The following is a 132,359-nucleotide window of genomic DNA, read 5'->3' as shown; positions in this document are numbered from 1 at the left end:
GGGTGGCACTCTATACAGCCCTTGCTCAGCTGCTCTCAGACCCTTGACAGAAAAGCTCTTCCCTGTTTCTGGCTCCCACCCTGCATAAATGTATATGTGTGTCTGTCTGTCTGTCTGTGGTGTTGGGGGTGTGTGTCAGACCTCCACAGAGCTAGGGAATACATTTCAGAGCCAGTGGGGACAGCTCTGGTAGGAACCCGTGGCAAGTCCCTCTTTCCTGCTCCCCTCTTGGTTCCTCCCCGCCTTCCTGGGAGACCACTCTGCTGACCTGGTCCCTCTTAGGAGAAGCTGCACCCAGGCTGCCTGTCCACCTGACCCGAGCCCCTATCATTCTCCGAAGCCCCCTCCTCCTGCACCCGCCAGCTCCACTGCAAAATCTACTTCACTGCCTAAAAATAACTCCTCTCCACCCTGCTCTCTCCCTCTCAGGCTCCTGCTGGTTTAAATATTCTCCCAGCCAGGCGGCAAGCCTCGTGCTAGGCAGACTGCTAGGCAAACGCAGGCCTGTAATTAGGTTAACTTCCCTCCAACAGGGAAGGGGGGCCTGGTTGGGGCCAGGGTAGGGGGATTGGAAATGCTCTTCTCACTGGCTAGGGGGTGATTCTGGGGTGTACATGTGTGTGCATGTGTGCTTGGGCGTGGGTGTTGGGTCAGGGCATTGTGAGCACTGTGGGCCTTTGAATGCAGTCGCTCACTCCATGCCTGATGTACCTGGGGTGATCTGGGGCCTGAGGAAAGGAAGCCGGCTCAGGAAAGCAGGGTGCCTGTGTGCCCCCTGAAGCCCTGGCTACTGCCCATCCAGTGCACATGTTAGAAAGCCTGTGTTTTCATCTCAGAGCTCTTGTCCTTGACCAGAGCCCTGCATCTGCCATCTCACAGCCCTGCCCCAGGGGCCTCAGACCCGTGTCATAGATGGGAAAGCAAAGGGAGCCATAAAGCCCAGTGCACCATCAGCTGTTTTATGAGATGCCTACTCTATGCCAGGCACCTACAGGGCACGTGCATGAGATGAGGACAATTAGCAAAAACTCAGAGTCCACCATTTTTTCTATCAGTTTATCGAACTGTCATGGCTTGGATGTTGCTGTGATGCTGGAAGCTATGCCACCAGTATTTCAAAGGCCAGCAAAATCACCTGTGGTGGACAGATTTCAGCAGAGCCTCTAGATTAAGATAGACTAGGAAGAAAGGCCTGGCAACATATTTCTGAAAACTAGCCAATGAAAACCTTATGGACCACACAGAATATTATTCAATATGGTGTTAGAAGGTGAGCCCCCTAGGTTCGAAGACACTCAAAGTATACAGTGACCACAACAATGGACTCAAGCATAACAAAGATGGTGAAGACGGCACAGGACCAGGCAACGTTTTGTTCTGTTGTACACGGGGTCACCATGAGTCGAAGCCGACTCAGTGGCAACTAACAACAACAGCAGAGTCGAAGAGGACCTTGCCAGAGGTCCCCCAGCAAATAATGAGCGGGTGGGACCTGAATCACCCCTGAGACCTGAGCAGGCCTCGCCCCAGGGCGCTTCCCATTAGGGAAGGGAGCAGGGTTGAAACCAGGTTCTTGGAAGGACTGGGACCATCCCAGCAGCTATGGGAGAGGCCACGGGAGGAGACTGGGGCAGGGGGTACACCCACAGCATGCTGGAGAGCCCTGGCACTAGGTAGAGGCCGAGGCCAGGGTCCCGGGGGCCAGGCCAAGCCTCCCCCAGGGGTGTCAACCCGATTTCAGCACATCGATTATAATGTTTGTCAGACATGTTAGCAGCCAGCACACCAAGCCCACTGTGTCCTGTTCTGAACAGCACTGCTTAGAACCAGTACAGATATGAGCAGATACAAACAAAGAGTTAAAGGAAATAGCAGCACAGGAGATACTCCATGTAGCAAAAACATGGAGCTTGAACATGAATTGCTGATGCCGCCGAGACACTGTGCTACAGTATAAATTTGACTTTAAGTTTCCTAGTGCAACAAAACCTTCCAGAAGAGTCCAGATGGAGCTGGGGACGTCTTTCAGAAAGACGTCCTGAAAGATGAGGCAACTCAAGCCCAGTGAGAGGTCACCTGGCTCCAGACCCCACCGCCCCACCCCACCCCGCCCCACCACTCTCTTGCTATGCAGCCTTGAGCAAATTACCTGAATTCTCTGAGCCCCAGTAAAATGGGGATGATACTGCCCACTCACAGGCTTGCTGAGAGGATTAAATATATGAACTATCGACCCTATAGGCCAGAGTAGAACTGCCTCACAGGGCTTCCAAGGAGCAGCTGGTGGATTCGAACTGCCAGTCTTCTGGTTAGCAGCCAAGCCCTTAACCACTTCGCCACCACGGCTCCACACAACACATAGAAGGCATATCATAAATGGTGCCTGCCCTTGTGATTTTCCTTACGTGGAGATCAAGGCCCTCCTGGAGCTCAGGGAGAGAATTCTAGGTCTGAGAGTAGGGGATTCTGGGAAGAAGGCACAGCTGGCCAGGGAGGGGAGGGCAGCAGGCCACCAAGGATTGGACCTCCCACACAGGGATCTGTGGGGCCAGCACAGGCAGAGCCAACAGGCAAGGCTGGGCCAGCAGGGCTTTGTCTGCCCTGGCTTCTGGTTCGGGAGCAAATTCAGCCTCTGGGGCCTCTGGGAGAGTAGTGGAAGAAGGGGCCCTGCTGTGTCAGGGCATCAGGAGGCTTTTGGGGCACATGCAATTTGACACATCGTATTTATAGCAGGTGCCATGTGTACACACATGCTCGTGCAGGCCTAGCCCAGGTATCCCATGCTCTCTCTGTTCCACCCTCGCAGCCTGTCCCAAGCCATCTGCCCTCAGACCAGACCCAGGGTCTAGTCCCAGGACCTGGAGCTGCCCAGCGCTGACACCAGCCTCTGCCTCCCAGCCCTGCCCTCAGTTCACCCAGTTCCTGGGGCTCCAGCAGATCCCTGCACCCTATACACACCACGAGGACAGGCGCTGTCTATTTCCACAGGAGAGGGGATCTCTGCAGCTCAGGGAGGCCTCCTCTTGGGTCACTGGACTGTCAGGGAAGGCCTCACTGAAAAGAGAGGGCCCTCAGTGAATGGGCTTCTGCCTCAGTGTGCCTGGGGCTCTGGGTCAGAGCAGGTTTGCTCCCCCCACAGGCACGCCCTCTCCTGCCATCCCTGTCCCAGGGTCTGAGGTGTCGGGTACATATTTGGGCATGTATGCTCATGTGTGTGTGCCCATGTTTATGCATGTGTGTGTGCTGTGTACGTGAGCTGTGTGACTGTACTTGGATGTGCGTGCACAGATGATTCAGCAATGTGTGTATGGGACGTGTGTAAGTGGCATGTGTGTGGGGTGTGTGTATGTGGCAGGTATATGAAACATGTATGGGACATACGTATATGCGTCATGTGTATGCAGTGTTTGTATGGGACATGGCCATGGGCTCGTATATGGGGTACGTGTCTGGGGTGTGGGTATATATATAAAGCACATATGGGGCACGTGTATGGGGTGTATGTATACGGGGTGCGTGTATGCAGCATATGGGGTTTGTGTATGCGGTGTGCGTGTGAGGTATGCTTTGTGTGTGTCTGTGTGCAGGTGACTGGAATTTATTCTGTTGGCAGATGGATTCTAGAGGTGAAACTGGGTCACATCCTCCAAGGCAGCCTCAGCTGCCATCTCTGCTGCCTGCACTATCCCCAGGTAGGAACATGTGGACCCAGCTGTGGTGCTCTAGGCCTTCAAGGAGAGATCACCACACACCCTTGAAGTGAGGGTCCCTGGGCTAGGGTAGCTGTCCAACAGATGCTTCCTGGGCCTGGTGCACAATGGGTGCCTGGCGTGGAATAAAGAGATCATTGGCAACAGGTTGTAGCCTATGGTGACCTGCCAAGGAAAGGGGAGGTGTGTGCCCCAGGCCACTGCAATGGGGAAGGGGCAGGGGCAAGGCTGCCTTCTGCCCTCTGCCCCACCCTCACCCCTTCTTTGTCCTTTCTGCCCCACATTCTCCCCTTGTTTCCATCCTGTCTTCTCCTACCCATTTTCTCTCCCTCTCCCAGGCATTTTAAAAAAATGATTGAAGTCCAATATACATACATGAAGTATACAGATCGTACACATACAGCTCGATGAGTTTTCATAAGTTGAACATAGTCATGGAACCAGCACCCAACATTTCAGCCCCCTCGTTCCCCTTCTAGTCACTACCACCCAAGGATAACCCTGACCTTGACTTCTAACACCACAGATGAATTCTTAACCCCAACACTTGAGTCCTTCCCCAACCCAGGAGCAATATTATCTCTTCCCTGAATCCTGACCCATGAGGAAAGGGCCATGAGAGGTACCTGTCTCTGACCAGAGAGGGTCTCCACAGCCCCTGCCTGAGTGGTTGCTGGCCTGAGTCCCTTGGCTCCAGCCTATTGTGTGCCCTGCCTGGACATAGCTGGAAGACAAAGAACTAGCTTCTGTGGATGTATGAGTTAGGATAACACTGCTATAACAAATAAATAATAAGTGACATACTGCTACTTACGATTTCACATTATTGGCACAGTCCCATGCGATGTTTCTGGTTGGCAGATAGCTCTCCTCTATGGGAGAATTTAGGTACCCAGGCTCCTTCCATTTTCTGGCCTTCCTGGCAGCAGATGGGGGAAGAAAGGTAGAGAGGGCGCACCTGCTTCTTAAGTGCCTCTCCAGAAAAATGTCCTTTCTGCCTACATTCTATCGGTGAGAATTAGTCACAGGGTCCCATCTACATACAAAGGGGGCTGGGAGGTGTCACCCCTGGCTAGGCATTCTAATCCCAGGACCACGCTCCACTCATGAACAGTTTTTGGACACCTCTATCATGATGGGCCCCATGAGTAGGGAAAGGCCACAAAAAACACAATGTCTTTGTTCCAGGCTCTGCCTTGACTGGCTGGCAGAGTTCACTGACTCAGTGCCTCATTCACTTCTTCATCTGAGTGAATTCTCATCCATTCATTCATTTACAGGTTAACTCACTAACTTATTCATTCATTCTCTTTTCCCACACTTATTTCTTGAGCACCAGTTGAGATCTAAGGACTTAGGCAGAGGATCTGGGCCAACCAAGGCCACAAACCCACCATGTGGACCACTCAGGGCCCTGGGATCCCTACAGTTTCAGGGGAAGAGGGGAACCCACTGAGGACCCAAGCAAAGGGTGACCTGGTCCTGGGAGTTCTGTCCATTCAACAGGGCTCATATTTGAAGGCCAGCGTGGATTCCAGCCTCAAGGATGAGCAGGGCTGTGTCTCTCCCAGACCCAGGGAGACAAGAGAAGACCGTACACAACTCCAGGGCCAGTGGTTGGAGGACATGCTTGACTTTAGGTCAGACAGATCCTGGCTCAAGTCATTGCCCAGGTCTTTTACAAACTGGGTGACTGAGGGCAAGCTGTAAACCTCTCTGATCCTCAATGTCCCCATCTGTAAGATGGAGCAATGATCCTTGCAGGTTCACTGTGAGAATTAGAAGTCGTGAGGATGAAGTATGACCACCAGGATGCAGGAGTCCTCAAAGGTGGATAGAGACCACTCAGTCCTGGGCCCAGACTGGTCCTGGGTCTGCAGGAGACTTGCTTCCAACTCCTCACAGTGGGGGAGGCCTAGGCTACAGACGATAGCCTTCCTCCACCCAAACCCAGGATGGTCTCAGGCTGGGGGTGGGGCTGAATCACCGGCACAGTTAGAGGGCCAGCTCCTGTATAAAGCAGGTAGGCCCAGAGCCTCAGAGTGTAGCCCCCTCCCCTCCTACCCCAACTGTTTGACACCAACAAAGCATCCCCCCCTCACACCCCCACAGCCCAGGGGTTGGCACCTTCACAAGGACCCTGAAGAGTGCAGTGTTTACCCAGGGCAATGTCTCCTTACAATGGATTTACAAGCAGAGAAGATGGAAGTGGGAGGCTGGCCAGGAGAAGGGAGAGCAGGGAAGGCAGACGGGGAGGCTACCGCCTCTGCTCATTTTTTATTAAAGATCTGCTTCAAGGTCAGCCCTGCCCACCTGCCACAAGGGACTCCTCAATTTCCCAGCTGCAGAGGGGAAGTGATGTGCAGGGAGGCGGGGTGGAAATGGAGATGGAGGGCCCTGGGGTGGGCTGGGCAGAGAGGCACAGAGAGCGAGAGGAAGTGCAGTCCACAGCTGTCCTGAGCACGTCTGCACCTGGCACAGTGCTGGCCACTGCAGTGATGCCAGGGAGACAGGGAGGGGAGAAAGGACAGAGAGGAGAAGACAATAACAGCGGAAATGCTGATAGGTTGGCCGGGGCAAAAAGTGAACAATTACAGTATCAAGACCGGAAGAAGCCAGCAGGGGCCGGAAGGCTCAGGTTTTGTCCTTCTCCAGATAAAAGTCACCGGAGCCTCACTGGCCTTTCACCTGCATCTCCAGTTCTCTCCAGGCTATGCCCATGAGATCTATAGTGCTTAGAAAAAGGGCCCTCAGAGACAGGCATTCTTAGTCCCATTTACAGATGAGGAAACTGAGGCCCAGGGAGGCTTAAATCACATTCCCAAGTCCGCATGGCAAGTAAACAGCAAATCTGAGCTTAAGACCTGGGTCTGACGGCAGACCCCACTCCTCCCACTGAGTTAGCCACATCCTACCCACCCTTTGGAGCCCAATTCAAAATTGTCCCTCCAGGGACACCACCCAGATTGTTCAAGTAGCCTCCTGAGGGCCTGTTTGAGGGTCTTGGGGCTGCCTCCAAACTAGGTGGCTTAAGGCTAAGAGTCCAGATTCAAGGTTTGGCAAGGCATCCTTTCTCTGCGGGTTCTAGGGGGAGATCCTTTCCTGTCTTTCCCAGTTTCTGATAGCCCCAGGAATTCCTTGGCTATGGCGGTATAATTCCCATTTCTGCCTCTGTCTTCAGAGCCCTGGTGGTGGAGTGGTTAAGAGCTTGGCTGCTAACTAAAAAGAGGGATTGGCTGTTCAAATCCACCAGCCGCTTCTTGGAAACCTTATGGGGCAGTTCTACCCTGAACTATAGGGTCACTATAAGCTGGAATCAACCCAATGGCAACAGATATTTTCTTTTTGCCTCTGTCTTCCCGTGGTCATCTTTCCTGTGTGTCTCTCCTCCTCCTTTCCTAAGGACACCACTCAGATGGGTCACCCACCCCGTTCCAACATGACCTCACGTTAACTGATAACATCTTCAAAGACTGTATTTGCAAACAATGTCATATTTACAGGTACTGGGTGTTAAGATTTCAACATATCTTTTTGGGGGACACAGTTTAACCCATAACAAGGTCTAAGTCCAGCCAGTCATGGAAGACTTTTAGGTATCTTGACCTATCCCCCATCTCACTTGCCTAGAGAGGGCAGTGGCAGTGCCTTCAGAGTTCCCAGGCCCACAGCCTGCCAGGAATGCACTGGCTACTCACTCAGTTTTGCTTGTTGGAGCGTCAACGAGCCTATGTGGCTTCAGACTGTCATCTCTTGTCTATGAGCCCTGGATGGCTCTGCATGAAGTCCCCTGGAGTTGAACTTCAAGGGCTATCTTTGTCTTCCATTTCTGCATTTTTCTTTCCAGTGAAAACAAAATGAAGCAATAATTAAATATATACTCTGTGCCTGGTGCAATATCTTTGGCAAATGCCTGCTGGTCACTCATGTTTGAATCTACCATGCTTCAGTGACATACCTATGTGTCCCCACATAAGAGTCTGTGTGTGGCTACAGGGAGGTAGCTGAAGGAAGGGGGATGGTGAGTGATGGTGGAGTGAGGACAAGGTCAGCAGCATCTGAGCCTATGGTGGCTGGGCCATGAAGCATGCTGAGCAAAGGAGCAGCCCAGGGAGGAGGAGCATAAGCTCACTAGGACAGAGAAGACCACAACACTGGCTCTTCAACTTTAGGAGCATGTCAACATGCACAAGTCCTCGGTCTAACCCCAAAGAGTATGACTCAGCAAGTACGGCAGATTAAAGATGGCCATTATTAATTCTTTGATCTCTTCTCATCAAGAGGTGAGATCTATGTGCCCTGCCTTTGAATATAAATGGAGATGTGCCACTTTAAATGGGATGAACTTTGTGACTACTTGACCATGGGCTCAGATGCTGCTGACCTTGTCCTCACCCCACCATCAGTCACCATCCCTCTTCCTTCACCTACCTCCCTGCAGCCACACGCTGACAGTTATGTGGGGACACATAGGTATGTCACAGAAGCATGGCAGGTTCAAACATGAGTGACAAGCAGGCATTTGCCAAAGATGTTGAACCAGAAAGCGAGGCCTTGTCAGTTTTTGAGCCTCGGACTTAAGAGATTGGCAGCTTATACTTTTTTTCTCTTGGAACACTTGCTCTTAGAGTCCAAGCTACCCTGTTGGAGAGTCAACAAGTCCATGTGGCTTCAGACTGTCACCTCTTGCCTATGTGCCTTGGGTGGCTTTGCACGAAGTCCCCGGAAATGGAGCTTTAAGGATTATCTTTGTTTTCCAGCTCTGGGCCTTCCTCTCCAGTGAGAACAGGACCCAGTGAAAACAGTCTTACTACCCGGCTAGAGACACCACATGGGGAGGCCTGAGACTACCTGGGGAGGGAGAGATCTGGCTGAGCCCAGCCATCCAGCCATCCCCACCAAAGTCCCAGACACATAAGGGAAGACATCCTGGACCTTGCAGTTTAGCCCAACTCATTCAGCAGCTGAATATCACCGAGTGACCCTATTTGGTGTCACGTGGAACAGAAGAATCACCTAGCCAAGCCCTGCCCAAATTTCTGATCCACAAAATTGTGAGATTTTATAAAATGGTTGTTGTTCTAAGCAATTAAGTTTTGGAGTATTCATTACACAGCAGTAGATCTGCATTAGAGTAGGTCTGGGCTGAGGCTCAGACACCAACACGCTTAAGAAACACCTGAAATGGCTCTGGTGCAGGAAGTCAAGGAAGTACTTTGAGAAACATCAGAACAAAGGAACTGACTCCAAGGCAGGTGCCCCCAAGGTGTGTGTCTCCATTCCATCAATCAGAAAGAGAAATGGAAAAAGGCAAGGCAGAGGCAGAGAAAAAGAGGGCAGGGTAGACTGATGGCTAGAGAGGCAAAAAAAGAGGGAGGGGGAGGATAGAGGCAGGAAACCGGATAATTCAATTCAACAAGCAATTATTTCTCACCTCCTCCCAGCCAGGTTCTGCACTGGTACTGGAGATGTAAACATAGGCACAACCCAGCCCCCGCTTGGTGGAGCTCACATGCTAGACACAGAATGGCACCGAAAGAGTGACAAAACCAGGGCAAAATAGAGAGGAGTAGGGCCATTTCTCAGGCCACATTCCAGGTCTGAGAGTTCTGGCCAGTGAAGGGCGCTGGCCCGGCCCAACCCTGCCTCTCATCACAGGCCCCACCTCTCTTGCTCTTGTTTCTGGGCATAAAGCCCCTGGAGGGGAGTTCACCCTAGAGCTAAGTGTTGAAGGACAAAGGGAAGTGGGAAAGAGGTGCTACAGGTGTAGGAACAGCAAGTTTAAAATTCAGGTGGGGGAGGCAGGGTTTGATAAGGAAGGAGACCGGAGGTGGACAGAACCAAATTTAGTGAGAGGTTGAAGGCAAGTGAGTCTGGATATAGGGGAATGGGAGAGCATGAATCTGCTCCACGTGCAGGGCTATGAATCAGACTCTGGGTCCCACGTCTACTCTGGAAAGGCTTATTCATGACACGACTGGTGTCATAATATAAATGACAGAATGTGAACCAAACACAATTTAGCTGGAGAGGTTAGGCAGAAGACAAACTGAGCAAGCACTGAGGGAAATATTTAGACATTCAAACAATAAAAAATATTTATTGAGCACCTGCTATGTGCTGGGAAACCCTGGTGGCCTGGTGGTTAAGTGCTATGGCCGCTAACCAAAAGGTCAGCAGTTGGAATCCACCAGGAGCTCCTTGGAAACTCTATGGAGCAGTTCTACTTGGTCCTATAGGGTCGCTATGAGTTGGAATACACTCAAAGGCAATGGTTTTGTTTTTTTTTTTCCCTTTGGTTTACTATGTGCTGAGGAGTCTCTGGGTGACACAACAGTTAAGCACTCAACTACTAACCAAAAGTTTGGTGATTTGAATCCACCCAGAGGCACCTCGGAAAAAAGCCTTGGCAATCTACTTCCAAAGGTCACAGCCATTAAGATCCCTATGGAGTAAAATTCTACTCTGATATACATGGGGTCGCCATGAGTTGGAATCAACTCCACAGCAACTGGGTTTTTTTTTTCGTTTACTATATGCTGTTGATGTTGATGTTAGGTGCCGTCATGTTGGTTCCGACTCATAGCAACCCTGTGTGCAATAGAACAAAACACTGCCCAGTCCTGTGACTTCCTCATGATCGTTGTCATGCTTGAGCCCATTGTTGCAGCCACTGTGTCAATCCATCTCCTTGAGGGTCTTCTTTTTCACTGACCCTCCAATTTACCAAGCATGATGTCCTTCTCCAGGGACTGATCCCTCCTAATAACTTGCCCAAAGTATGTGAGATGAAGTCTTGCCATCTTCGCTTCTAAGGAGCATTCTGGCTATACTTCTTCCAAGACATATTTGTTCATTCTTTTGGCAGTCCATGGTATATTCAATATTCTTCACCAACACCATAATTCAAAGGCGTCAGTTCTTCTTTGGTCTTCCTTATTCATTGTTCAGCTTTCACATGCATATGAGGTGATTGAAAACACCATGGATTGGGTCATGCACACCTTAGTCCCTAAAGTGACATCTTTGTTTTTTAACACTTTAAAGAGGTCTTTTGCAGCAGATTTGCCCAATGGGGTGTGTCATTTGATTTCTTGATTGCTGCTTCCATTGGTGTTGATTGTGGATCCAAGTAAAATGAAATCCTTGACAGCTTCAATCTTTTCTCTGTTTATCATGATGTTGCTTATTGGTCCAGTTGTGAGGATTTTTGTTTTCTTCATGTTGAGGTGTAATCCATACTGAAGGCTGTGGTCTTTGATCTTCATCAGTAAGTGCTGATGCCACATTCTTCTTCATATAGTCCAGCTTCTTGGATACAGCTCAGCATACAGATTGAATAAGCATGGTGAAAGGATACAACCCTGACGCACACTTTTCCTGACTTGAAACCACGTAGTATCCCCTCGTTCTGTTCAAACGACTGCCTCTTGATCTATGTAAAGGTTCCTCAAGGCAAATTAAGTGTTCTGGGATTCCCATCCTTCGAAATGTTATCTATAATTTGTTATGATCCACACAGTCTAATGCTTTTGCATAGTCAATAAAACACAGGTAAACATCCTTCCGGTATTCTCTGCTTTCAGCCAGGATTCCTCTCCTGAATCCAGCTTGAATTTCTGGCAGTTCCCTGTTGACGTACTGCTGCAACTGCTTTTGAATGATCTTCAGTAAAATTGTGCTTGTGTGTGATCTTAATGATACTGTTTGATAATTTCCTCGTTCGGTTGGATCACCTTTCTTTGGAACAGGCATAAATATGAATCTTTTCTAGTCGGCTGGCCAGGTAGCTGTCTTCCAAATTTCTTGGCGTAGACAAATAAGGCACCTTCAGCGCTGCATCTATTTATTGAAACATCTCAATTGGTATTCCACTGATTGCTGGAGCCTTCTTTTTCGCCAGTGTCTTCAGTGCAGCTGGGACTTCTTCCTTCAGTACCATCAGTTCTCGATCATATGCTACCTCCTGAAATGACTGAATGTCAACCAATTCTTTTTGGTACAGTGACTGTGTATTCCTTCCATCTTCTTTTGATGCTTCCTGCATCGTTCAGTGTTTTGCCCACAGAATCCTTCACTACTGCAACTTGAGTCTTGAATTTCTCTTTCAGTTCTTTCAGCTTGAGAAATGCCAAGCATGTTCTTCCTTTTTGGTTTTCTAACGTTGCACATGTCATTATAATACATGTCTTCCAAGCTGCCCTTTAAAATCTTCTGTTCAGCTCTTTGACTTCATTTTTAACTTCCACTTTAGCTACTTGACATTCAAGGGTAAGTTTCAGAGTCTCTTCTGACATCCATTTTGGTCTTTTCTTTCTTTTCTGTCTTTTTAATGACCTCTTGCTTCCTTCATGTATGATGTCCTTGATGTCATTTCACAATTCGTCTGGTCTTTGGTCATTAGTATTCAATGCGTCGAATCTATTCTTGAGATGGTCTCTAAATTCAGATGGGATATACTCAAGATCATACTCTGGCTCTTGTGGACCTGTTCTAATTTCCTTCAGCTTCAACTTGAACTTGCATGTGAGCAATTGATGATCTGTTCTGCAGTCTGGCCTTGTTCTGACTGATGATACAGAGCTTCACCGTTGTCTCTTTCCACAGGTATAGTCCATCTGATTCCTGTGTATTCCATCTGGCGAGGTCCACATGTATAGTCGATGTTTATGTTGTTGAAAAAAGGTTATATGCAATGAAGAAGTCGTTGGTCTTGCAAAATTCTATCATGCAATCTCCAGCATTGTTTCTATCAACAAGGCCATGTTTTCCAACTACCGATCCTTCTTTGTTCCCAACTTTTGCATTCCAATCACCAGTAACTATCAGTGCATCCTGATTGCACGTCTGATCAATTTCAGACTGCAGAAGTTGGTAAAAATCTTCAATTTCTTCATCTTCGGCTTAGTAGTTGGTGCGTAAATTTGAATGATAGCTGTATTAACTGGTCTTCCTTGTAGGCGTATGACTATTATTCTATAACAACAGCATGTACTTCAGCATAGATCTTGAAATGTTCTTTTTGACGATGAATGCAATGCCATTTTTCTTCAATTTGTCATTCCCAGCATAGTAGAACATATGATTGTCCAATTCAAAATGGCCAATACCAGTCCATTTCACCTCACTAATGCATGCATGTTTATGCATTCCATTTCATTTTTAATGATCTCCAATTTTCCTAGATCCATGCCTCATACATTCCACATTCCTGTTATTAATGGATGTTTGCAGCCATTTCTTCTCATTTTGAGTCGTGCCACATCAGCAAATGAATGTTCTGAAAGCTTGATTCCATCCACATCATTAAGGTCGACTCCACTTTGAGGAGGCAGCTCTTCCTCAACCGTCTTTTGAGTGCCTTCCAACCTGATGGACTCATCTTCTGGCACATATCAGACAATGTTCCGCTGCTATTCATAAGGTTTTCACTGGCTAGTTTTTTTCAAAAGCAGACTGCCAGGTCCTTCTTCCTAGTCTGTCTTAGTCTGGAAGCTCAGCTGAACCTGTACATTATGGGTGACCCTGCTGGTATTTGAATACTAGTGCATAGGTCAGCAGTTCAAATCTACCAGGTGCTCCTTGGAAACCCTATGGGGCAGTTCTACTCTGTCCTACAGGGTCGCTATGAGTCAGAATTGACTCAAGGGCAATGGGTTTTGTTTTGTTTTTTTGTTTTTGTTTTCGCATAGCTTCCAGCATCACAGCAACACACAAGCCCCACAGTATGACAAGCTGACAGACATGTGTGCTAGAACTGGGAATACAGCAGTAAGCAAAGTCCTTGCCCTCATAGAACTCAAGTATCAAGACAGAGTTAATCGAAGTGGTGATGGTGATAAGATAAAAATAAGGGAGGGTAAACAGGAAAATAGCGCTGGGTGCAGCAGCTCTATTTTATATGGGGAGCTCTTAGAAGGGTTCATGGGCCAAGTGCCATCATTCAAGCAGACATGTGTTCCAAGTGAGAGTGAATGGGGAGGCGAGAGCACCAGGCAGGCACCAGGCAGAGGGCCTGGGATTGAAGGAGATGGGGCAGTTCCAGGAGATGGAAAGTCTTCAGGGAAAGGGGAGAATTGGAAGGCCTAAGGACTCACAGAGCTCTGACTTAGTGACTGGCCTTTGGAGAGGGAGGGTTTATGGGTCAGAGACTTGGAATGAAGTAGAAAGCACCCTCCAAAGGTTTAACTGAAGAGAGTTTGATGAAGGGACTCTGCACAGAGGTGTGGGTAGAGATGTGAAAATGGACCAGCAAGAGACTGAGAAGTACCCAGAGACTTGTAACTGTGGGGAGCTATTACCACATAGGCCTGAATGACCACAGGGAGCTTGACAAGAAGGGGCCACTGGACAAGAGCTGTAGAAGAACTCAGCAGGGGAATAATCTCTCTCCTCCCACACTCTATCTCCCCTGTGATGCCTCCCACTGGATGAATATATGTGAAGCAGGTATAGTGTTAACAATATTGACTTTGTAGGACTGTTGAAAGGAACAATTGAAATAATGGATGGGAAACTACTTTTAAAATACAAGACGCTGGGTGATTGTTAGTAAATTGAATACAACTAGAAGCCAAGAGCAAGGGAGCCTGGGTAATCAGTCTATAGAGGTCAGCATCCCAAGGCCCAGAGTAGGGCAGAGAAGGGCGGAGGAATGGACCAGAGGAGCAAACAGAGAAAAACCAGCACAGATGGTGATACCATTTGCTGAAATGAATAACACAACGGAAGGGGCACTTTTTGGAAAATTAGTAGGTTGGGTAAGGAAACCAAGGCAGAAATCTATTCCAATGAACCAGGGCAAGGGAGTGCAAGGGAAAGAGGAAAGACTGCCCAGGCTCCAAGGGCTCCCCATCCTAAAAAAACCTGGTGAAATAAGGGTCCCAAGGCTACTGGGGAAGGCTGCTTGCAGACAACTTGCAGGATTCCCTCCCCTTCTCCTCTGCAGCAGCTCCCACTGTGAAGCCAGGAAGGCAGGGGCCACAGAGACAGATGATGGGACAGCAGGCAGAAGTGTACCCAGTTGGTACAAAGTGTTCCCAGACACTAGTACCACAGTTGAGGTGAGGGCTGGTCTGGAACCAGACCAATGTGGTAAAGTTTCAAAAAGCAAACGTGACTTAAAGCAATGGGCTTCTCTCTGAGACGATGTCATGTCCCTCCACATCTTAGGCCTTCTCACAGCTCCTCCACACACCCAGCCATGGCTCTCCAAACAAGGAAAGGCCTGCAGGCCCTCTGGGGTATCCTAGCACTTGACCTGCCTACCCCCTTTTGTGCCTTAGAAGGCCCAGACAGGAAGGGGAGCAAGCAGACTGGTGCTAGTCCAGCCCAAGGCCCCCAGCAGATTAAATATTCATGCAGCCAGAAGGCAGGAGACCAGCCAAGGACTTGCCCCTGGGGCTCTTGAGCTGTGGTAATGGCAGCAGCAGCTGTAGCCCACCCCTCTCCCCCACCCCCAACCTTTGTTCTGCAAACTGTATAGGCCTGCAGTGGGAGGATCCCAACCACCAACCCCACCCGCAACACACACACTCCAAATGCACTAGCCGGTGAGGAAACCAAGGGGAAGGGAGAGGGGAGGGGAGGAAGGCACACACAGATACAGACTACAAAAACAGACCCACAAATCACACAGACATACATATATATACAGATGGGCTCCTACCACGTAAACCCACACAGACTCACAATGAACATACACTCCTGTCATGCTGGTGCCTTCTTAAAACCTGCATCCCAGAAGCCTCACTTGCCTCACCCTAGGCCCTCCCCCACCCGCAGCCCTACCCCGACTCTGCTCGCGCCTGCTTTGGCGGGCACGAAGAAGAGGCCTAGAATCTTCCTGCCTTTCACTAGGGAAAGGTTTCTGGGCTTCCAATGCCCCTTCCAGAGCACCTTCCTCCATCCCTGAATTTCCTTCACGCAGCCCCCTCACTGTTAGTTAAGAAGAGGGGGGCGGGAGCAGGTCGTAGAGACTCCCCGAAGTAGCTGAAGAGAGTGACTTGAACTCGGGACTCCAGAGGCCCAACCTAGCATTACCGACCACCCAGCGATTACATTCTCAAAATCCCCTCCCGGTTGGAATGTCCCCACCATCCCCAGCTCGGCCTCGGTCTAGCCACCAGGAAGCACGATGATTAGATTCATTGCCCCGCCGAGGACTCAGGAAACTGAGTTCCACTTCTAGTTCCAAATTAATTATGTCTCTTGCCGCAGGCGCCTCCCGGGGCTGGCGTGACCCCACCCTCAAGGGGTGAAACAGACTTCCTCGAGGAGGAGGCTCCCTCCCCGACGCCCCTAATTCCCTGCCTCCACTGCGGGCGGCCCTCCAGGCCTGGGGAGGGCGCTGTCGGCTCCGGGAGCCGGGCCCTCTGGCCGGCGGACAGACAGGGAAGCCGCCTCCATGGTGGTGCTCTGTCCAGCATTTCAGCAATCGGCGGCGGCAGCGGCGACGGCGCCCGCGGGGAAACGGAGGGCGCAGGGCCACCGGGGCCGCGGAGCTGCCCTGCCGAACCCAGCCGAGGAGGCAGCCTGGAGGCAGCCCGGACAAGCGGGGCAGGAGGACTTGGCTTCAGCGCCCCGCGAAGCGCGGCGGTAAGCTGGGAGGTGAGAGCCCCTGATGGGGCGGCGGCATTCCCTAGAGGGGCTGGGGCTAGGTGGAACCTCTGGCCTCCCTAGCAGGGCCGGGACCTGGGATCCACAGGCCCCGGAGCAGAGGGCAGGTGTTGGAGGACTGCTGGAGTGTCAGTCCAAGGGTGTGAGGCACCTGGGGGACAGAGGTGAGGAATGTTTTTCATTTCATTGAGAGGGATGGAGAGAGCCAGAACCCCGTGGGGTCACAGGCAGGAATCTCCTGGACATAAATGACCATGGTCAGGTCGCTGAGGAAGCTAGAAAGGCCCCCAACCGCAGTCCAGTTGACCTCCCCCAGCTGAGGAGAAGGACCCACTCCCCAAGGAAAGGAAAGGCCAATGCAGGGACCCTGTGGAGGTTCTGGTCACTGGGGGTGGAGGAGAAAACCCCACTTGAATGCTGGGCCCCTGTCCAGCATGGGGTGCCAGCAGAGAGGACAGTATGGCCCCTTTCCCAGCTGCCCAAATGCCCCTGGGGAGGCAGGAGCTGGCAGTGAGAACTGGGTCTCACACAAGATGGCATTTACTCTCACACTGGGAGTAGGACAGAGGACACAAAAGAGAAAATAGCTACTAGGAGTTTAGGAGGGATCCTTTATGGCTCTCTAGAGTCCACGGGAGAGTTTCTGGGACTCAGAATGTGCCCAGCCCTGGAGCAAATTCCTGGTAGAGAGGAGGGATGAGAGAAGAGATGCAGACTCTGCCTCACATCCTCCTCCCCCTCCTTCCCAGGGCTCCTGCCTGGACAGTGTTGAAGCCTCCTGCAGTTCCTGCTCCTGACAGCAGGTCCATTGTGGGGATGGATCTGTGGGGGGAACAGGAGAAAAGCACTCAGGCCTGACACCTGTGCTCTGTCCCAGCCATAGCTGCTCACCCCCTAAGATCTCATTCACTCACCCATTTCTGGCACTGGGATCTGGGCTGGTCTTTTGTCCTATATCTAGATAAGAGACAGGTACTTTGATGGAGAGAGAGCAGGGCAGGAGCTGGAGAGTCTCTCTGTGCAGGGAACATCTTAAGATCATGACCCCAACATGTGCCAAGTTCTTCATCAGCCAGAAATAGGACCAAGTTGGCTAGGAACTTGCTCCCACACAACACCAGCTTTTTGGTTCCTTAACTTTATGCCCCATCCCACTCTCCTGTGAAGGGTAGAGGAGGTATTCTTGAAGAGTGAAGAAAGAGTTGATTGGTTTTTAAGAGGTGGAGGTGGGTGGGTATGGAGTCATGGACTCTGAAGTCAGAGAAACATGGGTTTAAATCTAGCTGTGTGACCTTGGGTAAACCACTTAACATTTCTGAATCTACTTCTCAGTCTGTAAAGCAGGTATCGTGTTAACAGTACCTACTTCGTAGAGCTGTTGAAAAGAATAACCAAATAATGGATGAGAAACTACTTTTTTTTTTAAGTGTAAGGTGCTGAGTGTTAGTAAATTGAATACAAGCAAGAATTTCTTATGGGGGACCTGGAAAAAAGTGGGAAAGTTTTCAGCATTGTTGAAGGCATGTCTTTCTCTTCCCAGAGGAGATAGACCTTGGCTGAGGGTCTCATGCCAGGCTCCATCCTAGGGACAATGCTAAGTTGACTCGGTTAATCCTCACCAAAGCTTCACAAGGAAGGCATCATTGCCCCTATTTCACAGCCAAGAAAAGAGGCTGAGTGACTTTCCCAAGGTCATGAATCTACCCAAGCTATCTTCCCTGGGGCAGGAGTGAAGCTGATGAGCTTTCCCAGCCCCTTGATAGCAAGACCCAGTTAAGTGTCAGTTTCTTGATTCATGATGCCAGTTTTACAGGTGGGGAGCCTGAGGCATATAAGTGGGATGTGCAGTGCCGTGAGGAGGTGACTCTCCCAAGGTCACTGGAATATTTGAAGGTGGGATGTGCTCTGAATTGGCCAGCTGGGGGCTCCCTCCCCAGCCCACTCCCACCATTGTCACGCCTGCCATGGGGGGAGTCTTGGTCTGTCTGGCAGGCCCATTTGCTTACTGCCACAACTTCTCCTCACTTCTTTTGCCTGCCAGCCTCTTGCTGACCTTGACAAGCTGGTGACTGTTCCTTCCCGAGGGGTTAGCCCGCACCCCCCTGCAGTGGGACAATGGTCGCAAGCAGCTGCCAGCACTGCTGGGGTCAGCCTCCCCTACTGACTTTTCTCCTCTACTGCCTACTTCTCACTTGCCCCAGGAACAATATCATAGCCTTCCTGTCCGAACAGCTTGCCAGGGGTGCCAGTGAGGAGATGGGAGAGCCCAGCCTCTTCCTTAACTCCCCTACGCATTTAAGCCCCTGCCACTTCACATACATGATCTCATTTCGTCCTCACACAACCTGGTGCCAAAGGTGCCACTGTCTCCATTTCACAGAGGAGCAAACCAAGGCCTGAAAGTGTGACATGACTTTCTCAAGGTTACAGAGCAAGACCTTGGTGCAACCCAAGTCCACTGCCTCAGGGCCAGTGTGGTTTCCACAGTGCCACTCTGTCTTCAATTCTCTAGGCTCTCCTGGCTGAGGGGTCAACCAGGGCATGGTGGGTTTGGGGAGCATGTGGTAAAGATAAATGAGGGCCCAGGGACAGGAGTTCAAGGACCTTCTTTCTGGGCCCAGCTCTGACCCTAGCTCACTTTGTGACCTTTAGCAGGTTCCTTCTTGTCTCTAGGTCTCAGTGTTCCCAACCATAAAACGATGGGGTTTGACTAGATGACCCTGAGGGCCCTGCCAGCACGAGGAGCTTGAGATCTTTCTGCTCTATAAATTTGTATGTCAGGAAGCCTTGTGGTTCTGTTGGTGAAAGTAGAAGTCAACTCCAGTGTTCCATGGTTGGACTTAGTAGCTGCAGCTGAGATTCAACATTCATTCCTCCCTACTACCTGTGGACTCGGAGGTCTTAACTAAAGGGGTTGAGCCAGGATTAGACCCCTAGGTGTGAGGTGACCTGCAGGGACCCTGAAGATGCCTTCACCACCTCTCAGAGTATCCACCAGGGCCAGGAAGGCCCCCAGGACCCATATGCACAGGTCAGACATCCAGGGATGCAGCAGGGGGATGGTGGGGCAGGCTTCTTTATGGGGTCTCAGGGAAGAGGAGGGATTTTGCAGCTGGTACTATAAAGAAAGAATGTGGAGCCTTGCAGAGGGATGGTCGGTATAGCTACTGGTCCAGGTTGAGGTGGGAAGGCCGGCCAGGTTAGAAATGGGGGAGAGACTCCTTCTCAATGCCAAGACTTGGCTCAGTGAAGTGTTGAGAGCTCAGCAAGGAGGAGGGGCTTAGTGAGGAAAGATGGGATAAGTGAGGGAGGGTTCATGAAGTGCAGGCGGCTCAGTGGGGGGGAGGGGCTCAGGAAAGGAAAGGGGCATTCAACGAGTGGGCAGAGGAGTCTGATGAAAGGAAGGGGAGTTCGGTGAGGGGGCTGAGAAAGGGGAAGTGGTTCAGTGATGAGGAAGGGGTCAAAGTGAGAGTGTGCTCAGTGAGGGGACAGAGAGGTGAGCAAGAAGGCTGGAGGCCCAGAGCAGCAGAGGGGCTTTTTGGCCAAGAATTACAGACCCCCAGCCTAGGTCCTCCTTGTGGCTTAGTTAGTGCCTACTGACACCTCTGAGTTCCTGCCTTTTCACACACTTCTGGGTCACAAGCACAGGAAGGAAACAGCTCCATCCCCAGAGGTCAGACCTGTTGGACCCAAGCCTCTGTCATCCAGAACTGAGCTCTCAGGGGACAGGAGCAGGTGAGCCAGGTCCGGGTAGGCCAGGCTGCCTATTGGCTTGGGAGAATGCCCTCAGCGGTCATGTGCTCCTGGGCTCCAGAGCAGCCCCCAACTCCCAAGGACTCCCCCAGTAGCCAAAAGCCACCAGCCCACTGCTTCCTCGCTAGTCAGCCTGGCCTCATCCTCCCGCCGCCCCCGCCCTGGCCTCCTGCCCACTGCAGAGGCTGCTGTGCCAGCTGGAGCCAGCGGACACTGTCTCAGCTCCCTCAGCATCCTGCTGGGCCTTTGAGGCCTATGAAGAGACCTGGGCCCAGTAAACCAGACCCTGGGGTATGGGAAGCTTACTTAGCCTAGGAGTTCTTGGCCTGCCTATTTCTGGCCTTGCATTTGGCCTGTGGCAGGGAGACCTCTCCCAGACCTGAGCCTCATCCCCACCATCCATTCTAGTCTCACTCCCAGAACTCTCCAGGATGGAAACAGGTAAAAATAAGTTTTATTGAATTCTTTTGATTTTAAGAATGGCACGTCTTCATTGTACAAGATTTGGGAAATACAGAAACCAAAGAGAATATGAAAATCATCTATAATCCCACTATCCAGGGTAACCACTATTAGCATGGCGGGATATTTCCTTCCAGGCTTTTTTCTCTGCATTCATAGACACACAGAATTAAGTAACTGGGATCACACTGTTGGAGGAAAACAGTATTTTTCGCTCTATTGTGAACATTCTCTGATGTCTATAAAGATTCTTCAGAAAAATACTTTAAATGGCCATACAAAGGCTGGACGTGAGTGGAGTTGCTTCCCAGGAAGCCGGTGGGGAGAGCCCCACTGTATCCTTCCCCTGTTGGGGCACACCTTTGGAGTCTGCTGGCTGTGGGTTTTCCATGGACAGGATGGCTTTGGAGTCTGTGATAGGGTCAGCCAGAGGGTGGAGTTGGCTTGCTCCTTCAGGACCCCTCTCTCCTCAGGGACTGAGAGGGGGAGTGGCCAAAGCTGCTAGGGGTGGGGCAGGGGAGGGTTGCACTGGGGGGAGGTTGAGAACCTGGATGCCACAGGCCTCAGAAGAAAGATCTCAGAACTGGGAATCAGGAGACCTGGGCTCCAGTCTTAGCTGTGCCCAGCCTCCACTCTCAGGTCTGTTTTCTGTCCTATAAAATGGGCCTATTACTACCTGCCTGCAGGTGTGATATGAGAAGGAACTCAGGTAACGAGTATGAAAGCACCTTAAAAAACTTGCTATTAAGTGGATTCCAACTCATGATGACCCCATGTGTGTCAGAGTAGAACTGTGCTCCATAGGGTTTTCAGTGGCTTTTTCAGAAATAGATTGCCAGGCCTTTCTTCTGAGGTGCCTCTGGGTGGATTCGAACCTCCAGCCTTTCAGTTAGCAGCCAAGTGCCTTAGCCATTTGTACCACCCAGGGACTCCAAGGGTGGGTAAAATCCAGTGTGCTCCTGAGAGATGGTAGTCACCATTTACCCAACATTCATTGACTGTCTACGAATTTTTGGGCATAGTATGAGCACTGAAGATACAAAGGTGAATCAGGCACTGTCCTTGACCTTGAAGAGCTCTCAGTTTAATGGGAAAGCAAGGCATTTGGGGCAACTGCCAGTGATGACCCAATGAGGTCCTGCTAGAACTAAGAGGTGTCCACAGTGATGTGGGCAGTCAGAGAACGATTCTTGGAGAAGTGACATTTAAGTTGGGCCTTGAAGATTGACAGGGAAGGTGCCAGACAAAGAAGGCAGAGGAGCGATGTTGCAAAGAACAGCATGGGCAGAGGCCCACAGGTATGGAAAGTCCTGGCTGAATTAAGAGGGTAATGGATCATCTAGTGTAGCCATAGCACAAAGGCCATGCAGGGGAATAGAGGCGGCCCAGCAGGAATGGTAGGCTGGTTGGGTCATGAAGGACGTTGAAAAGGGCTTTAAGATCTGGGAATTTGTTTGGAAAGCCATGAGGACCCTGGAAGGCTGTGAAGCAGGAGAGTGAAATGGTCAGGCTTGCCCTTTAGGAAGCCTACTCTGGCTGCAGTCGGATAGGCGATGGAGAGAAGGAGGCCAAGGGCAGAGAGGCCAGGGAGCAGCTGCTGTGTTCATCCAGGCGGGGGATGATGGGGCAGTCTCAGAGGCTCACCTCTGGGAGGTTTGACGGGTGTACGTGCATGTGCTCCTAGGAAGAAAGAAGACCTGTGGGGCAGGGGCAGGGTGAGAGGTGGGGAAACTGCCCTGCATGCCCTTCCCCAGCAGATGGCACAGCCACAGTATCAGACACGGAGCCCCACGTTTGGGGAGTGGGGTGCAGAGCTGGCATAGGGGGCCTCAAGGGAGGGAGGAAGCTGAGACTCCTCCCTGTCTGCCCCTGCCCAGCCTATGCATCTACGTTCTTGTTCCACACACCACCACCAGCTGCTGTTGAATTTATTCTGACTTGTGCCCCCTCCCCCGCCATGTGTGTCAGATTGGAACTGTGCTCCAATGTCTGATTTTTCAGAAATTGATCACCAGGCCTTTCTTCCGAGGCACCTCTAGGTGGACTTGAACCTCCAGCCTTTGGTTAGCAGCAGAGCCCACTGACTGTTTATGCCACCCGTGGACTCCTTGGTTCTTGCGACCCATCCATTATTCTCCTGGGTATAGCTCTCTTCCCTGCCTCCCACATTCTCTTTTCCTCTATCTCCTGCTCTTTAGATATCAAAAAGCAGCCGATGGTCATTCATTCATTCTTTCGTGCATCAAACACTTGCTCAGCAGCTCCTCTGAGCTAAAAGCTTACTTGTCATTGTCATCCCCAAGCGCTGAGCTAGGCACTGCTGCGGGAAGGGAGGAGCAAGCCAGTCCTTATGCTTGAGCAGCCCTCAGTCTCGCGGGGGGCGGGAGCAAAGCTCCTAAGGCGTGAATGTCTTTGGATGGAAAATGCATGATGTGGGGAGCACCCCAGGGGCTGCCAGGGCCCTGGCATGGGGCTTGGCTACCTGGATGACTTTGGGGCAGGCATCACAGATGGGCCTCACAGGATGAGTTCAAGTTCGCAAAGGAAACAGCACGAGCAGAGAGATGGAGGAGGAAAGAGCCCCAGGCACTCAGGGAATAGTGTGGCTGGAGGGTTGGGGCCTGGGCTGAGGCGCAGAGGACCAGACTGGGGAGGCAGTACCCAGGGTGGGAATTGAGTGCCAGGCCCAGACACTGAGGACAGCAGAGAACCCAAGGACTGTTTCCAGCAGGTCAGTGCACAGCCAGAGCCATTTCAGGAAGGTCACCCTCACAGGCCGAGCAGATTTGGGCAGATGGAGAGAATAGGGGAACTTGCAGTGTGTTTTCAGGCCACGGGTCACATGGCTCAGGGCGTCTCCTACTGCACCTTGGCTCTGCCCAACCTGGGGCACCCAGGGCCACTGCAGCCATAGTCTCTAGGTGTAGAGTACCTGCCTCGGTATTTCCAGAAAAGCCTGTGAAAAGCAGATTCCTGGAACTTACTCAAAATGACTGATTCAGAATCTGAGTATGGAGCCTGGGAGTCTGCATTTTCGCAAGCCCCCAAGTGACCGTATGCACTAGAGTTGAGACAGCCCTGCCTTATTGGCTTTGCCTGGGGTTTTCTTTCTTCTGCTGCTGCTGTTAGTCTTCAAGGCTCAGCTCAAATGTCATCTCTGTGATACCTTGTTCCAAGCTCTCTCCTCCTTTCACGTGTCCAAGTGCCTGGTGCTGCTGCTTCCTCAGCCCCTTGTGTATGCTCTGTTCTGGCTGGTTGCTTCTCCACCTCCTTCAGTTATCACTGAGAGCTCTCGCATAGCATTAACCACGCACTGTTTGCAGCACTTCACCATGATCCTATGATGTAGCCAAGTTACAGTTAAGGAAATAGACACAGAGAAGTTAATAACTTCACCAAGGCCACCCAGCTAAGAAGTAGTGGAACCACAGAGCCCGTAGTGTCCTGTGCTGCCCCAGACAGGAGCTCTTTGAGAGCAGGAGCCCTGTGTTATTCACTGTCGTGGATCCCCAGAGCGAGCAAGGGGCCTGGCATATAGGAGGTGCTCGGTTTCCTCATCTGTAAAATGGGCTTAAAGATAATAATTCCCTCCCAGGGATGCTCTGGATCTTGGAGAAGTCTGTGGCACTAATGGGGGTTGTCAGCTGCAAGGTGCTTGGTCTGGGATGGGGGCAGGGCCAGCGGAGACAGGGACTCCTCTCTGGGGTTTTAGAGTGGGACAGCTTTCCAGACAGGAGTCCTTTTCCCGTCATCTACTGTGTTAAGGTTCAGCCTCTCCACAGAAATCGGACCCTCTAAACCTAGGGTCTAGAGGCGTGGAGGAGGAGCTATGATTGGGGTAGGGTCAGAGGCCCTGAGGAAGGGCTGGTTGGGCAGCAGGGTGGGGACTCAAAGAGGCCATTGCTATTGAGCAGCCCCCATGCCCTGTGTGATTTTAAGGCATCCCCAAGAGCACGCAGGGCCCCACCTCCATCATTCCCACCTCCCACCCACAGTCCCTCAGGAGCCATAGGTTATTGTCAATGATGTTAATTAACTGCTTAATTAGCCATTTAGGCTAATCAGACTAATTGAAATTAATTGGCTACTATTTGTCAAGGACCCTGAAAAGCTGTGCCTCTCCAAGTTGAACTGTGTGACTGGGCTCGGAGTCAGGGAGAAGCTGAGAATGCTCTGCAGACAGGGTGTGACTGGGCTGGGAGTCGGGGAGAAGCTGAGGATACTCTGCAGACAGTGTGTGACTGTGCTGAGAGTCAGGGAGAAGCTGAGGGTACTCTGCAGACAGGGTGTGACTGAGCTGGGAGTCAGGGAGAAGCTGAGGATGCCCTGCAGACAGGGTGTGACTGGGCTGGGAGTCGGGGAGAAGCTGAGGATACTCTGCAGACAGGGTGTGACTGGGCTGGGAGTCGGGGGGAAGCTGAGGGTACTCTGCAGACAGGGTGTGACTGGGCTGGGAGTCAGGGAGAAGCTGAGGATACTCTGCAGACAGTGTGTGACTGTGCTGAGAGTCAGGGAGAAGCTGAGGTACTCTGCAGACAGGGTGTGACTGGGCTGGGAGTCGGGGAGAAGCTGAGGATGCTCTGCAGACAGGGTGTGACTGGGCTGGGAGTCGGGGGGAAGCTGAGGGTACTCTGCAGACAGGGTGTGACTGGGCTGGGAGTCAGGGAGAAGCTGAGGATACTCTGCAGACAGTGTGTGACTGTGCTGAGAGTCAGGGAGAAGCTGAGGTACTCTGCAGACAGGATGTGACTGGGCTGGGAGTCGGGGAGAAGCTGAGGATGCTCTGCAGACAGGGTGTGACTGGGCTGGGAGTCGGGGAGAAGCTGAGGGTACTCTGCAGACAGGGTGTGACTGGGCTGAGAGTCAGGGAGAAGCTGAGGATGCCCTGCAGACAGGGTGTGACTGGGCTGGGAGTCGGGGAGAAGCTGAGGATACTCTGCAGACAGTGTGTGACTGTGCTGAGAGTCAGGGAGAAGCTGAGGTACTCTGCAGACAGGGTGTGACTGGGCTGGGAGTCGGGGAGAAGCTGAGGATGCTCTGCAGACAGGGTGTGACTGGGCTGGGAGTCGGGGAGAAGCTGAGGGTACTCTGCAGACAGGGTGTGACTGGGCTGAGAGTCAGGGAGAAGCTGAGGATACTCTGCAGTGTGTGACTGGGCTGGGAGTCGGGGAGAAGCTGAGGGTACTCTGCAGACAGTGTGTGACTGGGCTGGGAGTCAGGGAGAAGCTAAGGATGCTCTGCAGACAGGGTGTGACTGGGCTGGGAGTCGGGGAGAAGCTGAAGATGCTCTGCAGACAGTGTGTGACTGGGCTGGGAGTCAGGGAGAAGCTGAGGGTACTCTGCAGACAGGGTGTGACTGGGCTGAGAGTCAGGGAGAAGCTGAGGATACTCTGCAGTGTGTGACTGGGCTGGGAGTCGGGGAGAAGCTGAGGGTACTCTGCAGACAGTGTGTGACTGGGCTGGGAGTCAGGGAGAAGCTAAGGATGCTCTGCAGACAGGGTGTGACTGGGCTAGGAGTCGGGGAGAAGCTGAAGATGCTCTGCAGACAGTGTGTGACTGGGCTGGGAGTCAGGGAGAAGCTGAGGGTACTCTGCAGACAGGGTGTGACTGGGCTGGGAGTCAGGGAGAAGCTGAGGATGCTCTGCAGACAGGGTGTGACTGGGCTGGGAGTCGGGGAGAAGCTGAGGGTACTCTGCAGACAGTGTGTGACTGGGCTGGGAGTCAGGGAGAAGCTGAGAATGCTCTGCAGACAGGGTGTGACTGGGCTGGGAGTCGGGGAGAAGCTGAAGATTCTCTGCAGACAGTGTGTGACTGGGCTGGGAGTCAGGGAGAAGCTGAGGGTACTCTGCAGACAGGGTGTGACTGGGCTGGGAGTCGGCGAGAAGCTGAGGATACTCTGCAGACAGTGTGTGACTGTGCTGAGAGTCAGGGAGAAGCTGAGGGTACTCTGCAGACAGTGTGTGGGCTGGGAGTTGGGGAGAAGCTGAGGATGCTCTGCAGACAGGGAGCGGCTGGTAGCCAGTGACAGCACTGAGGGCACCAGGGCTGCTGCCCATGGACAATGTGCCTCCCAGCAGCTTGCAGGACTGGGCCCTCACATCTTACTTAAAAAAAAAAAAGTTTGAAGAGGACCAGGAGGAAGAATGGGATACTTTACTTCCTCCATCTCCAAGGGCTGTAAAGACCTTGGTGGAGGAGAGACATGAAAATCCTAAATAAGCCATGATATAAGTAGGTCACCACATAACAACTTCTGGGAGGAAGCATACATACTCAATAAAAAAAAAAAAAGGATAAGCAGCATAGGGTAGACAAAATATGCAAAATATTAAACTGATAAAAAGGATCAGATTTACATTATTTAGTCAAATACGGCCCCCAAAACCCACAGTACATTTTTATGGCTGTTTTAAAACACAACTTACAGTTTGAAATTATAGCACTTGAAACAAAAAAAACTACTATGAAATGCATCCTACGTTTTCGGGGAAAAAAAGCCAACCCACTCAAAAATGGGAGTGTGAATTTGTCTTCAGAGCTATTCTCTCAAGATTAAATGGCTCCTCCATCTAGTCCACCCTGGCCTGGGAGCTGGGAGCCTAGAGCCTTGTCTTGACTTCTTTACTGACTCCCTGAGGGTCCCTTTCCCTCTCTGGGCCTCAGTTTCCTCAAAAGTGAAGAGCTGGCCCATCTTCCTGAGAGAGTTCATACACAGGGCAGAGAAGGTGTGGGTTTAGAGTGTTCTGGAGATGAATACATATGTGAGGGGAGAAAGGGGGTCCATCTTTGACGGAGGGTCAAGCTCCTAGCAAGAGGGACACTTCTGGGGAAGGAGGAGGGCTTGGTGACAGAGACCTCAGCTTGGTAAGGGAAGACATGGAGAACAAACATGGGGTCTCTCTCTCCCCCTTTACTGCCCAATCCTGCAGCCCCTGGAGGAGGCAGGACGGGGAGAGACTGGAAAGTGTTGCCTAGCAACCAGAGGCACATCTGGATGGATGGGAATGGCAGGCGATGCTCCAGCCCCCAGCCTCGGCTCTCTTTTTGATCTCACCCAGCCCAGCAGAAACCTGGGGGAGGGGGGGATGCCCAGGGCAGCCTGCCTGATTAGAGCTGAGTCAACAGAGGGAATTTTCCATAATAAGATTGTGTGGGCAGTGGAGGCAGCTGCCCCTGGCCTCTCCTGTCACCATCCCCAGGGGAAGGAAGAGCCCTGTTTGTCCAGTATACACCGCTCCTGCTAATAGATTTTGGGGGCACATCACCCTCCAATTTTGATTTTTCCCAGTCTTGGAGATCCAGAGGCTCAGAACCCAGCTCTACCCAGACCCCACCAGTATCCAGGCCCCTGACCCCTAGTCCAGATGGGGAAACTGAGGCCCAAAGAGGCAAAGAGACCTGATCATTTGCTTCTAGCCCATCCTGCCCTTCCTCAGCCCAACTCCCAGGTGTGGGCAGGGGAGCATCTGATCCCGGGGAGAGGAGAAGGAAACAATGGAAGCTGGTGAGTGTCTGGCTCTGATTTCACTCCAGGGTCAGCCCCAGAGGCCAGCTTGGAAGGGTCTGCAGGGAGCATGGAGTCCTGGCACGCAGGTGACTCTGCCTAGGACATCTTCCCAAAGCCATGTGGCTTGCACTCCCCATCCCAGGACGCGAGGATCACCACCTCTCTTGCAGCCCATCCCATCAGCAACAGCTCAGCCCCAGGAAGGTTCTTTCCCAGGCTCAGCTGAAGCTGTTCCTCTGGAACGCCACCCGCTTCTCCAGCCCAGCATCTGCAGCCCCAGAGATGCCTTCTGCTCCCTGGCTGGAAGGCTTCCGCCTCCCTGAAGATGCTGAGGGCCCTGAAAGGCAGTAGAGTGGGCTGGGTGGGGGTGGAGATTCCTTTGTTCCACTAGAGCACAGGGGAGGGAGACTAAAACACTACTTGCTTTATTTGGTATCTGCACTGGTCTATACTGTAGGGTCTCTATGAATCAGAATCAACTTGACAGCAGTGGGTTCCTGGTCTGTACAGGTCTATCTACTGGGTTGAACTAGTTCTGTAGTATTGTCAATGACCGGTATGGCATATTCTGAACCAGGCCACTGGTCTATAATACTGGTCCACATTGGTCTGTCCTCTCCTTATATGGCCAGTCTGACCCCGTGGCTTGGCTGGGTCTGTCACATTTTCAAGGCTCTGTGTGGCCTGTCTTCGGCTACATTTGTCTGTACTGGTCTCACCCTGGGCTGCATGACCCGTACTGTGGGCCCCTAGGTAAGAAAGAGGCAGCTGAGGCCACCTTGTCCCTGAAGACCTACCACTCAGGCTTTCTGCTCTGGGGACCCACATCAGAGGCAGCAGGAACAGGAGAAGGGGCCTTGAGCTCATGGGGGGCGGCGGAGCCTAAGTGCCAAGTAAGTGCTTCTCACATACGTTCAAAGACAGAGCTGGACTCCAGGGCTTAGAAAGTATATGACAATGTGACCCATGCAAATGTCAACATACACATGGCCTGGGCATATTGAGAGAGAGCCAAGACCTTTCTGTCTGAGGTCCCTGGAGATGGTGGTGGTATAAAACAAGTAGTGAGCTCCCCGTCAGTACAAACACAGGCTGGATTTCAACAAACATTCACAGGCAGCTGCTCTGTGCCAAGCCCTGTGCTGAGCACTCAGGACACAAAGATGGATGCAGCACAGCCACTGCCTGTGGGAGCCCTCAGTCCGGCCAAGGAGCAAACAGTCATGATAGGACAAGGTTAGTGCTGAGCATGATGATTGGAGGGCGAGGCTCCAGGACCACAACAGAGGCACGTCTGCCAGGGGAGGTCAGGGAAGGCTCCACAGAGGAGGTGATGCTTGAGCTGGGTCTTGTAGCATGGTTGGAAGGGAAGAACATTCCAGGCACAGGGAACAGTGTAGGGCACAGTGTAGGTGGGGCAGAGATCAGACTGGGGCTGGACAGGTCATCCAGAACCCGTGTGCCTGGCTAAACTGCAGGGCTTTCTCCTCTGGGCAGGGGGCTTGCTGTCTCTGCCTTGCCTGCCCTGGACACCCGATTCTGGCTCCGGGAACATCGCCAGTCCAGCTGCCCCATTCCACAGCACAGGTTGAGACTGCGGGGAAGGGGACAACCCCGAGTCCTACCCAGGCACAGCCGGCCCATGCTGGGCTGGATGGGGAGGGCAGAGAAAGGGCCACGAGGACTCTCGCTGAGGCACAACACTGTATGGCCAGCACCCCGCAGGCCAGGCTGCCAGCCCCTCCAGGAACCAGCCTTCCCACCCCCATCCCCTCTAGACCCTATCTGGGGCTCTGGCCAAGGCCTTCTCCTGGCTCCAACAGGGGCAGCAGGAAGCTCGGCTGCTGAATAATTGAAAGGAAGGCTTTCAGCATCTCTCCCTCCCCACTGCAGTGTCTTCTCGAGGGTTGGATAACAAACAGCAGCACCAGTGAGCCTCCAGAGCCTCCCAAGAGAGACTCTAAGGAAGCTGGGAGGAAGCTCACTCTGCTAACCCTCTCACTGCTGGCCTGCCTGAGGTGCCTTCCTCTCACCAGTGTGTACTGGTCTGTACCGGTCCGTGTGCGTTGATCTTTGTCGAAAGGACCTTATTGGTCTACTAGTCTTTGCAAGTTTGTACTGATTTAGAACGGCACATCGTCTACCTGATCTGTTCTGATTTATACTGGTCTGTATTTCCTAGGGTTTCACTCACTGCCTAGAGTGGTTTAGACTGGTCAATATTCTTTATGGGTAATAACAATACCTGACAGTTATATGCGAAATTTAAACATAATACAGGCATTGCACTGCACACTTGTTTGTTTACTCCTCACAATCACCCTGAGAGGCAGTTACTAATATTAACCCCATTTTACAGATGAGAAAACTGAGCACAGAGGTTCAGCCACTTGCTTTAGGGCACAGAGAAACGATTTGAGCCCAGATAGGTAGGGCTGTCTACCACTTGGCCTTTCTGCCACTTCCTGACCAGCACAAGTCTGTCTAGGTTAATGTGGACCAGGCAGTCCTTTAGAGCCAGACCTCTCTTCAAAGATGAGGGGCCACCATTATAGAGCTGGGGATATTGACTGGTGTAGTAGGGGTACCAGGCAGCAAGACGAACCTTTCTGAACATGTCCTCTTCAGCTCAACACCCTTTACTCACTCCCTCTTGCCTACAGGGTACAATCCTAGTTCTTCAGCCTGGTCCTGAAGGCCTGGCCTTTGCTCCCTTCCTGGCCCACTGTGCTCAGCCCTACACAAGTTCATACTCTTCCCTCTGTCCCTTCCAAGCCTTCTTCCCACATGCCCCACACCCTCTGCCCAGGACATCCTTTCTCCCCTTTTTTGTCCCACCAACACCTAGTTAATGCTTCAAGATCTCTCCTCCAGGAACTCCTCCTGGCTAATCTCCTCCCCTCATACCCCAGCTCATTAGAGGCTCTGCCACATGTCCCCCATCACAGCATTTATCTTGTTGCATTATAACCATCAGTCTGTGCTCCACTCCCTGCGTTTCTCTGTTGTCATCTGATGGGATTCAGAGTGGCCATTAACTCAATAGTTGTAATGTGAATGAGGGACTCACTCCTGCCTAGAGGCTGAGAGACTACCTCCTGATCACGTGGCCCTTACTCACCTGGCCTGCCCTTGGGCACAAAGGAGGGTTTCTGGTTTGTCCTAGCCACCGCCTTATTACCTTTGGGCCACCCACCTCGTGATCCGACTCACTGGCTGGAGATGTAGAGAAGGGTCCCCACAGGGAAGGGGGAGGCTGACAGGAGAGAGGTTGGCCCCTCCCTCCAGTCCTCTAGGGAATGTGTTAGTGCCATGGGTGCCGCCTGGCCTCAATGCTAGGGCATTGTGGGGGCCACACCTAGATTCCTTGAACACCACGGAGATGGCTTTTCTTTTCTAGCCTGATAAAATACCTTAATAAATCTTTACAAAGACCTGGACTTAGTTTTACAACCTAAGTGCCCAGTCTCATGCATATTTGTCAGTTCTGTCACGTTTCTGAGAGTTACAAAGAATTATTTCTTCCAGGAAATTTGGGAGGAGGCATGCCCCTCCCTACTCCCTCCCCTCACACTGGGCTTTTTCTCTGGAAGGTCTGATCCTGTGTTCGCAGCCTTCAGGGAATGCAGCTTTCTACATCACGCATCCCAGTCCACCCTAGCCCTCTTATCCCAGGTCCCTGGGCCCTGCCATGCCCCTGCCCCTTAGTCTATGCTTCCCCCCCGCCTGGATTCCCCTTTCCTTACGAGAAGAAGAGACAACATTCAAACAGCCATTTCAAACATCATTCCCTTTGTGAAGCCTTCCCTGACCACCCCAGGCAAAGGTAGACACCTCCGCAGCACTTGGGAGGGAGGGTCAGAATCTATCTTCATGACAAGCTTGTCACTGAAAGAATCAAAGAATGAATGATCTCACCACACTAAGAGGTAGAGAGTATGGTCTCCATTTTACAGATGAGAAAACTGAGGCTCAGAAGACTTAACAACTTGCCCTGATCACCTAGGCAGAAGTGGTAGAGCCAGAATTCAAGCTCCAGTTTTCTGATTCCACATACAGTGTGCCTTGTCCACCACCGCCCCCTTTTCTGAGACCAGTGGGGGACAGTAGAAAGACATTTGTGCAAGAAGGTTGTTCCATTGTGTGTGACCACAGATGAGCATATCTGAAGTCGTGGGAACGTGTAACTTTGAGGGGTGTGGAGGCCCTGAGTATCACCATTATAGTTGGGGAGGTAGGTCTCTGGCAGAAGCAGGAAAAGGACACCCCAGGAGAATGGGAGCAGAGGCGGCCCAGAGCTAGGGAAGTGGGTGCTGTCCACGGTGCTGGAGGCCCAAGGTGCTGCTAGTGAGATAGAGGGGAAGGTAAAGGGGGAGGAGGTAGGGGAGGAAGAAGGAGTTTGCTGAGGCCAGCAGGAGTAAAGGAAAAAGTGGCCCAGGTCATCCCAGCGAGGTCCTCCAAAAGATGCCCACTTACTACCCCCCAGCCCCTGCCCTGGGCGCCGACCTCTGCCCTCTCCTCTTCCTCCATGCCACCCCAGACAACCAACAATCTTGTTCACTCTCCAGTTGCAGTCTCCAGCTATATAAGGATGACTCCCAAACCAGGGCACAGATTTCACCCTCCTGAGCCCTAGACTTATGATCTGAGGCCTCCTTGACATCTTCACCTGGATGTCTAGGGACCTCTCACACACACTACGTTCAAATCAAGATGGTCATCGCAGACAAATAATGACCATCAGTATCAGTTCTGAAATGCTCATTGCATGCCGGGCACTATGCTAACATTTCACATGCCTTCGTCTTTTACAATAAACCTATGAGGAGGGTGCTTTTGTTAGTCCCATGTTACAGGTAAGGAAACTGAGGCACAGAGAGTTTAAGTCCCATGCCCAGAGTCACTCAGCTCATAAGTTCGCAAAGAATACAGCCCTGTCTCCCCCTCAAACCAGGGCTCCCCAGGGTAGGGCAGGGTGTTCCCTCAGACCCATATGTGGTCCCCTGCTCACTACATCCTGGTCCCTCCTCCCCAGACCCACCCCAGGCCACCACTGATCTGAGCAGCCTCCTCTGAGCAGGGCTGAATGATGACCTCATTAGCTGAGAGGCCTCTATGCCTGTCAGCAGCAGAGTTTCTGGAGTAGACTGGACCCAGCAGTACAGATGGGCTGTTTCACCTTCAATTAGTCTCCACCAGCACAGCTGGACTGGCAGGCACCAGCAGCCAGTGTGTGGTCTACCCTACCTATGGCCAGGCCTGCTCAAGAACCCAGGTTTCAGCCTGAGGATGGGGAGGCTAGCCCAGGGGCCCAGCCATGAGCCTTGGATATCAGGGCTCTAACCCTTCAACTGTTTTCTAGCTGTCAAAAGAGGGGGTGCTCCCCTATCAGCAGGCATTAAATTAGAGCTACATGACTTAATCTGCACTGTGTTTGGCTGGCTCCAGCATCTGGGCTTGCCCTTGGGACCTGACCCAGTGATGGGGACAGCAGTGAGGCTGAGCCCTGGTGTAGCTCTAGACACTGGCTATACCAGCAGGCAGTGGGTAGGTAGAAGTTTCCTTTCCAGAGGAGAAAATGACCTGTGGGTTCTTTGAATACAGCTCCCTCATTGTCCAGTGGAAAAATCAGGCCCCAGAGAGGAGGAGGGATTTGTTCAGGGTTGCGCAGCCAATCAACAGTAGGGGAAAGACTTGCAGTGTCAAAGTCCGCAAGGACCAAGACAGGCTAGCGTTAGGATTAGGGGTAGGGTTAAGGTTATGACCCTGTCTGCCTTCTTGATCCCCACAGGCCCTTCACCCTCAACACATCCTCAATTCACCCTCTGTCTTAGTTATCTAGTGTTGTTATAACAGAAATACCACAAGAGGTGGCTTTAACAAATGGAAATTTATTTTCTCACAATTTAGCAGGCTAGAAGTCTGAATTCAGGGTTCTGGCTCTAGGGGAAGGCTTTTTCTCCCTGTTGGCTGTGGAGGAAAGTCCTTGTCTTTTCTGTTCCACAGCAATCTTCATGTGGCTTGGCATCTGTCTTCCCCATCTCTGCTTCTCGTTGCTTGTTTAATGTCTTCTATATCTCAAAAGAAATTGACTTAAGATACACCCTACATTAATACTGCCTCATTAACCTAACAAAGAAAACCCCTTCCATATGGGATTCTAACCACAGGTATAAACCAAAACAGCAAACCCACTGCCATCGAATGGATGCGGACTCATAGCAACCCTATAGGACAGAGTAGAACTGCTCCATAAAGTTTCTAAGGAGTGGCTGGTGGATTCACACTGCAGACCTTTTGGTTAGCATCCAAATGCTTAACCACTGTGCCACCAAGGATCCAACTACAAGTATAGGGGTTAGGATTTATGACACATTTTTGGGAGGATACAATCCATAACACCTTCCATGTTCCCCATCAAACAGTAGATGGCCCTATAGTTACAGGTCCTGCCAAATCTAACCATTTAGCTCTTGAATCTTGGTCTAGGCCTCACATGCTCTGGTCTCCCTGTCTCCTAACCACCCCACCCCATTGCTGGGAAGCCTGCCCCAACCAACCAGGCAGTGCTACAGACATTTTTGGGCTTCCATTGCTTCTCAAGTTCTCTCCCTCTCTCTTTTTTAAAATTTTCTTGTGGTATAATATATATAACATAAAATTTGTCATTTTGACCATTTTTAAGTGTGTTATTCAATGACATGAATTATATTCACAAAATTGGGCAACCATCACCTCTATCTAGCTTCGAAACTTTTTTATCACCTCAAACACAACCTCCGTACCCACTGAGCTCAACAAGTTCTCTTTCATCTCACTACACTGCTTTTTACCTGCTGAGCTCCCAGAGGGCCAGGATGGGATCTTGTTCATCTCTAAATCCCCAGCCTTTCATAGGACTCTCCCAGGGTAGACGCTAGGGCAGTGTTTGTTGAGTGAATATAATGCCTATCTCTTGTTTGTCTAGCTCCTGTAATGGGGAGCTCACTCATCCTGGGACGGACTGCTGGTTTTTTACTTTCTAAAGTTTTGATTGTTTAAAAATAATTACTTTCTTAAGCTGAGCTGAAGTTGCCTCTAGATGGCTTCCCTGCAGGAGTCCTGGCTTTGTCTTCTGGAGCCACCCAGGTTGGCTAGGCCCTTGCTCTCCAAGTGTGGTCCATGGACCAGCCGCATCAGCATCACTTGGGAATTGTTAGAAATTCAAACTTACAGGCCCCACCCCCGATGTCCTGAATCAGGAATTCGGGGGAGGGAGGGGACCCAGGCATCTGCCTTTAAGCAATCCATGTTTCACTGTCAGGTAATTCTGATGTCCAATAAAATTTGAGCCCACCAGCTCCCAATTCCTGGTCTACAGATGAGTTGTATCAAAAACACCTGGGGAATGTGACCAACCTCAGCCCCAGAGATTTTGAATCAGTCGGTCTGGGGTGGGTCCCAGCTAGGATTGACATATAAAAGACTGGATGCCCTACCACTTCCCCAGTTAAATTTGAATTTCAGATAAACAGCCAATAAAACTTTAGTATAAGTATGTCCCAAATAGTGCATAAAATTCTAATTTAACCAGGCATCCTGTATTTTTATTTGCTAAATCTGGCAAGCCTAGCTAAAGGTCTCCGCTTTTAACACACTTCCCAGCAGGTTCAACCCCGTTTGGTCTAAATCCTCCACAATCCTTCAGTATTTGAAGATAGGGATTCCGACAGCCTGTATAAACTTATCATCTCCTCATTATGACATCATATTTTTGGTGATACAGCCTAAGATGACATGCACTTGTTTTGTATTTCTTATTGTGGTAAATAGATATATAACAAAACATTTTCAACATTTTTTTACTGTCCAATTCAGTGACATCAATTATATTCACTATGTTATAGGGTTTTTTTGCATGTTTTATTGTGGTAAATACACATATAACAAAACGTTTGCCATTTCAAACTTTTTTACATGCACAGTTCAGTGACATCAATTACATTCATCGTGTTGTCCATTTTTAGACTTCTCCACCATCACCCTTGACAGAAGATCAGTGTCCCCTAAGCCAAGACTCTCCCTTTCTTCCTCCCTCTTGCCCACCCCTGGTAACCACTAACAAATTTAGGTATCTATACATTTGCCTAGTCTAGATATTTCCTAGAAGTGGGATCATGTAATATTTGTCCTTTTTGTGATTAACCTATTTTAGTCAGTATCATGTTTTCAAGGTTCATCCTTGTTGTAGCATGTATCAGGACTTCATTTCTCTTTATGGCTGAATAATAGTCTGTTGGCTGTATATACTACATTCTGTTTATCCGTCTGTTGGTGGACATTTAGGCTGTCTCCATCTTTTGTCTGTTGTGAATAGTGGTGCCGTGCACACTGATATACAAGTACCTATTTGTGTTCCTGCTTTCAGCTCTTTCGGGTGACATGTACTTTTTGACAGCCACACCATGGTATGACTCAAATTGAGTCTGTGATTATTTAAAACTCCTGAAAAATTTCCCTAAATATGCTGCTGGTAAACTATGTCTACCCTGTTCCAATTTTAGAAAGTTAGTTTGGACTGAGCTTCAGAATGTGGCATTTCTCACTATACTGTTTTTACCTTCTTCGTTTCCTTCCAACTTCCAGCCTGTTGAGTCCTTTGGGTCCTGCATCTATATTTCTGAACCCTTCTAGGTTGTGTCCTTGGTGAATCTCATCATCAGGCTCCCAATGTCCCTATTTGGTCCATGGTGAACACACTGGACCAGACATGGCTGAGGATAGAGCCATGCGGTCCTCCACTGAATACCTCCATCTACTATGACATTGACCCATTAATCAGCTCCCTTTGAGCATAGATCAATCAATCAACCAATTACACCAGTAGAATATCAGTAGCCACCAGTACAATGTCTCCTTCTCCTTCTGAAATCTCACAAGGATTGTGTAAAAGATAATGTCAGATACCTTATTAAGAGACCTTGGGCCTGCAGCAGCCCCTGGTCTGCTAGCCCTGCAACCGTGACTTGGAAGGAAGTGGGGTAGTAGGCACAGGCTCGCTCCTAGGGGAGCAGCACCAGTGCCTTGTGGTTACTGCTCCCTCCTCTAGGGGCTCAGAGGGCATCCTTTTAATAACCTGCCTCAGAGTCCTGCCTGGCTCCCTTTCTACTCGTCAGGTGATAGCGGTACAATCCACCATCTGTCTTAGTGAAAATCCAGGCTGCATCTGCTCCCTCCTATCTTATACCCTTCTCCTTTCCTCCTCAGTCATTTCTGCAAAGAATGCCCCCAGCAGTCTAACAGTCTTACCCAGGAATTCCTCCAGTGCTGGGGGTAGAATTTCTTGGGAGCCTGGAGATCTGAGTTCATTCAGAGCTGCTCCTGCCAGCTCCCCCTCCCCTGCCCTCAAGGAACTCTGGCCCAGGTCAGAAAGAAGGCTTGCAGAGCAGCATTGCTCAGCATCTGGCTGCAGGGGCTCTGGCTGGGGCCTTAGCATTTTGTCCCCAACCCTCTGTCTGCCTCCAGTGCCAGAGAGGAAGGGGTGGTCTCTTCCCCTTAAAGGGCTCGTAGTCTCAAAGGGAAGGCAGACAATCTGAATGTCATATTAACGAAATCTGGACAAAAGGTGCAGAAGGGCAAGGAGGGAATGACTCATCCTTCCCCAGAAGAGGGGAAGGCTTCTCAGGGGAGGCAGCATTTGGGCCCTAAAGGATGAGTCAAGGTTTTAGGGAGAACTTCTGAATACACTAGGTGGGGAAGGGAAACTGAATTCCAGCAAAGGGGAACAGCATGGACGAGGGCACAGAGGCATGAGGGGGCATGTTTGGAGAACAGTGACTGTCTTTGTTTCCTCGGGCTTCTGGAGCAAATTACCACAAAGTGGGTGGCTTAAAACAGAAATTTATTTTCTCACAATTCTAGAGGCTAGACGTCTAAATTTAGGGTGTCATTAGAGCCATGGTCTCTCTGAAATCTCTAAGGGAGGATCCTTCCTTGTCCCTTCTTGCTGCTGGTAGCCCCAGGTGTTCCTTGGCTTGTGGCAACATCACACCAATCCCTGCTTTCGTCTTCAGATGGCTGTCATCCACGTGTGTCTCTCTTCCTCTTTTTTATAAGGACACAGTCATAAAGAGATTAGAACCCACTCTAATAACCTCATCTTAACTAATTACATCTGTAGTGACCTGTTTCCAGATAAGGTCACGTTCACCATACTGGGGGTTAGGACTTCAACATATCCTTTGGGGGGACACAGGTCAACCCAGAACAATGACCAAGGCTGAGGAGCTGGATGTTGTTACAGGATGGGGTGTGGCAAGGGATAAAGTTACAGGAGAGCATAAGGCAGAATGTGAAGGGTCTCGCAAACTACATTTAGGACCGTGTCATATTTTCCTTCATCCCACCTCCTCTTTAGTTGTCTTTCATTAGTTCAACCAGTGCATTGAACTTCACAGGGATTAGGCACTTTGTTGGCACTAGAGGTCAAACACTAATCTGCCCTCAGCCAAAGGGGGAGCCAGATTGCAAACCCCCAATGACAAACAGTGAGTAGCAAGAGCATTGGGAGGGTAGCACCAGCCAGAGCGGTGAGGGAAGGCTTCTGGAAGGTGGTGATGCCTATGAGCAGGGACTTTGAAGACAAGTAGGAATCAGGTGAAGAATATCCCAGGGAAAGGGAGCAGCCAGTAGAAAGGCCTGGAGGCAAGACAGATGAATGTGTGTAGGGTGGCAAGTGGTAGGGGATGAGGCTAGACTGGGAGGCAGAGTCATATCACCACTTCAAGGCAAGGTGACAGAAAGCCACTGGAAACTGTTAATCAGGGTATGACACAGTCTGGTTTGCTCCTGGACCAATCTTCCAGATTGCTAACGGAGGATGGACAGAAAGAGGCCTGAGGGGAGGGAGGAGACCAGAGTGAGAGGACGGGGCTTAGATTAAAGTGGTAACAAGTGAGAGAATATGAACAGATGTCAGTGATGTTGAGAAGAGGGATAAGAGACCAAACTTCATGACAAGTGACCTTCTGTGGGTGAGGGCAAAGAGAGTCTCCCATATCCCATACATGTCTCTGGTTCTAGTGACCTGCAGATGCAGGGATCACCCCTGAGCCAGGCACGTGACCAAGGTAGGTGTTTGGGGCATGGTGAGTGGGTGATGGTTGTGAAGCATCCCAGGAGGAACGCTGCTGGAGCTGGGGGTGCTGGGCTGGCTAGGGACAGAGGTAGGAAGCCAGCAGGGTTTGGAGGTGGAGAGGGTCCTGAGAGAGGGATTAGAAGGGCAGCTTTTGTCTATAGACCCCCAGGAGCTGCTGCTCCCTCTCCTGAAGAACATGGATGATGCTCCAGAGGCTCAGAGAGGGGCAGTGACTTCCTCAGGGTCACACAGCAAGCACTGGAAAAGCCTGGCCTAGATCCCAGGGACTCGGGGCTCTTGGGGATGGTCATGTGAAAGGAACTTATATTCTCATCACCACTGTCATCCCATCACTCGTGTCTCTCCTGGTCCCTTTCTCTCTATGCCTTTCAGTTTGTGGGGCTCTGAACAGCCCTACCCCATCACTCTGAGGCCAGCAGGGGAGTGTGTGCTAAGGGAACGGTTGTAGGGAGGAACTCATCCAGGGTGCCCAGACATATCTGATCCCTCTTCTCTTTCCATCTCCATCCACCCCTTCCCTCCTTCCCATCCCACTCCCTGGGAAGGAGGCCTCCCTGTTGCTTAGCAACTAGCAGAGCCTTGGAGAAAGGAAATGGAAATAGCTCAGGAGGTGCCTCCTTCCTGTGAAGACGGAGATCCTTGGTATGTGTGTGTGTGTTCTGGTCCTCTACTTTGTGCCTAGTATGGGGCCAGGACTTCTTACCTACCAAGCCGTGTGGACCGCCCACCCCACTCCAAACCTGCAGAAGGATGTGACTACCTGCAAAGTTAATGTCAATACTACCTTTGGCCATATCATCAGAACAAAGTGTTTCCAGAACAAGGATGGGGATAGTCTCGTGGGCTTCAGTCTGGGTTAGATCCTCACCTGGAAAGTTGGCTTTGGAGAAACTGGCCAGATCAAAGTAGAAACTGGAACCTGCACCTGGGGTGAAAATGGAATTGCACCTAGTGAAGGCCCCATCTTCCCATCTCTGCAGGGCAGCCCTGGGGACAGACAGGAAGGTGGGGCACATGTGGTCTGTGAGCCATAGGCCAGAGCCAGGACAATGGAGGGGGAATGAGGGAGGCTGACACATGTGGTCTGTGAGCCATAGGCCAGAGCCAGGACAATGGAAGGGGAATGAGGGAGGCTGACACATGTGGTCTGTGACCCCACAGACCAGAGCCAGGACAATGGACGGGGAATGAGGGAGGCTGACACACGTGGTCTGTGAGCCATAGGCCAGAGCCAGGACAATGGAAGGGGAATGAGGGAGGCTGACACATGTGGTCTGTGAGCCATAGGCCAGAGCCAGGACAATGGAGGGGGAATGAGGGAGGCCGACACATGTGGTCTGTGAGCCCACAGGCCAGAGCCAGGACAATGGAGGGGGAATGAGGGAGGCTGACACATGTGGTCTGTGAGCAATAGGCCAGAGCCAGGACAATGGAGGGGGAATGAGGGAGGCTGACATATGTGGTCTGTGAGCCATAGGCCAGAGCCAGGACAATGGAGGGGGAATGAGGGAGGCTGAAACATGTGGTCTGTGAGCCATAGGCCAGAGCCAGGACAATGGAAGGGGAATGAGGGAGGCTGACACATGTGGTCTGTGAGCCCACAGGCCAGAGCCAGGACAATGGAAGGGGAATGAGGGAGGCTGACACATGTGGTCTGTGACCCCGCAGGCCAGAGCCAGGACGATGGTGGTGGGGCCTGTGAGGGGAGGCAGGTTTAAGCCCAGCTTGAAGGAAAAACAAGAATAAACTAGCAATCCCAGAGACCAGTTTGGTTGACTAGGAGTTAGTGAGGCGTGCTAACTGCGGCTGGGCGGTCTTCCGGCATTCCCGCAAGGCAGAGAAGGCCGTCCTAGGTCATTGCCACGGTCCCTTGAGGTGCCAAGATTCCAAGCCAAGGGCCCTAGAAGCCACTAGTCCAGCTGGCACCCACCCACGTTACAAATGGAGAAAACCTAGTACCTGATCCCTCCTCATACCCTGAGGTGTGACCCAAAGGTGCAAACCCTCCCTCAGCCCGCCCCCCTCTCCAGAGTGAGGAGAAGCGGATTAGCGCCGCCGTGGGTGGACCCTTAAATCTCCAGGATTAACCCGCGCGCACGGACGAGGTTAGCAGGTGGCAGAGAAGTAACCATCCCGCCCCCGGTTTGTGTCTGTCCCGCAGAGCCGGCGGCCGAGACCAGCGGCTCCGGAGCCAGCGCCATGTCCTCCACTGTGAACAACGGGGCAGCCAGCATGCCATCCCCGCCCGATGCCTCGAATGGTTTCCCGCAGCCGGGAGCTTCCTCCGGGGCCTGGCCGCGGGCCGAGGAGGAGCTGCGCGCCGCCGAGCCGGGCCTGGTGAAGCGCGCGCACCGCGAGATCCTGGACCATGAGCGCAAGCGGCGCGTGGAGCTCAAATGCATGGAGCTGCAGGAGATGATGGAGGAGCAGGGGTGAGCCGCGGCCGGCAGGGGCGAGGAGTGGAATGGGACCGCGAGTCCAGCCCGCATAGGAGGCAGAGTGTAGCGCTCGGGAGGGAGGGGGAGAGTCAGGATAGAGGGGTAGGTCCAAAGGAGCCAGAAGGGGCTGGGCAGGTGAGACCTGAGGGCCAAGCTGGGACACGGGGCGGAGCCCAGGAGCAGAGTCCGGACCAGGGACCAGAGTCTGAACCAGGTGGGATGAAACCGTGCAAACCAAGCTCACCTTTCATTCATTTATTACTTCATTCATTCAATAATCTGTCTTTGAATGCCTGCTCTATGTCACACTCTGAACTGGGCTGGGATTCACAGAGGCCAAAACAGACACAGTCCCTGCCCTCCAGAGTCATCCAGTCTAGACGAGGAGAGAGACATGTAACCATCAGTGACAATAAACCAAACCCAACCCATTGTCATCCAGTCGATTCCGACTCATAGTGACCCTATAGGACAGAGTAGAACTGCCCTGTAGGATTTCCAAGGAGCAGCTGGTGGATTTGAACTGCCGACTTTTTGGTCAGTAGCGGAGCTCTTAACCACTGTACCACTAAGGCTTCTCAGTGACAATACAAGGCCTAAATTCCCCCTTCTATAACACGGGTGGATCAAACTGTCCAGATTCTCCCAACCTGGTGCTGGACTCAGTGCAGCAAAGCACAATGGGCCTTTCCTATATGTAAGGTCAGCCTGCTCAGCAAAGGAATCCTGGGTGCCACACCCAGAACCTAGCTCAGGTTTCACCCTGTCTAGTTCAAGAGTCTCTATGAGTCGGAATCCACTGGATGGGGCAACAGGTTTTTTTTAGTTCAAGGTCTCCATGAGTTGGAGCCAACTCAGAGGCAACTTATAGGAACTCTGGTGGTACAGTGGTTTAGCACTTGGCTGCTAACTGAAAAGTCAGCTGTTCAAACCCACCGGCCACTCCACAGGAGAAAGATGTGGCAGTCTGCTTCTATAAAGATTTACAGCCTTGGAAACCCCATAGGGCAATTCTGCTCTGTCCCATAGGGTTGTTGTGAGTTGGAATCGACTCAGCGGCAATGGGTTTTGGGTCAATGGCAACTAACAACAAGTTCAGAACTAGTCTCAGGAGCACACAAGCGTGTTGGAGCTGTGTTAGGCAATGCTGGGCCCCAGGGCCAGATTGGAGTCACTTCCTGTCCTCACAGACACCCCCACCCCTGCATCTATCTAAGAAGGGAAATGAATGTGTTCATAATCAATTCCACCACGAGGCAGATTAAAATCAGTGGTAGAGGACCCACAGGGCCAACTGCTTCAGGAGCTCAGAGGAGAAGACATTTGAATGGACCTTAAAGGATGAGTAGCAGTTTGTCAGGCTGAGAAGAAGGGCGTGTGAGAGATCCCCAACCTCTCGGTCCACCCATCAGTCAGTAAGGGTTTAGGAAGCCCTCTCATCCAAGTCTAGCAGAGACAGGACAGCCTTTACACACAGAGCTAGAGGCAAAGACAGAGAACAAGGGTCGCTATTGTGCAGCTCCAAGGAGAGCTGATGGTCCCAGGAGATCCCTTTTGCATCTGCCCTGAATACTTTGAACCTAGTGGGCTGACTGCTGAGGGAGGGAAAGTGGAGAGCTGGGCCTGCCCATCAGACCGCCCATCAGACCTGCGCCATCAGTGAGCTGAGAAACTGGAAACTCCCTGTACATGCAGTTGGGCCTAGAGCCACAGCTGGGCCAGACACTGCCCAGGCTGGAAGTCCCTGTTCTGTGCACAGCAGCCCCTCCAAACCACACCCTTATCTGTCCTGGGCTCCCCTGGAGGCAGCCAAGACCTGGGCCATCCTCCAGGGGTGCCCAGAGGAAACTGAGGCGCAAACAGAGACAACCACTCACTTAAGGCTACCAGGAAGGCAGGGCGAAGCTGAGCCTGGGATCAGGCACCAGGCTGGCTGCCAGGCAGAGCCGCTTGTGAGAAGAAGAAAGGGGCCAGGGACTTGAGGCTCCCCTCCAGCTGGGGACTAGGTGGCGGTGGGGAGAGTCTTGCCAGAGTGGGGTGGATGGATGGGAGGATGCTGAAGAAAGATAGCAAGGAGGCATCCAGCTGTCGAGGAGATCAGTTCTGAGGAGCTGTGGGTGTGAGAAAAGGAAATGAGATCCCAAGGGGCAGGACTGGGCAGGGGTGGAGAGTGGCGTATCATCCCACAGAAAGAACCCCAGGACTTTCATTAAACCTGTGAACCCTGTTGGTTTGGGAGACCCAAGGAGTGAGGGGAACGTGGACAGGTGGGTGTGATGAGAGAACAGGAGGGACGACAAGGACAGACAAGGGCCAGCCTTCTGCGCTTTATTCTTAGAAACCACCCCTCGCCCTTACAGAGCCCCGCTTTTCATTGAACCGAGCCGTTTCCAAACCAGTCTCCTCACTAAGCCCGTTCTTCACTGAATCTCTCCATCCTGACAGCCTACCTCGTTTCACTCAACTCCCATGGCCCCTCCCTCACTGAGCCCCTCCCTCTGCCCCCAGCCCCTCACTGCACAGGTGAGGGTCACTATCAGGTAAAGGCAACCTCAGCAGAAGATGATGGCATTTGGCCATGTCCTTGATGTCAACCCCATTCTCTCTACCAGCCCTGCATCAAGGCCCCTGGGCATCAAGGATCTCCATCTCTCTGGGAAGAACTCACTAGGTCTCCAAATATTCAGTCAGGGCCCTCAAGGTGGTCCTCAGACAGTCCCAAAGCTAGCTCCTGAGCTACCATCCCCCACCTGCTTCCCACCTCTTAGCCACTGTCTGGTCAGTGGAAGGCACAGTCACTTTGATGTCCCCTGTAATCTAGGGACAATGGCACCTACCTTTTGGTATTGTTCTGAGCATCCCATGAACCTAGGCACATATGGGGCTGCCCAGCCCCCAGCCAGGCCCCAGGAAGTGCTCAATAACCAGGGGGACCCTTGCTCTGTTGTAAAATCCAGTCATTAATATCCATTTCTAGAAAGACTGGTTCATTTGCATTTATTGACCATGTTTTCCAGCATTTGACAAATATTCACACCAGTCATAGGAACAGACATCCTTCTGGGCCTATTGAATAGCAATCCCTCTCCTTAACATTGTTGGACGGCCGGCTAATTCATTGAGGATTGACACTGCACTTGGAGTCACCTTCCCAGGGAGCCTCTGCACACACTCTGCAGTCATGGAGGGTGGGGCTGCGGCAGAGCCCACAATTTACATGACACGATGCCCCACCTCAGCTCCAGACATCCCCACGCACCCTGTCTTTCCACGCCACTTTCTGTGGGGACACAGGCCAGATAGACAGAGCATGGCTTGGGGCTGTGAGCCCTTCTCTCCTTGTTGTGTTTCCCCATCTGTAAAATGGGAATAAGAATCCCACTCAGCCCTCACAGAGCTGGGGTGAGGATCAGATTAATGACCAAGGAAGCGGTTATCAAGGAAGCCTTGGGCCCTGGGCAAAAACAGAGTTAAACATTTTCTACTCCAGGAGTCTCTTTTAAAATGGTCTACCCTCTCAATCCACCTCTCCCTCCCCAGAGGGAGACAAGCCTTAGCACCACCCCCTCGCCTCCCCCTCGCACATGTGCATCTTCAGATCTTCATGAAACCCTGGGCTTCTGCCCACCTCCAGCCTTTATAGCCTCCTACAGACCCCCCAGGCATGGGAGCTTGGCTGCCTCCTCCCTGACTCAGCCTGGTCCAGGGCCCCATGCCCTTGGCTTAGCCAGCCTCTGCCCCCCTTCCAGGGGTCTGCCAGGTGGGGGGCTGTGCTGTGCTGTGCTGCGTGGAGTTTATCTCTGTGCAGGTGACAGCGGCAGACTGGTCTCCTGAGGGAGAGATGAGATGGGGAGCAGTTTCTTTGTGCTTCCACTGCTCAGAGAGGACACACGCCTTCTTACTGGACCCAGGCCTGTCCAGCCAGCAGAGGGCTAGGCACACACAATGGGCAAGTCAGGCCAAGGGACCTCCAGGCAGGATGCCCAAGCCTGAAGCTAAACAGGGACTGAGGCAGACAGTGGTGATCCAGGGCCCAGGACTTGGTGAAGCTGGGTTAGAGGCATCAGCACAGTGTGGCCTGAGCCACACCCACTGCCCTGGGGTGGAGATGGGGATTGGAGGAGATGGGAGGAGAACCCAGCCATCCCCAAGGTGGGCTACAAGGGAGCCTAAATTTGCAGAGTCAGAGCCTTAGATGGGGGTCAGGGGTAGCCATGGGGACATGCAGGTAAGAAGTGAGTGCGGTGATGCTCCCCTCAAACGTCCCAACATATTCAGTAGGTATCAGCCATTCTCCCTCCTGGATGCTTTTTAGTCAGTTCCTTCGTGCCCATATTTAGGGCTACTGTCTAGTTCTGACTGTATCCTTTCCTACCAGAACCTTTGCTGTAACCTAATGCAGGCCTCCCTGCCTCCAGCCCCTCTCCTCCAGCCACACAACCACAAGAGTCATCTTTCCAAAACGAAAATCCAACCTTCAAACTCTTCGTGACTTTCCATCACCAGTTACTCAGTCACTCGCAATGTGGCCGGCACAGTGCCAGGTGCTGAGGAGGCAGCAGTACACCAGAACAATTCCCTCGGGGATTCCCAGACCAGCACAGGATCCAGACAAGTCAACACATAATCACTAAAGCATGAACTACCTGTCAGGATCTGGGAGGTACAGGTTGCTATGGAAACACAAACGCTGGCACCTAACCTGGTCGGAGGGTATCAGGCCTGCTGTAAACATCCAATGAGTCAAAGCTTTGTGCTCAGGCATGATTATTTTCATAGGGTAAACCTAGAAGTTCATTTGTGAGTCAAAAGAGCTATTCATTTTTTTTAAGACTTTTGAAAGGAATTGGCAAATTGCACTCCAAAAAGGGTGGGTCAGTCTGTGAATGCTTGTTGAAGGAAGGGAGGGAAGGTGGGAGGGAGAAAACAGATAGGATCCCATTTTCACACACAGGCAGGGTGGGGAGGTTGAGCCTGCAGTGGGGACAGAGAGAGTGAGCAAATGACAAAGGCAAGATAGGACCCTGTCCCTAATTTGCCACCATGCCTTCTGTCAAGGACAATGACCTGCAGCCCAGGAAAGGGAGACAGAAGAGTCTAGGGAGTCATTCAGCAACAGCCACTGGACACCAGCTTTGTGCTAGGCGCAGGGCAAGGGGCTGAGCAAATGTCTTTAAAGTCAGGCTGGTGGGGAAGTTGCCAGGGGGTTTGGGAGGCTGAGGCAGGAGTTGTCACAGTGATGCAGTGAAAGAAGACAAGACTTGACTCTGGAGTGTAGGAGCAAGGACGAGGAGTAGATAATGCCAGATCTGTGGTCCCCAGCCTGAGACTCAGGAAAGGAGGGCAAGGAGGAGTAGAAGGTCTAGAGCTTCCATTCAAGGCCCAGACTTCATCTACCCCCCACCCCACACCCTAAGTCAATGCAGAGGTAAGCAATGGATCAACCAATGAGACCCCAGACAAGTCACTTGGCGCTTTGACCTTGCAGAGGTAAGGATGCTTTGATTACTTCCTGTCCTAGTTTCCCGGGGCTGCCATAACAAAAGACCACGGGTGGGTGGCTTTTAAGAACAGAAATATATTTCTCATTGTTCAGGAGGCTGCAAGTCCAAATTCAGAACATTGGCTCTAAGGGAGAGTCCTTCTTTGTCTCTTATCTCCTGTAGCCCTGGCATTTCTTGGTGTTTCTTGGCTGCTTATAGATGTATTTTCACATGGTGTCTGTCTCCCCTCTGTGTGTGTCTGTGTCTATTCTGCTCTTTTTATAAGACCCCCCTCAGAAGGGATGAGGTTTAGAACCCACCCTACTCTTCATTAACATAAAAAAAGAAAACACCTATTTCCAAACAGGGTCATTTTTACAGGTACAGTGGTTAGGACTTCAACATAACTTTTTGGGGGACCAATTCAACCATAACACCTCCCAAGGCCGTTGTGAGGATCAAATGTCAACGAGGCCAGGGCAGCAGAAAAGGTCATGTATGAGTCAAGGCCAGGCTTCTCACTTGAATGTCACAGAGAGTGACTCCAGCCTCCAAGTCAAAGGGAGGCCTGCCCTGGGAGTGGGGAAGGGGCAAGAGGGGGAGCTCAGCGCCACCTGGGTATCCTCCCACCTCTGGGAATAGTTCTTCCTTTTTGATTGTTTGTTTATTTGTTCATTTGGTTAGTTGGTTGGGTTGGGTTGGGTAGGTTGGGTTGGGTTGGGTGGGTGGGTTGGTTGGTTGGTTTGGCTTGGTGCAAAACAGGTAGGCCTAGAGCTTCCTCAGTGCTAAGAGCCTTGCTTGGGTCTCTGACCTTAGACAACCTGGAAGGTGCACTTGTGACCACAGGCTGAGAGGTGGATGGGGTAGAGAGCAGGCAGGGAGAGAACTAAAGCCAGGGCAGCAGCCCTTAACCTCTCTGTGCCATCATAGGTACTCGGAGGAGGAGATCCGGCAGAAGGTTGGGACTTTCCGGCAGATGCTGATGGAGAAGGAGGGAGTGCTCACCAGGGAGGATCGGCCTGGGGGCCACATGTGAGTGCTCACCTGAGCAGGTGTTGGGGGGAAAGCGGGGGAGGCTGGTGCAGGGTCAGGTATCAGCTGGGTGCCAGAGGAGCCTTTATGAGTGCTCCCTCAGGTGATTGAGAGAGGGGGTGAGGAAGAGGAGGAGGGGGGAGTGGGCATAGGTCCTACTCACTGGGAGCTCTGGGTCTGCTAAGGTGCCTGGGCATCACCAAGGGCCTCCCCCTGCTGCCCTTGGTTCTGTCTATGGCCCAGCAGGGGGAGGAGTATGGGAGGCAGCCCAGCTCTCAGCTCCGGAATCCTGGGCTGCACATCAGGAGGCTTTGGAAATGTTCTGACCCCAGCGTTATCACTAGCTCCTTTGTATGGCAGTTATTATGACCTGTAAAATGAGCTCCAGGCTAAATGTGCTCTGGAAAGTGAGAACCAGCAGACCAAAAGCCATTGCCAAGTGGCCAAAGTCTTGGGAGATAAAGAGCACGTGGGCTTTGCTGGGGTCATGTCTTTGTGGCCTATCACAGGACAGCAGCATCACCTGTGTGCTGTGGGCCTCCAGGTGGGCTTGGGATCAAAAAGGGAAGTTATAGGGAGGTAGATTTCATCTCAGATTAGAGGGGAACTATAGGTCACTCAAATAGAGTCCCTGATGGGGTGCAAATGGTTTGTGCTCAGCTACTAACTGAAAGGTTGGCAGTTCGAACCCACCCAGCAGTGCCACAGAAAAAAGAAGTAGCCATCTACTTCCATAAGATTACAGCCATTGAAAACCCCCTGGAACACAGTTCTACTCCAAAAGAAGTGGGGTCGCCATAAGTCAGAGTTGACTCAATGGCGATGGGATAGACCACTCAAAACTACACAATTAATGGAGCCTGCCGTTGCAGCAAGGCGGGCACAGCCTGTCCTTGCACGTGTTGAACGAGCTGATGGCAAGTCAAGCACCATGTTTGGCAGGTCGTATGCATGCAGAGAGCATGGTTGTGTCCACATTGATGGGCCTCCCCCTGGCCAAGCCTGAGTTCCCCATCCGGCACTGACACACTGGGCTTCTCCAGCTGGACGCAAAGCTGAGGCTGGGTGAGGGGCTAGGGTAAAAGCTGCGGGTCATTTCCTCAGGAGTGGGACTGGTTTTGGGGACCTATCTTGCTGAGGCCCTAGATCCCTGTCCGCCTTTATTCACACAAAAATAAACTGATGGCAGTGCCTTGCGAGTGATTTCCCTGTTGCAATCATCATACAGGCAAGCACATGTGGGAACAGATGAGTCCTCGATGGAAAGCCCTTCTCCTCAGGCCTCTGTACTGCTGGGAGTACCAAGGATGGGGATCCCCCACTCTCCCCAGTTAATCCTCATCTTTCTGGCCAAAAGCAGGGTCAGAAGCAGCCTCAGGCTTGTAAGAGAGGCTCATGGGTGATCTTGGGGAGCCAAGCTTAACCTGCCTACTATCTACTCCCCTCTAGAGCTACCACCAACTCCTCTTTAGCCTTCCAGAAGTCACAGCACCATTCCCCCTCACTGATGTCCTGGCTAGTTCCCCCCAAGAGCAGGGCTAGCCCTTCTCCTCCCTTCTCAAACTTCCTGACAACCAGAAGGTTGCTCCCAGCTGCTGCCCACACCACCTACCAAATTAATCTGTGCTCCTCAAATAACCTCAGAGCTTCTCTGGAAAACCACTCACTTGTTCCTTCTCCATCCAGTGTGAGAGCAAGGGGCCATCTCTGGATTCTACCTTCTCTGAACCTTTTTTGATGATAACCGCCCCCTCCATCTCAAGCCTGCATATCTTCCCTTTCCCTGGCTCCTTCTTATTAACCCAGTTCCTATCCTAAAAAATAAACCCCTCCCTTAACTCTGTTTTCTCCTCCAGCTACCACCCCACATTGTTTCCTTCCTTTCTCAATCAAATTTCTTTGAAGAGTGAGCCTTACCCATTGTCTTCATTTCCTCAAACCATGGACATCTGGCTTCTGCCCCCACAACTCCTGTGATTTGCTTGTGCCATGGCCACCAGAGTCCTACTTACCGTGGTCTGTGGCTTCTCTTCATGGCTTGGCCTCTGTCTTAGTTACCTAGTGCTGCTATATCAGAAACACCATAAGTCAATGGCTTTAACAAACAGAAATTGATTCTCTCACAGTTCAGGAGGCTAGAAGTCCAGATTCAGGGCACCAGCTCCAGGGGAAGGCTTTCTTTCTTTGTCAGCTATGGGGAAAGATCTTTGTCATCAATCTTCCCCTAGGTCTAGGAATTTCTCAGCACAGGGACCCCAGGTCCAAAAGATGCACTCGGCTCACAGCTCTTCTTTCTTGGTGATAGGAGGTCCCTCTCCTCTCTGCTTGTTTCTCTCCTTTATATCTCAAAAGAGGCTGACTCAAAATACAACCTAATCCTGTAGATTGTGTTCTGTCTCATTAAGATAATGGACAACCCACTCCCAAATAGGATCATAACCACAGGCATAGAAGCTAGGATTTACAACACATAGGACAATTACCTCAGATCACAAAATGGAGGACAACTACACAATACTGGGAATCATGGCCTAGACAAGTTGACACATATTTTGGGGGGACAAAATTCAATCCATGACAGCCTCTTTCTGGAATTTGCCACCATTGCTCCTTTCCTTCTGAAACCTACTTTTCCCCTGGCTTCCAAGATGCAGCTTCTGCTGTTTCCTACTCTCCTGCCTACTTCCCAGATGTTGGTTTTCCCCTAAGGTTTTATCATGTCCTTAGGTCTCTTCCCTGCATCTGCCTTCTCCCTTCTCCCTGGGAGAGCTCATCATTCCCCAGCTTGAGCTCTTTTCTTTAGTGGGTGATGCTCAAATCTTTTTCATTAGTTCTTATCTTCTTTTTCCTTGAGTGAATGAATGATGAATTTAAGAACCAAGACACATTGGAAAATAGGCCATAGAGAGGTTGCAGAGTCTTGGTCATCAGAAAAAAATTGTCTTCAGTGTCTGGGCCACATGCCAGGCCCTGTGCTAGTGCTATGAGGTGGGGGTAGAGAAGAAGATGGGATCCCTGCTCCCTGGGTAGAAAGACGAACCTCCAACCTGAAACCAGGAATTACTGACAACTCCTGACAAGAAGAAACAACACGTCTGCTCGAACTGTTCAGTGTGTGTTCAGTGGGAAGAGAGACTGGGACAGACTAGGGTTGTCAGTCAGGAAGGATTCCTTGGAGGAGGTAGACCTGACAGCCTTGATGGTCAGGGAGACCTCCAGCTCTGGAAACTTGATGAGATGTTGTGGAGACAGGAGATAGAATAGACTGCACTAGAATGTCCAGGACATGGACCTTGACTGGTTTTGTTTACTGCTATATCCCTGGTGCCTAGAATAGGGCATCTTGCTCAGTTTTCCCCAAAGCCTCAGTTTCCTCCTTTACATGGTGAGGGGATTGGACCAGAAGGCTTCTTCTAGCCCAAACAGCCTCAAATGGTATAAAAATAGTACTACGCGATCAGTGACTGCGGCAAAGTAAAGAGGCTGACGGCAGCCTGGATTACTCCAAGTCTGGGGGAGCTGTTTGTGGTGCTGAACCCAAGGCTGCCTTGGCCTGAGGCAGAGAGGTGAGGGATAGAGGTGATGGGGGACTGGAGACAGATCGATCGTGGGCCTTCCTGTGGACCTGGCATCTGACCAGGTCTTGGCTTCTTAGCTCAGAATGTGGGTGGTGGAGAGAGAGTGTGAGCTATGGCACCAAGCACTCCACTTGTCCAAACCTCTAAGTTCAACATTAACTCCCTGGGCCCTGAGTCCCAGCTCCACTACATTCCAGCTGTGTGATCTGGACCCTGGGTTACAGCTCTACTACATCTCATCTGTGTGACCCAGGCAGGTTCTTGACTTTTCTGGGCCTCGGTTTCTTTCTGTATAAAATGGGGATATTAATACCTACCTCATAGAATTACTGAGGAAATGAAAGGACGATGAATGCAAGTGTGAGGAATAGTGCCTGGCTCACAGCAGACACACATCGCTGGCCACTGACCATCACCACCATTCTCATGCTCACAGGGAGGCCTGGCAGTGGGCAAGTACTGAATTGACCTTAACTTCTTCCCCTCAGCCTGGCTTGTCCCCATCCTCTCTGCCAACTGTGGGGTTCACTCAGGAATCCCTGTGGCTCATGCCTTTGGTTTCCTGGCTCTGATCCCCCCACATAGACTGGTGCTTTAAGACATGGAGAAACTCAATCCCCTCTTAGAGTTATAAGACAAAGCCAGACCCAGACTAAAGGGTTTCCACATGGGAGGGGAGTCCTTATTAATTTCAACCCTCCATGAACTGTGAGAGTCCATGCTGCCTCCCACTCAGGAAAGGGTCACAACAGGGACAGAGCCACTCCCAGGGCTTTTTGTCCCAGGGATCCTCCTTGTTCCTTAAGATAATTGACTGCTTTGGGTGACAGTCTTTTGTGACAGTCTCCACCCCTACTTTCCATGTGGTCATAAGAGTGTCATAGTGCTGCAGCGTCTGGTGGTGGGAGCCAGTAAAAGGTTTCTGAGAGAAGGTGTAATGTGATCAGGCAGGTGTTTGAGGACTTTCCCTTTTGGAAGATGGGTCAGATAGGTCAAACTGCAGGGAGAACATGGAGAGGGGCTACGGAGAGGAGGAGTGAGGCTCCAGAGACACTGAGGAAGGACAAGCCTTCATCTCTGGAAATGGATTGGTTGTGGAGAGTCCTATTTTGCCACAGAAACCTGTGACTCCCCACCATCCATGAGATAAGGTCCAGACTCCTTTGCCTGGCATTCAGGGCTCCCCACACTCTAGACCTAGCCTGGTTTTCCTCTCTCAGCATCATGCTGCAGCCAGCCTGACCTGCTCGAAGTTCCCAGCTATGTCCTGCACATTCCCACTCCCCCGCTTTGCTCATACTAGACCCTCAGGCTGAAACACCCTAGTCCCTTCTACACAGTTTCAAATAAACCCCCATCATTCAAGGCTGCCTCTAAAAACCACCTGGCTGATCTTCCTGTAAAAAAGTAAACTCTTCTCTTTGGAAGACATACAATGTTTTCTCTAGTTCTCACGGCTGCTATCAGTTCTTTTTTGTTTTTCACTCCAATACACACTTTTAAGAATCATTGTTATGTAATATAACAAAATATTTGGAAGAGAAAGTTTATGGAAAGCAACACCCATAAACCACAGTAGTTCCCCCTTATCCAGAGGGACCACGATCCAAGACCCATCCCCTCATGGATGCCTGAAACCTTAGGTAGTACCAAACTCTGTATATACTCTGTTTTGTCCTATATTTACATACCTATGATAAAGTTTAATTTATAAATTAGGCACGGTAAGAGATTAACAACAATAACTAATAATAAAATAGAACAATTATAACAATATGCTGTAATAAAAGTTACACGAATGACGGAGCGAACAATGTGAGGTTTCATCATTTCATTTAACATTTTCCAACCGTGGTTGCCCAAGGGTAACTGAAACCTCAGAAAGTGAAACCACGGACTATTTGTACTTCCTAACACAAACACAGTTAGCCATTTGGTGTATTTCCAGCCTTTTTCTTTCTTTCTTTTTCTATCCATCCAATGTTATACATAGTGGCCTTAGGCAAGTCACTTGACCTCTCTTTGTCTCATTATTTTATCTGTAAAATGGGAGTATTCAAGTTAGTACTCATGTCATAGGCTTGTTCTGAACATTAAATGAGCATGTGAAGTGCTTCGAATAGTACCTAATACCTGAGTTAGTTATTTGTTAGGTGCTGTCGAGTTGGCTCCTGAGTTAGTGCTTAGTATAACATGTACCTGTGTCATATTTGTTCTCTGCACTGAGAAGCTAGACCAGAGGCTCCAGGCCAGACTCATCCCTGTTTCCTGCACACTCCCAACCCCTAGGCTTCTGGCAGGCATGCTTGATGGCTGAGTGAATGAGCAGAGACGGCCAGCCCTTTGCCTGGAATCCTTCCCCTCCTCTGTCTGGATTCATTCGGCTGTCAATTGGCCATTATGCCCTTGGTTAATGGGAAACAGAACCAGTTAATTAGCTGAACTGCTGGCATGAAGAAAAGCATGTGATGGACAGTCTTTACCGATGGAAGCATTGCCCATGGCTCCTGGCCCAACCCTTGTGTCCAGTGTGGTGCTTTGTGTTCAGCCTTGACTCTCTCATGGTCCCTCTGGAGAAGACTTTGGCCCAACTTTGGCCAGCTCTGTGGTCCTCGGTTTCCTATCTTCCACAAGGGAATAACCCCTCTCCTGCCTACTTCACAGACACATGGTGAGTAGTAAACTAGAGCATAAACATGGACTTACAAGCATAAAACTTTAAGCATATCTAGAACTCGGCAGGCACACCCACAACGGTATCTATAAAGTTGGGAGGAGTTAACTGAGCCAGAAGATTAAACTTAGCTGACATCTACAGCAGGGAAGGTCAGCCAGCACGCTCAATGGCTGTCCTGTTTACACTCCAATTCTCAATTCTCAAAGCCAATTGAGAAGGTGAACTTATATGTTTTACTCAAAGGTCCCAGCACTGTAGGGGATGTCTCTTTCCTTTTCTGGGTCTCAGCTTTCTCATCTATAAAATGGAAGGAGGAAAAAAAAAAAAAAACCAAACCCATTGCTGTCAAGTTGATTCCAACTCTTAGTGACCCTGCAGGATAGACTAGTACTGCCCCATAGAGTTTGCAAGGAGCAGCTGGTGGATTCAAACTACTGACCTTTTGGTTAGCAACCAAGCTCTTAACCACTGCACCACCAGGGCTCCAGAAAATGGAAAACCCATTGCCATCAATTCCAACCCATAGCAACCCTATAGGACAGAACAGAGCTGCCCCATAGGGTTTCCAAGGAGCCGCTAGTGGATTCCAACTGCCGACCTCTTGATAAGCAGCTGAGCTCATAACCACTGCACCACCAAAGCTCCATACAATGGAAGGTAGGGGGTGAGTTCTCTAAATCAGGAAATGGCTCTGAATGGGATCTGTGAACAGTGCAGCACTATTTAAACACTGGTGAACATTATTGTTAGTGATGCTATCATCCAGAAGAGGGAGAATAGGGACCTGAGATTCTAGCCCTAGGAGATCCTGCCATACAAATATAATGGTGGCAGCAGCATAAAGCCAGCAAAAGCAGCTCCAGCCTAGGCCCATTTGTATCCCTGGAGCTCCCAGGACAAGTCTTACGCGGAGGTTCGGAGACCTTGCACCTCTCCCTAAGCCTGGTACTCTCACCCTATGCCTGCCTGTCTTTCAGTGCTCCCAGCAGACAACATCCCAAGGAAACCTCCCTCCTGGCAGGACAAGAGACAGAGAGGTCACATGATAAGACTCTAGAATGAGGGGGTGGGTGGGGTGAGGAGAGCAGCTAACGGAGTGGAAACAGAGGAAGAAAGGAAAGATGTCCCTAGGGGTGCAGCCAGCTGAGTAAGGAGGGCACAGTGAGGGGAAAGGCGAAGCAGTAAGGGGATGGGTCAGTGAGGGAAGGAGCCTTGAGGCGGGCTTGGGCTCAGGGGCTAACCTAGCTGGCAAGTTAGAAAGCAAGAAGGGATTCCTGCAGAAGGCAAAGCCCGAGCTGAGATGTTTTCTTTTGTAAAGAATAAACAGAAGCTCCCTCTTCCCACTGGCTCACCCACTGGTGCCCTTAAGTTTTGCTAAAGACTCTTTCATGTATCAGACATTTCTGTGGCTGCGTAGGGGGGTGATGGGCTGAGGGAGGTGGAGATTTCGGGGACAGGAGGTAGGAGGCCACCGGCTTCAGGAAGGGGAGCCTAGGGAAGAACAGAGAGGTTTGGATGAAAGGATGTGGGAGCCATTTGGCTCTGGGGGGTGGAGACTGAGGGATGACGTAACCATCTCCTCCATCCCCCCAGAAAAATCTCCCATACAACCTATGTGACTTCAAGGCTTCCAGGGCCAGAGAGGTGTTCAGGAATTGAATGACATTCTTAAGACTGGCCTCAAGGCCAGCTCACCCTGTCAAATTTGGGTTACATTCTTTTTTTTTCTTTACAAAATCAGTCTTCAAAGATTCAATTAGTAGGTTCCCTGCTAGAGATTTGTCCCCGAAAATCCTTTTTTTCTCCTTGTAGCTGTGGTCTCCCTCCCTTCACTCTGTCTTTTTCACATATGGCAGCCTCTCTTCTTCCTGGAAGAGAAGGTGTTGGTGCTTAAGTGCCTGACAGAGACCCCCCAAGTCTAATAATGGTTACCACTTGTGGGACAACAGTCGGAAGCCAGGCCTAGTGCCAGGGGCTTCACAAACAGAATCTTATTTAATTCTCTCCTCAAAGCTGGGATTTTTTTTTGCTTGTTGTATAGATAAGGAAGCTCAGTGAGCATGGCCATGCCTGGATTCAGGCCTGACCGTGTGAACCCAGAGCTCCTGAGCCAGGGGAACAGCAGATGGGGGTGAGGGTGGTTCTGCTGAAGCCAGGGCCGAGCCTCCATCTGGGAGGGGCGCTGTCTGAGCCAGCATGAAATGAAGACTAGAAGGCGTAGGGGCCACCACCCTGGAATCCATATCCCTGAGGCTGGGACTTTGCAGGGTCACTTCTGGGGTTGTTCAGTTAAAAACAGAAAGAAGCGCCAGCACCCATTGTTGTTGACAGCCACCGTGGAGTTGGCCCCTGGCTCATGGCCGTCCCATGCACAATGCAATCAAATGCTGCCCAGGCCTGTGCCGTCCCCACGATCAGTTGTGCTTTGAACCACTGTGCTCAGGTTTTCACTGGCTAATTTTTGGAAGTAGATCACCAGGCCCTTCTTCCTAGTCCATCTTAGTCTGGAAGCGCTGCTGAAACCTGTTCAGCATCATAGCAACACGAAAGCCTCCACTTTCAGATGGGTCGCGGCTGTGCGTGAGGTCCATCGGCCAAGAAGTGAAACTGGGTCTCCCACATGGAAGGCAACCCCATTTGTGCCAGAGCAGAACGGTGCTCCATAGGGTTTTCAGTGGCTGGTTTTTCAGAAGTAGATCGCCAGACCTTTCTTCTGAGGCATCTCTAGGTGGACTCGAACCTCTAACCTTTTGGTTAGCAGCTGAACACATTCACTGTTTGCACCACCCAGGGACTCCCAGCACCCATTGCCTATCGGGAGTTCTTCCAACAGCCCTGTAAGATGGTTATCATCCTCCTCTTGGAGAAGAGGCTCAGAGAGGGGGCATAACAGGCTGAAAGTCACACAGCAACTCAGGGATACTAAGTGACAAGGGCAGGTCAGCCTGATGGCTTCAAAGCTCATGATCTCGCTTCAAGCCCAGCTGCCTTTAGGAAAAAAGAATCACTGTGGGAGCCAACATCTGTGGCAGAGGTTGGCCGGGCTCCTGAGCCAGGAGCAGGGACAGGAGGTGGCCGTCCCCCTGAGTGGAGAAAGCGCTCAGCAAGATGGATGGGCACATGGAAGGCAGGCGGAGCGCCAAGGTGCCAGGGCGGTGATTGATGAGGACATCCAGGCGGCAACTAGACGCAGCGAGGCCTCCGGAGGCTGCAAGGGGAGGGAGAGAAGGGGCTATGAATAGTTCAGAGACTGCACCAGGGCTGGAGGAAGGGAGGGGTGTGGGGTAAGGGAGGACCCCAGCCAGGAGGAGGGGCCTGGGGGGAGACAGCGGATTAAGTAAGGAAGGACAGAGGTGGGGGGGGACTCAGTAAGGAGGAGCTAAGTGATGGGGAAGGGGCTCTGTAAGGGAGGGGGCTCAGTGAGGGGGAGTGGGGCTTGGCGAGGGGGAAGGGCTGGGGAATAGTAGGGCAGTGGGGTAGGGGGGACGACAGAGATCAATGAGGGGGCTCAGTGAATGGGACTGAAGGATGAAGGTTCAGCGACGGAAGGGGCCCCGTGAGAGGAAGGGCCTCATTAAGCAGAAGGTGAGAACTTCGAGAGGGGGGCTTAGGCGGGAGTGGGGTGGGGGGCCGGGCTGAGGGTCTTCCATCTCTTTGGCTAATTATTGCACGGTCAAGGCGGGGACCTATAACGGAACCTTCCAGGCTGACACCCCTGCCTCCGCCTGGCCCTGCGGGGGTGGGCCACAGAACCACGGGTCCAGCCCGGGGGTTTGGGGACGGAGAGGGGCAGCCAGGGCCCGCCCGGCGGAAGGCGGGTGGTGAGCGTCCCTGTCGCCGGCAGCGTGGCGGAGACCCCGCGGCTGATCGAGGGCGCCGAGCCGGGCCTAGAGTACGCGCCCTTCGACGAGGACGACGGCCCGGTGGACTGCGACTGCCCGGCCGCCTGCTACCGCGGGCAGCGGGGGTACAGGTCAGCGGCGGCCGGGCGCGGGGCGGGGGCGTGGGCCCGCGGACGCCCCTCACCACCCCTCCCGGCCCTTCTCGCCCAGGACCAAGCACTGGTCCAGCAGCTCAGCATCGCCCCCTCCCAAGAAGAAGAAGAAAAAGAAAGGCGGCCACCGGAGGAGCCGGTGAGAGGCCCGCGGGCCCACAGGGGGCTGGAGGGGCGGCGGGGCCCCTTCTGGGGGACACCCATCCCTCTACCACAGGGGACAGCCACGCTGCATCTGTGAGCCCCGCCCCTCGCTGAACCCCTCCCCCAGTCAACCCTCTTCCCTTACCTGGGCCCCTCCCACCTCGCTAAGCCCCTCCCCTTCACCAACCCCCCTCCCCTCATTGAGTCATCCCCCCCTTCGCACTCACCTGCCCCCAGAACTGGACACACAGACCCGACCGTCCCCTGTGTTACCATCCACCTGCTCTCAGCTCCCCCCACCTTGGGGGTCTTGAGCCCACCACCACAACGTGAGTGGCCTGAGGAGGAGAGGCTTGGCTGGGCCTCATCTGTGATTCCACAGATATATGCCCTCCTCCTCTGTCCTGAGCTGAGACCCTGGCAGGGGTCAGCTGCCCAACTAACCCTCTCCATCTGTCTGTCCTTTCTCCCTGGGCAACCACCCTCAGCAAAAAGAGGAGACTAGACTCCGAGTGCAGGTCAGTGTGATGAGGAGGGTAGGATGGGGACGGCCAGGGTGGGTGACATCTGTGAGTGGGAGAGACTCCAAGTCCATCCCCCAGAGGCAGGAGGCCTGGCCCCTCAGAGCCTGGCACCACCAAAGTGCCAACCTTCCCCCCACAGATGCCAAGAAATCCCACCAGTGGAGTCTCTAACCTTGGGGTTTGAAACAGTGCTGTTACAATGCCAAGCAGGCTGGAAGGGTGACTGGGGGACACGCGGGCAAGCTCCATTAACTACCCTCAGGGTCCCTCCCTGCCCTTGGGGCCTCAGGTCCCTTCTATACAAGGGACAGTTGAGCTTTCCAACTTCAATACGCCAAGCCCCCGGGCTTCCATGCCCTTCCCAGCTGCCCCCTCCAGGGCCCTAGCCTCACGAGAGCCCACCCTCTCTGTGCTCGCAGCTGTGGGAGCTCCTCACCCCTGCGCAAGAAGAAGAAGACTGGGAAGAAGCACCGCCGAGACAGGTACCCTCACTCCTCCCTCTCCCTCACCTGGAGCTTCCTCTCTCTTGGGTGGAACTAAGTGAGCTAAGCATTGCACAGGATTGGTGCTCACCAACCACCCCAGGTGGGCTCAAGACAACCTCTTTATCACCCTGCAGGTCTGATTCTGGGTCCCGGAGGAAGAGAAGGCACAGGTGAGTGGTGCCCTGAAGAGGGGCAACAAGGGAGGTTGTGGACAGAAGCTGGTGCTCCCCTTCAGGACAGAAGCAGTGATGGGAGAGAGTTGTGGGAAGGGGAGAAGGGACAGGGTCCTGCCGCTGTTGCATCCTCCCACTCCAGGTATGGACTCTTCCCCAGAGCCAGGCCTGGGATTGGGGGTGGGAGGATGATGAAGGCCAATCATTTGCAACTCCTGCCTGCCCCATGAGTCAGCTTGGAGCTGACTCAAGCCCTGCGCTGACTTGTGGCCTCAAGAATTTCCAGACAACACCGCATGTGTCCAAAGGGTGTATCTGTGGAGATGCCATTTGGGAAGCCAGAAGCATCAGGACCCTGAATTTGCACAGGAAGGACATGCCAGGCAGGAGGACCTCAGTGAGCTAGGAAGGCTCAGTGGGTAGGAGACCAGGTGGGCGAGCTGTGGCTAGAGGTAGGGTTTCTGGGGGCCAGTGCCAGCCCCCAGCAGGCCTGAATGCCAGGTTATGGAGCTCGCCTTCATTCAGCTGGGGCTGGGAGCCAGCTTGGGGCTCTGAGCAGGACAGCGACTTATTCAGGATGGGTTAGGGCAGGGGAGGACCACGGATGGGAGGCAGGAGTCCAAACAGAGGTGGGGTGGCCAAGGAGGACAGAGATGAGGGATGCCGAGAAGGTAGAAAACTCAGCATGGAGGGAAGGAGGCTCTGGGGTAGTCACATCCCAGCCAGACCCCCTCCCTGGCAGCCCTGAGGAGGGGTAGAGCCCCCAGTTCCATCCCTGTAGTGGGGATTTGCCCAAGGCCATTTGCTAGGTAGAGGAAGAACCTAAAAAAACACCTAATCTTGTGCCTCCCTATTCCCCCATGTCCTCCTCCCCAGTGTGAACCCCTACTGCCCCCCAGTGGTCGCCTTTACACAGACCCTGGCCCTCGGACTCAGTCCTAGAAGGGACCTAGAGATTGGCTAGGACAGCTTTAGATAGGGAGACTGAGGCCCAAAGGAAGCAAAGTGGGTTCCAGAGCCCAAACCTCTGCCCTTCAGGCCTGCCCCCCGCCCACTCTGCTCCTGTGGGAAACACATATCCTCAGCCCTGGAGGGACTGAGCTGGAATCTGGTGGCTCAGAGAGAAGGGCTGACAAACCCACAGGGACTGAGGGTGGGGTGAGACCTTAGAGGCCTAGTCAGAACCTTCTCAATCCTTTTGTCAAAGGCAGAAGGAGCTGTGCTGTGGAGCCTGCCCCAGAGAGCAGCTTGGGGTGGGATGTAAGCTTTGGAACAGCACTCCAGAGGAGTTCCTCAGAAGCAGAGAGACTGTTCACAAAGGAAAGCATTTCTTTCCCAAACTCCTGGTGAGCTGGCCCAGGACTGGGACACAGTCTAAGAGGCCCCATCTGAGGGGGCCAGAGACACCAGAGGGCATAAATCAGGCATGAAGGTGCCACCCCCACCCCTGTTGCTCTTTGGAGGGCCTGTCCCAAGGCCGATACCAGAAGGCAAGGGAGCTACCCTTTATACCTGACCTAGAGGAGGCCTGAGACTGCCAGACCTGCCAGCAACATCCCCCTCCTTCTGGAGCCATGGCCACCCCACATATGGCACTCCCAGAGGGAGCAGTAGCAGGTGCCTGGGCAGGAGGTGATCATGGGGGCAGGACTTACAGGAGAAGGAAGGGCCTAGCCTTGGCCCAGTGAAAGGGACCAGAGTGGAGGAGGTGGGAAGCTGTGGCCCTGCCCACTGAGAGAAACAAATCTCAGATCTGCAGCCTGGGTATAGCCCAGCTCCAAGCTCAAAGACCACACCCTCCCCTGTCCTGCTCAGACTTTGGGGTCAATGTGGTCTCTGCTATCTGCAGATCTCGAAGCCCCAAGAGCAAAAGAAAAGAGAAGAACAAAGAGAGGAAGAGGTGAGCACCCTCTCCAGTCAGCCCCCCACCCCCTTCAAACACGCACAGCAAATGTGGACTTGTAGAAGCACAGAATCAGGCCTTAAAGATAGTTCATGCTGTCCCCCTTGCCCAGATGGAAAAACCGAGACCCAGAGAGGAAGCCAAGAGTCCCCAGTGGGTCAGTGGCAGAGCTGGAACTGGAACCAGGCCTCCTGTCTCCCAGCCCTGGGTTCTTTTAAGGTCATTTGGCTGAAGAGCCCAGCTTGGTCCTGTGACTTCCCCCAGGCAGGGCCACTACATATGGCTAGCAGGTCCTTCACAAAAGCACCGTCTGAGGGCCAAGGGAGGTCAGTGAGCCTCAGCGTGGGGCTGGAGCAGTCTAAAGAAAAGAGCACCTTTTCCTAATTCTCACAGATGGCCCAGATGGACTAGCTGGCTCTGTGCCCAGCACCTCCTTATGTGCCTGGGGTAGGAAGCCTGTAGTGTTGGGGGAGCAGGACCCTCCTGCCAGCCTTCGCTGGGGTTCCCGTGGGGAGATCCAGCAACTTGGGGCCCAGGGTGGGCAGAACTTGGGTACAGGCTGACTTCTCTCCCCTGTGTCAGGCTGCACTGGGAGTCCCCAGGCCGGAGGTCCCATCGCCACAGCAGCGGCAGCTCCCACAGCCCCTCCCTCTCCTCCCACTACAGTGATTCCCGGTCACCCAGCAGGTAGGCGCTGTGCCACTGGGGCTGGGGGGGGGGGGCGTGGGGGAGTCTAAGTAGTTCCAGCTTGGCTTTCGGCTGAGGTGGGGATGGAGGCGGGGGCAAGGCCAGTGGACAGGACATCAATTAATCAGTGCATGCGAGTTTACCACGCGACTGCTGGTCCCCACCGGGAGCTGGGTGCTAGGGTGGGGAAGGAAGGTTCCCAGACCCTGAATCGGAAATCAAGGCACGTAAGGGCTGGCTCCATCCAGGTGGTTTCCTTGCTGCGCCGGGCCTGGCTCTCTAAATGGGTGAAGGGCGGGAGCAGGTGCTTGCAGGGTGGGCTTCCCACGCCGGCTCCCCGTGTACCCCATCCCCTCAGGCTGAGCCCTAGGCACCGAGACGACGGGCGGAGGACGGGCAGTCAGCGGTCCAGCGGGAGCAGGTCGCCTTCCCCGTCCGGCGGCAGCGGTTGGGGGTCGCCCCAGCAGAACGGCAGCAGCGGGCGGCGGAGCGGAGCGCACGGGGGCCGCCCGGGCTCGGCGCACACCCCGCCCGATGTACGTACGCTTCGCTGTCCGTAGCATTGCCGCGCCGTGGGCGGCCGCCGGAGGGCAGGGCCGGGAGCGGGGAGGGGGGGGCGCGCACGCCTCTTTCGGGCCCGCCGCTTCCCCTCCCGCCCCCACCCTCTTCGCCCCGCGCGGGGCGTCCTGGCCGGGGAGCCGCGCCCAGTGCTCGGCCCGCGCGCCCGCCTGGTGCTAGTGTCCGGGCGAGGGGGCCTGCCGGCTCGGACCCCCTTGAGCTTGGCAAGCGGATGACCAGAGAGGAGTTGATTACTGTTCAGCCAGTTGGGCACAAAGCGTGGGAGGAACCCAGGTCTCCTGCCTGCCCCAAGGCACATTGGTGTGGGAGGGGGCTTCTGTGGACATTGGTAGGGGTCACAGTCCGGAGCAGAATTCAAGGGACAAGATCTCCCCAGGGTTGCACTTGGGCCCTGAACTGCCCCCTCCTCACCGTGCGTTTTTCCCACTCTGAGCCTTCCTCCTCCCCCTCTTTTGGACCCCTCCCCCATCTCAGTCCCCTTGCTGCCACTGAGCTGCGCCGAGGAGAATCTGTCCTTCCTACGCTATGCTAGCACGGAAGTCTCAAAACTTCCCGTGGACCCACCCCTACTAAGGCACCTCCCTGAGCCCGTTGCTCCCTCAGAGACTCCACACCGACGTCGCCACTAAAAGCTGTTGCAAACTGTCCTTCAGGAGGGGCACAGACACCTGGAGACCCACAGCTGGGTGCTGGCAGAGGGGCAGGCACTCAGCCTTCCCCAGGTGCAGGTGGGCTGACTGGGCCAGGTGGTGGGGGTCTCCCAGGCACCAGGGGAGGTCCACATTGTCTTTTGTCTCTTGGTCACGAGTACAGAGTTGAGGCCCCTCAGAGAGTGGGGGTGCAATACTGGCAGGGGAACTGGGTGGCCACAGGGGCCTTGGGGTGGAGTGGCCTGCAGGTTTCTCTCCAGACCCGCAGACTGCCCCAGACGCCCCAGCAGGGACTGGGGAGTTGCTCCTCCCCAGACCTCAGGTCTCAGCAGCAAACATGTACGTGTCGGTCAGTTTCATTTTGATTTTTGGCTGTTTCCTTTCACTTCCTTTCTTTTCTCAAACACCCTTCCTCCCATGGCCTCAGAGAGGAAAGCCAAGGGCAGCTGGCAAAGACTGTCTCACAGTTAACTTATCTGAAGACATTTGTCTCTACACCGTCCCTTTTGGACAGGGTGCCAGGCTCCTGGGCTCTGCAGGGCCTGGCTGGGTCATGTGGGGAAGATCACATGGTTGCCCTGGATCTGTCTTGGGACAGCAGAGGGCACACAGGTAGCTGAGGGCAGCCATGGTCAAGACTGGTGCTGGGCTGAATCACGGGCTCAGTGATGGCCCTACCTGGGCAAACCTAGAAGAGAGTGCACCCACCCCCACCCCAGGGACACAGAGCCCTAATGGTACAGTGCCTCCCAAAGACCTCACCAGAGCTTCATATCCTCCTGTGGCCTCCTGAGAGGCACAGAACCCAGGGTTCTCGTCAAGCCAGGACTGAAAGGAGGCCACTTCCTAGTCGTGGACCTCTCCCTGGTGGTGGAGAGCTGAGCAAATGCGCCCTTCCACCCCACCTGGGGCCCTAGACACATGCAGGCAAAATGGCCACAGCAACTAGCTAGACCCCCAGAGGACAGCAGCCAGGGAAAAGAACCTAGCCTTCGGCCTCCAGGAGGAGGGCTTGGTAGCACCCAAATCTGTCTCCCTCCCAAAATGGGACTCAATTTTCCATTTCCCTGGGGAGTGTTAGAGGAGACAGCACTTTGTTATACCTTTCACAAAACATAGTCCCCAAATCCTACCCCAAAGCTTTGGGCCCTGGGAGATCTGGGACCTGAGGGTATCCCAGGTCTCTCACTTGCACTCAGTCTCCCCTACTTGCCTCTGCTCTGCTCCTGGAAAGCCTTTCTGTGGAATTAATGAGGCGAGTTCTCCCCTCAGATCCGGGGAGGTGAGATGGGGGCGGGGGTGTCATAGCCTTTGCCAAGTAACAAGAAATGTCTTTGGGAACAAATACTGGGGGTGATATTCTTGGACGCTACCTTTTAAAAAAAAAAAAAGAGAGAGAGAAACGAATGGAAAAAAAAAAGCTCAACATTTTTTAACCCAGTCTATGTTTTTGTTTGTTTTTTAGCCTCCCATTTGAAACGTGGTAATATTGTGATTCCGTTTCTTGTTTAGCAGGCAAGGGAAGAGGGTGGGGAAGTTTACGTAATGTTTCCTGTTATTTTGTTTTTGTTTGTATTTCCTTTTTATTTTTGTTTTTCTTTTGTAATGTACAGAAATGCAAGCTATCTCTCTGTATTTTTCTATCTTCTATGTTGTTCTAGAATGTTGCTTTCGTGCGTGTTACTGTGGGGACCTTTCCTCGTAAATGCAGAGATGGTTTCTGAATTTCAAATGAACATTAATCATATACATTCCTCTCCCGATACTTATTTTTTTTCCTTTGTAATCAGAATTTAAAAGGGAAGATAACTCTAAAAAGACAGAACTCCCACATCGGCAGCTCCTGCCAAATCAGCAGCAGCAGCCAGCCTCTCAGTCCCAGGGCCGCGCTGGAACTGCCTCAGCTCTCAAATTAGCAAAAGTGGTGTCGCCTGTACTTCTGTGTCCTCACTTATAATGAACCTTGGAGAGAAGCCGAGAGACCCAGGGAGGGGAAGAGACTTGTCCTGCCCGGGTCGCCCAGGGAGCTTCCTAGGTCAGTGAACTTCGTGTGTTCCCTCAGTTCAGTCTAGTATAACATGGCTGAGAAGGATCCAGGAATCTGGGCATGGTGGGGACAGGGAAGGGGAAGCTGGTCAGTACCTTCAGTGTCAGGCCTGAGAGCCTGACGAGACCCTGCAGGACAGGGCTGAAGGCAGCTGAGAGTGTTCAGCTCAGGTGAGGGAAGGCCTCCAAGCCATAGGCTCCAGGCAACAGAAAAGGTCCAGACAGCAGATGTCTAGGGCATGCTCCCAGCTCTCTCAAGTCCCTGGCACTGGGCCTGTCCACACTGAGAGACCAGAACACAGGTGGGCCTCATGTTATACAAGCCCACTCTGTACGATTGCTGACCCTAAGCCCTCACGGTTTATATGTACATCGGGAAATGATGAGGTACAGAGAGGGAAGGAACTTGCTCAGGGTCACAGGACATGGGGTGGAATGGTAAGATGTGAAGCAGGAGACCTCATGGGACAAGCCCTCCCATCCAGTCTCCCCTGGTACCTTCAATGACCTCCCTCCAGCCCCCAAGAGCACAGACTCGTGCTAGCCCTGCTCTCCCCCAGGCCCAGCACATTGGCCAGAAAGGATGTGCAGAGTTGGCAGTCTTAGAAACAGGGTCATCTGCCTTGCTCCACCTGTCCCTGGGATTAAAAGTGTCAGGGAAGCCTCAGAGGCGACACCACTGGGCAAGAGTGACAGAGAAGTCTTGTGAGCAAGGTCCAGGGAAGCTTTCTGGCCCAAATTTCACCACATAATGGGCATCCTAGGGTGACCCCAAAAAGAGATGTCCATGGCACTCCCTAACCTGCCTCATCACAGGCCTCCCCGCCCATTCCTAGGAAAGGGCAGTGATCTCAGCTGGAGTCAGGGAGTCAGAAGAGGGGAACACCTTTGCATTTCTGCTAGGATGCTCCCCTTGTTTCCCAATGCAAAACCAAAGACAAGAGAAAGGGATTTTACTAAAATGACGCTGAAGCCAGGGATGAGGCTGAGTTGAGGCAGGATCAGCCCTCCAAATTGAGTCTGTGGCTGCCTTCCCTTTTAAAATCTCAGTTCCCCTTCCACCGCATCTGTCCTCTTGGATTGGCCTTGTAAACAGCTTTCTTCTGTCTGTCGGAATCCACCTTTCTCACTCTCTTCCTGTCTCTGTCTCTTGGTCTCTGTTTCCTTCTGTCTTTGTATCTGTCTTTCCCTCTTTCCCCCTCTCTCCCTGTCTCTCCATTTCTTCCTGTGTCTCCGTCTCTTTCTTCCTCTCCATCTCTCTCTGCTAACATGGACCTCTATCCTCACACTGCCAGCTCCTTGTTCAGCCCACCGTGGTTCTGCTTCCATCAACTGCTTCCTGCATGCCCTCTGGAGGTTTTCTGTGGTTTAAAGAATTAAGGAAAGCTTTGCTATTGCTATTGGAGCCCGTGGTTTTAAAAAATATATATATATATATATAGAAATGGCTGCACAAAAGCCCCTTCCCATCCCTAGGGCGACCGGAAAGCCACACTGGCTGCCGGCTCAGAGGGGGCGCACAGTTTCGAGTCACTGTCTTTCTCCCATTCTGCATTCCCATTGCGGAGACCTTCTTTTCTTTTTTATTATTGCATTCCTGTCCCTGACCACTGAGAAGGTAGGTATCCCCAGCTCAGCTGCGCGCTGCTTCCTCCCATCTCCAGATAAGCCCCGCCACTCTGCTTGGTTTGAATGTGGTTTTCTTTCTCTCTCTTTCTCTCAGTCTCACTCTGGTTGGTTTTATTCATCTCCCCCCCCCCACCCCTTTCTTTCTTTCTTTTCCTGACTTCTCATTTGTAACTTGCATTTTCTCCAAATGAGCTACAAAGCTGTGTTTCCTGGTTTGTCCTTTGGTTTCCTTGACTTTCCCCCAACGACGTTTCTGGTTCATTCTTCCCTCCTTTCCACTTTCCTGCCCCTCCTCCTCTTTCTCTCTACCCTTCCCCCGTTCCCCTTCAAGCCCTCTCTTTCTCTCATTTTGTTGTCCGAGTGCATTTCTGTGTGGTTTAGCGGTCCAAGGTCGTGTTCCCTTCCTGAACGGTATGCTACGGTTGAGCCGATTTCATTTCTGTTTCCTGAGCCCCTCACACCTGCCAGCCCCTGGGCTTTGGTTACCCCGCTGGCCTTCGGAGGGCCCACTTGGGCAATCTCAATGGCAGATGGGCCTCTAGGCCTCCAGAGCCTGGAGGAAGTCTGGCTGAGGTTGGGCATGAGGAAGGAGCCCCGTCCCACCCCCTTGGGCTGACTGGGCCAAGCCGAGCTTTGAGCTTCCATGGGTCCTTCCCTGGCAGGAGGATAGAGCTTAGGATCCCCTCAGCGGGGCTCTGGGACAGCAGCTGGCATCAGGCCAAACGTGTGAATCTTTTGGAAGTAATGATAGTTTAACTGAAGGAAGTGGGCTGGCCAGGAGCAAGTGCTGCACTTAGCAAAGTCTGAGGGACAATGTGGGGGGTGAAAAGGACTCTCAGCTCACCCACCACTGCCTGGGGCTCAGGCCTCTGAACTCTCCCCTATGACCCAACCCAGGCAGGGGCTCCCTCAATCCCTGGGTAGACCTTCCTATCTTCTGGATTTGAGCAGCTTAATGTGGTCCCTCAGTACAAAATGAGCAAGAAGGGACAGTCAGCTGGGGCCAGGCCTCCCAGGGTATTGTGGCAGAGCCAGGCCCAAGTCCTGAGATGTGTGACGCCCAGCCCAGTGCTCATTCGGCCACATTGAGGGTATCAGAGTCAGGAGTAGACCCTCAGGGACCCCATTTTCCCACCCCTGCCCCTTTAAACTGCTTTCTGTCCTGTCTGAAGTTTGGCAGACCAATCCTCCCGAGGCTCAGTGGGCCAGCTATACTGCCTCCCCTGCCCCAGTGTTGACCCCAGAGGCAGGTCCTGGGGCGTTCACCTACTCAGAACATTCTCCTCAGCCTAGGTGGTGCTGGGAGGGCAGGCAAGGAAGTCGTTCCTCAGGGAGGGAGATAGTGCTGTTGGTCTGACAGGGGAGACTATCCCAGCCTGAGGTCAGAGTTGAGGCCCCGCCCTTAAGGAGTGCCTGAGACATTCAGGGAACCAGAAGTGAGAGGCTTGAATGCTGAGCTGGAGGGAGCTAGTGGTCTGAGCCCTGACAAATGCTTACTTGTTTTTGTCCTTCAGAGTATTGGGATCTGGTGAGCACACCACTTGCCACTCTCTTCTGCTGTCTTTACCCCTTGACCCTCAAAAATGTTTTACAAGAGTGAAAGGAAAAGATCAGGTAGCAAGTGGCACCCAGGAGCGTAGGGGCTCCTGGGAGCAGGGCTGAGGCAGGCGAGGTTCTCCTTCACTTATTCACTCCCTCATTCATGCACAGGCTAACAAGCGCTTGCTGAGCACCGCCTCTGTGCCAGGCTACCTGGGTGTCCCTGCCAGGAGAGAGGCAGGCAGGCCTGGGTCCACGGCCCTCACATCCCAGGCTGGAGGACCAACCAAGATCACTCAGCATGATGAGAGGGGAAAGCTCAGGCGTAGAAGATGGGCACCCCTGCTTGTCGCAGTAGCTCCAGCCCTAGCATAGGTCTTGGCCCAGAGTCCATATTGAATGAAGGAATGCAGAGTTCTGTGGGATCACAGAGGAGCACACCTGACTCGGCCTGGGGGTCAGGAGAGGCTTTCTGGAGGCGGCAACCTCTGAGCCGAGGGTAAAGACACAACAGGCATCAGCCAGGCAGTGAGTTGGGATTTGCTTCCAGGTCCTGGTTCCCAGTTTTAGCACTCTGCCCACTTGCCTTGCTGCTTCCCCTAACCAAAGGCTTCTTGGAGGAGGGATGCAGTGACTCCTTGGGTTATGGGTTACTATGCATAGCCTCCTGAGGCACCCACTTATTAACCTAGTTCTCTTTACAATCTTTGACCACCCAGGGCTAAGGCAACCCAGGCAAGAGGAGTGGGAGTCACAAAGAAAGAGCATGTTTCCTGGAGGAGGTGTTTGGAGGTCTCTGGCCACCACAGTCCTGTCCAGCTGTGAAATCTCATGGTTTCTAGGTTTGGCTCTTCCCTTAATTCCTGGGACGAATGAGACCCAGCCAAGCTGAGGACAAGGCTTGCCCTCTGGCAGGCTCATGGTGATCCCTTCTTGAGAGCTCCTGTATGGATGGGTGGAGAGGGACGTGAAACTGGCTCTAGGAGCCTCCCTCCTTGTCCCTCAGGGAAGGCTCTATCTGCCACCCTACCCAGAAGCACCTTCCTTCCATCCTCTGCCATCCTGACACTTGGGGGATACTCCATAGGGCCTTCCTGCATTGCTTTGACCCTGTTGGACTGTGAAGGGACCGCAAGTCAGTTGTACTCTGAAAAGAACTTCCAACCCCGACACAGGCCTATCCAGCAAAGACCCAATGTATTCCCATTTTACCAATGGGGAAACTGAGGCCCCCAGAGTTAGATCACCTTGATAAGGTCCCACAGCAAACTGGCAGCAGGACTGATTCCAGGGTGTTCCATTTTGCCCATCACTATCATCTTGGGCTGTGGTAGGCCAGTTGGCTTGGCAAGGAGGTGAGAGGGAAGTGAGGAAGTGCTTGGACATCAAGACATGCCAGGCAGGGAGTGTCCAGGCCAGCACAGGGGATCTGGGCCCAGGGCTTGGACCTGAATGGTTAGAGGTAGCAATATAGTGGGAATGAGTATCCTTTTTGTTGAACTGACCCTTTTTCTTCCTAACACTCCCACCCTACTTCCAGCCCAAGACCGTAGGAAATAGAGACAGTTCTGTAGGGCCAATGGGAAGGAACCTCATTGACCCTGGTCTTCCTCTTCCATTACCAGGCCCTTCTCTGAATCAGAAGTGGCTGACTCAGATCCAGATTCTGGCTTGGAGCCAAGATTTGCATCCAGGTCCTTGTTCCCAACTTTAGTACTCTGCTCACTTGCCTGACTGCCTCCCCTGACCAAAGGAGCAGGCAGAGTCTTCTTGGAGGAGGGACGTAGCAACTCCTTGGGTTATGGGTTACTATGTGTTAGGTCCTGAGGCGCCCACTCACCCACCTAGTTCCCTGCACACTCTTTGACAACCGAGGAATAAGGCAGAAACTGGACATTTGAAGAGCCTGGTGACTTCTTTCTCATTTGCCTCTTCTGAAGGAAAAAGGGTGCCAGCTAGTTTTGCCCTCTCATCCAAAAAGCGTTCCAAAGGCTGGGGTCTGGACGCAGGCCCTTTTCTGGGACTCCTGGGTTTGGCCCTGGTCCTCGTAACAGTGTTTCTTCCTCCCACAGCAAACGGTATTGAGACCCTAGTAGGTGGCAAATTCTGTGATAAAAACTGAGGTTAGAGCTGAATCCGAACCAGATCTGCACTGGAGGAGGTCAAAGTCAAGTTGGATGGGGGAGATGACAAGTGCAATCAACTGTTACCAGATAGAGACCCACAGACAGGAGGGGCCAGTCTGTGGAGGGAGGGGGATGGGAGAGGGTGCTGGGGGCGGGAGGATGCAGAGAATTCTGGCATATTTGACCCGGAGGAGACATTGGGAAGCAAAGCCCCACCCTCTCATTTTGTGAATGGGGAAACTGAGGCCCAGAACGAAGATGTGACTTGGTCAGCATCATTCGGTGAGGTAGTGGCAGGCTCAGACTCCTGGTTCCCGACCAGGGCCCTTCTGACGGTACCTGGTGCCCTTTCTGGTTTTCTATATCCCAATCCTTGTGTCCTAACTCTGCTTTTGGAAAAACACTTGATATCACTATCCCATGGTCACCCAAGAGGTGCCCGCTCAGGCCCAAGGAGCCGGGCGCTGCCAGTCCTTCCTCCAGAGGCGGCGTGGCCTCCTCTCAGGCCTAGAATGGGGTGGTTGCGTTTTTCTCTCTCTCTCTCTATCTCTCTTGCATTTTTGTGAATCTAATGATGAACTTATGCTACCACACTTTTCCCTTCTTTTACACACCTTACCTACTAAAGGAGGAAGTGCCACTTTATTGGTAAGTGGACGTTAACCAAGAGGGAATTAAAAATCAGAACTTTAAAAAAAAAAAGAAAAAAAGAAAAAGAAAAGAGAGAAACAGAAAGACAGTCGGGTGCTACTGACAGCTCCACAGCTCTCTGCAGGGCCGGAAAACAAAGAAAAATGTTAACAGAAAAATGTCAGTTCCCCAGGAGATCAGACATTGTTTTTTGATTTCGGTATCTAATGACATTTGTGGATTTTGTTTTTGATTTCTGTTTTTCCTCCCTTTCTTCGGTTCAGTTTTGAGTTCAGTTTGTCCCACCCCGCCCCACCCCCATCTGTGTGCCGTGTGCCCCTCCATCCCCTCGACCACCCCATGCGCTGGGGGGCCAGGCCTGGCGGGCTGGCCCTGGCCCGACCTCCCGGCGCCCGCCCCTCTTTTCTCTGTGCCGGGAATCGTTCGTCCCATCGGGGATGACGCAGCCCCGGTGCCCATCCTGGTGCCCCCTCCCTTCTAACCACCCCCCCTCCCCCCACCGCTCCGTCCCTCTTGTGTTTTGCATGCTGAGAAACTTGCATGAAGCTGCACTGTTGAGGCCAGAAGGTGGACACTCAGGAGAGGCAGAGGCAGGGCAGGCGGGAACGTGTGTGCGATGCTCCGGGACTGGCAGCCTCCGCCGGGGCCCGGTGAAAGCCCCTTCTCCTTCTCTCCCCCCACCCCACCCGCCCGTTCTGTCACCCTCAATCTCTGTTCCTATTCTTGCTCTTGTCTGTCCTCTCTCTGCCTCTCTTTTTTTCCTCTATCTCCCTGTCTCCTTCTTTCTGCCTAACGTCTCCCTGGCTCCACTGGCGTCTCTCTCCTCTCCCTGCCTCTCTCTCTCTCTGTGTGTCTCTGCGCACCTTTCTCTTCTCTCGGATTCCCAATCTCCTCTGGTCTCTGGATCTCTATTTCCACCTCTCTCGGCTTCTGTCTGTCCAACTCTCCCTGTCTCTCCGTCATTCTCTTCGTCGCCCTCTCCACTCCCTCCGTGCCCTCTCTGCCTCTCTCCCCGTCAGAAGCCCAGCTCGCCCTCGCTCAGGGCCCGCGACAAGGCGGAGGCCGCGGCACCCACGCCGCCCGCGGGGGGGAAAGAGAGCCCGAGCCCGCGCTCGGCGCAGTCGTCGCAGGGCAGAGGAGGCCGCGCCGCGGGCGGGCCAGCCAAGCGACGGCGGCGGCGGAGGCGGCGGCGGCGGCGGCGGCGGCGCTCCCGCTCCTCGGGGTCAGCGCCCCGCCGCAGGGGCCGCCGGCGTGCCCGGCCCGCGCCCGCCCGGGGCTCGTCGCGCTCGCTCAGCAGGGCCCGCTCCAGCAGCGACTCGGGCGGCGGGGGCGGCGGCGGCGCCCCGGGCCCTGGGCCCGAACCCAGCTCGGAGCGAGGCCACGGCGGACATGGGAAACGGTGAGCGCGCTCAAACCGGCGAACCGGCCTGCAGCCCTCACAGAGCCCCCCGACCCCTCTGCCCCCACTCAGCCCCTCCCCTCCCTGACCCCGCTGCCCCCCGAACCCCTCCCCTCCCTGACTCCTCTGCCCCCCCGAGCCCCTCCCCTCCCTGACTCCGCTGCCTCCACTGAACCCCTACCGTACCTGATCCCTCTGCCCCCATTGAGCCCTTCTCTTCCCTGACCCCTCTGCCCCCACTGAGCCCCTCCCCTCCCTGACCCCTCTGCCCCTCTGAGCCCCTCCCCTCCCTGACCCCTCTGCCCCCACTGAGCCCCTCCCCTCCCTGACCCCTCTGCCCCCACTGAGCCCCTCCCCTCCCTGACCCCTCTGCCCCCACCAAATCTCCTCCCCTCAGCGGTCCCTCTCCCTCCAACCCACTCCCCTCACTGAACCCCCATCCTGCCACTGATCCCAAGTCTCTCCGCCGAACCCCCTCCCCTCCTCACAGATCCCTCCTCCCCCCACTTAGTTCTCTCCTCCCCCGCACATAGCCCTCTCTCCCCACAGAACCTTCCCTTTCCCTCACTGATCCCTCTCCTCCCACCCCACAGTCTCCTTCTCCTCACAGAGCCCCTCTCGCTCTCTCTCTCTGCTCCCTCGGGGTTCCGGCCCCATAGAAGCCCTCCCTTCACCGCCCCCCCTCACTGAGCCCTTTCTCTCACCCCACTTCCCCCTCCTCAGCGTACCCCCTTTCCTGTCCCCCACGGGGCCTCCCTCCTACGCCCCGCGCCCTCACCACGACCCTCCCTCCAGGGCGAAGGAGCGGCCAGCGCGCGCCCGGCCTGCCAGCCCCTCGCCGTCCCCAGGCGCGCACGGCAGGCACGGCGGCCCCGACGGGAAGAGCTCGTCACGCAGCCCCGACGCCCACCCCCGCTCGTGGAGCTCCAGCCGCTCGCCCTCCAAGTCCCGCTCGCGCTCGGCGGAGAAGCGGGCCCGCAGCCCCAGCCGCTCGCCGTCGCCCAAGAAGGCCCTGGGCCGGTAAGTGCTTCCTCCCCCGGGACACCGCCACGCCGAGGCCCGGGAGAGCGGGCGGAGGCCGCACGGGCCCGGCGAGCGCTGACCTCTGCCGGCCCGCAGGGACAAGGACGCCGAGGGCCGCGCGAGGCACGCGGAGGCCGAGGCCGCCCGCGCCCGGCGCCGCTCCCGCAGCTACTCGCCAATCCGCAAGCGGCGCCGGGACTCGCCCAGCTTCATGGAGCCGCGGCGCATCACCAGGTACGGGGCGCCCCGCGGGGTTGGGGTCCCTGGGGCCAGGGCCGTGACCTGGGTCAGTGACCAAGAGACCTCAAGGGGAGGGCTTCGGTGCGCCTCCAGGACCTCCTTGGAGGACCAACTGAGCCTGGCGTAGGAAGGGAGGGAGCTTTGGTGAATGGAGCGGGGATAAGGGAGATGAGGCGGGGTTCAGGGAAGGGAGGAGAGCCCAGTATGGCTTGAGGGCTCATTGAGGAGGCGCTCAGAACTGGAGATGTCCAGAGAGAGGTAAGGGTACTCCGAAGTGGGAGGGGGCTAAGTGAAGGGGAGGGGGCTCAGAAAGACGGAGGGGAGGAGCCCTCATGAAGGGAAGGGTCCCCACTGAGGGCCTGAAGCCTCCTGGAGGGGAAAGGGCTCTGTACTTGGGTTTGGGTCTGGATGGGCGTTCGCAGACATGGTGAGTTCAGCTCTGGAAGATTCCAGCTCTCCCCTCCCGAGCCCCTCCTTCCCTCACCACTTTCAGCTCCCAGCAATGATGTCTCCTTTTCTTCTTCATCTCAAGGTCCAGCCTGCTGAGTGGCCTGTGGCCAGCCTGGGGGCCAGGTGGACCCCCTCTCCACAGGCCTCCGGGAGATGCCCATGTGAGCTGACCTGGCTCTGTTCAGCTTTCTGTCTGTCTGCCTCTCCTTTTCTCACTAACCTCACTGTTCTTCTCCCAGCCTCCTGGGGAGCTCTGGAGGAGGGGGTACAGCAGTCTGGTCTCTGGGGCTGCTGTCAGAGAAACTATCCCTCCCACTTTCCCCACACAGTTGAGTGGGGCTGTGCTCAGGGTGTGGCTGGGGTGGCAGAAGCAGTGATCAGAGCTTCTCTGCCAGGACTGAAGGGGTCTGGGCCCGGGCCTCCAGGTGAGCTTATGGTCTGAAGCCCTAGACCTCTGGGGGTAGAGGGCCATAGGCAGCAATTTGGAGCTCAGCTCTCCCACAGCCTTGCTGGGCAGCCTTGAGAGTCGCACCACTCTGGACCTCAGTTGTTGTACCTGTACAATAAGCAGGGGTCTCTGAGTATCTTTTCGGCTCTAACATGGCATCAGAGTTATCCTTCTTAGTCCTTGGTGATAGAGATGACCAAAGGAGAGGATATTACCTTCCCTCCGCTGACCCCAGACAGGTCACACCCCCTACCCCTAGCTTGGAGGTCCTAAGATGGCCAGACCCCCACACCTTCCACCTGGCAGCCACCTCAGCCTCTCTCAGGCTGCCTCCTCTTCCCACTAACCTTTGTATCTTTTCTTCTTCAGAATTAACTCCGTGCAATGGGGCATGGCTGCCCCCTAACCACTGTCTTTTCTCTTCTCTGATCACAGCCTCCTGGCTTCAAACTAACTCTGGGCTGGGGGAGGTAGCCAGTGAGGAGTGAGGGCCAGCGGGGCTGAGCTGGGCCTTGGGCTTGGGCAGCAGAGGCCAGGTGTCTCCTCCTTGTTCCCTTCGAGTGACCTGGAAATCCAAAAGCCTTGATTCCATTGGAAACAGAAAAACTTTTACAATAACCACAAGCAGGGCTGGGTCGTAGTCACAAACGCCTCCGTGCAAAGAAACCACTGCTTAGCTTGGTTGATGGTTTCATTCATTCAGCAGGTATTTATTGAGTACCTTCTCTGTGCCACGCACGGACTTGGTCCCCTTTCCCTGCAGACAGGTGAGAAAAAACTTAAAATGATCAACATGGATTTGGCAAGTAGCCACTGACTGTTGCATCCTGTTGGGGGGCTGTCGAAGTCCAGGGTTCAGGGGAAACTGAGGCAGGGGAGCCCTGGCCACTGCTGCAATGGGGCTCCGGGCCTGTGTGGCCCCAGGATGAGCAGAGCTCGGGGTCCTGAATGCCCTGTAAATCTGCTTTTTCTTCTTGGCAGTGCACGCAAGCGCCCTATCCCCTACTACCGGCCCAGCCCCTCCTCCTCCTCCAGCTGCTTGAGCAGCGACTACTCAAGCCGGAGCCACAGCCACGGAAGCTACAGCAGCCGGAGCCGAGGGACACGAAGCCACACGCGCAGCCCATCCCGGACCCCCAGTCCCAGCTACCACAGCCGGAGCAGCTCAGAGAGTGGGGGGTTCTGAGCCCAGCTAGACCCAGCTTGGTGCCCCCTGGCCAAGGGAGAGGCAGCAGGCTAGGCCCCAAGACCCTGAAGGGGCTACACCCCCAGTGCTACAAAAGGGGCCCTGGCCCAGCATGTCTGCAGAAGGGGCCAAGGAAGGCCTTGAGGGTGGATGCCCTGCAGACATGAATGAGCTGGATTCCACTCCTTCTAGAGGGTGCCCACTCCCACCTCCTGCCCAGCCACCGGGCCAGGGAACAAAGAGCCGTTTTGAACACAGGGGTCACCCTGCCCCTCTTCCTGCTTGATGTCAGCTCACCAGGCTGGGCATTGTGGCAGTGAATGGCACAACTGTCCAAGGTCTGCTGTGTCACTTCCCCTCAGCTCAGTGCACTGAGGACCACCTCTGGAGGCACAGGCTTGGGAGCCTCCTCTCACACCCCTCAGGGCCCTTAGCTCCTCTTGTCACTGGGCAGACCAGGAGGTGTTACAGAAGGAGGAATGGCCTGCCCCTTGGTACACCACCATCCAGGCTGGGGAGCTGCTTCATCCAGGGACCCCTGCCAGGCTGAGGGCTGGAGGCTGGTCCTGCAGCCTCCCCAACCACCACCCTCACCCCCAGTCAGGGAGTGCCCAGACTGGGTAGCACACTAAGACCCAGCCTGAGGGACAGAGTGCTCAGTCTGGTCCCACTTCCCCAGGCCAAACTTTCCCTTAAGCTCTCACCCCATGCCCTGGGCCAAGGCCACACCAGCCAGGCCTTCTGCATGACAAGGGGTGAGAGATATAGACCACAGCTGCACCTGACCTTGAGGTCCAAAGGCGTTCAGGTTAGGAGGTGGAAGAGGGGAGAGGCAGATGGAGGAGGAACCCCCAAGGAAGGCTGGGGGAGAAGCAAGGCAGCATGCTGGCCTCACAGGCCAAGGGGAGGTGGGAGGGAAGGGAGAGGCTGGCCAGCACGCCCGAGAGGAGGATGGCATGTCTGGGACCTGTGCCAAGGTGGCCCCAAAGTCACAGGCAAGGATAACAGGCACCGCAGGGTCTGCCTCAGAGTTTGGTGGATACGTGATCAGCGAGGGCTCCCCGGAGAAGGGGCGGTACGGCCCCTCGAAGGAAGGGTCAGATCTGGACTGAGGGCCTCCACCTTGGGCATCGACTGGGAAGCAGTGGCCCCCGGTCCTCTTCTGCTGCCCCCCGCCCCCTCCTCCTGGGGCCCTCAGGGATCTTACGACGTCTTCCTTGGCCCAATGGGGCAGATGCCCTGGGCTCCAGTTGGGGGAGGAGCTGGGGTCTCTTCTGGGTTCTGTTCTATTTCCCTCTCCTTCTGTCTCCGCGGTGCGGATAAAAATGGGACTGTAATAAAATGCGGTGCCCGGACGGCAGGTGGTGAGAACAGGCCTCTGTGGATTTGGTGGGGAGGGACCTGGGGAGTGTGGGGAGGGCAGCCTGGGGTCCTTTTCTTCTGTGGAATGAGAGGGACTCAGACTCCTTAGGACCCCAGAGAGAAGGGCTGGGTCCAAGGAACCAGGGCCCAGCATGTCCATCCCCCTGCCTCCAAGTATGAATCTGTAAAGGCTCCCTGCAGCGCAGGTGGAGAGGAATATAAGGGCTCAAGAAGACCTTTTCTCTCGGCCTGGAGGCCCTGTGGGCTCTGAATACCCCACACCTGCCTGACCCCCCCCCCACCCCCCGCACCCAGCCTAGCTTCAGCAGTGTATGGGGGATGGGGCAGAAGGGGCTGACACACAGAGGACCCTCAGGAGATGTGGAGTCTTCAAAGTGGTTAGAACCCAGCACTTGAGTGAATCCCGGCCCTATGCATGCCATCATGTGACCCACAGGGTTGACAGGACATTTAACTACGTTATTATCTTGACGGTGCTCAGCACAGTGACTACACATAATGAACAGCCATTTAAGGCGAACACTATGTGCCTGGCCCTGGGTAGGCACCAGCCAGTGTGGGGACTGGAAAGATGGGTTGGAGTGGTGGATTTTAACCTTGCTTTGAGTCAAGTGAAAAAAAAAAGTTTTTTTACTTTTTTGAGTCAAGTACCCTTTAAGGAGCCGGTGAAGGCTGAGGACCCGTTCCTCAGAAGAATGCCCATGCACCCACAATTTGGCATGTGATCTCAGATCTCACAAACACTCTGAAGCCCTTGAGGGACTCACGAGTTAGGAGCCCTGGTCCACCTCTGCTGAAGGTGTGGCTGATGTGGCCACGGCTCTGGTCTCTGCATGAGCCATGACACAGGAGATGTCCTTGGCCCTGTTCAAGGACAGCAGAGAGCCGCTGTTCCTGAAGTCTGGGGCTGTGTCAGCACAGAACCCACTTCCCAGTCTCTCTTCCCTCAAACTGGAAGGGGTACATGAGGTGGCCTTTGGCCATTGGCTCTCTTTCTGATCTGAGGAAGCTGTTCAAAGAAGCCCTGGTAATCTCTTTAAAGCTTTATTCAAGTTCAGCAAAACTGAGCCTCAGGAAAGGGTTGGGGCGACAGGAAAAGCAGGCTTGTTCTACTCTGGACACGCCACCTTCTAGGGGTGGGGGACATGAAACACACCCAAAAGTTGTCATAAAAATTCAACTTGTCCCACACGGAGCCAGTCCTAGGCCTAGAAGCCCTGATGCCATGTCTACTCCTTCCCCACCCCCCACTCCATTCCCTCACTGCCCACCCAGCCTGACTGCTTTCCCCACAGCCAGGCTGCCCAGGAAATGTAACTTCCTTTCCCCCCACAACTTGGTTTTTGGCCCAACAAGCCTCCCACCCCTCACCAGGATCCCTGCAACACCAGCTTCCTCACTGGCCTGCCTAGCTCCGTCTTATTCTCTCCACTCCATCCTGCTGTCTGTAAAATGCAAACTGACCATTTATTCACTCATTCCACAAGTATTTATTGAGCACCTACTATGTGCCAGGCACAGTTCCCGGCTCTGAGGACCCAGTATTGAATTGACAAAACAGAACTCCCTGCCTTCTGGATCCTGCATCCTGTGAGCACGTCCACCAGCTCAGAGGCCTTCCAAATGACTTTACTTGGAATGTGATATCCTCTGCTCCTGCTCGTCCTCCAACCTCATCTCCCATGGTTGCCCTTGACTCCCAAAGCCTTCAGTCCAGCTGACCCTCTGCCCTGAGGATCCCCACTCATGCCCTCTCCAGCTACATGAGTTCAGGCAGTTCATCGTTCAAGGCCCAGCTCAGCTGCCTCCTCCTCCAGGGAGACTTCCTTGAGTGGCCACTCCCTCCCCAGGATTCCTTCAGCTCTGGGTCTGCTTCTGTTTTTAGGGCTCCAAGTTCTTGCTTCAGTTATGTATTTGTTGGAATACCTATCTCCCCCCAAAGCTGTGAGCCCTAGAGACCAGGCCATATCTTCTTGGTCTCTACATCACCAAAATAGGCACGCTTGAAATGTTTGTTGAATGAGTAAATGAGAGAAGGAGGGGGCCAGAGAGTGAGCAGTTTCAGAATCCTGAAGGTGGGGCTGGAACCAAAGGCGAGGCGTAATGGCGGCAGGAAGACACTAGAGGGAGACAGAGAGGGAAAAGAAGCCATTGGTAGCTTGCCAGGAGGGGCACAAACAGGCCTGGACTGAGGAGAGAAGGGGGAGGGCCCACCCCAGCCTGGAAGGCTGAACTCCCTGTCCTCAGCGCCCTTCCCAGCTATCTGGGGGAGAGGCACCCCTCCCCCAGGGAGGAAGGAGAAGGGTGCAAGACTCCCATCCCTCCCACAGACCAGGGGCTCAGCCTGAATTCTGCTCTCTACCTTGGGAAGGGGAAAAATACTGCCAGGAAGGCAGGCAGGAAAACAGGAAGCTCTCGTTGCCTCCTGTGGAAGGGGGAGGGGGATAGGGAACGGAGAGACAGGGTGGAGGTGGGGCGGGCTGGGCCACCTTCCCTGGGATGTGTCCTGAGCCTGGAACAAGTTCTCTGGTTTTAGGGTGTAGCAGGTTCTATCCTGGTCTCTCTCTCCTCAGATGGGGGCCAGTGGGGACCCCCTACCCTCCTCCTTACCCACACAGCAGCTGGGAGGCTGGACAGGCTTTCCTATTTCCCGTTTCCCTGGAAGTATTTTTCCATTTCTTCTAACGGTTTCTAACCGTTCACCTGCGACCCCAGACCCAGGACAACAAGACACAAGTGCATATGCCCAATTTGGGTGTCCCAGCCCTGAGCCAGTACCCCCATCCCTTCCCTCTCCGATATGCTTCTGGAAGCCCCCTGGCCTCCTGTCTGCCCCTCTCTCTCAGCTGCGGGAGTATTTAGCAAACCACTCCTATCACCAGACCCCCTCCACCTGTGGAGGGCTCTCAGGAAACCCAAGGCGTGGGGGTGCCCTGTCTCATGGCCCCATCTCCACAGCCTCTTGCTCACTTTCCAGGGCCTCTCTCCCTTAGGCTGGAAGCCCAAATCCACCTCAGCACAGGAATCCCTTTCTCCTTCCAATCTTTCCAGTCTAGGGGGAATTCCTGGGCCCCCACCCCTGTTTCTTACCTTACTTTGGTTTAAAGGGACAGCAGCCCCAAGTCACGCCTGGCCTAGGCTCAGCTGGTCAACAGGGACGGGACATCCACATCTCAGGCCTGGTGAGTGTCTCACCTCCTCCCCTTACCCCTCAATCTCTGCCTCCATTTACCATGTACACCCCCCCTACTGCTGCAGCATTAGACTGCAGAGCAGGTAGGCAGGGCACTGGGGTAGGGAGGACCCTGGAGGAGCAACTGTTGCTTCCTGGCCCTGAAAGGAGTCTTACAGAACAGCCAGTCCAATGGTCTCATTGTGCAGATGAAGAAAATGAGTCACAGCAGCCGGCCCCTGGCCAAGGTCACAGAGTCAAAGACATCCCAGGTTCCCAGACTCCCATTTTTTCTGCTCCATGGAGAGGGGGTGGAAGGTGCTGGAAGATGGATCCCCAGCCCTCCCACCTGCTCCCTCCTAGTCCCCTTCAGCAGTGCTTGGGGAGGGATGACCCCTGGACAATTCAGAAGCCAGAGGCCTAGGAAGCAAGGCAGGCCAGAGATGGGTTTTTGCCCCAGAGGGGCAGTGTATAGAAGCTTCCAGAAAGACCCCGTGCCTGCCACCCCCATGCACTCTAATTACGGCTGCCTACATTTTCAGTTTCTGGCAGGCCCTGTGGCTGGTGCAATCGTCAGCTGTCAGGCCTCTCCAGGGAGCTCAGGCAGCTGCCTGAACACTCTGGAGCTTTCTTTGACCCTGAGCCAAAGAGGGAGGGGCCAGTTCAGCCGCAGTTAACAAAGGCCTGCCAAGGGCATGGCTACTGTGGCCAGGGCCTCAGACATGGTGCAAAGGAGGCTGCTCAGGAGCACCCCAGACTTCAGGGCTAGGGAGGAGAGAAGGGGCTGTCTCGGATGCAGGAATGCCCAGACCATACAATAGGTAATGAAGCGGGGTAGGGCTAGCACCTGCCCTGTGGCTTCTGGAAAACCTCTGGGGGTGAGCACTGAAAAACTACCCTTGGCAGCTCAGCGCCCCAGGATGCCAGAGTCGGAGTCTCAAATTGTCAAAGAACAATCGGCCAGTCAGGGCTGACTTCCACCCCTTGCTCTGCTAACCAAGCCCTGTGGCAGGTGTCCGGTATCACCTCCTGAAGGAAGGATGCCTGGTCAGGGCTGGAAGGGACCCAGAGTGCCTGGCCCCACAAGGAACCCTTAGCTGCACACCCCACTCTGCACTCTGGGAGCCTACAACCCACAGCCCTTCCTGGGCTGCCTGGGAAGTCTCTTGACTGATGGGCAGGGAATCAAGAGGCCTGAGTTCCAATCCCTCCCCACCCTTCCCAGCTTTGTCACCTTGGGGCAATTCTGACCCTCAGTTTTCTCATCTGAATAACGGAACTCTGATAAGATACTTTGAAGTAGTAAAGCACATACATACAACTTCGTTGAAGCTGCAATGTCCAAAATTAAAGGCCAGGAGCACTTACTGAGCCCCAGGCCTGTAACAGGCTTTATTGCATTTGAGACTCACCACAACCCTGCAGGGTGGGCGCATTTATTATTTACCCCATTTGACAGATGGGACATGTGGGCCCAGAAAGACCACCAGTACCCAGATTCACTCCCAATCCCGTCTAACCCCCAAATGCAGTTTCCTACCCCCACCCCCATCTCGCCCAGCGCGGTGCTGCCCGGAGCCATCCATGTCCCTCCCTTGTGATTGACTGGATGATATGAAAGTTGTCCCTCAAGAACTGACCCACTGAAGATGGATATGCATTCTCAGCCCCCAGATCGGGGTGCTGTGGGGCCCCCTGGGTTGCACAACTTCCTCCTCCGGCTGGGCCAGCGGGGATGGACTCTCCACACCCTGGTTTCAGGTGAGATGAAGGGAGCGATGAACGGAGCTGTGTTCAAAGGGCTGGCAGCCAGCAGACGGCCCCCACCCAAAGGGCGTCTGGGCCTGGCAAGGCTGCACTTGAAAGCATCCTGACCACACCTGACAGCTCCCTCTAGGGTGGGGTGCCCTGGGCTCCAGTCTGGGCCAAGGTGGACAGGCAGGGGCAGATGAGGCCCTCCCTAGTTCCTGATCTCATCTCTGTTTTATAGAGCTAGGGATAGGTGGGGCTGGACATGCTAGGGAGCAAAGGCCTGGGCTTCCTGAAGCTGAGACCCTTGGGGGGCGGCCAGTAGCTCCCAGCAGAAACCCACTGGGCTTATGACATGATCCAGCCAGAGAAATGGGGCAGAAGTCAGGAGTCCTGCCTGCCTCCCACCCTGGGCTCTCCAGACCCCAGGAGCTCAGAGGCCTTTCCAGAGGTGGCCTTGGCTTCGGGGCCCAGTCCTGGCTTTTCCCCGATGAGCAGCAGGGAGGTAAGAAAGAGAGGTGTCTGTGTGCTCTCTTTCAAAGAGGAAACCGAGGCTCAGAGAGGACATGAGACTTGTGGCCACCCCCAGCCCATCAAGATGAGCAACCTCGAGTCCTGGCTCCCATTCTCTCAGGTATGCCTGGAGTCTGGGCCTGGCCAGGGCAAGGCCTTAGTGGCCTTGGTATAGGTCCCCTATAGACCTGGCAAGAGGAGGGCCTCAGCCCCAGCATAAGGGTAGCAAGTAGAATGGGCTGGGAAAAGAGGGACCAGAGGACCCCAGGGCAGGAGCCCCACAAGGGTAAGAGCCCTGGATACTAGGAGGCAAGAGGTCTGGCTCTGTTAGTGTTTCAAGTGGACTCCAACTCATGGAGACTCCATGTATGTCAGAGTAGAACTCTGTTTCATAGGGTTTTCCAATGGCTGATTTTTTTGGAAAGTAGGTTGCCAGGCCTTTCTTCTGAGGCTCTTCTGGGTAGACTCGAACCTCTAATCTTTAGGCTGGCTGTCAAGTGTGTTAACCATTTGTACCACCCAGGGACTCCATCTATCACCTAGAATCCCTCTTTCCCTTTGTGCTGTGGGAATCAGATACAAAAGGGGGTTTGAAATCATAAGATGCAAAAGGACAAACTGAGGCTACAGAAAGGAGGTGCTTTGCCCCAAATTACACAGTAAGTCAACGACAAAGCCCAGACTAGATTCCAGATTGCTGCACTTCAGGTTCCCTGTCCAGTGCTCCTTGAGAAACAGATATAACAGGAGACTTGGCAATAAGCTTCCCCCACCACCACCCTCTCAGGACTAGACCTGGGGGTTTCTGAGCTGGGCCAGCCCAGTTTACTAGGGGCAGGGAAGAATGTCAAACCCACACATGCCATCTCCTCTGCCACAGGGCTGGGGTGTGGAGGGAACAGACTTGTACACACTATCCTTCCTCTGGGTTTTTTTTTTCATCCTTCCTCTTCCCTCTTGTGCATTTCAAGTAGATAATAATATTAACAATCATTAGGTACCAGGCCCTAAGGCCTGGCACTAAGCCACAGAAGCCTTCATTATTATAAGCATTATTATTACATCATCTCCATTTTCCAAATGGGGACACTGAGGCACAAAGAATCTCATTTGCCCAAACTAATACAATTAGGGGCAGAACCAAGATGTGCATTCAGGCAGAACCAGAGTCTGGTTCCTAACGACCACACCAGATTGTTTCTTAAGGCATTGTATCACAGACACAGTGTGGTTCAAATCCTGCCTCCGCTGCTTACTAGTTGTGTGGCCTGGGACAAGTAACTCAAACTCTCTCGGCTTGTCCTCCTTAACAAAAGAGTGGGACTGTCCACTGACCGCAGCTCAGAGCTTTAGCGCCCAGGCCTGCAAGTGTCCGGCCAACACTAGTACGTGCGCTCCAGCCCTTTTTTTTTTTTTTTTTTTTTTTAACAACAGAAGGTTCCCGATGTGGGCAGGGCCTTCCTCGCCTCACCCCCGCCCCCGCTCCCGCCCCCGTTGGAGGAATGCAGGAGGAGGGACAGACCCCAGCCAGTCATTGCCATTAATAGAGACCTGAAACACCGCCTGCTAAAAATATCCGGTTGGAGACCCATAAAAGCCCTAGCGGGGCCAGCCGCCCCACATTCTCCGAACTTCAGCCAGACGCATCCAACCGAGCTGAACCAGCATGACTGAGCGCCGCGTGCCCTTCTCGCTCCTGCGGAGCCCCAGCTGGGACCCTTTCCGCGACTGGTACCCGCTCCACAGCCGCCTCTTCGACCAGGCCTTCGGGCTCCCCCGGCTGCCCGAGGAGTGGTCGCAGTGGTTCGGCCACAGCGGCTGGCCGGGCTACGTGCGGCCGCTCCCTGCAGCCGCGATCGAGGGCGCCGGGCCCGTGGCCGTGGCCGCGCCTGCCTACAGCCGCGCGCTCAGCCGGCAACTCAGCAGCGGCGTCTCGGAGATCCGGCAGACGTCCGACCGCTGGCGGGTGTCCCTGGACGTCAACCACTTCGCCCCCGAGGAGCTGACGGTCAAGACCAAGGACGGCGTGGTGGAGATCACCGGTAAGGCCCCGCTCCCCTGCAGGCGGACGAAGTTAGTATGGCGAGAGCGGGCCTCCTGACTTAGCCAGCCTGGGGTGAAGAACTAGGCCGGGCTGGGGGGGGGGCGGTTGAAAGAGTGGGCGCGGGGCCTGTGGGTTCGAAGTTAGAAGTAGCCAAGGACCAGGAGCTGAGCCGCCTGCCATGGCCACTCCTCCCGTCTGTTTCGCCTTCTATATTAGGGGGTAGTTCCTCAGGGCCCTTTCAGCTCTAAAAACGGCCTATTTAGGGAAGAAACACCCCTTCCATCGTCAACTCCCAGCCCCACTCCCCAAATAATCAGGCTTTCCTGCGCCCCACCGTGCTGCGCCGCACCCGGCGTGTTGTTGGCATGTAGCGGCGGGGACGGTCCCGGCGCTGCCCCTGCCCGAGTCTCTGCTGGGGGCGTGCAAGTGCTCAAGCGCCTGCAAGGCCCCGCGAGCTGGCGCAGTGCCCCCACGGTCCAAAAGACCGGAACGAATTTTCCAGGACTTTCTGAGAGAGGGCCCGGGAGAGGCGGGTCCCCCAAACCCCTAAGTCCATCAGCGTCTGCCTTGCGCCCCAGCCACGCCAGGGCAGGTGGCGGGGCCCCTGGTTCATGACCACCCCCTCCCCACAGGCAAGCACGAAGAGCGACAGGACGAGCACGGCTACATCTCCCGCTGCTTCACCCGGAAATACACGTGAGTCCTGGCCCCAGATCGTCCGGGAGATGGGGTGAGGGGGCTCACGGGAGGGAAGGGGCTGGGTGGAAGGCCGCGGTGCCTACCCTGTGTAACTCTTGGCCTCTCTCTTTGCATGCCCAGGCTGCCCCAGGGTGTGGACCCCACCCTGGTCTCCTCCTCCCTGTCCCCTGAGGGCACACTCACTGTGGAGGCCCCGATGCCCAAGCCAGCCACCCAGTCTGCCGAGATCACCATTCCTGTCACCTTTGAGGCACGTGCCCAGCTTGGGAGTCCAGAAGCTGGGAAGTCCGAGCAGCCTGCTGCCAAGTAAAAGTCTCGACCTTGCTGCCCAAACACCCCCACACCCCAGTAGCCATCGCTGGCCATCCCCACTCACCAATCTGTATGCTCTTTTGATACGTTTACCTTCAGTTTTTCTCAAATAAAGTTCGAAGCAACCGCCAGGTGCAGCCTCAGACTCTGGTGTTTGTGGAGGGCTGTTGGGGGGGGGGTTAGTACCCTGCACACTCACACACACACACTCGCACATTCATCAGAATTGCTGAGGGGCTACCGGGAGCCAAGCCCTGGGGATATAGTGTATATGTGACAGGACACAGCCCTGTCTTTAAGCCCCATGACCATTAAGAGAGAGGTAATGTTTTTTTTAATGGCTGTAACTAGACAAAACCTCAAGGGCCAGGTGCGGGACAGGGAAAACCAGGAGGGGCAATTGACTCTGGCTTTCAAACTCTGGAACATAAAGACAACTAGCCTGGGGTCAGGTGAAGGGGGACAGAGAAGGGCTGGGGGAGGGGAGCGACCTGGGAGCTCAAAGTTCTTTCCTGACGTCATTATCCTCCAGAGAGGGGCAGGACCATGCAGAAAGTGTGGCAACTCCAAAGTGGCTTTCTGAGGGGGGTGGGGTGGTGGCCTCAACAAAGCACCTAATCCTCTGGCCCCCATGCCCAGAAATGCAGGCTGGGGCCTGCAGAGAGTGAAGTGAATGTGGTCTCCATTTGGCTGAGGAGGGGCAGGAGAGCCTGACGGAGGATGCTGCCCAGGAGGCCCGCCTTGTCCGGCCCAGGCAGGAACCTACCTCAGTCCTCTCTCCTGTCTGCCTGACCCTACTGGCCACCAGGTAACATGGCCCAAGAGGGATTCTGAGAGGCCTGAGGGAGACAGAAAGCAGGTTGAGGCTTTTGGAGCCAGGTTCTCAAGCTCCTAAGAATCTGAGAGACCCAACACTGCCTCCACTCACAAAGGTCCCAGAGCCTGAGACTGTGGCAAGACACTCCCACATTCTCTTCTAAGCCAAAGCCCTACTTTCCCAGGGTCCCAGAGAGGAGCAGCACTGTGCAGGGAGGGGCCTGGAGCAACACACCCACACACTCCTGCCCAGCTTATCCCTTTACTGCCTGTCCCTGGTGCAGCCTGCTGTGATGCCCACCTCTGGAGCAGGCATGCATTAGCCAGAGCAGATCCAAGCCCTCAGAGGCCTTGCTGGACCTGGAGGGCAGCCAACAAACAGGGAAATAAACACACAGAACAAGAATTGTGCTGGCCCAACCAGGAGCATGGGTCTGGGCCTGTCAGCCAGGGCGCTGCCCAGTCTACCCACCCTTCTACCCACCAGCGCCTGAGACTGTGCAGACCCATTTCTCGAGCTTCAGACCCCTAAGTTGGCTACCCCTCTTCCGCAACACTCACATGCAGACACACATAAAGACACAGAGACACAAACATAGGCACACAGAGACACAGACACAGACACACACATCTCAGGAGTTTCCTGGACGCCTCCACACTCCTGTGGCCAGCACCCAGAGAGTCAGCCTGTCCAGTCCTCACCCTCACTCTGCTTGCCAGTTCCCAGAGTCCTACCTCTTCCCCCATACCTGGCAGCAGGGCCACCCTGGCCTGTCTGAGAGAGCTTCCCTGCCTGTGCCCTCAGAGTGTCCTAAGCCAGTGCCAAGATTCTGACAAGTTAATCTTCACATCAACCCTGTGAAGAAGTATTATTACCCCTGCTTAACAACTAGGAACAGTGAGTCTCAGAGTGAAGGGACTTGCTCAGGTCCCCACAGCAAGTCCTGGAGGGGGCAGGGGAGACAAGATGAGCTGGGGGACAGGGAGCTGGGCTCCTTAGCTTCCGGTGCCACCTGGTGAAGCCTTTTGGGCCCTCAGGAGGGGCTAGTGCTGGTCAGGGTGGCCAGGCTGCAAAATGCAAACAGCTGCCAAGGGCCTCAGGGCTGTGCACCCGGAGCCCACTCTGCAAATGAAGCCTATGGGCAAAATTCCAGAGGCAGCAGCTTTGAGTCCTGGGGGCCTTTCAGGCCATCAGCTGGAACCCGACTGGGGCACAGGGTAGGTGGGAGGGGAGAAATTCAGTCCCCACAAAGGAAACAGGCCCTAATCTCCATAGGAAACTAAAGTCGGGAAACTGAGGCAGGTGCTTGGGCCACCCCAGGAGCAGGAGAGAGAAGGGATGTTTGAGGCTGGCCTGGCCCTATGCCAGAGCTCAGCTTACATGTGGGGTCTGGGGCAGCACCTCTGGTTGGAATGGGATCTGGCTGGCAGGGCGGGGCAGGTCAGCCCATGTCTGGGGGTCTGCGCTGGGAGGGGTTCGCACCGGGCGCTTAGAGACATGGTGAGCCTCTGCATGATTACTGTTGTGCAGGAGCGGTTCCAGACCCTCCAGGCCTTGCCCCGTCTTTTCAATGGGTCCATCTCTAAAGGCCTCTGATGTCTTTCAGGTCTGAGGACTTAGACATTGGACTTGATTCAATGAATGTTAGCATCTAGGCCCCTCTGCTCAGGCTGAGGGTGCCTGGGAGACAATGCCCCATCTCTCAGGCTTATGGTGAAGGCTGGCAAGTCAGCTCTTTTGAGGACCTCAAGTCCCTGAGGCTGTTGCTCACCCCTTGCTCACTGGCTCCCTCAGGGATCCCTGGAGGGCACAAGCCACCCTTGGTTCCAGGTTGATTCCTGGGTCTCTCCATAGCCCTCCTCCCTCCCAGTTGTGAAACCTGCCCTCCTTGTGGGCACCTCCTCTGGGCCCAGCACCCAGCCAGTCAGTCCAAGTCTTCCTTTCAGGGGGCAGGAGGAGAAAGCAGCTCAGTGACCAGCAGCATTGTGCCCTTAGAGAGGCCCAGGACATCCTGGGGTCTTACCAGAGGGGTGGGAAAGAGGGATTTACAGAAGTGAACCTTGGGTGGTAGCCCACTAGGGGAATGGCATGAGTAAGCAGGGTTGTGAGAGAGGTGAGGAGTCCCTTCTTGGAGGGCACTGAAGGCCAAACTCAGTGCAGGCTACAGGAGGCATCGCTGGGGCTCGGCGGGGGAGGGACCAGGCATGGTCCTGGCCCTTGGAGAAGAACGGACAAGAGGGTGCGTCAAGAGGCCGGGCAGTGTGCTGCAGAGGGTGTGGGCAAATTAGAAAAAGGCGTCCCCTCCATGCCGGGGCCCAGAGCTTGGTGAGCCCCACTTACCCAGTGGATGTGTTTCCCAGAGATGGTCCAGCCCCACCTCTCACCACACAGAGGGGAGCCCGAGGCCCCACAGGAACTGTGCTTGCCTAGGTCACGCTGCAGGTTGGGGACAGAGCAGGACCCAATTGCTCCCTGGGGTAGAGGAGGCTCAGCATGGGCCCAGTCCCCAAGGGTATACTGGTCAGTCCCTCGGCTGATGCCCCTGTGTGCCAGCCCTGAGGAGCACAGAATTTTGTGGGGAGACACACACTTGAGCAGGATATCACTCTATCCCTGGCTGGAACCCTCTTAGGAGCTCTGGGGCCTCGCCCCCTTCTTCCCCATCTCCCTGGGTGACTTTGTACCTCACTGCGTAAATCTAACTGTGCCTCCAAGGATGGGCCATATTCTTGTGGACTTCTTATGAGACAGTTCTACCAACCTGCAGTTGGTCTTGGGAGAGCTGGCAGCATGAAACATGTCCGGAGTCCTAGGCTTAGCTAAGGGACAGCTCTGTTCTGCATCAATCACAGAATTGCTGGATGCTTCAGGTAGGAGCATGGAGGGGGGACGAGCCCACCAACCAGACGGCCCACCTCCTCCTCCACCAAGTGGCAGAAGGAGAGTAAGAGAAAGTCAAACGCAAGTCTAGGGCTCCCAATTCCCAGCCCAGAGAGAAAGGTCATGTCTGGGGACCTTGAGGAAAACTGGCCAGCCCTGGGGAGGGTCCCTGTAGAATAAGGGCTCTTCCTACCCTTCTCCCTGCCTGGAATGGACTCTGCCCAGTCTATGGAGCAGATTGGATCAAGATACAGCACTGGTGGTCCAGGGGCTGCTGCTGCGGAAGGAAGGCTGTCCCACCCCCACTCCAGAGCAGCACTGCCTGGCAGAGAATGGAGAAAGATGACAGGAGTGGCTCCGTGTTCAGAAAAAGTGCTGGACTGAGGCCAGATCTGGGTGTGGGCCAGCTCTGCTCCTGTTGGAGGCCAGGATCAGCCCCACTCTGGGCTCAGTTTTCATTCTGAGAGATCTGGGTGGCCTCTCAGGCACTCCTTGCCAATTGTCTGGAGGTCAGTGTCGTCAGTTCTGTGCAGGATGGGAATCAAGGGGAAATCAAGACTGGAGGCTACCCAGGACCCCCCCAACAATAGTAGGAAGCCCAGAATCCCAGGGGTGCCCAAGAATGTGAAGACAGCTTTATGCAGGACCCTGAGCAGGGCCTTCAGGCTTGATCCTGACCCCAGGGCTCAGGGCAGGCTCTGGGTAACCGTTTTCTCCCCACATGCCTCCCCTCTCGGCAATCCAGTGCAATGGCTAAGGTCATGTGTCAACTTGGCTGGACCATGATTCTCAATGGTTTGGTGGTTATGATGTAGTTTGGCATTTACGTAATGATAATCAGGTCCATGATGAGATCTGCTATGAGCAGCCGATCAGTTGAAAGGGAGTTTCTTTGAGGATGTGGCCTCCCCCCAGTGTATAGATGGATGTTCCAGCAAGGCTCTTGCTCTGGATCCTCTGATATTTGGAACTTGAGCTAGCAGATTACCTGCTGATCTTGGGATTTGTCAGCCCCTGCAGCTATGTGAGTCAGGAGAAGCTGCCAACCTGACACCTGACCTGTGAACTTGGGACTTGCCAGCCCCTACAATTGCAGCAGTCAAGAAATCAAAAGATGCATTGCATTGGGCAAATCTGCTGCAAAGGACCTCTTCAAAGTGTTGAAGAGCAAAGATGTCACCCTGAAGACTAAGGTGCGCCTGACCCAAGCCATGGTATTTTCAATTGCATCATACACATGTGAAAGCTGGACAATGAATAAGGAAGACTGGAGAAGAGTTAACGCCTTTGAATTGCGGTGTTGGCGAAGAATATTGAATATACCATGGACTGCCAAAAGAACAAACAAATCTGTCTTGGAAGAAGTGCAGCCAGAATGCTCCTTAGAGGCAAGGATGGCGAGACTGCGTCTTACATACTTTGGACGTGTTGCCAGGAGGGATCAGTCCCTGGAGAAGGACATCATGCTTGGCAGAGTACAGGGTCAGCGGAAAAGAGGAAGACCCTCAACGAGGTGGATTGACACAGTGGCTGCAACAATGAGCTCAAGCATAATGATTGTAAGGATGGCACAGGACCGGGCAGTGTTTCATTCTATTGTGCATAGGGTCGCTATGAGTAGGAAGCGACTCGACGGCACCTAACGACAACACAATGGTGTGAGCCATTTCCTTGAGATAAATCTCTCTCACTATATATATATGGTTCATTGGTTTTGCTTTTCTAGAAAAGCCAGCCTAAGACAGCTGGGTTCACGAATGTCCTCTGAGGGATGGCTGGGGGGACTGTGAGAATTGATAACTTAAATAGGTGAATAGATGTACTGACCAAAGAGGCCATTGAGCCCTCTCCCCACCAAGCCTCCTCCCTTCTCTGATTCCTATTTGAACTCTCATCCCCCTCACTGAGTGTCCCCTCCCTCCCTGATCCTCTATCTCCTTTACTTAGTTAGCCCCCCTCCCAACACCAAGCCCCCTCCACCACACTGAAATACCCCCTCCTTCCTCTGAGTTCTCCCATCTTTTCTGAATTCCCACCCCCTCCCTGCACCTCACTTGATCAAGCCCCCTCCCTTACCTGAGATTCCTCTTTGAGCCTGTTCCCATCTTGGAGTGTCTGTACCCTCTATGAGTCTTACCCCACCCCTCTCTGAGCCCTGGTGCCCAAACTATTCCTTTACAAAGCTTTCAGTGGCTCCAGTGAGGATCCCAAAGACCTTCCTCTCATTGTCTGAACAGCCTGAAAGCCCTGAACCCTTGGAGTGGCCTCACAGGGCAAGCCCTCAGCAGGGGCCTCAAGGCAATGGCATCTGGGTGGGAGGAGCTTAGAGTCATCAATCCCAACAGTCGGTGGCAGGTGGCTCAGAGGTCAAGCAGTGCTGGTCCACTCTGTAGGAAGGCCCAGCTCACCTTGGAGGGCAGCTGACTCCAGTGCTGGAAGCGCTGGAGCAGTGCCAACACAGACCCCTAGACTGACTGCCTCCCTGCAGGGTCCCCTCAGCTGTGCACCCCCATCCTCCCTGGTCCAGATTGGACAGTAAGTGACCGACCCCTGGTGCTCTCCTAGGAGCCCCACAGGCACCTGATGCCGGCCCACCCCAGAACATTCAGGAGTCTCTACTCAGAGTGCTGGGTAGAAAGGGAGGCAAGAGACTCAATCTTAGAAAACACTTGACACCCGTCCCAACCACATGCCTACTGTGTCTTTGGCCAAGTTCTTCTCTGCTAAGTTTCCGAGGGCCCTCAGGCCTCCTGGGAAAGGCCTCCTGGGAGTTCCCTCCTGGGGGATCCAGCTCACTTTCTGGCTGCCAGACCCTGATTCTGCCTTTGCAGGGTCTGGCAACCAAGGCCTGGATCTGGGGACCCTGCCCCACCTTGTTGCAGTTTTGATGGTGTTCACCACTGTTTCTGTTTCTAATGAGAACTGCCGTGTACTGAGCACCTGCTAGCTGCCAATCACTGGCCTGAATATGCCTCACAAGTCAGCTTATTAAATCCTCACAGCAACCCGTGGCCGCTGAGAGACAGCCGAGGATCACGGTTATGCTTGTGGGCACTGGTACCAAACTGCCTGGGTTCAAATTCCCCTCAGCCACTTATCAGCTATGGAATCTTGGGCAAGTTACTAAATCTGTTTCTTCACCAGTAAAATGAAGCTGATTGTATGAAGTAATATACATGAGGTCTTTAGAACAGTGCCTGGCACACACACGAAAGCTCCCAGTCAGTGCTGAGCATTTTTACGAAGTAGATTGTATCATTCCCATTTTAAAGATCTAGAAACTGACACTCTGAAAGATGAAGGAATTTGAGAGTTTTGTCTCATAACAAGCACATGGTGGAATAAGAAATCAAATCCTGAGCTCTTAAACTTTCTGCCACCAGACAGTCCTTTATTTAGAAATTAACAGACATTGCTGAGTGACAGAAATTCCGTCTTTCTAAATAGTCAGCTACAGTGAAGTGGATCTTCAATTCCTAAATCCACATTTGGTTGGTGACTTGGGCAACTCCCCTACCCTCCCTGGGTCTCAGGTTATGCAGCTGTATGTTGGGAGATGGGAAGAGACTGGGGAGTCTGCACCCCTGACATATGTCGAGACTGATGGTGGCAAAGATCACCAGCCCTGACTGGCCACTGTTCAATTCAAAGTTAAGACTGTCAGTGGGGTCTGGGGAAGGAAGGACATTCAGGCAGAGGCACAACTGCAACGAAGACTAGAAGGATGGGGCTGCAACACATGGGGCACGTGGGCAGCTGAGGCTGGACAGACATGTTGCAATCTGGACTTCAATGACAGAGAGAGGCAGGGGCTGGCCTCCGTGTCCTCAGGACACCAGGTCTGGCCCCTGCCTCAATGATCCACTGCCCCTACCCCTTTGATACTGGTGAACTGGGGCAAGGTGTGTAAGGAGGCCTGGTTCCCGACTCTGCAATATGGGAATAACTAGAGCTTCCCAGGGTATACACAAGTAACAAATGGCAAACCTGTACTGGACATTAGCAATCATGTCATTGTTCAGATGGGGAAACCGAGGGGCAGACAAGGGCCCAAAAGTCCAGCAGGAGTCTGAGGGTGCAACTAGCTGGGGGTCTGACCTCGGACCCCCCAAACCAGTTCCTTCTACTGATCTCGGTAGTGGACAACACCCATAAATGTCACTAACGTCCTATATAAAGCGTTACAATGCCCTTCACAGCCCGTACCGGGTTACTCCGGGTAACAAAAAAAAAATGTGTTTTTTTTTTTTTGGTAACAAAGATGTACGTAAAGACAAACCCACTGCTGTGAGTCGATTCCGACTCATAGCGACCCTAAAGGACAGAGCAGAATCCCCGCGAAGAGTTTCCAAAGAGCGCCTGGTGGATTTAGGTAAAGACAAGACAAAGGCTCCCGGAAGGAGGAGGGCCGGGTCTGGACGAATCTGTCCCGGGGCTGCGAGCAGTCAGATCCTGGAGCAGAAACCCAAGCCCTAGCAACAGGCCGACCATTGGAGGAGTGGGGACAGATTGGCTCTTGATTGGCTCTCATCACTGCTCTGCGATTGGAAGGCGGGTCACCTCGCGTTGCAAGCCTACGGAACCGCGTCCCCCCCCCGCGCCTCGCTCACATCCGGGTCTCTGGACAGTCCTGGCGCCTTGGCGACAGCGGACTGTCAGGGTCCGTAGTTCTGAAATCTAAGAACCTGAGCACGAGAAAGGCTCTCGCGGGGCAGTGGGAGCCGAGCACCCGCAGGGCGCGCGTACGCCCGCCTCGCCTTTGTGTTGTACGACCATGCAGAGTTCGCGCACGTGGACTCGCCCGTGTAGAGGCGCACGCACGTGTGCAAATGCTCGCCAGTGCAATACTGAGGTCTGCAGCCCACGCGGGGATACGCACACGGATTCTTCCCTTGGGGTCCAGGTCTTTGGGGATGGGATGTGACAGAGAGAGGCCAGGGGACCCCAGGTGGGCTGGAGCTGGGGAACAAACCTGGGCTTGAGGGCTAAACGTGGGTAGCCAGAAGGCTGGAAGGAGAACCCGGCGGAGACCTTGAAACCCCGACCCCCGGCGAGGGGGCGAGGATCCTTCGTTGGGGGCCAGCTGCAGAGACCGGGAGTGCCCGCTGGGGGGCAGCAGAGGAAGCAACGCTGTAGCCCCTAAGTAGGGCTGGGGTCGGTGGCCAGACCCGGACCAGGACGGATGCCTGCAAAACCAGCATCATTGCAGTATTTTGTAGGCCAGGTAATGGGAAGGGGGGGGGGGGGGCAGACCGGTTGCCGCTGATGCATTCTTGGGTGCTGAAGCCCTGAGGATTGCCCAAGGCTGTTTGTTCCCCTACCCAGGTTCATTTTGTGCTGATATACCAAGGGGCGCCAATTACTCCTTTTGTTTTGAGCCAGCAATGGGATACAGGCTGTTTGATTTTGGGAATCCGGACAGTGGTTTAGGGAGAGAAACGGACTCACTCAAAATGTCTGCAGTCAGCCACGAGTGGCTCATCTATTTTGAATGTAATCTTTAGGGCAAGAGCCCACTACTCAACCCTCTCCAACCTAAATCACTGAGGGGCCTCAACATTCCCAACAAGGAATGTTTTAAAGTTTTCAAATTTAGCAGGCAAAAATGACTGTAAACCTTAACACCAGAAAGTATCATGTAATTTGGAGGCGAAGGGCTTTTGGAAGGCAGTTTGGTTTGCTAGGAAACCCTGGTGGTGTAGTGGATAAGGGCTACAGCTGCTAACCAAAAGGTCAGCAGTTCAAATCCACCAAGCGCTCCTTGGAAACTCTACAGGGCAGTTCTACCCTGTCCTACAGGGTTGCTATGAGTCGGGATCGACTCCATGGCAATGGGTTTGGGTTGCTTTTTGCTTTGATAACAAACCTAATGGAATCAAACATGAGCTTTTCCATCTGGCTTTTAAAGATCTGATCATCAAAATCCCATCCCTAAAATCTGACTTGAGGCTAAGAGCCGAACAGCAGGGCACAGGAGATCCAAGTGGCTAAGAGTGAACAGGTAGAAGCTTTGATGTCTCTTCTCGGCCCTATAAAAGAGCCAATAAGTAGTAATTTGTCTATCTTGGTGGAAAGAACCAACTTAACACCAAGATTGTGTAAAAACGAGTCTGGATTCATTCTCCTAATGTAGGTTCCACCGAAGGCCACCTCTCAGACCCACTTGCCTGTTCTGACTCCTTTGAACACAGAGGTGCAGTTTTCACCACGTCCCCCAGGCACAGGGGCAGAACAGCCACAGACCATTCACTTCAACCCAAGTGAGTGCATGTGGGGACAGCTTGCTCAATCAAAGCAAGTGCTTATGGAACACCTCGTAATTTCCCCATCCAGGCAAAGCAGGAGGCAGGAGAGGGTTGTGAAGAGGCAGAAGACCCTAGCCTAGAGAAGGTGGTTCCCATGGGTCACAGTAAATTCCACTAGCCTTTTTATCACTGAGGCACTGAGAGGTCCAAATTTGAATTTGTCAGCTTAGGTAGCAGGTTCTGGTGCTGACTGCTGCTTAATACCACATCGACCACTGAAAAGGGCTGGATGGAAGGACAAAGCCAAATCCTTGTGCAAGACAAAAAAGTGCCCCAACAGGGATGGGAAACAAGTTCTAAGACACAGGAGGCAACAACTGGACAAACCCTGAACGTGGGATTCAGTAAGATTGCTAGTGTCTGGCATCCTGAAAAATGTAGTGTCATAAAAGAGGTGGGAGGAATACGCTAGATAAGAGACTAAACCCACTGTCCTTCAGTTGATTCTGACTCATGGCGACCCTATGGGACAGAGCAGAACTGCCCAATAGGGTTTCCTAGGCTGTAATCTTTACGGAAGCAAACTGCCACATTTTTCTCCCATGGAGTGGCTGGTGGTTTTGAACTGCTGACCTTTCTGTTAGCAGCCAAGTGCTTTAACCACTGCACCACTGGGACTCCTAGATAGAGACTAAGGAAGCCTAATAAAACAATGCAATTAATTTTAATTAGATACTAGTTGTGGGGGGGAGAGGAAGCAAGAGCTGTCAAAGGCATTGTTGTGGGGACAGTTTCGGGAAATATGAATATGGGCTGGATATTAGGGAATTATGGAAACCCTGGTGGTATAGTGGTTAAGTGCTACGGCTGCTAACCAAAAGGTCAGCAGTTCAAGTCTGCCAGGCGCTCCTTGGAAACTGTATGGGGCAGTTCTACTCTGACCTACAGGGTCGCTATGAATTGGAATTGTGGGCAACGGGTTTGATTTTTTTGTTTCGTTAGGCAATTACTGTTGATCTCTTTAGGTGTGATAGTAATACTGTGGGGTTATGCAACAGAATGTCCTTATTTTTAGAAATATGAACTCTGGAGTGAGATGTCATACTTCAATTTAAAGATCCCACAACATATAGAATTGTAAATCAAATATGACAAACCCTCAACTGCTGTGTGCTGTGTCAGGGTGGTGGGCATAGGTTATCACTGTTACCACGGGGGCCAGCACCAGGGCCTGTTACTAAGCTGGCAAGTCCAGATTTGCAGCTCTCAAATTTGTATCACTGTATTTTAACTTCTGTGCTTGACATTTTTCTAAATTTGGGAGCAAGATGCCCCCAAAACACATCGCTACCCTTAAATCTAATTCAAGAGGTACTTATTGGGACCACCAAATTTCAATGATCCGTATTTAAAATCACAAGGTAAAACCTCTTAAGATCCAAGAGTCACTTAATACTTTAAAAAGCAGCAAAAACTCTTCGTCTCAAAGGTAGAGACGAAAAGCCTTCTGTCTCAGGCTGAGTCAGATTAGGAAGCATGAGTTGTTAATAGTGGTGAGTTACCTCTAGGAAAGGGTAGTAAGTGGCTGGGCAACAGACAGGGGAGGGAACATTCCTGATAAACCAGAGGTCGGCAAGCTATTGGCCAGTGTTTTAGGCTTTGTGGGCCACATACTGTCTCTTTTGCAATTTTTTTTCTTTACAATCCTTTAAAAAGGTAAACTATCTTTAGCTCAAAGGCAATGCAAAAAAGTTTTTGATTATACCTTTTTGTACTTTGACTTTTATACTGTGTATGCACCACCTACTCAAAAACTGAAACTCAAAAAGCTGTGTTCCCCAAAGTAATTTGTGTTTACTCTTCTCTCCAGTACTGTGCATATTGAGTGCTATATGGGTGCACTACCGAAGCTGGGAAATCTTGAGTATTTGTCTTGCCAGGTGCGGATGTTTTAAGCCCGAAGGTAAGAAACCAACAAACCTACTACCTGGTGTGATACAGCCACTCTCATCCTAACTCCTCACTGACCACAGCTACCTGTGGTTAATTAGAGGTCAGGTTCTGGACATTCAGATTTAATCACTTTTATCCATACTTAATCACTTTTTTTCGGGGGGGGGGGGGTTATCCATACCAAAATGGAAAAATTCAAGCCACCAGTTTCATTAGCAAGCTGGTATGCCATTTTAATGTTCTGAATCGGCGGGTGACCACCTAATGCCAACTCCTAGAAATCAGTTACTCACCAAGTTTCAGAACATGGTTTCTCCAAGTTTGCTTTGAGAACTGCGCACCCGGGAGTGGCAGCTGCCACCCTGGCCACTGGGCTCACCCGGTGCGTGGACAGGCAGTTCCGGCTGACCAGTGCAGGGGCCAGCGCATGTGGTAATTACACCGAGATAGCGTGAAGGGAACCTGCATTTGCACCGAACAGCAGACTGCTACGCTAAAAGGTCCTCCGCACTAACTCACCTTGTGTGGTGACTCCTCCGACCCACACCCAAAGCTCTTAGAATGGAGACCTCTGCTCTGTGGATGCCCCGAGCAGAAGGGGTTATTCAGTCCTTTATAATCACTGCCGTAACCTTTATTTGCTTCACATGATCACATTATTTTTAAAATTCTAGAGTGCACGGAAGGAGCTCTGGTGGTGCAATGCGTAAGTGCTCAGCTGCTAACCCAAAGGTCGGTGGTTTGAACCCACCCAAAAGCTCCACAGAAGACCTGGCAATTTGCTCCCGTAGAGATTACAGCCTATGAAACCCCTAAGGGGCAGCTCTACCCTGTCATAGAGGGTCGCTGTGAGTCAGAACACAATGACAAAGAGTGTACTGAGGAAAAAGACCTCTATCATTAGTGCCTGATCCAGAGCACTCACTCCCTTCTTGACTTATGATAACTACCTTAGACTTTATTGTACTCCTGCCACCCAACCCCTAATCTTTTGGGCTATTCTTTACCGATTACTTTTCTGTGTGATGCCAGATTTCCTTCAGATACTTCAACCCAATTTACATATTGCCACACACTGAATGCAGAAGCAGCTATGGGGATCCAGTTGACTTCTACTAAGCGAGACATTAAAAGAGAGCTGGCCAAATTGTAAAAGTATACTACTCTTCTATTTTTCATTTTGGAAAAGTTACTTTTCTTAAAAAAAAAAAAAAAAGGTATCTTAACATGTAATGGGTTTTTTATTGTTATTTCAAGTAAATGAGGGCTTTCTAGTTTTTGGCAGCTAAACCCCACATAAATAAAAGCTCTTAAGAGTTATGCAAAGAGGACTTGAGATGAAAAAAGCTTGCATTAAGGAAATCTTAACTGGAGAGACTTCCAGCAACATTTTATCTCAAGAGAAATTAAAGTGTCTGTGGACCTCCTAAAGGCAGGTCTTAAAATCAGATTCTAGGCACTCACAATGGGAAGTTACAAGGGTGTAAGAGCCCCAACTTTCAGGAGCTCTCTCTTCTTTCTGAAGAACCTTGATGACCCGGTATCAACATTTGACTGTTCTGACCTTGCTCATATTTATATTTCCTTATTGGTAAGACAATGTCCAATTCAGTTCTCTACCCCAAGTACCTAGCGCACTAAAAGGACTCAGTCAACGTAAGCTGGTTAGTCTCTGAGCTGCACAGCAGCAGCCTGGTGTTAAGCAGACAAAGCTTAGGAAGTTAGAAGACGGGGGTTCCATTTGGGTTTTCAGTGAGCTGTGTGACCTCAGGCACATCAGTTACTTCTATTTCCACATTTCTACTTGCCATGCCAGTGGCACTCCCAGAGTGGCTGAGTGGTAAATGAGCTAACTTAGGGGATTTCATTTAGTACAAAGCAAAAAAACTACTCACACTAGGGTTTTTATTCCTGGTTTGTCCATTAAAAAAACCCCAAAAGCTATCTTCTTGCACTTGGTGAACCAAGGCTCCCTCCCCTTTTCCAGCAGCATGCAAGAGTGGATGGAGTAGAACCTTCCCCTCCCTCACCTTTCCTTAGACAAATCCCTCTTTACAGTGAGGGCAGCACACCCCCCACACCCTGGGATGTGAGTCACTCTGTGGTTCACATTCTGAAAACTGCCTTCAACAAGAGCAGGCCTTCTGAAGGCCGGGGGACCACTTTAGGACTAAAAATCTCAAGACAGTTTTTATGGGTTTTTCAATCACAAAGAACCATCTCATTCAAGACTTGATGAAATTACCAATACTGGACACCTAATAAAATATGGAGCCCTGATGGCACAGTGGTTAAAGGTCAGCAGTTTGAATCCACGAGTCACTCCTTAGAAACCCTCTGCGGCAGTTCTACTGTCCTACAGGCTCCCTATGAATTGGAATTGACTCGACAGCAACGGGTTTAGTTTTTTTGGTTAATAAACATATACTGAAGCAGGCACATGGTCCAGTTCTCATTTAAACCCACACCTCCAGGGCACAGAAGTCCAGCAATCTGTCGAAGGAGTTGTGACTCAAACTCAGGTCTGTGCTTCTCACAAATCAGAAAGGCTCTCAGAGACGTAGTTGAATATGCTCATCTTATAAGAGAAAAACAAAGGCCTAAAAGGTGCAATGATTTTTTAAGATCAGTAAACCCAGGTCTGATTCCCAGATACAGGTGCTTTTCAATAGATACTGTCTTGCCCCCTTTTCCTCAATTCGACCTCATTCCTTGGGTGATGGAGAACGATAGAAGGCCCATGTCTAAGCAAACCTTCAAAAGCAAAGAAAAAACTCATTAAATAAAACTAAGTAGCACTGACATCAGATCTGTAAGTTTATTTGCTCAATGTATGACAGCTACATAATGACTCACATTCATGGTATTCCATCACTGAGGAAAACTGCTAAGAATGGTCCGTGTGTGAAATAATTCCTTAGAGAAACACGGAGCTGGAAAAATAATCACTGATTAGACCTTGAAAATAGTTCACTGCGTAACATGACAAAAGCACAACGGCTCATTCAGAGAACATACTCGTTGTTCTCCTACACTGTAATAGTTAGAATTTCACCAGGACAAACACCAGACATTAAGATTAAGCTAACACTGGTGTTTCTTTTGCTTCCCCCCCCCACCCTTTTAAAAACAAAATATATAACTGCATGTCACTATAGCAACATCCAAAACAGATCAATTTGTTACGATCACTATTTGGTAGAGCAAACTTTACCCCCAAAAAGGAAAAATTAAATTAAAAAAAAAAAAAAGAACTTTAAAAAATTTGAAGACTTAATTTTTTGTCATAGGAATACATAACACCTACAGTATAAGTTAATGAATTTCAAGCTACTGTATAGAAATACAACACTAGCATGCACAATATTGTATCAATAGAGTAATGGAGGAGTAATCATTTCACTGGAGAGGAGAGACAGTATCATAGGCAAGTGCATTTCTTTAAGACTAAAGAAAAGAAAAACCATTCAAGCTGCTTAAATATCAAGTTGCCCGTCCCCTCTTCTTTTTAAGCCCTCAGATATAATTTTATCTTGCGTAATTCTAAAAAGCAGCCAGAGCCAAAGCTGAAATTTAAGGAAAAAAAAAAAAAAATAGGTTTTGTAATTCCAGTAAATCATTTCCAAATGCTATGAGGAAGGACACAACACTGCTCACTGGACACGGAGAATAGATGAGAGCAAGCCCTCCCTGCCCGCCCCGTCCCGCCCCCCCCACGCCATCTTTTCCCAGCCATGGCATTCACTGTAGGCTTCTGTAAGGGCACAGAGGCGGCAAAGCCGCCTTCTACTAGCTCTTCTGGTAGGGTTCAGTTAAGTGGGACTTTGGCTCTAGCATATGGAGGGACCTTCTAAGGAAAGTCATGCTAGGTAAACTGTGCAATGTTACAGAGTATATTTATTCCACGGTCATCTTCATTCTTCTATCTTTACTGTCACCTGGATCCTGTTAAACATACTCATTTCCTAACTGTAAGCTCAATTTTGGTATTAGCAAAAGCCTGTCAGTTTTTCCTCAATTATTATCAAACCTCTCCCTTGCCTAAATAAACACACAAAGCAAGTCTGTGTTATTACCCATCTCGGTAGAGTTCACACTGTTAACTTGTTTTATAGAAAACAAAAACTGAGCACATGCAACAGGTCATGTTTACTGAGAGATAAACAGATTTATCCAAAATGAGAACAAGGGACCTATGGCCAATTGAAAACAAATCTGTGGAAATACCAAGGTAGCTTCAATTCCAAATATGCACTGACCGCACAAGAGAAGTCAATCTCCAACTTCTATGCTTTCCTTAAAAGAAAAAATATAGAAAAATTTTTGGTCAAATAGGAGTATGTATTTATTACCTGGTAATTTTAATTTATCCTCCTACAACAATTACTTGGGGAAAGAGTGTTTTCAAGGGAGGAAAAACTGACACACTTACAAGGCTCCCTAAAATTGACAGAATGTTTATGAATACAGCTCTTCCTTTTGGGTTTTTCTACCAGTAAGCTTCTAGCACCTGAATTTTCACACACTGCACCACGAACGTTCTCCAAATGACCACCCAGCTTCTACAACCCGACAGCTTCAACACCCCCTCCATCAGGTACAGCGGGAAAGAATCAAGTGAAAAGTGAAATGGCAGGGCAATCCCTGAGGAAGGAGCTGTACGGCATCTGAAAAATCAGAATAGTCTCTGAAAATACCAACACAATAAATGACATACAGACCTGAATTTTCTCTATTTTTGTGGTGTTTAACATTTCTATTAAAGTGATTAATAATTTTCATGGTGGATTTAAGTTAAGAGGAAAGGACAAAAATCCCACAGCCACCTGCCAAGCACCTGTTAGCCAAAACCTAAAGTAGCTTTGATTCTCCTCAGGCAAGCCTTTTGGCCTAGGAGACAGATAACAGCAAAATCAACCTGGATGAGGCCGATAAAGATGTAAAGCCAAAATAACTAGCAAAGAAAAATACACCATTGATGGCTTGATGTTACATATGGCTGTAATGTAGAAATACTGTAAACTGCAATTTAGTGTTAATACTGTCAACTAATCGGACTTCAGAAAAATGGCAAGGCCTAAATCACAAGGATAGATACACCTTATGTTCTAAGTCTGTCAGCTTGGGATTTAAACTATTATGTGTTTGGTAGAGTATACCCTGAAAAAAATGCACAGCTAAACAGATGAGATAAAAAGTACCCAAAACTTACGACAAGAGCATATGTACATAAAAATCCTTACTGGAACCACAGAACTTATTGAATGAGGGCCATTCCATTTAAGTTTTCTTTTCATCTTAAAACCCTATTATCTAGCAATAAGTTAAATTAAAGACAGACAGCTCCACTTGCATTAATCTACACAACAGTCCGTATGCCAGTGTGAGGCTGCTATTCCAATACGAGCACAGCTAGCCTGACTTTCCACTAGTGGTATTTTGGCAAAAATGTCAAAGAGGCGATCAAAGACAGGACAGGTCGTGGGTTTCCTCCCTAGGAAGGTCATTCCTCCCTTTCCCTCCCCTACCCGACCCCCAACTCATGGGAAAAAAATAAAGACTGCAGTAGTAGCATCAGCGTGCGCTGCCAGTCCACCTGGGGGCCTTAATTGTTGCCTTCTCCACCATCGTCGTCTTGCTGATCGCTTGTCCAGAGCGTGAGGTTGTCACGGAGGAGCTGCATGATGAGAGTGGAGTCCTTGTAGGAGTCCTCGTTCAGAGTGTCGAGCTCAGCAATGGCGTCATCAAATGCCGTCTTGGCCAAGTGGCAAGCTTGCTCGGGGGCATTCTGGATCTCATAGTAGAAAACGGAGTAATTAAGAGCCAGGCCTAATCTAATGGGGTGAGTAGGCTGCATGTGCTCCTTGCTGATTTCATGGGCTTCACTATAGGCCTTCTCAGATGACTCCACGACAGTCGCCCTTTTCTCTCCTGTGGCTACTTCCGCCAGGTAGCGATAATAGTCCCCTTTCATCTTCAGGTAAAACACTTTACTCTCATACTGGGTCTCACTGCAATTCTTGATCAGGTAGTTATCCAGCAGGCTCAGCACATCCTGACACACCGCTTCCAACTCCTTCTCTATTTTTTCACGGTAAGCACGAACCATCTCTATCTTCTTCTCATTACCATCTGCAGATGTCTTCTGCTCAATGCTACTAATGACCCTCCAGGAAGAACGGCGTGCCCCAACTACATTCTTGTAAGCCACAGAGAGGAGGTTTCTTTCTTCATTGGACAGTGGCTCATTCAGCTCTGTCACCTGTTAGGAGGAAAGAACAGAGCGTGGTTATGGTATAGATGACGTCAACTGGGCCAAGAATATCTGTAACACCGATAAAACACAAACGGATCTACCGGTCAATGAAAGGGATTAACGGATAGAGAAGTTAAGCTGTGTGGGTGTATGGGAAGGGGGCAAAGGTGGAATGAGCAACACAGAAGGAAAAAAATGCTGGTGGATCTCTGCTTCCCCAGAAAAGGACACGTGCTTATCGCATACTGTTCCATGAAAGAAGTATCAAGTCTATGTCTTAGATGACAAATCAAATTTGAATCTGATTTGCAAAAAGTCAATAGTTCTCTCAGGTAACATTGTATACCATATCAATCCCACAGGCTTTTAGTATAACTGGCAGTATTTTAGGAAGATAGATTACCTTCTTCCTAGTCTTGCTCTGTCTATTAAATTCCAGTCCCATCCCTTTTGGGTAAGAATATATTACCCAATCTTCAAGGACTTCTGAGAAACAAGGAGGTTTTTCTGCTCTTGTGTTAAAACCTTATGAATTATAACCCTCAGAGAGGTAAAAAAAATTGGAGCACGAGTCTGACCACTGAGATATTTTAGCAACTTGAGGACATGTATTTGTTCCAGTGTCTGAGTAAACACAATTAGCAATATCAAAGAATGGAGAGAGAAGCAAAGTACTTCTGGAATTGAGGTGACCCAGAGCAATTAGTGCTTCTTTCCATTTGGGCATTTCTAAAAGGTTTGTCTCCATTATCCCAAAGACTAATCCCCCTTGACAAAATGAAAGCAACAAAACACCAATGTTCATTATTCTTATGACTATCAAACAACTGACTATAATAAAGAAATTAAGTCACCAAGACTCCCTTTATTTAAATTTTATCACCTAATTTCTTTGATATCAGAGCTATATACCATTAAGTGTCTTACAACATTAAGAAATAGAATATTTTACATGAAGGACTGAGCTTGTACTTTTTATTCCTATTCTAAGGCCACACAGCCAAAATACTACTTCCCTTCACACCCATACTGACCTTCTACAACACAATTAAAAATACCCACAAGTCCAGTTTAATAACAAAAATTTTATCCTACTTTATGGTTCACAATCACAAAATTAACCCATCTGCTCTTCGCAATAGAGCAACTGTCCAATTGGCATGCTACTCCAAACAAGCAAAGTTTAGACCATGACTTGTCTGGTTAACTGCAGCTATCTTATCTAACTGGTATATGTCAGTAGCTAAGTCACAACATCGCAAATCCCAGGACACTCACTACTTTATAGGTCTTACAGAAAACTAGCTACTTCCCCAGCTTCATCCTCTTATCATGTACCTCTGGCTTCAAGCTAACTGCAAAACACTAGGCTGTTCCATACTTCGGTTTATGCATTTGCCTCTATCTAGAATATCTCCCACCTTGCATCTGACTTGGCAAATGCTTGCACAACTTTTAATAGCCAAGTTAATGTCCTCTATGAAAAATCTCTTCCCCCACACTCTTTCCTCCACCCCCCAGTTAAACTGGTTATCCTCCTTTAAGTCTTCACTGTTCCCTGTGTAGACTTACCACATCTACATAAAGTTATTTATAGATGTGGAGGGTAGGGGGGTATAACCTGAAAAGAGATACCAAACTTTTTTTTTTGGTGGGGGGACAGGGGTTGCAATAGCAAGGGACTTTTTCTATGTTTGAATCATTTACCTTCAGTACGTATGCCACTTTTGTAAATAAGAGGGAAAATATGCTCAGTGAAAACTGGCTGTGCTAATTAATTTAAATATTACCTACTCAGAGATAATAAAAACTTAAGCCAAATCATACTTATTAGAGTTTATTGTAAATAATTATTCTTTGAGTAGATCATGCTTGGGCTTACTAATTATCATAATATCCAGCAAATGATATACATTCACAAAAACGTTTCATTAACTGATTAGAAGTTTTTAAAGACATGTTAACATTTTACTATACATTACTGATTCTCTATTATAATGCTAGAGAACACAGCGGTATTTTCACCAGACATCGCCTAAGTGAAACGGACTGCAGAGTGGAAAAAAGGGTTTTAGTAATATTGGAATTCAGAGAGGGAAACCAACAGAGAGGCTCTTTGCTCCACAACCCCTTTCTCGGCCCCTCAACCCTCCTGTGGAAACATCACTTCTCCTGAGTAAGGCAGCTTATCACCATCATATCCAATTCTTTTTACAGTTTAGACCTTGGAGCTACTATTGGTTGCCCCTCAGACTACTGTCACTTCTGCTGAGCCGTGATGTACAAATAACCTAGATCTGGGCTTAAGAGTCCAGTTCTACATTTGCTAGCTAAGTGACCCTGGGCAAACCATTTCATTTCTCTGGATCTCTTCTCATCTATAACACAGGAACTTCTACCTCCTTCCTGAGGTTATTATAAAGGTGTATCGGACGGATGAGAAAGTGCTCTTGGCACAGTAAAGCGCTACAGGAATGTGAGCAGTTACTTTCAGGAGTATCTTGAATAATTTTTTATTTTTTTTCATTTAATTCTCACCAGAGGAGGCCTTTACATTTTTTACATAACAATCTCCTCTACCATTCCTCTGTCTGTCAGTTTGTCATCCTTTGGTGGCTTGTGTGTCGTGATGCTACAAGCTCTACCACTGGTATTTCAAATACCAGCAGGCTCACCCATGGTGGACCAAGTTTAGCTGAGCTTCCAGACTAAGACTAAGGAGGAGGACCTGGCAATCTGCTTCTAACAAAACTGGCCACTGGAAGCCTTATGAATAGCAGCAGAACATCACAGGTAACAATCTCCTAGCCTATCTTCCTGTATGGAGTATTTCTTCTCCGTTTCCTCCTGTTCTCTAGTCTAAGCTGAACTGTCCTCACCTACCTCATTTCACTGCCTTTTTGTAAGTTAGTATTACGTAGCTCAAAAAAGCCTGCCAGACTGGCTTTCAAAGACAGGTAAGGCCTTCGTAGTCCTTAGGTAGATGTGCTCTAGGACTCTAGCCTATATTCATGGCATGCGCCCTTACCAAAGACTAGCCTGCAGGCCTTAGTGCAACCTGAGAAACCAGAGTGCCTAAGGCCATGGAGATCAAGTTTTGGCCTTTCCCCTAAATCATGCTGGGCTTATTTCAAGAGCCAGGAACTATTTAAAGCTTGAATTACCTCACCAGTATACTATACTGCTAGGTCTCCTTCTGCAAACGAAGCTCAGCTGGACAACCAAAGGTAGCAATCTGTGCTTATGTAAAGTTTGTCTAGTTGCCTCAGACAAACTGGAGCATGAGATTAGGAAATGCCAGTATCACCTTTAGATACAGTAACTCAACCACATCTGGAACATATCCAGATGTTCTCTGCCAATGTGCTGCAACTAAGTTACAGGGAAAAACCTTTAGTTCTATAAAGTCTGCTGAAAGGAAAGGTTTCTCTAAAAACCTTAAACAAGAATTTAAAAAAAAATCCTTTAGATCAAGATGACTTGTATGAGAATGAATCTGATTTACCTCAAAATGAAATAGATTTAATCTAGACAGAACTGAATGTGGGAAGATGTGAGATACGTAGTGTTTGAGAAGGGGGGGGTCATATTTTTCAAAACGGTCACTGAATTGTTTCTAAGAACACAACACTTGTAAATGTGGCTTCCAAAATTTACTGTTGGTTAAATGTATAAGATTCAAGTTCTGCTTAAAAAGAGAATTAAGGTTTCTCACTTTTTCTTAACTCCCACCATACTAGCTTAAGTTCAAATGTCTTTTAATAAATTAAAGATGTTATAGAGCTATGAGAGAAGAGCTTAGAAAATCTGTTATCAAGAATTCTCCAAATTCCAGCTGCTAGTAAACCCATAAAACCCACTGCCGTTGAGTCGATTCCGACTCATAGCAACCCTATAGGACAGAGTAGAACTGCCCCATATGGTTTCCAAAGAGCGCCTTAAATCAGGTACTAATTACTGTCTGCTCTTCCCCTGTAAGAGCTGATGGGGAGCAACCCTTGAGATTCTTGGAAAGCTACTTAGATGGCTTTCTGACCTGAAGTCTTAGAGCACTAGGTCATTCACAATTTTCTCAATCAAGAACCTTAAATTGTAATGACTGCAACTTCTCAAATAAAACTTTAACTAATCTTAATTTAAAAGTTATTCCTACCTTGCATATCTTGTGTAAATGTTCCAAAACAGTAGTTATGGCGGTAGACGTACGTAAGACCCACTGATTGCTACATATGAATGAACACCCTACACTAAAGACAGAGGATGAAGAGGTATGAAACATAGATAAATCAGTGTCTGTGTAGTGTGCGCCCAGTATCTAATACCATGCAGGGAACGGAATAAACCACTGCAAATGAACGTGACGCGGTTCTGCCTGATATGAGCAATCGTATTCTGAAAATGTCCTTTTTTCCTCCTGAATAATTAAAAAATGTGACAATCATCTGAAGTTGTATCTTGCATATCTGAGAAAAATGCCTTAAACTCTAATCATATTCTATGCAGAAAAGAGTTAACAAAGCCTAAGACTGCCATCCTTGGAAAGGCCTCCTTGCAAGGGGGCCCTTTGCTAGCATCTGTGAATTTGGATCTGAAAAGGTTTCCCACCATTCTCTGATATAAATGGCTAGCTGTGCCTAAACTGTGCAGTGTGGTTTATGTTTAAACACTGCTAACCTTCTGGGAGTCTGAAATTTTGGTTATGTGCTAGATTGAGAGTGCATGGATGACCAGCCCTCGACAAAAACCCTGGGCACTGAGTCTCTAATGGGCTTTCCTGGTAGACAAAATTCCACACACAACATGTGAGAACACTGTCACATCTTGTTGCTGGTAGAGTAAATACATCCTGTGTGTGCCTGCTGGAAGAGGGCTCTAGAAGAAGCATTCAAGAAGCATCCACTGAATACATACCACAATGTGAAGACAAAAATTAATGAGATCTCCCCAAGACGCTTAGTCTATGGGGAGGACAAACTCATCTGCATTGGAATATCATTCACAGATGTCTTAAGGCAGCAAAACTCTGCCTAGAAAGCTTTGAGGGAGTTTTAATTAGAATAACAAATTCAGCTGGTTTAAAAAAAACCTACAGCTAATGAAGTACTAATACATGCTACAACAGGGATGGAGCTTAAACATTACGCTAAAGTGAAAGAAACCACACACAGAAGGACACATATTGTGTGATTCCATTGATATAAAATATCCAGAAGTAAACCCAGAGACAGAACGCAGACCAGTTTATTTGCCAAGGGCTGGGGGAGGGGGTAATGGAGAACAACTGTTCAGTGGGTACAGGGTTTCATTTTGGGGTCATGAAAACATTCTGGAGCTAGGAAAGACGTGCTGGTTGCACAACACAGTGAATGTACTAAATGCCACTGAATTGTACACTTTGAAATCATGCACTTCACCTCAATTAAAAAAAAAAAGCAAGCCAGCAAACCCAGCAGTAATCACTTGTATAAAAACTGTGCAGTAAGAGAAACATTCCAGGAAGAGGAACATTCTATAAAGAACATTCTCATGAAACATCCACGGCACATTCAGGGCCAAGCTCTGAGTCTCGGAGATGATGAGAGGAGAACTGGGTGATCACCTGGTTTTGCCTGAGAGCAACGAAGTCCTATGGTCTTTTCACAACTACCCCAACCAGGTAGATATTATACTCCCTCTACAGGCATGACTCAGATCAATAAGATGCCTTTTCCCAAAGTCATACCATTAACACACAGCAGAGCAGGACAATAAACTTGAGTCTTCCGGCTTCAAATCCTATGCTCTTTGCCCAATGCTGAGTCTCTGATGATGTAGAAATATCAACATTCAGATACTCAAATGCTGTTTTCCTTTTCAGTTCATGATCAATTATAAGACAAGAGAAAGCATTCTTCCCTTATCTAATCTAGTCATCTTTTCAAATCTTCCTTTGGGGAACAATAAGATGACTAAAAGCCCACAGCAAATAAACAGAAAACTCAGCTGGTACAATAAAGCTATACATAATGGAAAGAGGCTTGAGTCTGATAATGTGTGAAGAGGAGCAGACAGATCTCCAAAGTATTCTGACAAAATATATTGAGACCCTTAAAGATGTTCACATTCTTTGACGCTTCATTCTACTTCCATAAAAGTATTCTATGAAAATAACCACAAACAAGTTCTGAGAATTATGTAAAGACATTCACTTAAAAGTATAATGCTGAAAATTCAGAAACAACCTCACATGACTTAAAAAAAAAAACAAAACTATGGAACATCTATAAACAGTATCTTATGTAACCATTATTTATGAAGAATTTTTATAATATGGTAAAATCTTCACACTAAATTTGATTAGCTATGTCAAAAATGGTATTAATAGTAATGAACAAGGGATGAGGGATCTCACTGCAGATGTCAGATGAATCTTGGCTGAAAGCAGAGAATACCAGAAAGATGTTTACCTGTGTTTTACTGACTATGCAAAGGCATTTGACTGTGTGGATCACAACAAATTATGGGTGTTTTACGAAGAATGGGAATACCAGAATACTTAACTGTGCTCATGGGGAACCTGCGTACACAGACCAAGAGGCAGCTGTTTGAACAGAAGAGGATACTGCAAGGTTTAAAACCTGGAAAGGTGTTTATTAGGGTTGTATCCTTTAATCACACTAATTCAATCTGTACGCCGAGCAAATAATCCGAGAAGGTGGACTATATGAAGAAGAATGCAGTATCAGGATCGGCAGAAGTCCCATTAACCACCTGCGTTATGCAGATGACACAACCTTGCCTGCTAAAAACAAAGAGGACGTGAAGCACTTACTGATGATCAAAGACTACAACCTTCAGTATGGATTTCACCTCAACAGAAAGGAAAAAGAAGTCCTCACAACTGGACCAATAAGAAACATCTTGATAAACGGACAGAAAACTGAAGTTATCAAGGGCTTCATTTTACTTGGATCGACAATCAATGCTCATGGAAGCAGCAGTCAAGAAATCAAAAGAAACATTTCGTTGGGCAAATCTGCTGCGAAAGACCTCTTTAAAGTGTTAAAAAGCAAAGGTGTGCCTTGAGGACTAAGGTGTGCTTGACCCAAGCCATGGTAATTTCAATAGCCTCATCTACACATGAAAGCTGGACAATGAATAGGGAAGACTGGAGAAAAAACTAAGGCCTTTGAATTGAGTCGGGGAAGAATGTCGAATATACCATAGGCTGCCAGAAGAGCGAAAAAAGTCTGTCTTGGAAGAAGTATAGCCAGACTGATTCTCAGAAGTGAGGATGTAAGACTTTGCGTTTTCCCTATGTACTTGAAGAACGTGACTTTAACAAATGGATAATACTCCATCATACAGCTGTACTGTAAAAAGCTGCCTGCTGCTGATCATTTTTCAAGTTTCCAAGTTTTTATTTGAAATAACAGTTATAAAAACTTAACATTGAGTGCATACATCTTTGCATCCCTGAAAGAAATCAACCTAAGGAATTTTTTTAAATCTCATTTTGAGATCACAAACGATTTTAGTTTTTTTCTCTTTGTATTTCCCTGTTCCCTATTTCCTACAAAGAATACAAGTTATTTTAATCAAGGCTAAATCCCAAAAGCTGTACTTTGTTACATCGGTGGAATCTTACAATTCAGACATAGTAGTGTACTTCTAAAAGAGCCCCAGTGGCGCAGTGGTTAAAAGCGCTCAGCTGCTGACAGACAGGTTGACTTTTCAAACCGACGAGCTGCTCTATGGGAGGAAAGGGTCACTATGACTCCATGGCACACAGCAACAGCAACTGTATCTCTCTAAAAACCTTGGAATTTAAGTGTCTTAAAGAATAACTTCGGACCACACCTAACAGGTTAAGTCAGTGAGGTGATGAGGTGACTATGGGGTGGAGGCTGGCCAGGCCAGAAAGCCCCACTTGTTACCTTGTGATGGCCTCCCGGTTATGCACCCACCTCAGGGGTGGGGCTGGAGTTTACAATACATAAGGAGATCCCCAGTAAGAGCTCTGGACGCTGAAGCTCCATGAACTTCCTTGGCTGGCAAACATATCTGCTCCCAGGAAGGCGATGTGCTCTCCTTGGGACAAGGCGGCCCCATGGCGGGAATGCTCCCAGACCTCGCCCTAAGCACCTCTTTTTTATGCTGGTCCTGTTTTGTATCCTTTATAATAAAGCCGTATTCATAAGTACAGCACTTTCCATGAATTGTTCCAGCGTATCGAACCTGAGAGAGTGGTGAAAGCCAGCAGGTCAGAGGGGAGACCTGGGAACCCCTCAGCTACAGCTAGTCTCCTGAAGGGGTAGAGGGAACCCCCAAATTCACAGCCAGCAGGTCAGAAGTGAGGGTGTTGTGCAGACTCCCAAACTTGCAGCTGGCATTTGAAATCTTGGGCCAAGCTGGCAGTCTGACCTAGCTCCGGGTGGCTGGGGTCAGCAGGCAGCTGGTCAGAAGTGAAGTGAAAAAGTCAGGATTTATGTTTACTGTTCTGTGGTAAAGAGGCACTCTCATACATTGCTGCAAAGTCCAAAGCGGTGCAAACTTTATTGAAAGCAATTTAGAAACTATGAAAATTACAAATGCTCAAAAACCCTTTGTCCCTGCAGTTCCATTTCTGGGAACTGATTCACTGTGTTATTTTTAACAGCTGAAGTCTGCAACAACCTAAATGACAATTGACGGGGGATTAGTTAGATTATGACACATCCATACAATGGAATTCTGGAAAGCCAATTAAAAAAAAATGATTTGTGTATTCAAGGATTCCTGATGGCACAAGGTTAAGTGCTTGGCCGCTAACCAAATGGCTGGCAGTTCAAACCCATCCAGCAGCTCTACAGAAGAAAGACCTGCCAACCTCAACCTGCTCCCCTAAAGATTACTGTCTAGAAAACCCTATGGGGCAGTTCTATCACACGAGGTTGCTGTGAGTCCAGATCGATTTGACAGCACCTGACAATAACAACAAAATATTTGTATATTCACAGTATTTCTAGAAGGGTCTAACAAGACAGTGGCTGAGAGGCAGTCAAGGTTGAGAAAGTTGAATTTTGTACCTGTAACAGGCAGCAGCACCTACTCAAGCAACGAAACCCTCCCCATAATTTACCGTTAATCAAACCTACAATTAAAGTTTAAAAGCCAATTTTGAAAACCAAGCTTATTCTGATGAGTCCAAAGCCTGCAGTTTTATATAAATAAGTTTATTGATGTCTACAACCAGCTCAAACCCATTCGTGCTGGTTTGTGCTCATCATCTCACCTCCACCAAGAACACCTTATTTTTAACTTGATTTCAGTTGTGTAAAAACTTTTCACATCTGTATACAGATTATGGCTTCCTATATAATGTGAAAGCTATAGTTTCAACCCTGTTTCAGTGAACTCATTATTAACCCCAGTATTTCTCCAGTTTCTTCTCTATACAGATAATCTTACGTTTTTCAAAGATCACTTGGGCCCTTCGGTAGTTATACCTTTTACACTTGTATCTCATCTTTACCGCATGACCAGGACAATATTGATAATACTGACAATGAGCATCTCTGTCTTCCTTTTAATTTAATGAAAATATTTCCAGTATTTCTTAGATATCAACTCTTGGTTTAAAACATATTTTTCTTTATCATGTTAAGAAAATATCCATCTACTCCATATTTTTTAAAGATAACCTTTGTAGTATCAGAAACAGGCTCTTCACAAAAATTACAATTCCTTTTTTGGCCTTCAAGAGAATTCTTTATGGTTAAGTTCTGTTATTCCTATTTTAAAGATAAGAAAACTAAGGCTCAGAGCCAAAAAAGGGAAGCCAGATCTCTTGGTTCCAAATCCCAGATACTTCTCACAATATCTCTAGTTCTTACACAAGCCAGGGGAAGTTTTTTACACAAAAATACTCTCCTGAGCAGCTCCACCCCTTGAAGACTGCATGGTATCCGTATTTATCTATTTCTCTAGGTTAAAAACTGTTGCACCGGTCCTCAAAATGTTGAGTTATCAAGCTAACAGGTATAGGTTTCCTTTTAGGGTGATGAAAATATTCTAAAATTCACTGTGGTGATGGCTGTGTAACTCTCAACATATTACACAATCTGAACCATACACTTCCAATGGACGCACTGTATAATTTATCTCATGACTTGGCTTTATAAAACGCTGCATTGTAGTTTATGTTGCACTTTCATATACACCGATGCGTTTATTTTTCGACAGAGAATGTCTCCTCCACCCAAAGAGAACAGACCTATGACAAAACTAGTAATTGAATATTGGCTCATTTGTTCAAGGCGTTCAGAATCCCAAATACTTCACATTTCCTAATACGTGGCCTTACACAAAGAACTTACTACAGAGCTCTTATACGTAATCCTCTTTCTGTGACTTCAAATCAAACACTTTATGCAGCCTGATGTAGGTTAAAATTTCTCAATGTCCTCTCCAAAAATGTTGACAAAAGGGTTTGTTTGTTTGTTCACTGCATGGGCGTGGTAAAGATAAAAAGGGATTAAGAAATTTTACAATGGTATTTTTCACTGTGAAGCATTCAATCCCACTACTTTGAGGGAAAAGTCAAGGAGAAAAACATACTAACAAAACTTACGTCCTCTGAATGGCAAATAATCTACACATGTACCAAACCAGGGTTCCTTTCCCTCTTCGAAATCCCGCTAAGTGAAGATCTTCCTTCATGCTTTACTGGTACACCTTCTGTGAGAACTCAGCCTAATTCCATCTTTAGAGATTATTAATGCTTCTTCATGTTAAGGTAAAGTTTATCTTCAAACAGGTGAAGACAGTTCTCATATCCCTGGGTCATCTTCACTAATGTTTCTATGACCTGGTTCAACTCCTTCACCATCCTGGCTCCTTTCCTCCTCAGGACATGCTTCGTAAGACTTCAGACCTCACATATTGGCCTTCAGTGTGGTTTGCCAATCTTTTCATTATCCCATCCTCCACAGCAAATGCTTCAAATCTTTTCTGTTCTTCAAGTGTCAAGCCCAAATCCATGTTCCTGAGAGGATGACCAGATCTAATATTTCCCTAGACTTACTCCTGAACAAAAATCAGACCAAACCCCCCTAACTTTCAACTCTTTTCACCTCAAAAATACTCCCCCTACCTTCGTCCATCTCCTCCTTGCCCCCTTTCAGAGGAAGTGTTCCTGCTCCTTATTAAGGTTAATTCCACTACCTATAATAGTCGATGCCACCCTTTACAAAGACATTCTTATGTCATTGCTCAAAATCCTACACGAAGTTCTGATTATCTGAAAAAAAGTCGAAAATCTTCTACGCAACATCTGGAAAATTTAGTTCCAATCTACATAATCTCACTAAGTCTCAATGCGAAGTGATTCTGCCTCCTCCCCCAAGAGAACACCTGACAAAGTTTTAACACATTTTTTCGACTGTCATGACTGGGGAGGTACTCCTGACATCTAGTCGGTAGAGGCCAAGGATGCTGCTGAACATCCTACAAAGCACTGGACAGCCTTCCCCTCCTGCTACTCCACTCCCTACAATAAACTGGTTCAAAATGTCAATAATGCCAAAGTAGAGAAACCCCGCTCCAAGTTATCAATACCCAGGTCGTGATACTCATACCCTTCCTCATATTATACACCTCTCTGCTTTCACCCACGCTATTCCCACTACCTAAAATGCACCTCTAGAGCCCATGAAGTACGTACCCTTCAAGACTCAATTCAAATACTACGCCTACCTCCTCCTTAAGCCTGCTGAAAAATTCTCAGACAGAATTAATAACTGTTTACTCTCAGTATTAATAACTTATAACTCATACCTTTTATATCACTTATTTTCGACCTTTCTTTCTTCCAAAAAGACTAAAGTCCTTAAAAGCAGGTACCACATTTTACTCACCAGTGAATCACAATGGTACCTTAACAGTCACTTCTGAATACCTATAGAGTGACATGAACCTATACATGATATATCCAGCCCAAATTGTTTACAAAAGTAGCCCTGTATACATTCCCTCTCTTTTTAATATGATTTTGCAGCTTCTATTTTTTTTTTTTTATCAAGTGATAGAATGTATTTTTCAATCCTATAAGCTGAGCCTGGTCATATGACTTGTTTTGGCTAATGGAACATTATCAAGTATGAAGCAAGCAAAGGTCTGAAAACTGCTTGTGCCCTGGGGCTTACCCTCTTTCGTTGCTGGGAACCGTCTACTGCCATATGAAGCCTGGTTTAACCTCCTAGACATGAGAGACTATGTAGAGAGAGGCTACAGTCCAACATGTGAATAGGCCAATGCAGCTCATTCAGCCCCACTGGAGCTGGCCTAGACCAGAACTACTCAGTCAACCTACATAATTACTAGAAATAGTAAATATTTGTTTTGGGTGGTGTGATTCTAGCAAGAACCTAATTAATGTTATGGATTGAATTGTGCCCACCAAAAATGTGAGTCAAAATGGCTAGGCCATGATGCCTAGTATTGTGTGGCTGTTCACCATTTTGTGATCTGATGTGATTATTTTCTGTGTTATAAATCCTACCCCCATTACATTAACGAGGCAGGACTCAATCTATAAAATTAGGTGTTGTCTTAAATCAATCTATTTTGAGATATAAAGAGAGAACCAAGCAGAGGCATGGGGATCTCACACCACCAAGAAACAAGAGCCAGGAGAACAGAGCATCCTCTGGACCCGGGGGCCCTTTCCCCAGAGCTGACAGAAAGAAAGCCTTCCCCTGGAGCTCACCTCCTTAATTTGGACCTCTAGCCTACTAGGCTATGAAACAATAAACTTCTGTTTGCTGAAGCCATCCACTTGCAGTATTTCTGCTATAGCAGCACTAGACCACTAAGACAACTAATATACTCGTTTTAACACTGTATTTTTCAGCTTCTGAAAATCAATTTCTAGTCAATTCCTATTGAGATCTGTTAAGATCCTATGTATTTTCCCCCACAAGTACTACTGTCAAGCTCCACCTGCACCAAATGTAATCAACTGTGTAGCTGAATTTTGGTGCCAAAGTACAGAACTTCAAGCAAAATTAAGGACATTCCATTTGCTTAGATTCCATTATTGCCCCAGTCTGATCTCACTTTTAACAATTAGGACATAATGTCAAAGCTGTGCAGCTTGCCTAGCCCCTCAAAGCAGCAAAAGTCTTCATCAAATGTCTTGAAAAAATAGCCAGATACACTACATTTCTAGCACTCCTTGGCTGTTAGGCCAATAACCCTATTCTAAAAATCCATTAAATCTGCATTATATATAGATTCTTACACAAACCATATGGACTCCTTCAGAATGATCTCTTTCAGGTCTTTAATTCTACAATTTCTCCTGGAACCAATGTCAAGTTTACTTTCTATGGAATTATCTACCTGGTTCCACTTCAATTATCCAAGACTTTTCCTGAAAATTAATTATAAATAGCTGAGGTAATCGCATCGAAATTTTACTTGCTGCAAACCACAACTTTGACCTTATCCAGAGCCATTCTCCTCTAACTCCAAATGTTATAAATGCCAGTAACTCCAGTCTTCATTACCCAGTAGATCTGCAGTTAAACCCTAACCTTTCCCTTTAGGCTTTATGCCTTCCTCCCAAGGTCCATCAATTACTTTTTCTGCGTTAATGTCAAATTTTCTTGTGTCTGTCCTTCTGCCACACCATCTCTAAAACACCCAAATGTTCAATCAATTCAACAGAGAGACGACAAGCTAACAAAAACTATAAAGTCACTACAAATAAGGTTTTACTAACCTCAGCTAGGCCCTTAGCATTCACTGCCTGGCAATCCTCGTAATATTGTTAACTCTTTACTTTGCCCCAAGCCACCTACCACCCCACCTCCACCAGCCTGCCCATTCCCACATCCCACCTATACCCACATTGCTTACTACTGCCTCTTCAGAGGAAACAGGGCCACTAGGTAAGCCCATTTCATGCCCTTCACTTAATAAACACCTACACCTACCACTGTCTCCTCCCTGAAGTCAAAAAGGAGCCCTGGTGGCGCAGTGGTTAAGAGCTTGGCTGCTAACCAAAAGGTCAGTAGTTTGAATCTACCAGCTGCTCCTTGGAAACCCCATGGGGCAGTTCTACTCTGTCCTGTAGGGTCGCTATGAGTCATAATCGACTCAATGGCAATGGGTGTAGTTTTTTTGGTTTTTGTAGTCTAACAAAGTGTTTCTCCCTCTCCACATATTCCCATCAATCATTCTCTATCCTGTATTTTCTCTGCTCCTGCTCATCATTAATGCAGAATCCAAGTTCAGGTTTAAAATAAACAATGGCTTTTAATCCCATGCCTGCCTTCTTGTTCTCTTCAAAATCAAGATTCGTTTAAGTCTACTCTTGTTACCATTTCTTCACTTTTCATTCTCTCCTCAATCCACTACCACTGTAACCATTCTACAAAGGTCATCAAACGTCTTCCTACTTCATACATCCACCATTCTCTTCTCTTCATCTTAAACCTTAATTCATAAAGGACTCCAACTCTGCTGACTGCCCCTTTCTTGACAAGCTCCTCCCTTTTTCTTCATGTATCACCATCTACTCTTAGTCTTTTCTTCCTTATTGCAGTTACTACTTAAGTGCTGACTATTCCCTGGGTTTCACATTTTGACTTCAAGTTCACATTTTCCCTCTGTGATCTTATTATGTATGGTTTCAATTATCAGACTCCCACTAGAACGTCAGTTCTATGAGGTCAGGGAACTTTATATCTCCAGCTTAGACCAGAGCCTAGACCTTAAAAAAACCTTAGAGGACCCCAAATAAATACTTGTTGAATTATTTAATGTATTAATAATAGGTAGCACTTTGAGTGCTTACATCATGCCAGACGCTGTTCTATGCACTTTTCATGTATTTAACTTAGAGCCATGGCTTTTCTATTTACAATTTCCACTTAAACTCAACATTACCATGACTGAATTCATCTTTTCCATCATTTTCTTTCAGTTTCTATCTCCAGCCATCAAATTCTCTCTCAAAAGCTACCCCTTCTTCCATGATAAACATAATTAGGCCACTAAATTGTAATGTGAAGAATGCTGAAATGGCAAATGTTTTGTTACATATATATTTACCACAATTAAAAAAAAAACTACTCTTCTTTCTCTGCCCTCGCTGTCTCGTCTAGGTCCTCATCCCTTTAAGACTAGAGCCCTACAATATTCTACTAACGGATCTTTTTCTCCCTCTCCCTCACTGTCCTCCTATTTCATCTCCACATTGCTGCCAATGATTTTTCCAGATCAAAAATGGGATTCTGACCCTCTTCTGCTTAAAATTCTTCAATGACTCAACAGCTTAAGAAAAAGGCCAAACGACACAGCATCCTTCATCAACTGGTCCCTATTTATTGCTCTAAACTCATTTCCTTGCTCTTCCCTCAAATGCACACTACTGCAGCACCCACTAATGAATGAACCAATCGCGTCACAGATTGTGCTCCTTCCACATTCTGAAACTAAACATGCTATTCCTCCTGCCTGGATATTCCTTCCTCCAACCTTTCCTCTCCCCTCAAGGCACCCCAAAAGATACTGCTCAGGAATCACTTCCTCTAGGAAATCTTCTCTGATGCCCAGTGTGAATTAGTCTTCCTGATCCCACAGCACTCTGGGCTTACCTCAATCTTTTGTCATTTATCACAACATTCTCTAGTTGTTTTGCGTATCTGCAGCTTTCCCGCCCCCTAAAACCCTGTGTTCCTTAAGCCTACTTTTTTTCCCTTGTAACCAGGTGCCTAATACAGCAGCTGGCACATAAGAGGTGCTGAGTATTTTTGTGTGGAATGAATGTTCCTACAAATGTTGATTAATTAATACCCCATCCCTACTATATTTTCCCTATGTGATTTCTCGGCCAGAATCAAGAACACATCATTTACTTCTCCACCTGCCTAGGTTTACGAAACGCTCAAATTAGCATGTCTTTTTTTTCCCTTTGTATCTTTACCCAAATCCTCCCCAAAACATGTTTCCACACTCCTGTTTGTGAGTTCCACACAAGATCATATTTTTGACATACAAAAAGATAATACCTTCCTCCCAGGTTCTTTCTTTCTAGTGAGGTACATACCTCCATTCAGTCTGAGGCATCCTTTCACCTCTTAGCAACACCTATAAAACTCCAAATGCAAAACTAGAACTTACCTTCTCATATTAAAAATCGCAAGTTCTGTTTTGTTGAAATACTTAAAATACACCCCAATCATGGAATCAAATGATGTTCGCTAAAAGAAATCACATTACACTTGCATTGAGTCATGTAACTTAGGACTGCCCTAAAGGAAACCTGTTCCATACTTAAACCTAGACTATATACCGCCCTCTCAAAAGCAACCAAACGGAGAGGATTGAGTATGTGACAGCCTAAGGCATTTCCCATGCTTCTGCAAACAAGGGGACATATACGGAAATCAGTGAAAACACACCGATCAGTGCCTGAGACAACAGCTGGAACATCAGCCGTACCCACTTTTCTCAGGGTTCCTTTTTGAAAACTAAAAACCCCTTTAAGAGGAGAGCTTTAGATTTAGAGTAAAAACACATTTAGTTCAGTGAAGAGTGAGCTTCTTGGATCAAGCAGACACATGAGACTATGCGGGCAGCTCCTGTCTGGAGGGGAGATGAGAGGGCGGAGGGGGCCAGGAGCTGGCCGAATGACACAAAAGTAGTGGAGGGAAGGAGTGTGCTGTCTCACGGGGGGAGAGCAAGGTATACATACACTTTTGCATGACAGACTGACTTGATTTGTAAACTTTCGGTTAAAGCACAATAAAAATTAAAAAAAAAAAACAAACCTTTTAGTTCAAGCCTTAAGCAAATTACTAAACATTTCCACCTGTAATATAGGAAGACTGTTACTTCATAAAAACAATTTCGAAACTGCGATGTTGAATGGGAAAAATATATTAAAAAATGCTTCCTGAATGATAAAATGTTAAATAAATGTCAAAATACATTGCAATGTTTTATCTAAGAATGTGTAACTTAAAATCCCTGTCTTCCCCAAAAGATTTCAGTCAGTGCAAATATCTGCATAACAGATGTAAAAAAATTCATACCTAGAAAGTACACTAAATTTTCCATCGTTGGCCAGATGCTTCATTTAACTCATTAACATTTCAGAGTCAGGCTACGCTGCACTAGAGCTCAGAAAGCAGAGCTCAGAAAACGATGGTACTGAGTTAATTTTTACAACAGATCAACTGCTACACTAACATAGTTGTGCTAATTACCAAATCTGTTCTTAAGTGTAAATACACTAAAAACAGTCTTTAGTCATAATGTATTTTTAAAAAAGAAAAAAAAGTTAACCAGCCAGATAAGAACATAGAAAACATGATGAAACCACAATAAAAAAAGAAAAAAAAAACTACCATAAATCCAAAACAGGAACTGGTTATAATTCATTCAGCAAGTGTTTTTGAGAATTTATGTGCCAGACACAGTTCTAAATATTCACAGAAATATATTTTATGCCAAGTTCAAAAAAATTCATTATCATTATTATTGAATAACTTCATTATTATTGAAGTTTACCATATTTTTTTACCTTCCCCAATAATGGACCTAGGTCCAAAAATCTGAAGGACCTTCAAGTAGTAGAAAATAAATGGCAGCAGACCCCCCTAAATTACTGATAACTTCACATGTCAAAGCTTAAGTCTCTTAAATGGTATTTACAACATGCTGCTGAAAATCAGTAGCACTCAATTTAAATCAGCAAATATATCGCACCTATGTATAAACCACCAAAAACCCCTGGTGGCACAGTCTTTAAGCACTCAGCTGCTACTCAATGTCAACAGTCCGAACCCACCAGCAGCTCTGCTGCAGAAAGATGTGGCAATCCGCTTCTGTAAAGATTACAACCTTGGAAACCCTGTCAGGCAGTTCTGATCTGTCTCATAGGTTCGCTGTGAGTCGGGATCTACTCGAGGGCAACAGGCTTGGTTGTTGATTTTACAAACCATCACTGACGGAGTTAAATTCTTATCTAGACATATTTTATTGTGATAATCACATCTATTATTTTTGGTTGTTGAGAACATACACAGCAAGACATACATACATCAATTTCACAGTTTCTACGTGTACCAATTCAGCAAAACTGCTTGCATTCTATGAGTTGTGTAACCATTATCATCCCCCTTTTTAGCTGTTCCCCCATCATTATAAACTCACTGCCCTCTTCGATTCCTATCTTCTGGGTTGCTGTTATCAATCTGACCCCACATAGTTCTTTTAAGAGTGTAATAAAAATTCCAGTCTATAATTACGTTGCCTTGCTAGGTTGTAAAGGCTACCATTACCTTACAGCCTTTCCTCTCAATCATTTTTCTATTACCTTTCCCAAATTCCATTTTAGGTATCGAATGTCCTTTTTTATTAATTGCCAAACTTATTTCATCTTACAAGAGAACTCTCTGAAATTTTGATTTTATTAATTTATAAGTTTGAGGTAGAAAAATAGTTAAATGAAAAGTAACCAACAGAAATTCCCAAAAGGATTAATTTTCAGATAAATGGCTCGATAATCAGTTTGGTCCCTTGATCTTCTAGAAACAATTAAAATTTTAAATCTTAAAAGACCATTTCCATGAGTATTTTTTGTCTTTTTAAACTGATGAAGCCTGAGCCAAAGTTGCCAGCAGCGTTTCACTTTTAAGGGTGTGTCCCACAGAAGGCGATTTTTTTTTTTTTTTTAAACCTGAGTTGAATACTGTTAATATGCCATATGGCATTAATTTTGGCTGGGAATAGGTAAAACAGAAATGGGAGTGTTCTTACATACACAGATTTTTAACATGACATTTAAAAAATAGATTTTCAAATATAACCATTGGTCTTACTCTCCAGAGATCCAAATCCAAACCTGGTGAACAGGACCCAGAGGTAGGGTCAGCTTTTTCTCTCTCAGTAATTGTTATAGAACAGGGTTGTCAGAGCTAGGAGATGACAGTGACAGCAATGGGCAGCTGAATATGCAATGACAGTAGCTCAAGAAGAGTCCCTTACCCACCCTCCCCCATAAACTGAGTGTGCAGTACAGCTGCAGTGGTATTAAAAAAAGACCAAACCCGCTGCCATGGAGTCGATGCCGACTCACAGCAACCCTATAGGACAAGTAGAACTGCCCTGGTAGAGTTTCCAAGGAGCGCCTGGTGAATTCGAACTGCTGACCTTTTGGTTAGCAGCCACAGCACTCAACCACTACCCTGCCAGGGTTTCCACTGCAGTGGTATAAAGAAGTGAGAAATGCCTAAGAGGCAAGAGGAAGGCTTTAAACATGCAGGTCTGCTTTGAAGAACAGAGATCATTTACATTTCTTTACCTTTCTAAAAGGAATTACATGACACATAAGCTGACAGCACTGGGTTGGACGGGTTTTAAGCTGCCATTACTGTATTGAAATAACCTACACCTAGGAAACAAAGTTACTTACGGTACCAATAGCTACAAACTTGTTTACATACTGAAAGATAATTTTCTACTGGGTTGAAAATGACCCTACCTGGAACGGCAAGAAAAAATTACCAGGGTAGGTAAGAACTGTGGAAAGGGACATTCTGAGGCAAGAAAGCCAGTGCGGACAAATGAATAGGGAAGGAATGTTCTAGAGTATTTTGAATTTGGGAATGCTGTGCTTTTTTAAGGGGGCTGACCTATGCTTTTGGAAGGCTATCATCAATGGGACTAACTCCTGATGACAAATATGTCTGTGGATTTTAGGACATGAAAAAATTTGAGAAAAATGACAGAATCACCACACTCCTTCCCCACGCAGGGGTGGTTTCATCATGCTTTTTCTACAGGGTTTAGGTTTACTTTCGTTCCTTGCCTTTTTCACTTGACATTAATTCAAGGACATTTCCTTATCCCATTAGTATGCCTCTGTGAGTGTGTCATGATTGTTTTCCTATGTAGCATTTAGGCTGTTTCAAACTTTACATTTATAAATATTGTCATGAACATCTTTGTGACTAGAGCTTCTCATACTGTTACCTTAGGACAAAGACATAAAAATAGAACTGATAGAAGAATAGGTAAAGAATTTTTTTTTTTTTAGGATCTTGAGACCATCCCTAGTACTAGAAATTATCTCCTAAAATTTCTTAAAAATTTAATTGTTTGAATAAGTATTATATACACATGGTTCGAAATTAAAAAGGACCTACTGCTCGTTTAATATCAACCTACATGAAATCAGATAAATAACTTAAAAGATTAGAAAAGAACCTTAGGGGGTAGTGAGTTTGTTAATGGGGGACAAACAACTCAGAAAAGGAGGGGTTTTTTTTGGTCTGTTCTGCTGTATATACTCTCAACAACAAAAAATTATTTTCAAAATTATTTTTCCCTTTGACTATTAAACATATAAACTGGTTCCTGCTTCTTTTCTTCCTGGTCCCATGGAATTGGCAGGTATACAGAAATAAACATATATCCTGTCAGATAAGAAGTTAGGATTGGTGATATTGAAGGTAGAAGGTGGTGAGGTAATTCTTACTCTTATTCACCTCCTGCCAGCCTCAGCACTCTGGTAACCAAAATAATGTGTTTATCACTGAACACTGGAGTCCCATTAGTTTAGAATGCCACGCTTGAGTAGCTCACCACTGCCAGTACTGCACAGTGTTCACTAGGGGCCTACTACCACACAGCAAGGAAATAATTTACAACAAAGTCTTGGAGTTGAAAATGGGTCGTAATAAGAGCACCAGCAAATTTCCATAATCTCCAAATTGTGGTTTGCTCCAATTTCAGGTAAATTGTTCTTATTTATTTGGGCTAGCATCATATGGTTTATAAGCTAACTTTTTAAATAAAAACACAATGTGAACCTAGCTAAGTCCCTTTTTTTCAATTCATGCTGGGAAGGTTCAGACATTAGAAAACAAAGGGAAGAGGTAACCAACCAATCACTATTGGTGTGAGCTGTTGTGGGCACTTCATTACTGGCACATTCCTGAATCGATAATGATGTTTTGTGATACAGCCAGCTATAGTCCAGACCACTGGCACTTTAAAAATATCATTTTCTCATGTTTTGGAATTAGGTAGAGGTGATGGTTGCCCAACACTGTACTAAATGCCACGAAACTGTACACTTTAAAATTTTATGTTATGTGCATTTTACCTCAATTTAAAAAAATGCATTCTTTTCTCCACTCTTCAATAATTTAGAGCTTGGCTTAATAAATAAATGAGGTTTCCCAAGTACTAGGGATGAAATCTTATCCAAGGTCTGTAGCTACACATTTAGTGACATCTTTTGTCTCAACATAATTCAAAAGATAAAGATACATGAGTTTTAAAAATTAGAGAAGCACAATATTAATTTCAGTTATTGTGAACGATGTAACACATAAAAAGCAAACTATTATCTCTATTCTTTCCACCCCAAAGGAGAGAACAAGTCAAACCATGTGACTTAGAATAATGGTTGGCAAAACTCCACCTCTGAAGAGTCTACAGAGGTGTTATTACTTCATTAGTGATAACGGCTATTGATCTAGCCTCCTAGAAGAACAAATACAAAAAACAGAATATTTAAGATAGGCAGAATTTTGACCACCTGTACCCCCACCCCACAAAATTAGTAGCCCCTTTTCTCCCCTGAAGGCAAGTACCAATAGCCTACTTAGCATATTAACTTCTCAAGAGGCTGTTATTAAGAGCCAAAGCACAATATTGTTTAACACGTAGAGAATCTCCAGGTGTTCACTCCCCTTAAATATAAGAGACTATACATCTATCTTAAAAACTGACTTCCCTCTTTCCTCCTTTTCAAAGTACTGCTCATTACACCTATTCTGGTCATCCACATACAATTATCACACTCTACAAAGATCCCAACACTGTTATTACTGGGATAATTTCATAAAGACAAATAAATTTGAATCCCTCTAGCGTCAGGAAAATTTCCACCTTCAAAGAGAGCTCACTTGAGTGACAGCACTGAGTATTTTCCTCATACCTTCCTGGATTATCTAAATTCTCCATAATGAAATCATTTTTATAAACAAGAAACAAAGTTTCATAAATAGTTACCGCTTTTGAGCACCTACATTTTCTTATTTAACCACAACTTTTTCAAGTAGGTATTGCCCCACTTTACAGATGAGGAAAATGAGGGCCAGAGGTCAGCCTACTTCCTCAAAGTCACAGTAAACAGGTTTGAAAATAGGTCTGTTTTATTTTACAAACTGTCTTTCCTCCACATTGTCAAGTAGCAGAAGCACAAATACAACAAGACAATTTTCCCAAAGCCCAACCTCAAATGAATTTAATAACTGGTTTGTAATGGGTTCTTATCCTCTAAGAGCTACTAAAAATGACCCAGTAGGAAGTCTTTTTTTTTTTTTTAGGTTTTTCATCAAAATCTGCCAAGCTATTAATTTGCAATAAAACCCCAGTACAAAGCTCCTCCCCCACACTACGATCATAAAACATATTCCTTTGTTAAATTCATACTTTTATTCCATCGTTGCCCAATTTTTTTAAATTAAGTGAGATGAGTGTTTAAAATAGGATGGATGTGATAAACTCGTCTGAAAAAAAAAAGAGAGAGAAATAAAGTGAACAAAGCATATCTAGAGGTCACTGATTTGCATGTCTAAGGGTAAATGAAATACTTATTTTTTGGACCAATAGGACCATTCCGTTGCAAATCAATTTTTATTTAGTGGAAGGTGAAGTGCTCAATCCCACCAGGTTTATCAACTAACGTCTGCATTACCTTGGACAAATGCCATTTGCATACTCCCTACCAGCCCTTAGGTGCATTGCAGCCTCTGTGTCATTGTGTGTGACATCACTGGGTTGCTATGGATATAGGTGCGAGGTCACTCGCTTTCCTGTGAAACTAGAAATATGGAAAAATTAAAAGAGCCTAAATAACCAAAGATATTTTCAACATTGGCATCCATTAAAAATGCAACTTATATCATCTGATCTTTAAAATGTTGTAAAATAATAACTGTGGCAATACATTAAGCAACACAATACTCCCAATTCCCAGAATCAAATCCCTTCCTTAATGATAACATTTTTTGTTAATGTAACTGGTTTAAATATAAAGGCATCACCAATTGTCATCTTTTGTGAACTAGTTTAGCTACTCGAGAATTAATCTACTATACTTACACTGCTTCATTAAAAAGATTTAACATGCAAGGTGCATCCATTTCAAACTGGAGATGCATTTTAATTATCTTTGTTACATAATGTAGGAAGTTAAATATTAAGATAGTGTAAGACCTAAATGATTAGATCATTTTTTCCATATTGAATAATGTTCAATGCTTTCCCCCCTCCTCTCATCTCAAGCAGGTTGACAGCCCGTTAAATAAATGTGGTGTTACTGACAAAATGGTGCAATACAGGCAGAAATCTGCATCTCAAACAAAACGCGACAACTGGAGATCACTATTCTCTTTTCATCAGCGTGAGGGTGCACTAGCTTAAAAAAAAAAAAAAAAAAGCCTCAGATATAGCTAAAAAAATTTTTTTTTAAAAAAAAAAACACTTTTTCCCCCTTTAAACAACCCCTCCCAGCCTCCACCCAGTCTAGGCTCTCTGCAATATGACAAACGCAGAATCTTCTGGAATGACTTGATACTGCCTCCCACCACCGCTTTGTTTGCAATATCAGATCAGAATTTTTTTTTTCCAACTTACAGGAATTTCAATACGCGTGCCTATATTTTAAAAAAAAAAAAAAAAAAAAGCATATGTCACAAATTAACCAGGCTGCTACATCCACCACTTTTATTTTAAAAACAATACCTACCCTTTTCATTACAAAACATTAGGGGAAATGCAGATGACATGTTGAGAACAATTAATGAAGAAGCTAGTGAGACAAATGTCCCCCCCCCCCCAGAGGGAGGACTTGCTTTGAGGAATGAACAAACAGGAGCCTTTTGTTAAGAAAAACGTGATCAAGAAGGTTTCGATTTTGCACCATTGACCCCAGGTTTTCAGGAGAGCCTAAAATTTTTCCTGGGGGAGATTGTAAAGGATCTGTCAGGAGGGGCAGAGGGGAAGGAGATGGGGGGCGAGGGGGGTCTAAAAAGAGTAAACCTGCTGAGTGAATGGGAAAGGCGCCGCCCAAACACCAGGGAGAGAAAGAGGAACCGCATCCATGCGGTCCCCCGCCCCCACGCCCCAGGCTGGGAGGAGGGGAAGTGGGGCACAAAGGATGCGCACGGCCCCGCTCGGGTCCCCAGCACACCCGGAGCACGCGGGGGCCAGAGACCCCGCGCCCGCGAACGGCCCCGGAAGACCCCGCCCCGGTCTGAGCCCCGAAGTCCGAGGAGGCAGCGCCGCCAGCTCCCAGGGACGGGGATGAGAGACAGCGTCACAACCCGGGTGCTTTTCACGATCAGGACCCTCCACGGCCCCCTAAGCGAGGAGGGGCGACCCACCTTGCAGTCGCGACAGGCGACTAGTCCCTGGGCCTCTAAGGCGAATGAAGGCGTCTCAGAAAGGGCAGGGAGTGGCGGGGCGAGGGGAGGGGAAACTCACGTTCTTCATGGCCGCGGCCATGTCGTCGTAGCGCTCCGCCTGCTCGGCCAGCCGGGCTTTCTGCACCAGTTGCTCGCGGTCCACCATCTTCGCGGGCTGGGTCGGGCCGGATGAGGAGACCGGGGCGGCCTGAAAGGCTTGGAGGGCGGCTGCGGCGCGGCGGGAGCCCGTGTGCCGGAGGGACCGACCCACGAAAAGAGCAGCTGAGGCGGCAGAGGCTGCGGCTCGAGCTGCGACCGCGGGACCGGCGCGAGGCGGCTGCGGCTGCTGTGCGTGCGGCGAGAGGACAACCCCCAGCGGCCCCGCCCACGCCGCGTGACGCGCCGGGTCCCGCCCGCCGCGCGCACCCCGCCCAGGCCCCTCCCTGGCGCCGTCAGCTTCTCCTGCTTCAGCTCCGCGGCTCTACTAGCCACGGTCTTCCGACCGTCCGCCCGTTCCCCGTTGCTCCGCAACGCTCCCCTTTCTCCTCCCCACGCCTGTTCCTTCGCCCCAGCACCTCCAGACTCCCCCCTCCCCCTTCAGACCCTCGCCCCGCCGGGCCCGCGGCGCAACGGCCCCTGGGAGTTGTAGTTCATGCTCCTGCGGGGGCGAAACACTGGGCAGACCAAGGACAAAGGGGCGGTCAAGACTACATCTCCCAGAGGACGTAGCGCGCGGGCGGTAGAGGATTGGGGAGGTTTCTAATCTGCCAGTCACTGGGGACCCCTGGCGGGGATGAGGACTGCATCAATCGTAGGGAGTGCTGATTCATGGCCCGACGGGTATTCTTCGGGAAATTATGAGGGGAGGGGTCAAGGGTCTCTGTTTCCGAAATAAAGCAACAGGCCTTTGGGGGGGAAAAGAGAGGGGAGTGGAGAAAGGGATAGAGCGCATCCGCTGTAGATCCACACTGTCGGGGTGGTGCCAGCCCGCAGGATGGTCGAGTTAAGGGGCCAAACCCTGGACTATCAGCCACCCCGCCAAGGTTCCAGCTCCCTATGCCCACCTTGAAGTTCTTGGTTACGACTAGGTGAAAATAAGGAAGGACAAATATCAGCCCAGCCTACTGGTTAATTTAAGAAAAGATGCAACTGTGTGGAGGCTGACCCTTGGAAAGCTCCTTCTTCCTCTCCAGGGCCCAGTACTCAAGATTCAATTCACAGTTATGCTGTGCCTAACACTGGGCTATGATCTGAGTTTGCCCAGTCCTTCTCCCTTCCTGGGACATACACACCGAGATTAGGCTGACAGATTCTTTCCCATATGGTTCTCTTCAGTGAGATTCCATATAGGTCTCACAGACACCCATAGTTTTGACTGCACATTTTACTTACCTAATTTATTCAACAAATACCTATTCAGCACCTACTATGCGTCAACCACTATTCTAAACAATGGTCTTCAACAGTGAACAAAACAGACAAAAATCTCTGCCCATGTGTAACCTAACATTCTAGACATAGAAACAGAAAAGACAAGATAAATAATAAATACGTAAAGTATGTTAGAAAATGATTAATAGATGATGTGAAATGTTGTGTTACGAGAACCTAGAATGAAAGAGTTTGTGTGAGGGAATATTCCAGGCCCTAGGATGCTGGAGGAAGAGGGCACGTTCGTGCAATGAATTACTTAATGTGGCCCTTCTAGCCATAGTCTACAGGGTCGCTATGAGTCGGAATGACTCCATGGCACCGGGTTTTTTTTTAGCCATAGTCTTTGTGACTCCCACACAATGATTGGGTGGAACTATGCACATAAAGTGCTTGTAGACCACTAAAAGGATTGGACGGCTTGCTGCCAATGCAAGTAAGGTGCATGGAACCCTTGCAGAAGTGGGACCATGCAAATAAGGTGTATGGAGCCCTAATGAGGGGATTGGTCAATTTTGCCATTCTGCTAAGCTTAAAGGGAGACATGGAGAGAGATAGGGAGGAGCTCTAACATGGAAGACAGTGAAATACAGCAGCACAGCAGCAGCGAGAGTGGTAGCGGCACAAGACAGCAGGAACCAGGTGATCAGATGACGCAGTGGGCTTCCTGGCCCACGGAGTAAGGTTGTTACAGTGGGTGTGCTGAGTGCCTTCTGGCCAGAGGCTTCCCTGCAGAGTAGGGTGGCCCTGGGCATTTATTGGCAGAGCAAAACAGCTTTGTAACACTTGCCCGAGCAGGACAAAGGCCAGACTGAGGGGCCAAGGGACTGTTCTGATCTGAGAAGAGACCGTCCTGACCAAAGAACTGTATCCCGAGTTGTTCTTGATCCTGAATTGTAACCTGTTGCTTCACTATACCAAGATGCAGTGATTTGAACAGAACAAGGGGACACTGTGTGGTTTAAAATCAGGAAAAGTGTGCCTCAGGATTGTAGCCTTTCACCATACTTATTAAATTATTTGCTGAGCAAATAACCTGAGAAGCTGGGCTATATGAAGAAGAATGCGGCATCAGGATTGGAGGAAGACTACCAAACTTTTGACATCCAGACGATACAGCCTTGCTTGCTGAAAACAAAGAGGACTTGAAGCACTTACTGATGAAAATCAGAGACTACAGCCTTCAGTATAGAGCACACCTCCATATAAAGAAACAAAAATCCTCACGACTGGACCGATAAGTAACATCGTGATAAACAGAGAAAAGATTGAAGTTGTCAAGGGTTTCGTTTTACTTGGATCCACAATCAGTGCCCATGAAGCAGCGGTCAAGAAATCAAATGACATGTTGCATTGAGCAAATCTGCTGCAAAAGACCTCTCTGAACTGTTCAAAAGTAAAGATGTCCCTTTGAGGAGTAAGGTGCGCCTGACCCAAGCCATAATATTTTCAGTCGCCTCATATGCATTCAAAAGCTGGACAAAAAATAAGGAAAACCGAAGAAGAATTGATTCCTTTGAATTATGGTGTTGGCGAAGAATATTGAATAAACCAGGGACTGCCAAAAGAATGAACAAATGTGTCTTGGAAGTGGTACAGCCAGAAAGTTCCTTAGAAGCAAAAATGGCAAGACTTCGTCTTACGTAGTTTGGACATGTTATCAGTAGGGACCAATCCCTGGAGAAGGACATCATACTTGAAAATCGAAAAAGAGGAAGACCCTCAAAGAGATGGATTGACACAGTGGCTGCAACAATGAGCTCAAATATAGCAACAATTGTGAGGATGGCAATACTGTGCAGTATTTTGTTCTGTTGTACATAGGGTTGCTGTGAGTCAGAACTGACTGGACGGCACCCAGCAACAACAAAACTTTCCTAATAAACCCCATAACTGTGTGTACGATCTGTGAGTTCTGTGTGGCCGTTGCAACGAATCATTGAACCCAACGGAGAGGTAGAGAGTGCCATGGGAGGGACGGCTGGTGTCAGAATTGGTAAAAAGATTGGACAAGGAGATATGTCTGACCTCCACCTCATAGCAATCAGCCTTGGCTGTTGGTGCTGATACTGATTCTCCTCTCCCCTTGTGAAGTTAGATGAGGCGGTTGGATGACACCCCCACTACGCCATTGCCACACCATGGTATCACTTAAGGGATTTAGAATGTGTTAAGTTCT

General features: G+C 50.2%; 3 protein-coding genes across 16 annotated transcripts; 2 read left to right on the top strand and 1 right to left on the bottom strand.

Moving 5' to 3' along the window:
• Positions 1-41,386: 41,386 nt before the first annotated feature.
• On the top strand, positions 41,387-80,127 carry SRRM3 (serine/arginine repetitive matrix 3). Of its 13 annotated transcripts, XM_064295922.1 has the most exons (15): positions 41,387-41,619; positions 48,039-48,140; positions 58,240-58,368; positions 58,448-58,528; positions 59,022-59,051; positions 59,477-59,539; positions 59,677-59,712; positions 61,565-61,615; positions 62,201-62,305; positions 62,664-62,841; positions 72,545-72,924; positions 73,720-73,944; positions 74,044-74,181; positions 74,720-74,798; positions 76,067-80,127. In XM_064295922.1, the coding sequence occupies exons 1-15, from the start codon at positions 41,387-41,389 to the stop codon at positions 76,436-76,438; spliced, it is 2,202 nt and encodes a 733-aa protein (XP_064151992.1). In that variant the 3' UTR covers positions 76,439-80,127. The 13 variants fall into 13 exon arrangements, 2 of the variants coding, with proteins under 2 accessions (XP_064151992.1, XP_064151993.1); XM_064295923.1 differs by lacking the exon at positions 74,720-74,798 and having other exon boundaries at positions 76,067-76,387; XR_010323687.1 differs by lacking the exons at positions 41,387-41,619; positions 48,039-48,140; positions 58,240-58,368; ... (9 more) ...; positions 74,720-74,798; positions 76,067-80,127 and adding exons at positions 63,046-63,612; positions 65,000-65,017 and having other exon boundaries at positions 72,545-72,655.
• A 4,489-nt stretch (positions 80,128-84,616) lies between these two features.
• On the top strand, positions 84,617-86,274 carry HSPB1 (heat shock protein family B (small) member 1). Its single transcript, XM_064295924.1, has 3 exons — positions 84,617-85,130; positions 85,765-85,828; positions 85,952-86,274. The coding sequence occupies exons 1-3, from the start codon at positions 84,755-84,757 to the stop codon at positions 86,139-86,141; spliced, it is 630 nt and encodes a 209-aa protein (XP_064151994.1). The 5' UTR covers positions 84,617-84,754; the 3' UTR covers positions 86,142-86,274.
• Positions 86,275-101,915: 15,641 nt separating this feature from the next.
• On the bottom strand, positions 101,916-129,070 carry YWHAG (tyrosine 3-monooxygenase/tryptophan 5-monooxygenase activation protein gamma). Of its 2 annotated transcripts, XM_023555873.2 has the most exons (3): positions 128,829-129,070; positions 103,635-104,300; positions 101,916-102,334 (listed from the first exon to the last, which is right to left on the bottom strand). In XM_023555873.2, the coding sequence occupies exons 1-2, from the start codon at positions 128,913-128,915 to the stop codon at positions 103,644-103,646; spliced, it is 744 nt and encodes a 247-aa protein (XP_023411641.1). In that variant the 5' UTR covers positions 128,916-129,070; the 3' UTR covers positions 101,916-102,334; positions 103,635-103,643. The 2 variants fall into 2 exon arrangements, with proteins under 2 accessions (XP_023411641.1, XP_003416632.1); XM_003416584.3 differs by having other exon boundaries at positions 101,916-104,300.
• Positions 129,071-132,359: the final 3,289 nt, after the last annotated feature.

This window comes from Loxodonta africana, chromosome 12, assembly GCF_030014295.1.
Source record: "Loxodonta africana isolate mLoxAfr1 chromosome 12, mLoxAfr1.hap2, whole genome shotgun sequence".
Taxonomy (NCBI): domain Eukaryota; kingdom Metazoa; phylum Chordata; class Mammalia; order Proboscidea; family Elephantidae; genus Loxodonta; species Loxodonta africana.
The sequence above is the reverse complement of the archived record's forward strand: the minus strand, read 5'-3'. Positions and strand labels throughout refer to the sequence as shown.

What these genes read in the sequence shown, in the direction of transcription:
- SRRM3 (XM_064295922.1), top strand. Translation starts at nt 41,387, where the DNA reads ATGTCCTCCACTGTGAACAACGGGGCAGCCAGCATGCCATCCCCGCCC. An exon ending in AGACTAGACTCCGAGTGCAG is followed by an intron (nt 59,052 to 59,476) that starts GTCAGTGTGATG and finishes CTGTGCTCGCAG; the next exon opens with CTGTGGGAGCTCCTCACCCC. An exon ending in CCCAAGAAGGCCCTGGGCCG is followed by an intron (nt 73,945 to 74,043) that starts GTAAGTGCTTCC and finishes GCCGGCCCGCAG; the next exon opens with GGACAAGGACGCCGAGGGCC.
- HSPB1 (XM_064295924.1), top strand. Translation starts at nt 84,755, where the DNA reads ATGACTGAGCGCCGCGTGCCCTTCTCGCTCCTGCGGAGCCCCAGCTGG. An exon ending in CGGCGTGGTGGAGATCACCG is followed by an intron (nt 85,131 to 85,764) that starts GTAAGGCCCCGC and finishes CCCTCCCCACAG; the next exon opens with GCAAGCACGAAGAGCGACAG. An exon ending in TGCTTCACCCGGAAATACAC is followed by an intron (nt 85,829 to 85,951) that starts GTGAGTCCTGGC and finishes TTGCATGCCCAG; the next exon opens with GCTGCCCCAGGGTGTGGACC.
- YWHAG (XM_003416584.3), bottom strand. Translation starts at nt 128,915, where the DNA reads ATGGTGGACCGCGAGCAACTGGTGCAGAAAGCCCGGCTGGCCGAGCAG. An exon ending in TGGCCGCGGCCATGAAGAAC is followed by an intron (nt 104,301 to 128,828) that starts GTGAGTTTCCCC and finishes TCCTCCTAACAG; the next exon opens with GTGACAGAGCTGAATGAGCC.